The 140,667-nt window shown below is 43.0% G+C and overlaps 12 protein-coding genes across 16 annotated transcripts in view; 7 read left to right on the top strand and 5 right to left on the bottom strand.

The window, feature by feature from the left end:
- Window positions 1–313: 313 nt before the first annotated feature.
- Window positions 314–19,278, top strand: pdgfrb (platelet-derived growth factor receptor, beta polypeptide). Its single transcript, XM_076103198.1, is given in 23 exon segments — window positions 314–368; window positions 4,127–4,204; window positions 4,786–5,103; window positions 5,494–5,751; window positions 6,195–6,325; window positions 6,627–6,792; window positions 7,534–7,714; window positions 8,310–8,425; window positions 8,563–8,686; window positions 8,827–9,038; window positions 9,451–9,545; window positions 9,705–9,837; window positions 10,912–11,016; window positions 11,329–11,439; window positions 12,507–12,663; window positions 13,114–13,280; window positions 13,709–13,821; window positions 14,116–14,238; window positions 14,444–14,555; window positions 15,815–15,914; window positions 16,019–16,124; window positions 16,482–16,768; window positions 19,131–19,278. Coding segments are annotated over 23 exon segments (3,396 nt in total).
- A 2,343-nt stretch (window positions 19,279–21,621) lies between these two features.
- Window positions 21,622–30,258, top strand: csf1ra (colony stimulating factor 1 receptor, a). Its single transcript, XM_076103200.1, has 21 exons — window positions 21,622–21,673; window positions 23,248–23,529; window positions 23,715–24,002; window positions 24,111–24,247; window positions 24,336–24,501; window positions 24,588–24,789; window positions 25,152–25,267; window positions 25,400–25,511; window positions 25,625–25,824; window positions 26,031–26,122; window positions 26,274–26,400; window positions 26,620–26,724; window positions 26,897–27,007; window positions 27,165–27,327; window positions 27,426–27,508; window positions 27,630–27,733; window positions 28,160–28,282; window positions 28,385–28,496; window positions 28,585–28,684; window positions 29,604–29,715; window positions 30,045–30,258. Exons 1-21 carry the CDS (start codon window positions 21,622–21,624, stop codon window positions 30,189–30,191), a joined length of 2,934 nt encoding a protein of 977 aa, XP_075959315.1. The 3' UTR covers window positions 30,192–30,258.
- A 2,673-nt stretch (window positions 30,259–32,931) lies between these two features.
- On the bottom strand, window positions 32,932–46,037 carry hmgxb3 (HMG box domain containing 3). The gene is made up of 21 exons (XM_076103132.1): window positions 45,851–46,037; window positions 45,143–45,305; window positions 44,801–44,975; window positions 43,553–44,059; window positions 43,320–43,427; window positions 43,078–43,212; window positions 42,710–42,939; window positions 40,441–40,550; window positions 40,264–40,344; window positions 39,985–40,058; window positions 39,750–39,857; window positions 39,493–39,633; window positions 37,968–38,281; window positions 37,723–37,850; window positions 36,778–36,909; window positions 36,493–36,677; window positions 36,115–36,337; window positions 35,781–35,914; window positions 35,421–35,540; window positions 35,042–35,251; window positions 32,932–34,560 (listed from the first exon to the last, which is right to left on the bottom strand). The coding sequence occupies exons 2-21, from the start codon at window positions 45,280–45,282 to the stop codon at window positions 33,985–33,987; spliced, it is 3,831 nt and encodes a 1,276-aa protein (XP_075959247.1). The 5' UTR covers window positions 45,283–45,305; window positions 45,851–46,037; the 3' UTR covers window positions 32,932–33,984.
- Window positions 46,038–46,426: 389 nt separating this feature from the next.
- LOC142962568 (SLC35A4 upstream open reading frame protein-like) lies at window positions 46,427–47,801 on the top strand. Its single transcript, XM_076103134.1, has 3 exons — window positions 46,427–46,528; window positions 46,904–47,002; window positions 47,375–47,801. The coding sequence occupies exons 1-3, from the start codon at window positions 46,514–46,516 to the stop codon at window positions 47,570–47,572; spliced, it is 312 nt and encodes a 103-aa protein (XP_075959249.1). The 5' UTR covers window positions 46,427–46,513; the 3' UTR covers window positions 47,573–47,801.
- Window positions 47,802–47,898: 97 nt separating this feature from the next.
- LOC142962567 (putative UDP-sugar transporter protein SLC35A4) lies at window positions 47,899–49,229 on the top strand. The gene has a single exon (XM_076103133.1). It carries the CDS (start codon window positions 47,939–47,941, stop codon window positions 48,914–48,916), a length of 978 nt encoding a protein of 325 aa, XP_075959248.1. The 5' UTR covers window positions 47,899–47,938; the 3' UTR covers window positions 48,917–49,229.
- Window positions 49,230–58,105: 8,876 nt separating this feature from the next.
- On the bottom strand, window positions 58,106–63,342 carry cd74a (CD74 molecule, major histocompatibility complex, class II invariant chain a). 2 transcript variants are annotated; one of them, XM_076103171.1, is made up of 9 exons: window positions 63,158–63,342; window positions 62,017–62,186; window positions 61,371–61,456; window positions 61,156–61,209; window positions 60,990–61,073; window positions 60,815–60,893; window positions 59,578–59,778; window positions 59,421–59,474; window positions 58,106–58,817 (listed from the first exon to the last, which is right to left on the bottom strand). In XM_076103171.1, the coding sequence occupies exons 1-9, from the start codon at window positions 63,244–63,246 to the stop codon at window positions 58,810–58,812; spliced, it is 825 nt and encodes a 274-aa protein (XP_075959286.1). In that variant the 5' UTR covers window positions 63,247–63,342; the 3' UTR covers window positions 58,106–58,809. The 2 variants fall into 2 exon arrangements, with proteins under 2 accessions (XP_075959286.1, XP_075959285.1); XM_076103170.1 differs by having other exon boundaries at window positions 60,990–61,076.
- Window positions 63,343–65,364: 2,022 nt separating this feature from the next.
- Window positions 65,365–77,213, bottom strand: LOC142962676 (bifunctional heparan sulfate N-deacetylase/N-sulfotransferase 1-like). Its single transcript, XM_076103271.1, has 14 exons — window positions 76,567–77,213; window positions 74,675–75,157; window positions 73,822–73,909; window positions 73,309–73,463; window positions 72,314–72,499; window positions 71,059–71,187; window positions 69,744–69,926; window positions 69,230–69,326; window positions 68,883–69,006; window positions 67,899–68,073; window positions 67,623–67,793; window positions 67,008–67,117; window positions 66,441–66,543; window positions 65,365–66,337 (listed from the first exon to the last, which is right to left on the bottom strand). Exons 1-14 carry the CDS (start codon window positions 77,110–77,112, stop codon window positions 66,218–66,220), a joined length of 2,670 nt encoding a protein of 889 aa, XP_075959386.1. The 5' UTR covers window positions 77,113–77,213; the 3' UTR covers window positions 65,365–66,217.
- A 28,290-nt stretch (window positions 77,214–105,503) lies between these two features.
- On the top strand, window positions 105,504–110,578 carry rbm22 (RNA binding motif protein 22). Its single transcript, XM_076103377.1, has 11 exons — window positions 105,504–105,618; window positions 106,856–106,909; window positions 107,012–107,041; window positions 107,166–107,298; window positions 107,412–107,512; window positions 107,783–107,955; window positions 108,106–108,306; window positions 108,490–108,654; window positions 109,124–109,212; window positions 109,557–109,685; window positions 109,874–110,578. The coding sequence occupies exons 1-11, from the start codon at window positions 105,565–105,567 to the stop codon at window positions 110,026–110,028; spliced, it is 1,284 nt and encodes a 427-aa protein (XP_075959492.1). The 5' UTR covers window positions 105,504–105,564; the 3' UTR covers window positions 110,029–110,578.
- LOC142962750 (myozenin-2-like) lies at window positions 110,453–115,468 on the bottom strand. Its single transcript, XM_076103378.1, has 6 exons — window positions 115,384–115,468; window positions 114,767–114,863; window positions 113,566–113,729; window positions 112,538–112,691; window positions 111,822–112,005; window positions 110,453–111,206 (listed from the first exon to the last, which is right to left on the bottom strand). The coding sequence occupies exons 2-6, from the start codon at window positions 114,855–114,857 to the stop codon at window positions 111,023–111,025; spliced, it is 777 nt and encodes a 258-aa protein (XP_075959493.1). The 5' UTR covers window positions 114,858–114,863; window positions 115,384–115,468; the 3' UTR covers window positions 110,453–111,022.
- A 1,738-nt stretch (window positions 115,469–117,206) lies between these two features.
- On the top strand, window positions 117,207–124,401 carry LOC142962748 (soluble guanylate cyclase 88E-like). The gene is made up of 18 exons (XM_076103376.1): window positions 117,207–117,326; window positions 117,535–117,675; window positions 118,100–118,239; window positions 118,379–118,513; window positions 118,771–118,894; window positions 118,986–119,105; window positions 119,228–119,312; window positions 119,649–119,735; window positions 120,567–120,684; window positions 121,287–121,416; window positions 121,605–121,751; window positions 122,222–122,368; window positions 122,459–122,615; window positions 122,697–122,806; window positions 122,898–122,987; window positions 123,637–123,783; window positions 123,895–124,005; window positions 124,150–124,401. The coding sequence occupies exons 1-18, from the start codon at window positions 117,207–117,209 to the stop codon at window positions 124,297–124,299; spliced, it is 2,259 nt and encodes a 752-aa protein (XP_075959491.1). The 3' UTR covers window positions 124,300–124,401.
- A 3,448-nt stretch (window positions 124,402–127,849) lies between these two features.
- Window positions 127,850–131,123, bottom strand: arl3l1 (ADP ribosylation factor like GTPase 3, like 1). The gene is made up of 6 exons (XM_076103810.1): window positions 131,106–131,123; window positions 130,167–130,310; window positions 128,789–128,905; window positions 128,390–128,440; window positions 128,058–128,243; window positions 127,850–127,897 (listed from the first exon to the last, which is right to left on the bottom strand). Exons 1-6 carry the CDS (start codon window positions 131,121–131,123, stop codon window positions 127,850–127,852), a joined length of 564 nt encoding a protein of 187 aa, XP_075959925.1.
- A 5,539-nt stretch (window positions 131,124–136,662) lies between these two features.
- The window catches only part of LOC142962699 (regulator of G-protein signaling 14-like), an 8,695-nt gene continuing 4,690 nt past the window's right edge, over window positions 136,663–140,667 (top strand). For 2 of the 4 annotated variants that reach the window (XR_012957360.1, XM_076103314.1), the window contains exons 1-8: window positions 136,703–136,845; window positions 138,661–139,000; window positions 139,107–139,199; window positions 139,725–139,868; window positions 139,969–140,127; window positions 140,235–140,316; window positions 140,408–140,508; window position 140,667. The exon at window position 140,667 is cut by the window's right edge and continues 218 nt beyond it. Coding sequence is in view for 3 of the 4 variants with exons in the window: in XM_076103314.1 (XP_075959429.1) it covers window positions 138,749–139,000; window positions 139,107–139,199; window positions 139,725–139,868; window positions 139,969–140,127; window positions 140,235–140,316; window positions 140,408–140,508; window position 140,667 (832 nt within the window). In the remaining variant the exon portion in view is untranslated. Of the gene's footprint in view, window positions 136,846–138,660; window positions 139,001–139,106; window positions 139,200–139,724; window positions 139,869–139,968; window positions 140,128–140,234; window positions 140,317–140,407; window positions 140,509–140,666 lie in introns of all 4 variants that reach the window. The other 2 variants (XM_076103310.1, XM_076103309.1) reach the window with 2 other exon arrangements.

The following is a 140,667-nucleotide window of genomic DNA, read 5'->3' on the forward strand; positions in this document are numbered from 1 at the left end:
CCGAGGGACCAGAAGGTTTTCCTCAGGGGGCTTGGGGAAGGGGGTTTGGTGTTTGTTTTAACAACGACACTCCGGGTCATTTTTTTCCCAGAGAGCTCGCCAAAATCAGTCTGTTCAGAGATATGTCAAGACAACCTAACATCCCTCTAAAAACTAAAAAAGAAGAGTATGGCACGTACATTTATTCTGCACTGCAGCTATTCCAGTAACGTGATTTAGTGCATCTACTAATAAATTGTTCAGCGTCAGTGATAGTCTGTCTTATCTGAGCTATAATTGTTTGCATTGGAAAGAAGAGACCGCTAAATTTGAGATGTTTGTTTTGTAGATCACAGCTTCCTCTGCACTTCAGCAGAGTAAACATCACTGTCTGTGATGCAAGACTCCCTCTGCAGTCTCACTCTGTGCTTTGATGTGGCTTTTCCTAGGAATTGTATTCTGTATGTCTGCATGCTGCCTTTGTTGTCTTTTCCACTGTCTGGTGCTGTGTGCAGTCTTCTTGTGGTGATGGTGATGGTTTGTCATGCTTTGTCATTGGTCTAATTGGTCTGTTTTTGCATGTTAATTGTTTTCCCCTTATCCTTTCTTCTTGTTTTTCCTCATTCCTGATTGTGAGTATACATCTTTTCTGCACAACTTGTTATTTTTTAGCAGTTTTTTTCTCTTTGCAGAAGTGTCATTATGTCCAGATTGTCCTCTTCTCATTGTGGCATCTCTTGTTGTCTACATGAGTATTTGTTTAGTGTTTGTGGTGGTCTATTGTGTCACTGATGGATCACAGCCTTACACCCACACAAGGCCAGGGAATTTTCCCATACAGGAAGCCAGAGCTCTCCAGCTGCACTCAGGCTTTTTGGGCATCTTTCTCTCTTTTGTTATAGATTACGTGCACCCCCCCCACCCCCCCCCACCCCCCACCCCCCTTTTCTAAATGCAACCCCCCTGGGACACACTCGAGCAAACAGTTGGCTGCAAATGTGGTCCACAAAGCAGTTCCCACCTAATCGAGGAGAACTTCATCACTACCAGATGTTTAAATAAAACATGCAGCTACAATATATATAGATAATCCCAGAAGTGGGATTACAGGCTGCTGTGGGGTTGTGCGTGGGCTGCGTGCGTCCTGCTGAGGTCGATTTTGGCATTCTTCCTCATTAGCCGGTGACACTTTGAGTGTAGCAGCGTTGTTTATGAAAACCAGCGAGGGTCAATCAGCCACCAAATTCCCAGCATCTGTGGGAAAACTTATACAGTGGGATAACAGTTTATCCATCATAGTGATTACTGCGCTATCACTTACATAAACACTCTTTGTTTTTGACCTCCACGATCATTGCAGGATTGGAGTATCCCATTTCAAAGATAACAAAGACAACAACAAACATCTGTGTTCGAAAAACATTTTTAGATCCTTTAAATCATCTTTAAGACCCTCCACAAAATCATCGGATTGAGAGCCACTTCACTTGATTTATGGATGTCGTTAATGTTTCTTACTGTAAATTGCCTCAAACACCACTCTGTTGTCTCTTTGATTCAGACAAAGACCTACTTTTTATTTTAGTGGTCATACTGCTACTAAGTTCTTTTGATAAGTGGTAAAAAAAAAAACTGAAATGCTGCCAAACCTTCTTGGCAGGTTCACTAGTGTCCTGACCCTTTTTAACACTTCAATGTGTGTTTATTCACTTTCTTGCACAAAGGCCTGACAATGACGGAGCACAAAACAGCCGTGTTTTCAAATGTGTGTAGAGCTGCCCGTAAGTGTCTCCTCGCACAAAGACGATGACTTTGATGTGCTGTGATTTGCATGTTCCTAAATCTTGGAGAAAATCTTGCTATAGTGTTCACTCTCCCAACTCTGGTTCCCTTTGGCCCTCTGATCATAGTCAGCACATCCTATTTTAAGGGTCAGATTCCTTCTCCGTTCAAAGTCCCCCCCCTGCCCATCGGTCAACATACAACCTCATCGTATTGCGGTAGCCAAACATTATTTTTCCGTCCTTTTTTCAAAGACTCCCAAATAAGATTTGAGCACACTGAGATTTCTTGTTCAGTTTTCTGCTGATGTAAATATATATATCCTGCTGTAGCTCTCTAATGGAGCTCCTTGGCTGGTTTGAGTAGAAATAGCACCAGCAGCCAGTTACGATTAGATTTGTTAGTCCTCAGACTGCCAAGTGACACGTTCCTTTGGCGTCAACGCATTTGGCTGTTGTCGCTCAAAGTCATCATCCCTGACACGGAGGTTACTGGTTCTCATAAGCACTGATGTGTGTCTTCCACAGTGAACGTTCCCTCCGTGCTGGTTGCTAGGGCCCACAGGGATAAGGTGACCCCCTCCCCCATGGCCCTGCCGTCATCACCAGCAGGGTCCCAAGTGTATCAGCGGTCCTGGGAAAGTTCCAGAGAAGTACTGTGGGAACGTGAACTGTACACAGACACCAGTGACAAAAAGGGGAAGAGGGGGGAGATATGTGTGTGTGGATGTAGTGGGTGAAGAAGATGGTGGGGTTGAAGTGTAATACAGCGTACGCCTGTGTGTACAGTGAGTGTGCTTTAGTGCATGCATTATGTGCCAGTAAGGATGTGTCTATGTGCGCATGTCTGTGAACTACGGCAGAAAGAAAAAAAGCTTCTCTCTCTCTCTCTCTTCCTCTCCTTCATCCCTTTTTATTAGAACCAGGAGGCCAGGGAGGAAATGGACCAGTCATGTTTTTGGAGCAACTCAAGAGCTTTTCGTTTTGGGAGCGGAAGTGCCAAATGCAGTTAATTTAGAGAGACAACGTGTATCTCTGGTTTGAGTAACTGGCTTTGGGTTAGTCATGGAACTTCTTGTACCTCGCCACCACTGCCAACGGGATCTTTCTTATAGCCATTTAAAAATCTGTAACCTTGATACACTTTTATAGATACGCTCTTAAAGTGGTGTTGCCAGACACGTTCAATTGATGAATGAAAACTGATAGAACTCCTAAGAGTTGGAGATAAGATGTAGAAACATAATCACTTATTACATAATGCATAAAGATAGTCCAATTTCTTAAAATAGAGATTGTAAAATTGGATTGCGTTATCGAGGAAAAACGTTAAACGGAGTAAGATTTGTCAAGATACATTTCACAATTTTTCCACTGCCTCCCTTCTTCACTTCGTCCTCCACCCTCGCTCTTCCCAAGCCTCGCTCTTCCGCCCTCTCTCTTTCCCACCCTCTTGCGTACAGGCCTGTGATCCATCCTTAACTGTTTCCAGACGTCTGTGTGCTGCAAGACTTAACCCCCATCCCAAACACAACAACAAACCATTCCTCCCCTCCTCAATCTTTCCTTCTGCCTTCTTACTTGCATTAGCCAACTGTGGTTGATGTTCAGTATGGGAGGGTGGAGCATTAGGTATTAGTCACCTTTGACCCCAATAGAGCTTAAATAATGATAATATCACGCTGGTGTACAACTTGATATTAGTATTACAAAACCAAAGCATCCTCTCAAAATCCTGAGTACGCTCCTGTGTCAGCATGTGAATGCCCTCATTTTCACTTTTGTTTACACCAAAACCAATTAATGGCTCAGCACTGCTGTTGAATAGCTTGGATGCAGCATTGTTGCCAGTGAGCGTGTTGCAAAGCTGCACACAGTGACCCGTTTGTTAATGGGCTGAATGCTGGTGGACCAGGAACAAAAAGGGCCAGACATTGTCGCTCTGTCCTGGTGCAGCGAGGCATCAAATACCTCCAGAGTGAGCTGCATCTGCACCTCCGTGTGCCGGTCAGAAACCATTAAAGAAAGCAGATTGCCAGCACACTAAATCATATTTGTTTCTTTTAGTACGAACAGAGCATTTTCTCTGATTGGAAGCAGATTGTCCTGATGTGCAATGTCAGCTTCCAGCTGACCCGCTGGAGCTCATGAGGGCAGGACTCAATCCATCATGATTTGAAACGTTAACTGTGGTGGTGTTATGTGTCTCTTGGAGTGAACACAAACCAGCTTTTCCTGCTGTTTTTGTTGTGGACAGAATGATCTGTGTTTCTTGAAAAATTGGCTGAGGCAACGTGCAAGGCATGACATTTCCAAAAAGGGTACATGAAGTTTAACCAGTGTTGTTATAACTTTTGTTTGTTCAGCAGAATAAAGTGCATTGAAGGCTTCCACCATGAGGAGGGTGACGGCAACCACGCTCCATCTGACTGTCACAGTTACAGGTGAGAGCTCAATTTCAATAAAGAAACTAAAAATGAAAATCTGTAACACGGGTTCTTTTGCAGGGAAGCGAAGAGCATGATGCCAAGCTTAGGGGGAGTATTTTACACTTTTTCTTTGTATAACATATCCAAATGAAACTTTATACGATGGAAAAGGTCATAACTTTAAAAAAGATAGATTTCCAGTTATGACAAAGTTGTGCTTACTGAGGGGGTAGACTATTTCAAAAGCTGTTATTTAGTGTATATACAGTAATACAGTCAATGTTGGAAATATCTATAAAAAATAATGTATATTTTTAGATTATTTATTAGCTGTCCAGCTGGTGAGATAACACAAAAACAGAATACTTTGATGTAAAAGACAACTGATGCATTCACACTGACCTCTGTCATTTAGAATACATCTGTCACTAACACGGCATCATTATCCTCCCACATATCCACTCCACACAACTCATATCCTTCATCGTTCAGAGATAGAACAGGATCTGGCATGTATTGTTGATTTAACCTTTGACCTCATGCTGCTGCCTGTTTGACCTCCAACCTGACCTTCTTTCTTGTTGTGCCAACCGCAGCTCTCCTCTATTTCTGCACCGAGCTGCGTTGTCTGGAGATCACACCCGGTGACAAAGAGCTCGTCCTGGCTGAGGGCTCCTCTCTCACCCTCACCTGCTCCGGCTCAGAAGACACAACGTGGGACTTCAAGAGGGACGACGTGCCGTACTTCCAAGCAGAACAAGTTCAAAACAACGGCCAAAGCTACCAAATTGTGCAAAGCAGCGTCACATCCAGTGTTTTGACTTTGTGGAACGTGAGCTGGAAGCACACGGGGGTGTATCAGTGCACCGATCGACACACTGGAGAAACTAAGGAGGTGGCTGTTTTTGTCCCAGGTGAGGCCTCATTTCACCAGTTTAGTGTAAAAGCTGCCTGACATCAAAGACAAATTTAGGCTGACTCACATTGGTAAAGTGACAGAATAATGAACACTGAGAGAAGTCACGAGGCATGCTAAAAAGCAGCTGGACACACTGATTTTTAAGTGTGCTGTACATGCACATCATTACCCCACAATGCAATGCACAGGAAAGAGCTTGGAAAACAGAAAAAAAGTATTCAATCATTTGAAAAAGCATTTTACTCACAGTTCAATTGAGCCCATCTATATCATTACGTCACGTAATCTAACTGTAAAAACAGGATTCTATAGAGACGAACTGTACACACATTAATTGTTTGATCCACAATATAGATAATCAAACGAGTGGTGTTTCTGTCCGTAGACCCTGATGTGTGGTTCATAGAGAGCTCACACGGCATGGTAACAAAGACCAGTGAGGAGAGCACCATCCCCTGTGTGGTCACCAATCCGAACATCAATGTCACTTTGTATGAGAGGGACACTGATCTGCCCATCAGGGGGCTTTATGTTCCAAGTGAGGGGTACAAGGCACCGCTGGAGGACAGGACCTACGTGTGTCGGGGAGAGCTGAACGAGGAGGTGAAAGAGTCTCAGGCCTTCTACGTCTTCAGCATTGTCGGTAGGTGTTCAGCTTGAAGAGTTCAGTTTGAGAAACAACTTTTCCCAAAATACAAATGTGGTCATTATCAATATCACCCCCCTGTATAAGCCGAAACTCACAAACACACACACACTTCGGTCACATTACAACTTTCTAGAGGAAGACTTGCTACTGGAGGGTGTGGTTTTTTCATCATTTGCATAGAAAACGCATTTAAAAGCGCAGCACAAGCTGTTTGTTTTTTGTTTTTTTTTACTTTTGTGGAGCTTTAAAGTTTTTGTTCTCAACAAGAGTTCAGTTCAGTTTTGACTAATACTGATGAGATAAAGAATATTAATGTCTGGGTTGATTTTTCAACAATTCTGTGATTGATTAGTAGTGAAGGAGATTTTTCTGCATAATAAACCATCACCACCACCTCTTCCTCCTCCTCTCCCCCACACTCTCTCTTCCCGTCCCAGTCCCAGAGGCCCTCGACGCCTACATCAATGCGTCAAAGACCATTCTGAAACAGGGCGAACCGCTGACAGTAAACTGCACAGTGTACGGAGTGGAGCTGGTGTTTTTTTCCTGGGATATCCCCAACAGAGAGGTGAGTAGGAGTGGAGCTGAACAAGCACTTTTGTTCAGCTTTCCCTTCGCGATCACTCTCAGGCCCAAATTGCATCAAGATGTAGAGACACACCTTAATTTCCATCCCCCAGTGAAATTGTACTGATAACATGTGGTGTTGGTATTGTAATAATCTGTTAAAAATAATGAAGATAACCTGCATGGAAGTTTCAGCTTTCCAGCTTTGTTTCAGATTTTTCCTGAAAATAATGTTACTTAAGGAGGCAGCTAAATCATTTCAGGAAGCCTTGTTAAGCAGATGTCATTCCTCTCTCTTCAAGGTTGTTGAGGTTGAGCCACTGACAGACTTCCTGCCCGTCATGAACATGCGCTCCTGCCTGATCTTCCCTCAGGCCACGCTGGCCCACAGCGGAAGCTACGTCTGCTATGTCCACGAGAGTATCCAAGACCAGAAGGCCTCTGCCAGCATCAACATCACTGTGCTCGGTTAGACTATACCCAAACATGCACACAAAACTAAAACAAACTGATGCTGGACAGATTATTATTGTGTTTCGCTGACAGAGAGAAGAGAAGCTCGTTATGTAAACCTTTACAAGTCAAGGTGAAAGAGGCGCTTCTTTTAAAGGAAATGAAGATGACTGCTATTTATTTCTGTTCAAAGTGTGAAATAAACTGCTCACATGGTGCGGATGCCCTGAGGGACGCCTTGAAAAACAGAGCTTCAAACCGGGGGGGGGGGGGGGGGTTCAGCAACTTTATATTTAGACTTTTGGGAATAAACACCAAGTTATCAAGGATTCATCATGCTGAACGTCTCCTCCTTCTTCTCTCTTGACAGTAACTTGTCTGTGAATGCTTATTCTATCTGCAGCGAGGTGTGCTATGTTTATGAAATCCTTGAATAACTTGAACCGCCATGCTCCATGGAGACAAAGACAGTTTAGTGGTGCTCGCTGGACATCTCAGTGGAAAAGACAGATCATGTCTGGCCACAGAAGGTCAGCAGTGAACAGTAGCAGTACAGTACTGTCTCTAGCCTATATAACTAGGCTATAATCGATGGTTATATATCAACAAAGGAGCACATGACTACTTGTGTAGGAAAGAGATCGCTCATAGTGCTAAACCTACACAGAATTATATGACAAACATCTTGAGCAGAAGATCAAGTGCATGACGTCCCATTTACGTTACGTTACTGATGATATCATTTTCTCTCTTCAGAGCGAGGCTACGTGGATGTGAAGCCTGCTCAGCAAAAAAACATTTCAGCCAAGCTGCAAGAGAACGTGGAGTTGAGGGTGGAGATTGAAGCCTACCCTCCACCTCAGGTCCGCTGGTGTAAAGACGGCGCCTCAATCAAGGGAGATAAAACCATCACAACCAGAAGAGAGCACGAGATCAGGTGAAACATTCAGCCAGACACACTAAAATCCCCTGCACACCTTGGAGCAATTGAGGATCTCATACAAGTTGATACATTTAGATAATTAGCTCCGGGCGTCTGTTCGGGTGGCAGCCTCCGGAGGCGTCCTTCTCTTGTCAGTCATCACCAGATAAGGCCTCCGCAGAGAGAAACACAATACTCTCTAGAGGGCAGGACTCCAATCATTCATCACACGGGAACCATAAACACAAGATACCTGTCACAACCTCACAAATGTCTTTCAGTAAAGTGCCAAACAATGTTGTAATTGCAGGACCATGTTTTCACATTTCTGTGCAACACACATCAAAAGTGAAACATCATCCACATGTTCGACTCACAGATGGATAAGCCTTCTGTTAACAAACACCACACGTTTGGGCAAGATCAACAGGGTGATCTGCAGCTGTCTGTTGCATGTAATCAAATCTCTGGCCTCTTGGCAATCATCTTTGATATATTCAATCATCAAATTTCTCATCTCTTTGTGACCAATATTTGGCAGCTTATGCATGCCGTGGGAAACGAGCTGGGAATACTCACATGTCTTTTATTTCCTCACCTTCTACCTCAGGTATGTCACTCTGCTCACCTTGGTGAGGGTGAGGAAGGAGCAGAAAGGCCGCTACACTGTCCTTGTCACAAACGGAGATGACACAAAGGAAGTGACCTTTGACCTGGAGGTCCAAGGTGAGAGGCTGTTTTAAGAATCATCACAGTGTACAGGGTGTCCTTGTACATTTTGAGTTCTTAGACCGGCGAGTTGAAAGAAATTGTTTTTATCCACGTCAGTAATGATTAATGTCTGTTGCACCCCCTGTGTGTAGTTCCCTCTCAGATTAAAGACCTGACTGACCACCACCTCCCTGGGAAAAGACACTTGGTGACCTGTGTAGCTGAGGGGTTCCCAACCCCGACCATCCAGTGGTACAGCTGTGACAGCATGCACCAGTAAGTCACCCATTCGTCACTGAACTGTCACACAACAAACACCAGAGGGCTGATCATTCACAGAAATGTATTTGACTTTAAAATTCTGTCTGCTTTGACTTCTTTCGACTCCGTCCGCTGATCTCGTTGTCGTGTTGCAGGTGTAGCAACCAAACAGCGGTGTGGTGGCCGCTGATACCAGAGCCGGAGGTGCTGAGCATCCAGACCAACGTCAGCTACAGCGAGACTCGTAAAACCAGCCAGGTGCGGAGCCAGGTGACCTTCCACAAGCCTCAGCAGGTCACAGTGCGCTGTGAGACCAGCAACCAAGCAGGACTCATCGACAGAAGAGACGTCAAACTGGTGTCCAGCAGTAGGTGTCCCGACAAGAATGTCCCATTTTAGTGTGTTTTATAATTCAGTGCCATTTGTGAAGTGAAAATTGTATCGTGTGTATGTTTATCAGTTTCACTGTGTAAATGTGCAGTGTCCAAGTTAACTATAAGATCATTAAAACATGATAATAATTATATCACAGTTGGTTCAACTGAACAAACAAGAACAAGTCTGAAAAGTTACATTTTAGAGACACAGGACAAGGCTTCACTAAACAGTAAATAACTTAAGCTTTTAGTATCAGTCTAACTATAGCTCTAATTACAAAATCACTGCCAACATGTTCATAATTGGAAGTTGTACGTTTATATATTTGAGACAACTTGGTTAAATGTTTTTATATACGACCTTCTCTTCATCTAATCTAAATGTTCTTTTGCCTGTTGCAGCACTGTACTCCCAGGTGGCAGTATTGGCTGCTGTTTTAGCCTTAGTGGTCATCATTATCATATCTATCATCATCCTCATTGCTGTATGGAGAAAGGTGAGACACAAAGTTACAAACTCAACCATCCATATTTTTTTAGTTCTTCACAAATCTTTTGTGATTAAAAAGTCGAAGCCTTTTGTTTTGGTGTTTAAGTTTTGCTCTTGTGTGCGTGTGTGTGTGTGCGTGCGTGTTTGTCTTTACGCGTGTTCTCAGAAACCTCGCTATGAGATCAGATGGAAGGTGATAGAGTCGGTGAGCCAGGACGGTCATGAGTACATCTATGTGGACCCCATCCACCTGCCCTACGACCTCGCCTGGGAAATGCGACGAGACAACCTGGTGCTTGGTGAGTCCTCACGACGGACAGTACAGAGAGATGTGAAGCCCATTGAGACACTTTATGTCACATTAGCTGGATGTGCTGCCACTTTATGCATTTAACATTTATAGAAGCTAAGTCAAAAATAAAGACAGTTTATTAATAGATAGATTTAAATACAAAATGTATTCGTGCAAACATGGCATTTCAAATACTGACATGACAATAGAATTCCTTATTTGACACTGAATTCGACAATAAATAGGAAAATTGAGTAAGTAAAAAAAGTAATCAAAATGTGTCCGTATGTGATTAAAACAATCATTAATATCAACATAAACACAGATGAATTCATTGACACTTAAAATTAATTTAATATAAATTTCATGCTAATTTCATAAATAAATGCAATAATATATTTAGCAAAAAGCACTTGGAATTGCATTTTAAGCCTGCGTTTGCATCCATGAAATAGATGAATTAATCTATTTATTTATGTATTAGATTACTGTTAATTCGTGAAATCATCATTATTGGTATAGTTTGTTTGGTATTGCTTTGGCTAAATAGTATGTTATTTGAATTATCTATGATTTATTTAATCATATTTTTGTCTTTCATTGCTCCCTCTTTTTTATTGTTTTATAACCATTTACTAAGGTCTTGTAGTGGTTGTTAGTTTTCACAAAAAATGTGTCCATTTCACTTGTTAATCTCAGATTAAACAGATTTAGAGAGCAAAGAAACGAGTAGCAATGTAGCTATCACCGGGTGACTATAGTGCTGTGGCTGGTTTGGGTCGTCTGGGCGTCCTTGAGGCTAGAATACTAAGTGAGGTTTGTTGAACTTGTCTTCTTGGCTCTAATCCTGCCTCATTTTTAAAGCACTTTGTTTTTGACGATGTGTTATTGGTAGTCAGCTGCTCCGTACAAACAGGAAACTTCGATGGTTAGACTCTGGACCATCTGTTATGATCTGCTCAAGCCAGTACCAGATAAATGTATTTACATTGAAATGTTAATGAACAGAGAGGATGTCGCTTCAGGTCTACCATGGGCCCCATTCACATTCTGTCCTACTGAGCCTTTCTTTGTGTTTCAGGTCGCACTCTTGGATCAGGAGCCTTTGGCAGGGTGGTCGAGGCAACTGCGTATGGTCTCACTCATTCCCAGTCCAGCACAAAAGTGGCCGTGAAAATGCTGAAATGTAAGACACACAATGTAAAAACACAGTCTAAAGCCATGTGCGTACTTGCGTGAACAATGTGGAGACCTCAGTAGAGCCCCCTGCATACAGTAGCTGTCAATTATTGTGAAACCAGTGCCATATTCCTGCGGGCACAGAGAGAGAGCAGGAGCCTGCTGAGCTTTAGTTTGGTTGCCAGCCTGGTTGAAGTTTCAGCCAAAGGGTCATTGAGCAGTTTGGCGTCAGTGTCCTGGCTTCAGTATGTTAAGCTCTCCTGTTGTCATACCTGCCTCATACGGCCCTACTTTAACACATCTCTCTCTCTCCATCCAGCTACAGCCAGGAGGAGTGAGACTCAGGCTCTGATGTCAGAGTTGAAGATCATGAGTCACCTGGGTCCTCACCTCAACATCGTCAACTTGCTGGGAGCTTGCACCAAACATGGTGAGCACCGGTGCTATACTGTGCTAACACACATGATAATTAGGTCATTTTATAGTCTGTTTACACAATAACAGTACCTTCGATCAGCTGGTAGCATTTTCTTCATGCAAAACCTTCCTGGTGGTTTCGTTGTGTCTCTTTTCTTCGTCTGTGAACTTATTAAATACATTTCTTTCATTAAAATGTTCTCTAAAAGGGAATATCTCACTGAGTTTGAGCTCTGTCTAATCTAATAATTACAGATCTAAAGTTACGTATGGTATGATATGAGTAAAGGAAGACTATTGAGATTATCTAAGTAACAGGATATTAACAACTAAAAATGTATTTTCATATAAGATCAAATAATAAAATAACATGTAGTGCTTTTTTGCCAGATTTTCTCCATACGATTGAGTTACAGACATCCTATTTGCACTGTGAGCGCATCAGAGGATAAAGCAGTTACAATTTCATGCGACGGGTTAAAACATTCCTGTGGCTTCAGAGGTTATGTTGAAGAGAGAGGGAAACATTTAAACAGATGTAAACATGTTGTGGAAATGCTGCTGTCTACGTTCTGCTTTGACTGGAAACAGTTAGTAGTCAATGGCTGCCCCTATAACGCACACCTCTGCTTGATTTAAACCATTTTTCTCCTGTTTATTTATTTACCGCATTTATGTAAAATGTCAGTTATAGAATTAATAACAACACAGAATGTTTACTTATTAAATATATATTGTTCAACAATCCACAAATAGTAACTTTATCTTTTATGAAATTAAATGATTTTTAACAGACACAAAAAAAATCACATATTATAATTTATATATGAACATGTCAGAAATATAATTGAATGCTATTTAAGTGACTAATGTGTAAAAATAATTGACATATTTTCAATAATATATTCATATACTAATTTAATTATTTTGTTGCGTGTTAATATTAAAGCTTCCATCTAGCTCAATATTTGCTTTTAATGTATATATTTTTAATTTTAGGAAAAGTAAATATGCCCTGTCTATAGCGAAATTAAAGTTTGTTAAATCCAAAATTTAGATTTCTCTTCTTCCACCAATCAGGCCCTCTGTATCTGGTGACTGAGTACTGTCGATATGGTGACCTGGTGGACTACCTGCACAGGAACAAGCACACCCTCCTGCAGTACCAAGCAGAGAAGAACCAAGACGACGGCTGCCTCATCTCTAGAGGAAGCACTCCGCTCAGCCAGAGGAAAGGGTGAGAAGAAGAACAGATAACATCTTGTATAATGTGTGTGTGTGTGTGTGTGTGTGTCTGCTGTCACATAGTCGGGGCGACTGTGGCTCAGTGGTAGTGGCTCCACTAGTCCATTTTGATGTGTCATTGGGCAACACACTTAACCCCAAATTGCTCCCATAGCTGTGCCTACGGTGTGTGGATGTAGTATGAATGTTAGATGGTCCTGATGGGCAGGTGGCACCTTGCATTGTAGGCCCATACATCAGTGTATGCATGGATGTGAATGATGACATGTAGTGTTAAAGCGCTTTGAGTGGTCGGAAGACTAGAAAAGCGCTATACAAGTACAGTCTAATTATCATTTACGTCTTCCTCACATACAAATGAAATAAATAATAAAGAGCCATGAGATGAAATGGATTTATGTCAGTTCATCACATTGTATTGTTTCACACTTTGTGCATCCAGATACGTGTCCTTCGGAAGTGAGAGTGATGGAGGATATATGGACATGAGTAAAGATGAGCCCACCATCTACATGCCCATGCAGGAGCAGATGGACACCATCAAGTACGCAGACATCCAACCCTCTCCATACGAGTCGCCCTACCAGCAGGACATCGATCAGGAACAAGGTTAGATTTGTGTGTCTATGTTGATTAAGTGATGAGTATTGATGATAATTCATTGTAAATTATTTGAAATCCAGTTGTAAATGAAATTTAGTATGAAGAATCCAGCCCATGGAACCCAGGAATCAAGGAAGAATGATATGCAGTGTGATGTGAATTTTCAATCAGTGAGCTTGAAATAGTGCATTTCATGAACACATGCATTGTTTTCGCCAATGAATGCAACATTTTCTCCGGTCTTTGATCACAAAGCACTTTCAAATGTTACAGCATGTGAAGGGCATGAGCTTAATTTCAGGCCATGCAGTCACAGGACAGCCGGAGTTCCCCCAGCAACAACAACAACAACAACACAATGTCTTCATTCATTGGATGCTCCTCACCTTCTCTTCTTCTCATTGTTTGTCATCTCACCTTGTCATCGTGTTCAGGTGACAGCAGATTGGAACTGGCCATCAGTGACTCTTCTATTCTCACCTATGACGATCTGTTGGGCTTCAGCTATCAAGTGGCAAAGGGGATGGAGTTTCTTGCCTCCAAGAATGTAGGATATGAGAAATAATGGTGATATTTGACTCAAGATGCCTTCAGATTATGTGACTTTGTTTGCATTTACCGCCTGAGATTTACAGAAGGAAATGGATACCGCTCTCATGCCTGTACTCCAAATATGAAGCTACAGCGAGCAGCCGGTTAGCTTAGCTTAGCATAAAGACTGGAAACAGGGGGAAAGAGCTAGCGTGGCTCTGTCTGGAGATAACAAAAAGCCACCAACCAGCACCTCTACAACTCACTAATTAACTCTTTAATTATACAATTTTATTGTATTCCACCACAGTGCGTCCATCGTGACCTCGCTGCCAGGAATGTGCTGATCTGCGAGGGCAAACTGGTGAAGATCTGTGACTTTGGCCTGGCCAGAGACATCATGCATGATTCCAACTACATCTCCAAAGGCAGCGTAAGTGACAAAATCGTAAAGTTTAATAAACAAAATGCACATTAAGCCACCTGGCTCTTGTTCCTATCACATTTCAATGCACTTATAGAAAGTCAAACCAAAGCAACTGCATGTAATGTAATTGATATAATTTAACCAAAATTAGCTAAATAAAATGCTGCAAATAATCATTGGGTCTGTCTAATGTCTAACTTCTTTCATTCAGACCTTCTTGCCCCTGAAGTGGATGGCACCAGAAAGTATTTTCAATAATTTGTACACCACCCTGAGCGACGTGTGGTCATTCGGCATTCTTCTTTGGGAGATTTTCACTCTGGGTCAGTCCAAACACACACACATTTACACACACTAACACACACAAAAGCCATTAACCCAAATCAAAATCAGAACTGTTATACACACAAGAGGGATTCGTCTTCGTTAATTGCTTATGTAGGTCACATTACAGAGTTTTCACCCGCTTGACTCCTCGTTAATTATTGAAGCCAAACAAACATTCCCGGGCTTCTGCTAAACTGTAAATTATGAAATCATGTGTCTAAAATTGAATGACGTTGAATGTATGCAGAGACTATTTCAAATCCCATGTCTGATTGAAAGAACACACCATTTTGTTTGAAGACTCTTAAGAGGTCTAAACCTTATTAAACACAGTCAAGCTTTGAAATCAGCATTTCCTCTTAAAAAAAAAAGAAGAAAGAGAAAAAAGAAAAGCCTCTTCCCACGATTTTGGAAAATACCATGAAAACAAAGGAGACATTTTATTGCATAAGCAATTGAAACCCAAGTGGTGGAAAACAAACTCACAATCCCGCCTCTGTAACAATTATAACCAAAGATCCTCTGCACTTCCTCATCTGAATCTGACTTTCATTGGACTTTTCAGAACTAGAATAAATCTGCCCAGTTGTTCTCAGAAAATAAATGTGCATGACTTTAGATTCATGATTTTACATTTCTAGCCTGTGCATGACTTGTTTTGACCATCGCGTTACTAAACTCGTCCTGTTTTCTCCAGCTAAGAAATATCGCAAAAAATCAGATGCGTCTTGTCTCGACGGATCTCGAACTAGTAATCCAAACTTTTATTTTCTCCCGTCTATTAATGTAATTCCCTCAACACCTGCATCAGTCAAGCTGCTCTAAACACTTACAGCTGGTTCAAAATGCAGCTGCCAGGTTATTAACTAGAACTAGCCGTCGGTCCCACATTACCCATGTTCATCCCTCCATGGGCTTCCTGTAAAATCTATAAATAAATTATATAGTATCTTGTTAATTACATATAAGACACTGCATGACCTTGCCCACAGCTACATTTCTTTTCTCCTTGTTCCGGATTCTCAACCAGTCCGATCCTCATATCTCATCTGTTTATCTTTTCCCCCGCTCTAACTGCAAAACGAATTATGCTGATTCCCTCAGGAATCATCTCAGCGTTGCTGAATGTTGGGCGGTTTTAAGCGGCTTAGGAAACAAGCCTTTTTATAGATCTCATCCCTGACATATTTTTTTTTTCCATTCCAAAGTGCAATATGAATAAAGCTTTACCTACTTACGTTCTTGCTTTCTGCAGGAGGAACCCCCTACCCTGATTTGCCCATGAACGAGTTGTTCTACAGCGCTTTGAAGAGAGGCTACCGAATGGCCAAACCTGCACACGCCTCTGATGAAGTGTGAGTCTCATTGTAACCCTGCCATATACAGTATGTCACCTCTGAAATAACTCAGACATGAAAATGTAGAATAAGAAATGAACTGCATGTTGTCTCTGTTGCAGTTATGACATCATGAAGAAGTGCTGGGACGAGAAGTATGAGACAAGGCCCGAGTTCTCCTTTCTGGTCCACAGTGTTGGGAACATGCTGGCAGACAGCTATAAAAAGGTACATCTACAGCTTCTGAACTGTAAGCTTGGACTTTTAACTCTACACCACATACTCCTAATCTTCAAGTGTTATTTGGGTGAGGTTATCTACCAATTCATTCATCTACTCAGTCAGCCTATCTGCCTCCCAGTGGCTGGTTGGAGGAAAAAAAGAAAACTTCAGTTCACGAAGTAGACACACTGTCTACCAGTTTGATTCCTCACTGATTCTTAAAGTAGATAAAAAGTGAATAGTGTTATAAGCTGTGATGTAACATCCTTTGTGCTCAACGACTCATATCTGCACTTTGCAACCTCAAGCTCCCAAACTGTTGACTAATTGATTTGTCGTTAAACTGTTGTCCCCTGGCAACAGAAATACAGCCAAGTCAACGACAACTTCCTGAAGAGTGACCACCCGGCAGTCGCCCGCACCAAACCCAGACTCTCCTCTCCCTTTCCGATCGCCAACCCAGCATTCGGCACCCCATCCCCCCATTACATCCCCCCGGACCCCTACAACCAGAGCCCGAGCCCTGGAGAATTCAGACAAGAGGCAGACACACAGGAAGTCATAACTTCATACAACGAATACATCATTCCCATCCCCGACCCCAAGCCGGAGGACATTTTCACTGGCGTGCCGCCAGAAAGCCCTGCAAGGTACGGGCCGCTGAAAAACATGCTGCAGAGATGTATGCCAAATGCTGGGGTAGCAAGAAAGATGAGTAGGCTTAACAAGAGCAGTGTTTTTTTCCACCACACACCCACCCATCCAGATGTTGAGCTGAGACAATAGCTGAATTATGGCGCCAGATATAAACATACAGTCAAATAAAGGCCAAATAAACGTCCGACCTCATGAAATCCAGATATATTTACGTACAGAATCACAGTTTTTTCCAACCATAACTCATAATTAACTTGGATTTAGGTGTTGTTTAATATGTGTTGAAAGAGTTTGGGAGTATTAGCAGATTCCAACCCTGTCTTTTGGATTTTGGCAGTGATTGTACCTTAAACATTGTGGTTTGGGTTTGAGGTGTTTTTCGAATCAGTGTTGGTGATGAGCCACACGCAGACGGATGGTGAGGATGTCGTGGACACATCAGGCAGCATCTTAATACTCACTACATTATTAATACTTAATACTCACTGATTATTCAACAGTCAGCTGTCTAATTTCCTAAAAACAAGTAATTGCTGTTATCATTTTCTAATTCATTTTTAGCAACTTTCAAAATCAATTAGCTGCAGCCCCATTAATGGCCTTTCACAGTTCAAGGAGCTGTATTTAACATCCAGAGCATAAATATAGCAGCAGACCTTCCTCTACGAAAGGAAAGTAGATAATTCCGCCACACAATTCCTTGCGGTGGCAACATTTAAAGTGACGCACCATTCCGCCGTCCATGAAAACAAACAATATGCTTATCTTACACAGGGTTTAACAAATACTCGTACAGTCATAAACTAATGATTCATATTGATGAATATGAATAGACAGTGACAATTCTTATGTATCATTTCATTTGTATTTATTTACTTCGAACATGTAACAAATATGTTTTGAAAAAAGAATACGAAATACAATGAAGAGTAAATATAGCAAACTGAACAAATTCTCATTCTCAATAACTAGAACCATCCGTAAAAACAAAACAAGCTAGGCCTATGATAGATTATTAAACTGGTAAAAAGCTAAATATAACCGAACCGTTGAATCCACATTATTGCACAAAGGAAATATTGATGTTGAACAGTTTCATTAATATTGCACACAAGTGAATTGTGAACTGAAGCAGTGTTGAAGGAAGGAGCTCCGGTTTCTCTTCTTTTACCCACCATGAGTGAAACAGCCTCTCACAAAAGAAGCTATTTATAAAGCCTGCATGTAATTTACTAATAGGTTATGTGGGGTTATGTTTTAGTTGCACTTTTTGTCGTCTTTCTTCATTGTAGTTTCGCGGTGGCAGACCTACATCAGTGACATCGCTTCATAATCACGTAGCTTAGCTTAGTGTAGTCGGATTCTCTAAACACCACGGTTGTCTTTTCCTAACTCCTCATGAATTCTCCTTCACATATTTCCTTGACCCCATGATGTTTTCCATAGAGGTCAAGGAAAAGTGGTTAGGAATAGATGGTATGAGGTCATTTTTGGACTTTTCGACCGCAGCCAAAGCCTGCTCGTCATCCGCAAGTGGTAGCAAGTCTTTGTCGTGAATTCTTTCAGAGCTTTTCAGACCTGACAGTCTCAAATAGTTCACTGATAAAATCACTATTTTCATGAATATGAGATATGACTTTACAGTTAATTACAATCCCTCCTGGGAATTGTGGAGGTTGATTTATGGCTTTTTGACGGGAATAAACAAAGCTTTAGTGCTGCATCGTCAGCTACGAGCCGCCGGCTCGCCATCGACATGTTCAGGGCTTTTGAGAGGCATTAGAAATGCTCCCAATGTTGTATCTCACACTTTTAAGACAATGGAGTTTAAGTTACATCACTTCTAAAAGGCAAAATTGATCAAATAAAAAAACAACAACGTTATTTATAATGTTGAACCGTTACTGCCTAACATCCTAAAGAATTAAGAAGTGCTGCCACTTGTGTTGCTGATTACTGAGAACATTTTGAGATGAACCGTGGCTCGCTGGGTTCAGAGGTTTGTCTGATAACTGCAAGGTCACGGTTTGATCCTTGGCTTGGACGGTTCTAACCAGTATTCAGTTCATGTTCAAAATAGTACACAGGAAGTGCTCATCATTTCCATACAAAGACCTGCATTGGAAAAACATTTCTAACTCTTTAAAATACGGAAGAACAAAGCATTTAAATGCTCTCAAAATGGGTGAGTTGTTTAGTTGTGACTTGTGGTTGCTGGAAGGAAGATGAAAAAATGAAGGAAGACATCAGGATTTATTATAAATATTAATAAATACACATGGTGTTGTGTCCTTCTCTAACTCCTATGTGACTGAGTGCACAATGTGAAGTTGTGTTTTGTCTTCCCACCCTCAGCTCTCTGGCTCTGGAGGAGGAGACCGACACCATGTCGCAGGACACCGCTGACACTCTCCCAGAGGAGGACAGGCTGGAGGAGACCAGTGAGAGAGACACTCTGCTGAGTTTTCCTGGGACACCCGAGGTGGAAGACAGCTTCTTGTAGCCACAGAACTCTGAGAAAAGCGTCCCCTTTATTTTTTAACCTTCCTGAAAAAGGGAACGTGACTAAACTAGAATGTAGCAACATTGAGACTGAGAAGGAAATCTTTGTGTTTCCACTAAGCACTCGAAAAGTTTTGCCCTTCTTTTGTATCAAACTTAGTACCTCTGAAGCTAAAATAGTTAATGAGCCTGATGTTATCATTCAGTCATTTATTAGACACTTAATATAAATACGGTACTCTCTGTAGAGAATCAGTTTCCTCTAATGTGTGTACTGTATTTTCTATTGTAGCCAGAGATTTATGAGGCCTTATAAGATATCCATCCATCCATCCATTATCCAAACCGCTTATCCTGTTGAGGGTCGCGGGCCTTATAAGATATGTGCTTGTCTAATTGGTTATACACAGTATATACAAAATACTGTCCAATCAAGAACAATATGTAATTCCCATATTAGTGAGCATCATTAACATTATATAATAGACCACATTCAGCCATGGCAAGTACGAAATTGGATTTAAACTTTGTGTTGCATTGTTTTCTTAAGTACGACCTACAGCTGTATTCAATGTATTGTAACATTTCACAAAATGTTATTTCTAGGACGTGAAATACAGATATGCACTGTTTTACTATGAAAAATACTTTATTTGTATTTACATATATGCCATAGTGCCAGACATATTCAGTCCTCTTTCTTTTTTTGTGAGAATTATATGAAATCTATCTGTCATTTGTGAATTTTGAATACTTGTTTTGCATAAGTTGAATTCATTGCTCTGTGCCAGATTTGCACTTTATTCAGAAAAAAATGTGGATATTCATAACGAAGATATAAATATACTCTAAAATATAGATTTAAAAGTTAAACGGAAATCCAACTTTTGACTTAATTAAACATGTGGCTGTTACAGTAAATCAGTTTCTGTGGTGACAGGTGACTCTCAAGGGAAAAACACTAAATACAGCGTATCACTGCCTTAGCACAAGATGGCACACGTGAGTGCCTTTGTACAGACCTTCCAGCTATTGATGCTCGCCGATTATGGAGGGGTTTTTATGGAGGATTTAGTAGATATGAAGGGCTGCTGTACTCAAGAAACCTACATAGCCTTATGTATACATGTACAACTGATGCTTTTAGTCTTCTACTGCATTGTTTAGCAGTCACTCACACCATCTTTTAACTGTCAGTACTGTAGTATTGACAAAGGAACACGTCATTTTCTGCTTGCAATTTAAAATGCACAAGATCACTGTATCACAAGCTATGGTACCAAAGCTCTTCTTAACGTTTACAAATGTATTTTTTTATATGTGCCATTTTGTATGTTGTAAATGTGACAATAAATGTGTATTATAGTAGCACTGGAAGTGTGAGTCTTCTGTGAATCATGAGAACCTAACGGCTCCCTTTTAGCTGCTATACTCTGTCTTCATCTAATTGTTTTTCACTGTCAAAACAGCTAAAAGATGACTTGTGTTATTATAGTAAACTTAAATATAGGCTTTTTTTAATCTCTCGGTGCTTTTTTCTGACTAGGTCAGATTTCTAAGAGCCCTTTGACTTTCCTTTCCTCTCCCACAATTCCACGCCTGAGAAGCCTGGCAGCTATGATCAAGCAGTGCTGGAGGTGATTAGTCTCACCTCAACGGATGTCTCGGGAGAATTGTGCCTTTCTGTGGTAAATTGGAACTGGCTCATTAATTTGTTGAGCGTGATATGCTGATCCGCCTCCCCACACACACACACACACACACACACACTGTTCCCTCCACCCTCCACCACTTGCTGTCTGAAAAAAAAAAATCATGTTTGCTGTGAGACTTCAGTGGTGAAGAGACTGTAAACAAGTAGAAGGGAGAGGAAGGGCAGAGGCAAACAGAAAGGGAAGAAGGGACTCTTGAGTCAGCTCTGGATGCTGGAAACATCACACCCTGCTGGGGAGCGATCGTAGCCCTACATCTGACATCTGCAGGTGAGTGCTTTTGAAATAAAGGACTGGTGCATAATTTGTCCTCTGTATTTTGAGATGAAGTGACTCATCAATTCCCTAATTGTAATCGTGGAACGCTTTCTCAACGTATTCTGAACGTTAGTCTGTTTCCTGATTTCAACGCACACTGAAGAAGATAAACATTGCAGAGGAATAGATTGCTGTTCAGCAGAGATTTGCAGAGCTGCTTTGACCAATCAGAAAAGTTGATGAGGGAGATGATTGATGGCACAATTTCAGAGGAGTTTTTCTTATTTCTCTCCCTAATGCCACAGATTTAAAGAAGAGTATTTGGTAGCACACAAATTTAAACATTCAAACTGCAGGTTTGGAGTTGGTCCAGGATGCAGTCCTACCTCGCTCTGGTGCTGGGGATCGTGGCCTCTGCTGCCTCAGGTAAGGCCACACAAACGCTGACTGCCACATCTACAGCTGCAGTGGCTTTAGTGTCTTTTCTTGTCATTCCGGTTGTTTTGTGACAGCTACTATTGATTTAAATAATCTCAAATAAAACAATGTGATTGAAACAGGCATACTCATAGCATACAGAAGTGATTTTATTTTTTATTTCCATGGTGAAAGATGTCTTTGATATGTTAAAAAAAAGGTCCAAAAGGTTTGGATACGTTTTAGATGTATTCTTTATTAAATGACATATTTCTCTGCACCACAACTGACCAACTTATAAAAATACATACAGTAACATGACTTCTCGTGCTTTACGCTCTAATGATTTTATGGTACATTTCATGGCATAAACTCGTGTTCAATGCAGAGGAGCTAAGAAACACTGCATGCTTCTCCATCTGAGATCCAACACAAGCTTTCTTTCTCTTTTTTTCCACTTTGGTTTAGCTCTGAACACGACATATGTGAATATCACCCGCCAAGCATCAAATTGCAATTTCATGTATTTGCATTTGAGCACATAAAAAAATGTTGTTTGGTTTAATTATGGTTAAAGGAATTCATTTTGCCTTCTGGCGCATTATTGTATGTATTTGGGTCATGTTGTGGTTGGATGAATAGTTAATTTGGAGTATTGAACAGGGACTTTGAAGGAAAGGCAACAGTTTGCACTGACAGCCAGGAGGTTCAGAACTAAAACGCTGGTTTCATTCCTAGTTCCCCACATTATCGTGTGTGTCCAACAATGCTGAACATTGAATCTCAGTTCTGCTTCAAGCTTCAAAACACTCTGTCCAAACCTCTAAATAGACACTTTTATAACCTTTTCCGAGGGCGTAGACTGAACTCTAAATAAGAGGCAGCTTCAGGTTAACAGGAAAGACATGTCCGTCTCTCCAGTGTCCAACTTGGACCACTTTTGGACCTCAAGTGGACCTTGAGATGGCGAGACCTTTTTTTGTGAGCACTGGAGGGCGCGGACCAAACCTTTTTTGGCAGTAATAGTAACACTAATAGAGTTTTTTTAGCCCGTTCGCATTCCCAGGGCGTCAAATATCACACTTTGTGACACCACTCATCATCTGACACCGATGCACAAGGCACTCTAGTGTCTGCATCAGACCCCGTACCGGGATTTTAAGTAACTACAAAGTAAACCCATCCGCATCATTATTAGATCCTTAGAGAAAATGCTCCGGGAGAGTGATGAGGTAGTATAACGACCAACAGAAAACAGAGCCTAAGTAAAAATAGATGTAAAAAAGGAAGTAAGATGGACAGAGGGAGTTTCTCAGTGTCCAAGTCTGATATTTGTTTCCTGAACTAATGACATTACTTCCAAAAACAGATCTGAATCATGGCACAAGCGAGACAGCTCTGCGTTCTCAGTTTTAAAAAAATGAAACAGAAAAAATCTTTACTTAGGGAATAGGGAAACACATAATATATCAAAAGTACTGTCTGATAATTCCTAAAACGGAGTGTGTTTTGATTAACTAGTTCTCACTGTGTTTCCTTTGCCTAAAAAGTGAATGAATTAATTGATGAATGTTCCTTCTCAGCAGAATGGAGGCATCCGGTGATCAAGTTCAACTCTAAGGTGGTGGAAAGTTTTGAGTTGGTGGTCAGACCTGGGACCCCTCTGGATCTGAGGTGTGAGGGTGACGGGCCTGTAAACTGGCAAACGAGGTTAGCCAAACACAGACGCTTCGTGTCCAAGGGCAGCGGGAAAGTCCGCACCTTAAAGGTGGAACGCCCCTCTGCAGAATTTACAGGAACATACAAGTGTGTTTACACGACTGGGTCGAAGCAACTCGCCTCCTCAGTGCATGTGTACGTAAAAGGTGAGGACAGATAAATGAGAAGAGAACAGTAGGTCAAGCGTTCTTATGTTGACTTGTAAGTGCTTGGATGGAACATTGTCCACACTGGTTATTTCTTCTCTGTGATTGTTTATTAGATTCCCTCAGAGTAAATCTCACATTATTCCATTGCTCTAATGAATCGTCACCATGCCTTTCTTTACCAGATCCAAACCGTGCGTTCTGGACCAGCAGCACGTCCCTGCGGGTGGTGAAGAAGGAGGGTGAGGACTACCTGCTGCCCTGCCTGCTGACCAACCCGGCAGCCACAGACCTGGGCCTCCGCATGGACAACGGCACCTCTGTGCCACCGGGCATGAACTTTACAGTTTACCGGCACCGTGGTATTCTTATCCACAAGCTCCTCCCAGGCTTCAATGCCGACTATGTCTGCACAGCCAGGGTCAGAGGAGTGGAAATGATCTCCAAGGTCTTTTCCATCTACGTCATTCAGAGTGAGGCCACTTGGTTGTTGGGAATAACCACCCAAAGCTGTCACAGAGTAATTTTAAGTGATACATGCATCAAGTTTGATACTCATTAATGATTTCCTCTTGCTTTAGTGCTTCGTTTTCCTCCATACGTACTCTTGGAGACCGATGAATATGTGCGCATTGTTGGGGAGGAGCTCAAGATTTGCTGCACAACACACAACCCCAACTTCAACTACAATGTCACCTGGAAATACACCACCAAGTTGGTCCGTATGATGAATTTGGAGGGCCTTCTTGATTGTTGTGGTAATCGTGATTTTAACTCAGACTTGTATTTGCTCTTTTTGTCTTCAGAAACCAACTATAGAGGAGAGGGTTCACTCCAGTGGAGAAAATCGCCTGGACATACAGAGCATACTGACCATCCCGGCTGTGGACCATGCAAACACAGGAAACATTTCCTGCATTGGCACTAATGAAGCAGGGGTGAACAGTTCAACGACATACCTGCTGGTTGTAGGTAAGCTACAGAAACAATCGCTCCTGCTATGCCTCGTAATGAAAAGCCTGGAACATTTATCAAACTATTTTGGTTCTTCTAAACAGACAAGGCCTACATTCGGCTGTTGCCCCAGCTGTCCCCTAAACTAGCCCACCAGGGTCTTTCAGTGCAGGTGAACGAGGGAGAAGACCTGGAGCTGACCGTGCTCATCGAAGCGTACCCCCAGATTACAGAGCACAGATGGCACACCCCAACATCTCCAAACACGTCCACACAGGAGCACAAGCTCATCAGATACAACAACAGGTACAACACCAAGCCCAGTGACAATGGAGAGCATACCCCCCTACGTCAAAAAGTGGTCTCCAAAAATATGTCAGCACAGTTTAAATGTAAAAAACAAAAACAATAAAGAGTACCGCAGCAAGGGGAAGCTACTCTGGTTTAGAAATATGCTGTCGGTGCATTTGAATCAAGTAAACAGGGTCCAAGGTCATTATATTTCCTCAGGTCATGCTAGAGGGAAGAGTGGTGTTCTCTTTTTAATCTGTTGACCTACTCAGCGATGATACATTGGAACTGTCTGAATTCACACTGCAGAATTAGTCACTTCAGATTCCTCTTTTTCTGAGTTAAAATATCCTTTTTTTCCCCCCTTTTTTTTTAAGATACCATGCTACGCTGCAGCTGAAGAGAATGAATGCACAGGAGCAGGGGAAATACATCTTCTATGCCTCCAGTGTCTTGGCCAATGCCTCCATCACATTCCAAGTCCAAATGTATCGTAAGTGAATTGTAAACACAAATCAAATAAGTAAACACATTCATGGTGTTAAGTTCAATGGTCAGAACAAAATACAGTACATGCTTCTTTGAGGTTAGTCTCTCTTTACATGTATTTTCTTCTCACTGGCAGAGAGACCTGTTGCTGTGGTGCGATGGGAAAACATAACCACGCTCACTTGCACCTCATTTGGCTATCCTGCCCCCAGAATCATCTGGTACCAGTGTATTGGGATACGCCCTACGTAAGTATCCCTGCACAAAATGTCATTAGGTGTGGCGTATTGTGCTTCAACTCACACTTTCACCCTCAACAATTGGTCATTTGCCTGACTGTATATGTTTTGCAATGAGGCAGGTGCAATGAAAACACCTCTGGGCTGCAGCTGGCGATCCCTCTCCAGGCTCCCACAGTGGAGGTCCAGAGGGAGGAGTACGGGGCCGTGGAGGTGGAGAGCGTCCTCACCGTGGGGCCATCCAGCCGGAGGATGACGGTCGAGTGTGTGGCCTTCAACCTTGTCGGCGTCAGCAGCGACACTTTTGCCATGGAGGTTTCTGGTGAGTATCGGATCATTTGATCATCATTTGTTCCTTTTTAGCTGTTATGAAACTGCATAGTTCTTTTGTTTCAATTTGTGAAGAAACAAGATACATATGCAAACAGTACACAACACCACGGACATTAGAGAACATGAACTTGTATCACCCACAGTCAGTCCATGTAAGTTAAACAGTGAGTTCATGATCTATCTCTGATTGTGCAGACAAACTCTTCACTTCCACCTTGATTGGAGCAGCAGGCATTCTCGCCATCCTCCTTGTGCTACTGGTTTTTCTGTTATACAAATATAAGCAGGTAAGGTGAACCTACATCCATTAAAACATACAGCAGTTGAAGTTGTAAAATATTGTTTAGACATTCAAATATTTCCATAGGACATGGCTACTCAGTTGCTGTGTTTTTGTTGGTGTGGTTTACTTCCATTTGCTCCTGTTTTCATCTTCAGAAGCCCAGGTATGAGATCCGCTGGCAGATCATCGAGGCAAGAGATGGAAACAACTACACCTTCATTGACCCCACTCAGCTGCCTTATAATGAGAAGTGGGAGTTCCCAAGAGACAAGCTGAAGCTAGGTCTGCACCATGTAATCATAAATTGACTCAAATGCACTCATTTTGAAACACTTTTGAAACAATTATTCGGTGCTCTAGAAACATAGAGTAGAATAGTGAATGTAAACATAATACGATTAGAAAGAAACATATCTGAAAGTTGATTGTGAAACACAAACAGATCTGATCTGAGCGGGTTATAGTCAAAATCCTTTCTCCTTGTATCTTCCGTCTGACCAGGGAAGATCCTCGGTGCAGGAGCTTTTGGAAAGGTCGTTGAGGCCACAGCCTACGGCCTGGGAATGGAAGACAATGCGTTGCGTGTAGCTGTGAAAATGTTAAAAGGTGAGCCGATCTTAAGACCTTCAAGATTAAACAGAGAGATTGTTATTTACATGAGCGAGTCAGAGTGACCGGGAAATCTGAAAATGTTCCAGAGAAAATGTCACTGAGTGAAATCTTTGTGGGGCATGATCAGATAGGATCACAATGACACATCTGTATTGTATTTCTGCAGCCAGTGCCCATTCCGATGAAAGGGAAGCTCTGATGTCTGAGCTGAAGATCCTGAGCCACCTGGGACACCACAAGAACATCGTCAATCTACTGGGAGCCTGCACTTATGGAGGTCAGACAGCAACCTGCATTCGTTCTGTATCATGTTGGATGGAATCAGAATACAGCAAAAACATGTTTATGAAAAAATCTAGTATATTCAAGTAATTTGCATGCAACCACGTTCTCCCTTGTTGAGAGGGTCATAACATGATTTCTTTCCTCATCAGGACCAGTGCTTGTGATCACAGAGTACTGCAGCCTCGGCGACCTCCTGAACTTCCTTCGTCAGAAGGCAGAGACGTTTGAGAACTTTGTTATGAACGTTCCCGACATCATGGAGGGCTCTAATGACTACAAGAACGTCTGCAGTGAGAGACAGTATATTAGAAGGTATACGTCACCAGACATGTGCAGTCTGATGACGGAGGACTTGTGAAAAACATTGACATTCCTGACATCTTTCTTCTCTTGTTTTCTCCATCCAACAGTGACAGCGGGATCTCCAGTACATCTTCAAGCAGTTACTTAGAGATGAGACCCAGCCAGGTGCCACATATCGAATCATCACCAGGTAAAAAGCTCCCCCAATCCCGGTTTGAATCAACACAAATGCAGCATCATGCGAATGAAAAGCATCCGCCTTCCTGACCCTGTGTGTTACTAACATTATTCCCTGTCTTATTCTTGCTAAGACTCTGTGTGTGAGGAGACAGGTGACTGGCCGCTGGACATTGACGACTTGCTGAGGTTTTCCTTTCAAGTGGCTCAGGGCCTTGACTTTCTGGCAGCCAAAAACGTAAGTGATTTTACCACTAAGAAGGATCTAAATGAACACACCAGAAAACATTACCGTAAACATTTACAGCAGTAGCTGCTGTGTTGTCCCCCGGGAGTGGATATCGCCCACACAACAAGCAAAATCTTCAGGACAAAAAGGAACCAAATATGCATGAAAAAGTATTGCCTTTTATAGAATATGATGAATGAGTTTTGAGTTTTGAGTGAGCGGCCTATAAGGGGTATTTCCCATTACATTCTTTGTATTTATTGTCATAGTGGCAATGTATAGATTGGAATTATTCATGCTGCATTGAGATACACTGCTCAGTGATCTTTTTGTCTTTTGATGTGGGAGACTACAACCGAGACAAACTGTGTGTGTGTGTGTGTGTGTGTGTGTGTGTGTGTGTGTGTGTGTGTGTGTGTGTGTGTGTGTGTGCAGTGTATTCATAGAGACGTGGCTGCTAGGAATGTCCTCTTGACTGACCGCAGAGAGGCCAAGATTTGTGACTTTGGCCTGGCACGCGACATCATGAATGACTCCAACTACGTGGTGAAGGGCAATGTAAGTCCCTGAGTACAATAGAGCTAAAGTTTACTTCACATTAACCAAGTTATAGTCTCCATAAAAAAAACACTTTTTGTGCTTTCTACGTTGTTCATGAAGGCCCGTCTGCCAGTGAAGTGGATGGCTCCAGAGAGCATCTTTGACTGTGTCTACACCATCCAGAGTGACGTCTGGTCCTACGGTATCCTCCTGTGGGAGATCTTCTCTTTAGGTCAGAACATGTGCATATGTACCCTACATTTACACAAATGTATTTCACGATTTGCTTGCTAAGCTTACAGTATATGATTCTCTGTCAGGCAAGAGCCCTTACCCCAGCGTGGCTGTGGACTCCAGGTTCTACAAGATGGTGAAGCACGGCTACCAGATGTGCCAACCAAACTTTGCTCCAGCTGAGATGTAAGCTCGATCCCTCAGCAACATAAAGTCTGGTTCTTCAAAAGATGAATCACTGCTGCTTTTTCCCACAGATGCCCTTTCTAACACTTTACTTTGTCCGGCAAATGTCACCTGATTATCAGTTGAGTTTCAGCAATAGCAGTCTTTTTATCCACTGGTAAAATGTTTGCACATTGCTTATCAGATTCTGACAACACGTAGGGCAACTATTAACATTTAAGTTGAAATCAGCTTTAACTATGACTGATTTATATTAAGCAGTTGATCCGAAGTTGACTTCGATATTGAGCAGTTCAAGTAGCGTTCTTCTCAAATGTTGATCTCGACAGAACAAACATCCCTTAGTCTTCTGCTCTAACATCTGAAATAAGTGACACATGAGGTAACCTCATGAAGTACTTTCATTATTCCTGATTGTAATTGATTTACTTCGGGTTATCTCATAACCCCAAAACTTAACATGCCTAAAGTCCAAACTTAACAAGCAAAAATGAGTGTTTTTCCCAGTATCTCAGAGGGCCCTAACATCTATATGTGCTGATTTAGCGTGGCTGTCACACCACCCGGAATAATTGTGGAAACAGAGGAGACTGAATCTGAGTCAGGGCTTAATCATCCGTTGTTCTGCTGTGTGTCAGGCTTCAGTTCTGCCTGTTAGCCACATGATCTCAAGGCTAGGACGCCATGTAACTGCTATTTCATGGCAGCAAAATGAGACTGGAGGGGTTCTTATGAACGAGTCTCTTATCAAACTGCGTCACCACCTCCATAAACCTCTCATTGTTTTTGTCTAATTTGGTGTTTTATAGTTTCTTGATTTGAACAGTGCACCGTTTGAAATGTGTTTCCATCAATGTTTCTTTTGTCCAGGGAACTCCTCTGAAATCTGATTTGTAAGTATGGTTCACTTTTGTTTCAGCTACACGATCATGAAGATGTGCTGGAATCTGGAGCCCACAGAGCGTCCGACGTTTAGCAAGATCAGTCAGATGATACAAAGACTACTCGGGGAGCAACCCGAGCAGGAACAGGTGAGTTAGTGTGACGCAGAGTTCAGCTTTTACCAAAACTATGCATGTGACAAAATATGTGACGCTATACGGCAGAAATGTCGCCAGGAAAAATAAATCTTCCCTCAGAAACAACAGATTTAGCCGAGCTGTAAAACCAATTACATTTTTTTTTTTTTTGTGGTATCATCTTATTTAGTGATGTTCCCACGGGAGATACGCACAAATTTAAAACATATATATTGTTGAATGCAATAATTTGTTCCCTTATCACACCATAATATTCAGATAAAGCTGATATTTTGCTTTATTGGATCTAGTCTCATCCTCCTAATGCTGCCTCCCCACAGCTAATCTACCAGAATTTGCAGCAGCAGGTCACAGAGGGTGAGGTGAGTGACGAGCCCAAGTGCTGCGACGGCCCCTGTGACCAGTCTTGTGACCACCAGGAGGAGGAGCAGCCTCTGATGAAGACCAATAACTACCAGTTTTGCTGAAAGCCCTAGCTGCCAATCAATCAGTAAATGAATCATCAACAAGCATCAGGACATTGGGATCAGCTGTAGTCCTACGGTCTGTTCTAGCCGCCGGACAGTCGCAGAGAGTCGCCTTCACGGCAATTTTTTGCCTGCTGTGCCTGCTCGCCAGATAGACGAGCAGCTGCAGCAAGCATGTGACTTGCTTCTTTGCAGACCATGACTAGTAATTACCACGTCTAGGAGGAAGAGGAAACATGCCAACAAACTGCACAAGCATCCAAAGCTGTACCTTATCCTAAACATCGCTCCTTCTGATATGTATTTCAGGTATAATCTGTTATCCAAAGGAGAATGTGTTCTTAATTATATATTGTGCACTGCGTTTATTTCTATTTTATATTACTTCCCCACGACACTGGATGTCTTTGTCGAGATTTCTGTCACGTTTGTCAGCAGGTTCACTTTTTTTTTTTGCCTGAATGGTTTCTCAGAGGAAGCAACCCAACAGTCATAAACACTATGTGACTACTCAGCTTTATGTGCTCTAGGCGAGTTAGGTTTTAGTCTCTGATCACCTTAGACTAATGAAACATCTAAACAGAGCGAGTGTTTTTCCCGTTTTAACATGCTGAATCAACCATTGAGAAGGCAAAGAATGACCATGTTGTTTCCCTCTCTGTGCTGCGGTCATAGCTGTATTTCTTGTGACTCACTCACAGCAGCTGTCCGTTGGTGGGAACATGTGATTGTTCCACTTCAACCTAGTTAATTAAGCAGTGCTCAGTGGGATTTTTGGAGCAGGGAATACAACTGAACTGAACGGGGAAATCTGTGGATTTGTTATGGATCAGACGAACAATGTTACATGAGAATGTGAAATCCTTTTGTTTTTCTTTTTTTTGCGGAGCACAACTTAATCTTAACTTCCTGTAGATTTAGACGATTGTTAGTAAGCTTCACCGATGTCTATATGTAGCAGCCAGTCAGCCTACACTGCCAACTGTTTGAAGACTTTAGAGTAACATAAGCTATGTGAGAGATACACAGTGAGATGTCAGATAATGTATATATCTCATGATGTAAATCAAAAATTATCTTTATATTTGCTGGAATGTTGTAGAGTAGATGGTAGTTCATCAATATGTCATATCTGTGTTGTGTGGGTTTTTGTAACAGTGCAAATGAGACAATCAATGCAAAACCTGCAAATGAAATTGCTGAAAAACTGCAGAGGCTTTGAATGAAGCTTTACCTTTAAAACTTCAGAATGTAAAGTTTTTATATACACGACGAGATTATGATGTGGTGCCAGATATTTCGAGTTTTTCTTTGTTGTACCTCACTGAGCTGATATAAACTGTGCTGCCTTTATGTTTATCTCTTCTTACTTCCCTTTTTTTTTATTGGAGAACGTCCAATTTGCATTTCCTCTGGAACAATTCTCACAGTATCTGTCAACATTGCAACTCTGACATCTTTGTAGGGAAGTAGTCATCCCACCGCTCAGACTACAGAAAGTACAAATGCTTTTTCTCCGTTGTGTAGTTTCAGCTAAAATCATATTTGTTTTGAAGTAACCCACCACTTTTAGACACTTTATGGGGTGCCAGACATTCTACGTTACATTTTTAGCAACAGTCTTTGTTCAGTTGTCCACCAAGAAACTGAGATATTACAAAGTTTGAGTAAAGCATAATAATCTCCACAGTGCCTTTGCTGCTCTGCCAGTGTCCTCCTCTATCATTTCCTTTAGTTGCCTCAGAATTAATTATTTCTAATAACTGTGGCATTTTGTCCACATCATTTCAAAGATCTTATTAGCAACAGCACAGACACATATTCTTGGGCTTCATGTTGACGTTTCTCCTCAAAAAGCTTTTTGTTATAGTTTGAAACATTTTGTTTTTCAGGAATGTAAAGCATAAATCATGAGCTCAGCTGTACTGCTATATAATAAGTGAAGATTTAAACAGCAAATGTCTGTGTTTTGTTGGTTGTTAACTTTAATTAGAATGATATAAATTCAATTAAGCAGACCTGTTGATATTTTTTTACATCAAGTATGTTCTTCCCATACTTTGAGTATTTAAAAAAACTTAAAGTCAGAGTACTCATTATGAAAATAGACGGTTAAGCTGGTTACGGTGGTGGTAAGCACCACCAAAGCATTGAATCACACTTAAAGCTGATTTTGTTTGCAACACATTATTCAGCAAAGAACAGCCGTTATTGAATAAAAAAAGACACAATATTTATTTTTGAACCTTTGTGGAGTCGAAGTCCCCTGAGCACTTTATACAGAAGTCCAGTGCAGCTACAATCCTGACACGGCTGCGTGAGGGAACAAAACAAATAAAAATTCGAAGCGGTGTGAAGTTGCAAAAAGGGTTATTCAGGAAATTGACGCTTAAAATAAAAAAAGAAAATACATGAACTCTTTCATACTTTTAACACAATTTGGGGCTTTGACTTTGAAGACGTTTGAAGCCTCTCTTCATACCACATGACTGGTATGAGGATAGTTACTCTGGCAGGTAGTTCTGATGAACATACATGGATGCAAACCCTCACTGTTACTGTGTTCGTAGTACATGAGGTTGAGACTCTCTCCACAGTCCACCACTTCGGTCAACTTATGAAATAGTATTTGTGGTCAAAGCCCAGTTCAGAGAAGCTTCATCTCTGTTAAATCACAGAAATATTACTCCTCCATATATATTAATGTTATGTGCTTTAGCAATGCTATATCACACAATAGTATCTATTAACTTAATGATTTATTAATTTCTTCATATCCATTTGTTACATCTGCAGTTTCACTTACAAGATAATAATCGTTTAAAAAAAAAACTTCTTTATCGACATAATATACGAGGCTGCTGTGATGTGTTCAGGTGTCCCCTGTTGAACACTCATTTTCAACCACTTGGGCCAACTTCAATGCTTCATGGAAGTCTGATTAGCCCATAATTAATTTGAATTGTTAAGCAAAGCATTGGTGACAAAAAATAATCTCTCTAAAGCAACTCATGCAGGCAGATCTACTAAAATATCTTCAATTCATTCTCAAAGGCTGACTGTCGATCGGTTGACAGGAATCAAAACTATCAGTTGAATGCGTCCTTAAATGGATCTCCATTGAGATGGAAACGGCCACGAGGTCCATCGGCACGTTATGACACATTCATCCTCACTTCTCAAAAGCAAAGGTCAAGTGGGAGGGGAGAGGTGAGAGCAGAAATGTTTCTGGACATAAAAGGGAAATAAATACAACGTACTGTATTCATGGTTAAGTAAACAATAAAATACATTCAGGCTTGAATTAGAAGAGTCATTAAAATCCTGTTAAAATCACTTTCACTTCTTTTAACTCTTCACACCTTAGTGGTAAAAAACACAAGATATTGTTACATTCCTTTAGCCATTTGAAAGAATAATTTTTGACATTCAGTCTCCATCATCTTGACTTTTATTAACTCTCACACTCACTGTTTCCGTAGTTTAAGATGGTTAAGAATATGACCGTGTGACCTGTACTTTTTCTGTTCGTATATTCAGAGTAAACAGGACTGATTATTCTTCTCAGCATATTTCCACACATCAGAAACACACTGTGAAGCTCATTAACTGCTCTGTTGTACAGGCTAGTTCAAGAGAAAGTAATCTCCAACACTGAATTCAGGATAGCACCGTGTCGCCTCCAAATTCTTGGCTCCTTCTGGTAGCACTTGCTTCTGCGTCTTTGCATGCAGCCATCTTTACATTCCGGCCAGCCCTCTGCCTGCATGTTGATTGTCCATCCTGAACATTTCTATTCAGGAAGCTCCACCTCATACGTCTCTGTCCCTACCTCTTGTGTCTGACCCTCCACTCCACTTCCTTCATCTTCCTCTTTCTCCGTGTTGATCTGTGCCACTCCCAGTCGGTACAGAGCATCCCTGATCACGACCTCCCCCGGTTGGCAGGCCTTTACCACTTGGTTGATCTGCTGGCTCACGATGTCTCTGCTGGTGAGGAAATCTACCAGACGGTTGTAAATGTAGTAATAAGCCGTGTTGTTGAAAACCGCAGGTTGGCGCCGCGCGTGGCTGACCGAGTAACAGTCCTCCGAGTTCTCTGCGGAGTCATCCTCAGCTTTCCGTTCTTCACCCTCGTCATCCTCCTCTTTCTCCAGCTCGGCCATCAGGTGGACGTAGGGCTCCAGATCTCTGCAGAGGTCCATTGAGTGGTGCTCTGACGGAAGAGCAGGAGGCTCCTGAGCTGCTTCGGGAGGATGAACCAGCCAGCAACTAGATGATTTGGTGATGGGGTGGACCTGCTGGTTCTCTGCCACCGACGAAAGGTCAGCGCTGTACAGCTGCTCTTGTAGCTCAGCGCACGACACAAACTAAAGACAGCAACAGAGTATGAGCCATTACATACAGTATGAGACGGTCTTCCTGATATAAATACATGTCCTGTATTAGAGGCTTAAATACATGTCCTGTATTAGAGGCTTAAATACATGTCCTGTATTAGAGGCTTAAATACATGTCCTGTATTAGAGGCCTAATCTGTGATTTCTTATACTGTATGTAAAACAGCCAAGCTCAAAATTCAGAAACCAAAATTTAATCCTGCTTCTACTTGTGCTGAATTGACAGATCTAACTCTAAACCTAAATTTGTTTTAAAAAAAGACTAATGTTTGTCAATACAGAGAAACTTTATATTATAATAAATTGAGAAAATCCATTTTGAAGTCACTCTTCACTCATTATGTAAATATACCTGTTTTTACGTCAAAATAAAACTGATCGGGCCTTGATTTTTTAACCAGCACAAGTTAAGTTCCTTAACAGATAATTGGATTTCATTTCAATCACTCACCTCTGGCTTTTCGAAAGGGTCGGAGAAGCAGCCCTGGTTCCTGCCCCACATCTGGGTTGCCTGTTCTGGGTACTGCATGTCAGCACAGAGCGCCACCTGACGGGCACAGTCACTGACGTAGACTGGGGGCCAGTAGCGGGAGGACAGTAGCAGGTCTACGTGGTCTCGAGCCGTCTCCCCTCTCACCAAGTACTTAGAGCCGCACACCACCTGGAGACAGGTATGGGAGAGAAAAGGATGAGTAACACTAGACCCTTGAGATTACACAGGGGACATTTGAGTTTCAATTTCCTCTCTGCTTACCCAGACGCATGTCAATGCCAGACCTGAACAGGGCCACATATTTGTTTTTCACATATGACTGAGCTGCTGTTTTTACCTTGTGGGGGCAGACCTTGCACAGCTTGCCAGCGGTGAGGTGTGCAGGGGGTTGTGGGGCCGTGGAGAGGCCACCGTGAACGACTGTGTACAAGGACATCAGGGACGCCAGCAGCTCATTCTAACTCAGAGGGAGACAGAAAGGAGGCTTGTATTTAAGTAAGCTCCCACACAGATACGAGTACACCGAGGTGAGCGGAGATAAGACGAACACATTCACAGAGTAAGAAATAAGGAAATCATCTTTCAACCATTATAGCAAGCAAACCAACATGCTGAATTATCCTTGAGCGAGACAACACATTTGATTGTCTCTTTCTGTTTCTCTCTCTCTCACACACACACACACACACACACACACCTTAGTGGAGTCCGGGGTGATGCTCGCCGCACAGCGGTCCAGCATTGTTCTCAGCTCGTCCTCACTGTGATCTTCGACCTTGTCGAGTCTCAGCTGACCATCATGAATGAGACGCACCAAAGCTGATGGATCTCCTAAAACAGATTTGACGTTTGCATCATCATGCTGGTATCAAACAAAGCATACCATCCATCTGAATGCAATCCTCTTTTGCCATCTCATTCTCTATGAAGCCACATCTCCATTATTTCAGACTCTAAATCAATACACATCACTTTTGCTTCTGAAGATTTCACAGTCGCAGGATTAACGGTGGTTTAGAGGAATCCTGTACCTGAGGGCGGCTCCGTGTGCGACGGGACCTTGTCCTTCTCTGTGTTGATGACAGTGGGACTCCTCATCAGCGGGGGAATGAAGGGAGCGATGATAGAAGCATCCACTCGTGTGATGGGGATCTCCGTGGGGAAAGTCGCTTGCTCGATAGCCTCACTTTCCATGGTCAGCCAGAAGTCGTCCACGTGTACCTCATCCGAGACTGAAAACTCAGGCCAAGTAAACTGTGGACAGAATAAAAACAATATCTTTACAAGCTTACTTTCTGTAGGTTTTACACGTGGAACACATACTGTATGATACCGTCTCTCCAAGTACGTTGTCGCGACTCTACTTTGGGCTTTAGTTTCCCACTCATTTTCTTATGTCAGTCTCTCACCTCCACATTCTTTAGCTCCAGTACGTTGCTTGTGTATCGCTGTGCAATCTCCAGTTTGGGGGCAACACCACAAATGCCGCAGATCATGTCGTTGTAATCGCGCACTGTCAGACACTCAAAGGCCCAGTAGCCACTCAGGAGAAGCTCTTGAATTTGAGACGTCTCCTCTGGACTCAGAGAGTGGACTGACGGACAGAAGATACAAGATGGCAATATGTTCAAAGACAGATATTAATCTAACACAGTTGCAGAATTCATGTATGTAGAGTTGAATCCAGTGTTTACCAGGGTGATTGGGGTTGTGGTCCAGTATGGTCCTGGCTGCCTGGGGGGGGGCTTGGCCCTGTTTGATACAGGTCCTGATCTTAAGAAACAGGTCGATGCTTACTAGCAGTCTGTTCCCAATGTTGAACAAACCTGTCACAAAAATAATCAACAATGAATTCACAGAGAAAGCCGACATCCGGCCATCCCACAGTTACGTGTTGCTACACTGCGACTGAGCATTGCTACCATGAACACAAGAGCAAAACTTATACTGTGATCTCACAAATGAAAGAAAACAGTATGGAAAGCTGCAGCCAATATATACTTACTGAGTCTTATACTGAGCAACACTAGTGATAAATGATGATAATGATTATAACAGTTTTGCATATATGTTTGCATTTAGCTGGGTCTGAAATATTTACTAGCCATTAAGCAGCTAAATATCATAATAACTTGGCATCTTAATCTTAAAGTTACAATTATGTGGCTGGTTTTCATCAGCACTCTCATAAAAATATGTACAACATTTTGAAAACATGTTCCAAATAAATTAGTCTTAGAGTGCAAAAGCGTGGAAATGTGTGACAAAAGACGATTGCAAGGAAAAGAGGACAAGTACCATTTAGTGAGATCTTACTGGACACACACTTAGTTCATAGTTGCGGTGCCCCCTTTTGGCCAATCAGCAAAATACTGAATGTAAATGATGAAAAGTCTTATCAGCAACACTTTTGTTTATGCAGAAGCTTCCACCATGAAACAATCGGTGTATTTCTGAAAATTATGAAAAAGAAGCGATGCCCATAATTCCCAGAAGTACAACCATAATTTGATTTGAGATATTCTGAACAAATCACTTCGAACATGATGGAGAACAATGAACCAAGAGTAAGCAAAACCGGTGAGGATTCAGTACTTGACACTTGATGAAAAACAGCTGTTGTAAGTGGTGTTGTTCACCTGGATGTAGGTCGGTGAAGCTGTGCAGAGCCAGACACTGGACGTTGAGACACACCTTGAGCTGAATAGTGGCTGTCTGGATCAGCGTCTCAGTCAGCAGCCAGCCGTCCTCTTGTCCTGCGACGGTACTAGGATGTACAAGCACACACGAGGATACATTAGGGAGAACGTCAACACAACATGTTGGTATGGGCCGACAAAAGTCAGAGGCAGGATGGTTAGAATACAGAGACCCATCTTCTCACCTCTGACCTCCTTTGAAGAGAGGATAGTTACACAAGCCACAGTGAGTTGCTGCTGACTCATAGAACTGAGGCCACCCAGACTCTACCAGCGTCTCTGTCTCCGTCTCCAAGCTGTCCTCGTGCTCCTGTCCACATGGTTGAACCAAGACGATCTGGAGACTGTTGAGCTCCTGGATGAGGTTCAAGGTTTCCTGAAGCTCAGCCTCGCTCTCAGGAATCTGCAGGGAACGGTGCAGTAACTGCAGGGTATTTTGGCGCTGGATGTCCTTCTGAGCAGGACTCAGGGTCTGGTACGGATCGAGCAGAGTCTCAGACTGAGAAGAGGAAAAAGGAAATCACCATTAACCCTCCGACACCCGCGGGATGGCCGACGTTACTGTCTTTAAGAGGCTTTAGTGGGCTCAGTCTTAAAGCTAGAGAGAAGATACTGGTAAGGGGGCTGAATAACGCTCCAAAGTTAAGCTAAATGTTGACGAGTAAAAACTGGTATTGCAATTAACACGGGGGGCCCTTAACCTCTAAACATGTGAATGAAAATGGATTCTATGGCACCACATACCCACTTCATGATAATCCCGGACTGCAGTTATTCACATGCAGTATAAATGTGTAATTTTGCCTGTTCTAAAAACGGTATATTTGAATATTTCTGCATACTGGGGACATTATTGCATTCATGTGTGAAGATGTTAGTGCCCATCGTAGCCATTTCACATAGTGAGACCATTTTTTAAAACTTGAGGTCCACTATGTGAAATTACCTGTTGTGAGCTCTCGGATCACAGCTTCATGAAACTTTACAACCACAACAGACCATGGGCATTCATCAGATGTACGGCTTTCCTCAGTATATTGACAATAAGGGCGTTTCTGAGCAGTTACCAGAACAGAACTGCTCCTGTCTAGTTGGTGAAAACTGCAATTCCTGCAGGAATCTCCAACTGTCAAACCTTTTGGAGACCAAGTTACAGCATGGATGTTTCTATGGTGTTCCTCAAGGTCTTGGTGAATTCATCTGGTGTTTTGGGGGGATTTTTTCATCATCTTAAATGAATTCTCAAGTGGTAAAGAATTGTTAAATGTAGCACCAAATCTGTGTAACAAATGGTATCCACCCATAAATTGCTGCAACATCTTATGAGACATAGTGAGCAATGGCCATCATATGGCTCTATCATAATGTTCTATGCCCTTTTACACTTCACAATTTATTTTAATTCAATTTTATTGATAATTTATGACTAGAACAACTTGACACACTGCTGGGATGCATCTCAAATGAATCTTCAGGTTCCCAGCTTTTAGATGATGTACAGCACGTCTATGTGTCCTGCTACTACAGCAAAGATCAATGACTTAACATGAAAGGCATGTTGTCATCACCCTTAAGTGGAGATGTATTGATGCTAGGAGGTGCTCAGGGATCCAAGGTTGTTCTGAGACCCATAAAGAGCATCAAGGGCAAGAGATACGGCTGAAAACTAATCCTACACTTCTGGACGATCTGAAGGAAGTCAGCTTTCACCTTTGTTCCCTTGGCGTTCCTCTGAGTCAGCTCACAGCCACATTTAGGGCACACTGCAGGTTTGTGTCTGTTCTTGTACATATAGTCACAGGACGGGTTCTTACATCGACCCCTTCCTCGAGCTGTCGACAGTCCCAAATCCTAAAAGAACAAAGAAGAGGAAGAATTACCCGAAAATCAAGATAAGAGGGGATATCCAGAAACAAAAATGTATTAGAAAGGAACATTTAGTGTAACGAGAATAGTAGTATACTGACAAAGCTGGAAACGGTGTGTTGTTTGAAAGGCACGAATGACAGGATATTCACTCCCTTATCAACCAATGAAGACATGGGCTGGCTTCCACCTGCGGGGACCGAAGAGTCCTACGAAAGACAGACAGAAAAAGACAATATTGGACCAAATCTGAATCTTTGCTGTCTGTATTTGTGTGTGTGTGTGTGTGTGTGTGTGTGTGTGTGTGTGTGTGTGTGTGTGTGTGTGCGCGCTAACCTGCTTTGTCGGGACCGTCTGGCCGAGCTGCTTTAAAGTGCTGGGTTTGAGACCTGACAAACTCTCTCTCGGCACTGTGGTTAGACAACGACCACATCAGTTAAGAGCTGTGACCTCAGAAAGTGCAGGCACCTATATCACTTCCTCTCTGTATAATACAGTACATTATGCCAATAACAAGCACTGACTGAACATACAATAAAACCGTATCCAAACTACAAACTGAAAGATTACATTGAATCAAGTATAATACAAATAAAATCAAATGATGCACAGTACCAGTGGATGAATTATTGTCGCTTGCGCTCTGAAACTTTACTTTATCAGGTGGGACAGTTATGATCTGGAACATAGCACGGCCTGGAAACACAAACAGCCAATATGTAAATCCACATGATAACAGCTGAATTCAACACTGAGAACGATGTTGCCTGTGTGCTGTATGTTTTAACGTACCTGTGTTGTAGTAGGCAGGAAGGATGGGTCTCACGGGCCTCTTTTGAAGTGTAGCATTGCTTCGGTCTTGACCGTGGACCGTCGTGCTCTGAAGACAGACTTTCATCCGTCTACTCAATGACAGCAGGAAAGTACATCAAGTGAGATCAGGGTAGGAAATTTACATATTTTTTAGGGGGCAATTTTTGCCCCCACTGACTTAAATCCAGGAGCATTTAAAAAGAATTGGGGGCACTTTTTGAAACTTGTAAAATAACATTTAACCTTTGTTCAAAATAATAAATATACTTATTTAGGCTTACAGTATGTCAGCAATTGTCATCAAATGGCAATAATAAGACTATTAGGACTATTAGTCTACAGCAGGGGTCTTCAACATTTTTCAGGCCAAGGACCCCCAAACTGATAGAGATGGAGCGGGGACCCCCGACTATATATATTGTATAAAATTGTGTTTTATATTAAACTGGGCCTAGTGCCATATATAAACATACCTCTTTATTGTGCATTCAATACTAAGCTATTCAAATAATACACAGGTTCATATATTCATGTTTTTATTTTAAACATGTGCAATGTACAGTGAGTAGGGTGGCCGTGCCACTGCCATTTAGAAACATACCTTGTCAGCTGATACCAATGCCAATATCAACATTGTTTGTCAATTGCATGATAATCATGCATACAAGCTATTTAAAGTGATGTTTTCATTTTAAACATAAATGTGGAAACGAAAATGAGTGATGGCCTATTAGTGCCACTGCCATGCATAAACATACCTGTTATCTTGCATACAGTACTGAACTATTAAAATAATGGACAGATTCATGTTTGGAAAAAAACAAAAATAATAATAATTGTCTAATCAACCAAAAATTTCGCGGACCCCCTATTGTGTATATGTTACTGGTTAAACAACTATTAACAATTATTAAGTCAACGATGCCTTGATTACATATACATCAGTCATTGTATGGAATTATTGAGAAAAATATTTTTATAGCATATAGCAATATTTTTTATACCTGACTGTCAGTCAGGTATAATTAATTTCCAGCAACCCTCAAATCAAAGAATGAAGACACTTTACGCACAATTTAGGTGTATTTTCCCTTTAACTCACGAGATGCAGGTAGCATGTTTTATACTTAATGTGAATATAATTCATTTAATCTAATTTCCATTATGCAATATGTATACTTTGTTTGCATCTTATTCTGAAAACCGGATATTCGTCTGAAGAAACCGGATGTTGCCTCACGTTAATCTTTCCGCTAACTTTGCAAAGTCCTTCGCTCGCTCCCGATCTGTGCCGTTTGAATGAGTTTACCGTGAATTTCAGCATATAGGTGCACTAACATTTAAGTGTCTGCTGAGTTGACCGCAGTCTCGCAGTCACAGGTCTGATTAAGAAGCGCACATTTATTTATTTGTTTAGAACGTTCGGTTCTTCACGCAACATCAGTCAAGGCGAACATCTAAAACATTCTATGGCAACTGGACCGGGTCATATAGGCTACGATGTTTTTGACAAGTTCATTAAATTATCATTATTATTCGAGGAAATTATGGGGGCATTTTTTGCCCCTCTCCTAGTGATACTAGGGGCAAAATTATATTTCTTAGGGGCAGTTTTGCCCTTTGCCCTCGTGTATTACCGACGCTGAGTGAGATGCACACAATCATCAAAACAGCTGCAATAGACTTTAGTAAGACAGAAATATTTGTTTAAAATACTTTTGGCTACAAGTAAGAAAACTATCACAGAATAATGGCTTCAGTCTAAACCGCCGATTAGAAGACTTTATTGTAATTATGAAGGATTTCTATGTTCTTTAATGCTGCAACAAAGCAGATTTCAGTCATATCAGCTGTGCTTGTATATTTGCAACAATATATGAAAGACTAATTTTGAGAAAGACCTATGGTGCAAAAACAAAATGCTTTTTTCAAATACTCTCAATAAAAACGGAGTAAAAAAAACAGCTGCAATAACAACACAAACAGGTCTCGTTATAAATGTATTCCATCCATATTTTCGGGTTAACTGAAGGCTTCCCACACTTTTATACAGCTCAGCATTTTAAAAAAACAATTAAAAACTATTCATGACACGTATAGCAAGTAATGTAAATATTTACACGAATCTGCAAATACAGCAGTTTTCACACAACTGTCACAGTCCACATGGTCAACATGCTGTCGGGACCCATGTGGCAAACAGAACACGATTAAAAAAAACTGGCATTAAAATGTCATGGGCGCTTACTTTGTTTTTTCCTGCTCCTTGGTGCTGCTGCCCTCTGGTGGCTTAGCAGCTGGAACTGCACGCTGCTTTCTGGAGCGCTGTTGAACTTGCCCTATTTTTTTGCTCCCAGCAGCGTTTGTTTCACGGACATCTGCCAGGGGAGGTGTGGCTTGGCAGCTTTCATTAGTCTTGGTTTCAGCTTTCTGGGGCAATTGCTTGGGCGCAGGTTCTTTCTCTTGAGTCTTCTTCGCCTAACATAAACATGCAGACAAAGTTAACGGACTTGAGCCGCAGGTAAAAGCTGCAGGCTGAATCTTTGTGCAACTCTTAGATGTTCGTATAAGTTTGAGCATCCCAAACTGTCGGTGCAGATGTTGTTTGATACTTACAGCAGGTATCCATTTTCCACCCAAGTGGCTCCCACATTCAGGACACTTTGGTGGCTTGTGGCGGGTGACATACACAAACAAACATCCAGGGTTTAGACACCTCCCTCGACCTCTTCGGGTGTATGTCTTAACAGACTGCAAAAAAAGAGCAAATCATGGAGGTTCGTTTCTGTGTGTAGACTCTATGCTTGCCAATTTCAGTTCTGACATTCATAAAGTGGATGAATAATGTAGGTACTTACCATTTTATAGGAAGGTTTGGCACTTTGTTCTGTGCTGGCTCCTACAGAGACCATCATCACTGGGCCCACAGAGCTGACACCTGGCAAAGACTTGGGCCCCAGCAGGTTCTGAAGGGATGGACAAATCACTCCACTGCATTAGTTAAAACAGCTTTATGAGATTAAAATGGTCAATAATTCTTGAATAAATTGAGCTCATTCTGCTAAGTGGTAGAAAGACATTTGGGTCTCACCTGTGTGGGTACGATGGAAACCACATGTGTCGTTTCCCCCTGTATCTGCTGCACCATCGCCCCACCATAACCACTACCAGTAACTCTGGTCTCCTTTCCTTTCAGAGGGACCCCATTTGCTGTAAGGCCACCAGAGCCCTGTGAGACGTGGGCGTCTGGAGAGGACGGGGCTTTGCATGAGACAGAGGAGGATGAGCAGCGAGGGATGCCTTGAGGGTCTGTGGGATTAGACGCCACTTCTGTTTCCTCTGCTATGTCGTCGACATCAATGGGCTGCTCAGAAAGCTCCGCCTCGCTGTCCAACTCAAGAGGTGTGAACTGGGGCTCTTGGGGGAGAGAGACGGAAGGCAGGCCTCCCTCCACTGGAGAGTCCAGAGTCTCCAAGCTCACCTCTGACTGTGAGCCTCCCAGCTGCTGATTTGAGGAGCCTTTGGACAAGAGAAAGTAACTGGCTCTGGGGAGGATTTTGCGGAAGCCTGGCAGGTCTTTGGAGGGGCTGAGAGACGACTGAGGAAGAAGCACAATCGAGAATATTGTTCTTAGCTTTACATAGATCCATCACATTGACATTATACTAGACACCAGTGAGTTAGGCCACTGTTGAGACAACAGTTTATCTGCGCTGTGGTTCTTGATGTTAATGGGTCACTTCTTCCTGACTTCATCTTCAGTTTCATGAGCCAAATGTATTCATTACGAATGAAATCAAGCCAATTGACTACATGAGTGCTGTGCAGCGCGTAATCATAAAGAAGGACTCTGATATCCTCAAGAGCCAATACAAAATCAAGCACTCCATTGTTGGAAAACATTTTCATAAAGATTGGCTTGGCTTGTCACTATCATGAATTTACAGCTGCAGGTTGTACTGATGCAACAGAATATTCATTATTATCCCTGCAGGTATCAGAATGACTTGTCTATCATCGTATGTTCAGTTTATCCTCGAGCAAATTGTTTTGCACTTTTTGATCATTTAGGTGATTAACGATCATTAAATTGTTTAAAATGTGTTGCGTTTTACTTGGCATCACCTTGATTGAGTATCTCTTGGAAACTAGGAAACATCATTTTACTGCAAAAAAAACAGTAAAGAGTTTCTGACCATTGAAAGATATCAAAACAAACCTTTTAACAGGCAACAGGCAGGTTTATTCTGATGTTATTAACATGAGGAGGTGTTATTAAAAGGCTCCATGGTTGCTCACATGCACTGGGTTGTTTATGTAAAACAAGTTTGCAGCTTACAGTGTCTGTGCCCTCTTTCTCGGACTTGGCCTTCTCCAGATAGTAGCCTTTCTCAGCTACGCTGAGCCTTTTCCAGCTCTCGCTGATTCTCTTGTTGATCTCTGACTGTGGTAGATTCGGGATTTCCTTTTGCATAATCTGATGAACATCAAAGTAGTATAGCAGGTAGGCAGACCTAAGACAGAAATACAGACAGAGACATTCCACATCTTCAATCAGTACGTGACAGTGGCTGAGACATTTTATCTTTAGAGACCCGATCCCTTTCTAAGAAAAGGCCATAATTTGCGTCATGACATTGTAGCAGCTGTGTGTGACAGTCCTTTGGACTATGTACATTACCTAGGCTTCTTAGGTTTCTCAACACTGTCTTCTTGAGCTTTGCTCTTCCTCTTTTTTGGAATAGGGACCTCCATTTGACTGTAGTAGCTCTCCACCTCCTCAGTCACTTTCACAACCTCAAACACCTCCACTTTCTCCATGATCTCCAAAGATCTCGGGCAAACTTGAAAAATAGTATGAGATTAGTTGGTTGTTTATGTTTGAGCCTTCGCGAAAGTAGTTTATTGCAGGGATGTTGTATCAGACTGCATCAATTTTAGCAAAAGATGGGTTTATTAAATATATATTGCTTTTGCATAATATGCGTTTAACCCCTTAATTTGTAGACCATACAGCAGGCACATAATTGAGCAGCATTAATTATAAACATTAATGACAGAACTGGATTTCTGAAGTTGATCATAGCTCAGTGGGTAGCTATATTTCAGCCGATAAGAGGCTAACAGAGACACATGGTCTAATAAAAGCCACAGAAAGAAGGGCAATTTGACTACGGGCTGTAACTTCATGCAGAGAGAATATAACACAAAAGTGTCTGAGTTAAACTTAAATATCATGGAAACTTGTCATGCATAGGGCTCTTGGGAGACAAACATGTTAAATTCACTGGTCCTTCCCTGCTTCAAAAGTAGGTTTAATAGCGTGTGCTTATACTGCCTGCACAGTCCGTGAGTTATCCAATGAAATGCCTTCTTATTGAAGCCTTACCTACGATGACCCGAAGCTATACAAACTGCTCTGAACAACCGTTAGAAGTCGCCGACAAAGTCAGGCATTGTGCCGACGGTAAGTAATGCTGGAATTCGCCTATACTTCATATTAAATCACGAGTTGCGATGCATAAATGTCTGTAAAGTAGCCTCCATTCTCGTCGACTTGTAAAAACATGGCGGTTTGTTGCCATGATCTTCAACCAATCAAATGCCGGAATAAATAAGTACGGGCCAATCACGGAAGACGTATTTGACACGTGAAAATAACGCATCGCGTGCATCCAGAGGCGTTATTGATGCTATTTATTCCCCCCCCTCACCTGTTTTATATTACATTAGCTGACACTTTTATCCAAAAACAGCTTACATGAAGTTACTTCAACATGTTGGTACCGGGTACAACCCACTAATCCAGGGTATATTATGGTATGCCACTAAAATGATTAGTGTCAGTGTGGAAAATTAAACGGATATTTTAAACTGCAAAATAAAGGCAACAAGTCACAGAGGAGGGATAAATACATTTATCTTATTTTATCCAATAAAACAAAACTGCGGGCACACTGACACAATACCCCCAGGCCAACTTAATCGAGCTTCAGCAAAAATAAGTGTCCCAGGCTTAAGAGTCGAACACCGATCATCCTGCTGAGCAAAAATGGCGGGTGACAAGGTGAGTAGTGAGTTGCTGTGTTCTGTTTTTTAAATGTTTTAACTTCATGTTTCGTCAGATGACAGTAACTGATAGAAGAGGACGAAAAACGGGTCCTCTCAGCAGCAATTGGCTTAAAAAAAATAAAGTTACCCCGGCGATGATCGCTTCTAATTAAACTTAATCGATCATTGAGCCGGTTAAGTTGTGTTGCAATTAGCTAACCAGCAAACTTCGAGAGAATGTGCCGTTGTCTTACAGAAGCTCCTCGCGGTAGATTGTGTCAGTAACTTTAGGCTATGATGCACAGTGACGCTAGCTATCCTCAGTTACATTAACGTTGGAATTTGATGCGCTGTTTCCTAATTCAAATGTGAGTTATTGCTTTTATTATAGGATCCTCTGAAACAGTTAAAAGACCTGACACGACTCAAGAATCAGTTGGAGGAGATCCAGAGACGAGTAGAGAGCGATGTGTCTGTAGGAATTCCTCAGGTAAGTTGTTCAAGGTGCCCCTGATTATTACCACGCCAGTGGTGAATGAAGTTTAAATAGTTTTCAGCTGTTGTGAAAAGGGGTTTGCCCTCGTCTACCAACCTTTACCAAATGTAAATAAGCACAAGCAATATTTGCCCTTTATTTACCTTTTTGTATTTTTGAAATGAAAATGCATTTCCCCACACTGAAGGTGATGGAGTTTATTTGTCCCTATGATTATTTTTGCGTTGTTCCATTGTTGACAACAGGATGTTTTGATTGTGATATCTAACTGGTAAATATGTCCAATGTTTATTCACCCATCTGTTTGTCCTGTTTCTGCGCTGGGACTGTGCTTAAAATGCCTCTGTCATTCTCTTAATGTTGAAGGGAAGCTCGGTGTTGGGATCTCCGTTTCTGAAGGGCTTTCTGGCCGGCTATGTGGTGGCCAAGCTACGCTCCTCTGCCTTCCTGGGAGTGCTGCTGGGAACGATCACTGGCATTTACTCCGCACAGAACTATCAAGTGCCCAACATTGAATGGACCGTGAAAGAATATATGAACAGCATTAGAAAAGGACCAAAATAATCCGGGCTGACTGATATTCTTGTCATTGACATAAAGGGCACAAGAGAGAGAAATAGTGTTGCAGCAGCTGTCTTTGTCGGTGGCTTGTGACGATCAGCCTTCAAGATTTCCGCCTTGACTGGACTATGGATATAATGATGCAGCTGGAATTTCAAAGTAAAAGCCTGATGTTTTTTATTTGCTGATTATTATTTTTGTTCTGGCTTCAGTTAAATACTGCTGCTTCATTTCCGCTTGTGTCTGTGTGATGTTTACACAGAATGGAAGACTTTTGAGGTTTTAATGTTAAGAGAATAATGCACAAGTATTTTAAAGTAGATATTTAATACAAAAAATAATGGGAGAAATTGTTTATTTTCATTGAGGATGATTGTGATCCAGAATGTGGGACCCGGTTCCCCAGCAAGGATTAGGAGACGGTGGGTGAAAAGGACTCTGTGGGGTGTCCTCTTTGGGCTGATGGTCCTCATCTATGGCTCTCATGCACCGCTCATTTCTCTCACCAAGGTAGACGGTCAAGTCCCTTTCAACCCCTCGTCATGTGTGGTAATGATTGAGTTATCCAAACTTCTGATTTCTCTGGCGACTCTCGTTTCAACCGGGGGTACATCCGCCTTACATGCTGTTCCACCTCTAGTCCGTGTGGCCCCCTATGCAGTCCCTGCGATGCTCTACGCCCTAAACAACAACCTGGTGGTTCTCATGCAGGCCTACATGGACCCAAGCTCATACCAAGTCCTCTCTAACCTGAAAATTGCCTCCACCGCCCTGTTGTACTCCCTCTGCCTGGGCAAGAGGCTCCGGCCTTCTCAGTGGCTGGCTGTGGGGCTCCTCGTGGGTGCAGGGGTGTGTCACAGCTACAGCAGCCTGGATCTAGGGGACCCCGAGAGGGCCGACGCTGAGGAAGGTCTCAGGCTTCATATCACAGCTTGGGGGCTTTTCCTTGTGCTGGTGTACTGCTGCGTTTCAGGGCTTGCAGCAGTTTACACAGAGAGGGTGCTGAAGAGCCAGAAGCTGCCCCTCAGCTTGCAGAATCTCTACCTCTATGTGTTTGGTGTGGCTATCAATGGGCTCTCCTCCTTCTCCTTTGCAGCAGGTGAAAAGAGCTTTCTGGAGGGATACTCTGGGGTGGTTTGGGTCATCATAGCAGGGCAGGCAGCTAACGGACTTCTGATGTCTGTGGTGCTCAAGCACGGCAGCGGGATCACCAGACTGTTTGTCATTTCCTGCTCCATGCTGGTGAACGCTCTGTTGTCTTGGGCCATCTTGGGGCTACAGCTCACACATTTTTTCCTCCTACCCGTTTCAATGATTGGACTGGCAGCTTTCATGTACTACAGATAGTTAATAACTGAACCACAAGGCCCAGTGAACTCATTACAGTCTGTACATTTGTTTTCTGCCTTATATCTATCTGCCTTCTGAAATCCAGAATCCAACGCATATTTCCATGTGTAACAACAGACCATATCATGTGTGAACATTTGTCAGCTGAAAACTACTTTGACAATTAACTTTTTTTTAAATTTAATTCACAATTTTATTATATCTTCAGTTAAGAATTTCTGAAGAGTGCTGCTAGTGTACTTTTGTTTTTTGTGTATTTCAAGAACAATGTCAAAGTGTGTTCATGATAACTAATAAACTGTCAAAACCAGTTTTATTTCTAATGATTTGCATTAAGCACACTGATCGAGAAACGTCTTTCAGTCATACATTCAATGTTGTTGGGATAACAGTTCAGCCGTAGGATCACCTCGCACAGCTAGAGTATCCCTTAACTCTCCCAATGCTGTAAAAGAAAAACGAATGTAAAAGAGAAAATCGTATCTGCAACATTTTACCTTTTTAGAGGTTAGGGGAAGTTCTATCTCCAACATAACAGCCAGAGGTTAAGGAACATACGCTGACCTTTACGGAGTTGTTTGTTGTCCGCCTGCAGCTCCTGGTTCTGGGCAGAGAGGTAGACGGCATCCTGCACAGCTTCCAGCAACACACTTCTGTATCTGCCCTCTGACATCCTCCTCTGCTCCTCACTTACCTGACGAAACACTCTGAACACCTGCAGTAACACAGACAATGAATTATCTATACACCTATTGGTGAAGGAGACTATAAAACTAGTAAAAAATGAATTGAATGGAAAAAGTGAATCAGTGTTCTCTCACTGACAAACTCTAACCTGCAGGCTCTCGTCTCTCAGACAATGCAGCTCTGTTTGGTGGTGACGATATTGATCCTGCAGGTCTCTCTCAGCCTGCTGGGTCTCAGCACGCAGGGCCTCTATCTGCAGCACCAGGACCCGCCTCTCTGTGGTCAGCACCAGCAGGTCTCTCTGGGGGCCTTCTGTCTAGCAGAGGAATGGATGAACCCATAAAAATAAAACAAATGCAAGGGAATAACAGAATCAAGTTGCACATGCAGTAGTTTCCACTGCCCACCATAAATCCAGCCTTGAATTAATTCAAACTGACTCAGCATCCTCAGCTGAGATAGATCACAAACTGAATAATGTTAAACAGCGTATCTCATTATCTCACCGGTAGCTCTTCCTGTGCCAAGTCTCTCTCCATCTTCTGCACCTCCTCCTGAATTAATCTCCAGTGGTCCTCCTTAAGTTGCCTCCTCTGTTCCTGTGCTTTGCTGTATTCCAACTGAGACTTAAATTGGCAAAATAAATGTCTTGAGTGTGGGCACAACCCACTGTCACACACATAAATCTTGTTAATATGTTTAATGGGGTATCCACAAAGCCTTGTAAACACATTATCCTGAATCACATATTCAGGCAAACAATATCATATTTAATTGATAGAGAGCATTACTTGTTGGCAGAGGTCAGATTTCTCTGCAGCAGCTCCACTCTTGAGTGTCTCCTCTCTGAGAGCATCCCTCAGCTGCTGGATTCTTCCTACTCTCTCCTGCACTTTCTCTACATCCCCTTTACCCTCTGTGGATATGAGAAACACACTCAATATCATATTGTCCCTATATATATATATATATATATATATATATATATATATATATATATATATATATATAAACATATTTCATACCACAGCAAATTACCTCTGATATGTTCTTCCATTTCCTGTTTCAGTTGGGCTTGCAAGTATTTCATTGTGTCTGTACCCTCTCTGTGATCACTGCTCTGCAAATTGTTATCTGGAGTCCGACAACTCTGTCGAAACAATGCACAACATGGTACTCGTTTCATAATGTTGGGATCACACACAATCTGTTGTCATTTTGTTAAATTTTGTGGAAATGTTCAAGACTTTAGGAACCTGTGTTTTGCCTTTTATCTTCTTTGACTCTTCTCTCCTCTTCTTCCAAGACTGATTTTTCACAATCTGTTTGAAAGATGACAGAATGTATTTCAGCTTTGATCTCATTTAGTCTCTACAGATTACGCTGAGAAAGCAGTATTTCTTTATAGGTTCATTAAATGAATAACCTGCAGGTTTTGGGTCAGCTCTGCTAGCCTGAGGGTGTTGTGAACTTCACTTTCCCCCTGCGACATCATCACGTTTCTTTGGTCCACGATGTTACCTCTGATCTTTTGCTCGGCTGCTCTTGGACACCAGCGATAAACAGTGGCCTTGGTCACCAAACTTCTCGCTTTCTGGGCCAAAGCTAAAGCGGAGGGGGTCTCGTCATCTAGAAGACCTGATGGATAAAGAAAAGTTATTTCTGCGCTCAAAGGATTCTGGGTAAATTGGTGAGGCCGGGCTCAGAGGACCACTTACCTTGAGGGTTGATACAGTAGATGAGGGCCGTCCTGCTGTTTCCTGTTACGGCATCGTTTAGGAGGAAAGGGAGGATCTTGTCACTTGTTGTGGCTTCACATTGGGCTTGGTCCACAACCCTCACCAGTGGGCTGACTCTGGAAAGTGTTTGTGGGAGAAAATGATTCGACGTGTTGTCATGGTTCTGTATTTTACGAGGCCTCAGAGTTCTTTACACCTGGTATGCTTTATGTGAGGAGGCTCTGGGTGTTGAGATGAAGATGAAGACCTTGGAGATGTTCCAGATTCCCATGATGAATAGTCTTCATACACATTGTTTAGCCTCCTCCCTGGTGGTGTGATTGTATGTGATTATGTGAGATGCAGGGCATGCTTTATAAATCTAAGCAAACGTAATGCTACTTTAAGTTTTGTTTGACTGTGTCCAGCTATACATGCTGTGCCAAGATCTTAATCAGGTTTGCGTTGTAATAAACTTATGTTCAAGTAAGGACAGCTGAGGCTCATGAAGTGTGTTCTATCATTCATCAAGATTGACCAGAAGTTTTCCACATCAGTATTAAACTATTACCTTTTCCTGACATCACATACTAATTATATACAGTGTATACTAAACTTGTTAGTATGCTGTTTCATGCTGGTAGTGTACAATAAATCAATATACTGTTTTATACAAACAGGAACATTTGCTAAATGTGCACAGTGCAACCTCACACCTTTTAGTTTTCTGAGGTGTTACTTGAGCTTTTTTCACCACCACCACCATCATCATCATCATCATCATCACCCATCAAGCTGCAAGACTTATTTAATTGACTAGTAAAGTAGACATGAATGTAATTCAGTGAATATGAAATCTGGCTGAAATAACGTCTTTCCATGGCAGAAGATCTTGCATGATTTTGATAATAACAATGTTTACATGGGAAGCAAATGTCTTCATTGTTGATTTGACTTGATTCATATTTATCCTTCACTGTAGAGATTTTGACTTGTCGTAAATTAACGTTGGCTTTGTTCTAATCATGTGTCACAGTAAGCTGGTGTGACAGTGAGCCATCATGCACATCACCAGGACGGGCATACTGGAAAAAAAAGGGTTAATAGGTTGTAACCAATGCTTCTAAAAGCATTTCCTCCTCCAGCATAAGATCCTTTGCCCCTTTCTTGTACCTCTTTAATTCACAGGGAAAACCTCCAATCGGTCAGAATAGTGTTAAACATTTAGCTGAACATCAGCATATCATTTTCAGTTCCTCTGGCCCATGTAACAGATAGCTGGACTGTAATTGAGTGCATGACGAACCCTCTAAGGTCAGTCCTGCTGGCTCCTCCTGCCAGTCTGAACAGCTGCAGTCTGCTGCGGCATACCTCCGACTCCCCCTCCTCTGGATGAAGTTTCCACTCAACAGCCACTGAGAACAGGGAACTACATCTGAGGGAAGCACACGCACCACGGTGAGCATGTAGTGACAATAACAAGTCAATTCATTCATAAAGCTCAGGACTCGAACTTGAATGACAACGTCCTAATGAGAAAACACAAGAGACAAATTTGCTCCGTGACAATCCAATCACTAATGCGACAGTAAGACACTTAGTTCTATTGAGACCGCCCACAGTAATTAATCCATTCAAAGTAATTCAGTTAATGGATTACATGGCCAGAGTCGGTTTGGACCGCGCTTTACCTGCTAGAAATGGAGCCTGCATCGGCCTTCAGGGTCTCCCTGCATGTTTCATACAGAGTATAGGCTTCTTCTGCTGAGCACACACACACCTCACATAAACCTCCTACAAGACTGAGAAAATAGACAATAGGTTTACACTTCATACTATGGTAAATGTACAAGTGGTGTGTACGTATGTGTTTGTTGTGTTTTGATAAATCGACGGTCTTCAGCTGCACTCACCTTCCAAGGACGGGGTGTACCACAAGTTTTAGAGCCTGTATATTGGGGCTCAGGAGATCCACAGCATTGCCATCTGGGTAAAACTGACATTGATAAACATCAGAAGTTATCCTGCACCATATTGTGTCTAATATGATTTATGGCGATGCTACTAAATAGAAGGACAAACCTGAACGAACGACACAGAGATGAACAACTCCTCTTTCCCTTGTGACAACATACGACTAAACAGATCTGCCAAGACCTGTGACAGAGTCACGGGTAACATGAATAGTGATGGATAAAATCTGCCATTATTGAGAGTAGTTTTGTTTGAAGCTTCACCTGTTTGATGATAGTTTGGTCAATCAGAGCGCTAATCTTCTCTGTGGAGGCTCCACATATCAGCAGCGCTCCATTGAAACCACCTGATACGGCCTCAGTGAGAGGCTGCAGGAACTCAGGGTGGAAACTCTGCAGAATTATATTCAGACTTTTAGTTTCCAGACATTCCAAAAAGTTTGGTTATAAAGAGGCTTAGCGGAGTACAGCTCTAACACAGTCACTTTGATTTAAATCAGAGGTCAGAAGCTCGTACCTGTATGTTGTCAACAGTCACAACTTGGTCAAAGGAGAAGGATTTTGCTTCCTGATTGAAAAACACATTACAACAGTGAGACAACATCACGGAGGTTTCAGAAAGCAAATTGCTGAATGTTGATTGAAGAAAATCCAAATGTTTTACCTTGTCCTTTCCCGATTTGTAGTCCAAACCACGTCCTTCCTCACCGATAACTACATCGTCTTTACCCAAACACAAAAAAACTAACATTTAAACAAAAATTTCCAACGACAGCAGAGCAAATTTACAGACTTTACATTTTTTGTCTTTGCTTTACCCTGGAGTGCAGTCAGAACTACTCCCACTCTCACTGTTTCTCCTCCCTCACACAACTGGAGAAACATGGAAATTGGTCAAAACTGATCAAATCAAACACAGCAGTCTTAGTTCCCCTAATGTCTTTCCCATCTTTACACACTTACGTGGTTGATAAAAGAAGGTACTTACAGGTGCGTTCATGTTCACAGTGGCCATCTCATGCGTATGTGTACCACAGCCACCTGGTCACCTGGATTTCATTACACTGCACTGAAATATTAATGAACCAGAATCTACTTTCACTGGTCTGGGTGATCAGGGTGTAAGATGGACACATACGGCACAACTGAGGGTATAATTACCGTAAAACACTTTTACAATGTATTTTTGAAATAACAGAAAAAGATCAGACTCATATAATAGTAACATGGATTTATCAGATTTATTGAATCTGTTTTGAATCACTTAGATTTACAAAGATATTGCAAACAATGGGGAGATTTTTTTTTTTAAATGTGTAAAACCGATTTATCCTGTATTCATTTTCCATTGTATCATTCACAAGGTTGCCACTTTCTATGGCACCCTTACAATGTGGTTATAGGTTGAAATTGACCAATAATGGTATGAAAGGTTTTTTATTGTTTAATCATTTTTAATGCTTTATAGATCAGTTATAGTTGCTCTGACACGGCTGTTACAGCTGGTAATGCCGCCCAACCCTTTGGTCAATGGTCCTGACCTACAGCATCACCACAGAAGTGTAGCGCCCAACCTCCGGGGCGGTTCCCGCTCAGGTAAACACTGTTAGAGTCTGTCGGCACATTTGCCCTAGTTTGTCCTGTTAGCTATGAGCTAACGTGTTGAGGGCAGTTGAGAGGCAATAGAAATGCAACCTATGCACCTGTAATAAATTAATTGATTTTGGTCTATTAGGGATTTTCACAACCTGGCAATATAACTGATAACTATGTTTTAGTAAATAGTCTATTAGCCAATAGTAAAGCTATCAGTTAAATCGTTCATGCCTTTTTTTAAAAGTGGTACCCAAACAAAGATGTTTTCTGCAAACAATCAACAAAAATAAACGAGGTATGACAATAAACCCATAAAGAGTGACAGGCAGAGAGGAGAGTGGTTGCGTTGTGTCCCACAGGTCGGCTTCACACATGTTTCAAGAGAGGAATTCAAAGTCTGAGTCCCCTGCTGGTCCACTGGAAGCTCTTCAGGCAAGTCCACCACAGACACACTGTCTGTGTTGTTCTGGACCACACATGTCTCATTCATCAAGATGGTAAATTGGTTACTGTCCACCTTCAGCTCCTGGAGCTGAGACAGGTTACCCAGACAGGGGAGACGTATGAGGCGGTTATGAGACAAATTTAGCTTTTTCAGGGTCAGTGGAGGGTTGTTGAATACCTCCAGAGAATTATAACTTAGATCCAGTTCTTCCAGAGAAGAAGAGTTCAGCAAATGAATCTCTGTGATCCCCGAGTGGGACAGATTGAGCATCCTGAGCGGCTTCAACTGGGGGCATTGCGGATAGTGGACGATTGAGAAACTGTTCCTGCTGACATCAAGTACGGTGAGGGCAGGGGTGAGACTCAGGAGCGTGCAGAGAGACTGGAGGGAGGCGAGGTTGCTGCGTCTCAGATGAAGAGATTTCAGATGGTTGAATGAAAGAGAGGAGCAATGTGGGATATTCTGCAGGCTCGTGAAAGAGATGGGGTTCTCTGACAGATCGAGCTGCGCCAGGTTTTCTACTGTTTGAGCCCAGCTGCAGTCGATCTCAACCAGGCCGCAACGAACAAGGGCCAGAGATTTCAGGGAGCCAAACAACCAGCGATGGAGCCCCCGGAATGAGGGCTGTAGGAGAACGGGGTCCACTCTTACGTCTTCTAGGAGAAGTGTTTTTATTTGAGATGCTTTCGGTAACTCTGGATACTCTAAATGCCGGACACCTTTCAGAGTTGATGAAATTATGTTAATTGTGTTCACATTTGAGAATGACAGAAGAGGGATCACTGCACTGATGAATGAAGAGGGGGTTGTGACGTTATTGAAAATGAGTTTTTCTGCCCGTAATAAAACTTTTAGAAAAACTTTTGGCCCCAGGAATGTGTCCATATCGCTTACATCCAGTTTGCCATCTCTCAGCTCCAGCTCCAAAGCATGGAAACAATTCAGACTTTGCGGGTTGCGGATAACCATAACGTCGCACACACACCGAGTCATATCCAGTACACAAAGAGAAGGGGCCGCTTCTGAAGTGACAGCGAGTGCTAACAGCAGGAACAGAATCAGTCTCTGATTCAGTGTCATCGTAGGCAGGAGGACTGTCAGCGACACCTGAAAATGTCAAGATCCAGAGTAGAGTCTCAAGTCCTGAAAAAGACATTTTTTAAATATTACCTAACATGCTTTTTTATTTATAGTAAGGCACCTTTGTAACATTTAACAGATCATAAAAGGCGTTAAATTCGACCATCTGTAACCAAAATAAACTCTGCCTATATACAGGTTTTTATAGGTAACAGAACATTTTATTTGAATAACTTTCTTTTCTAAATGTGGTCTATATCGTTTTCTCGATTCCAATTGCAAAATTGTTTCAAACTCCCTGTTTTGTCAGTGATGCCGTACATCTCAAGCAGTATTAAAAGCTGCTAAAAAAGGTCTCCACCCAACCGGACAACTCTTAGGTTCAAAATATAAAAGTTCTATAATCTACAACTGGACATCAAAAATGCATTGAAAGAACATAAACTCAGCAAGTCAAGTAAAGCACTTACCCTCTGGTCAGTTTATCTGTAGGTGTTTACCACTAACCGGTGACTGCGTTCAGTGCTTTTATTCTCACTTGACTTCTGATTTTCTTCAGCTTCTCTTCCTCACATCTCTTAAAAAAGGGAAGACCTGTGTTCTAGGACACGCAGCACTTCCTCAGAGCAGGAGTAAATACCCCCAAATGAATCATACCATTGCAATTTTTGCATGTCAACAGCACAATGGTTCTGTTCTTTGCCCAGCAGATCCTGTTAATCTAATTGCATTGATTTGATGATAAGCACTGCCTCATTTAAGCTGGCCAGCTTGTTAGCTTTGTACAGTACGGGGAATTTAGGCGATCCAGTTAATTATAGGGAAGACAGATGAGGAAGGAGGAACAGGTGTGTCAGTGGGAGGTGCTTGGGAAAGAAAAGGCCAAGCTCAAAGTGTGGTAGGCCTCTTCTTTTTCACCTCATGTTTGAGGCACACACCGAGTTCTAGGGTTAGAGGCACGCTGTGATTTTCAAGGGCCATATGTGGAGTCAGATAGGAAGTATCTGTACTTTTCTTAGGAAAGCTGATTTAACACAGCCCACCCCACTCAAATATACAACTGTGGTAATTCATAGTACCCGTGTTAAGTCATGGCTTTATGCTATAAATGTATGTCAGTCTGCCAACGTGTCACTATATTTGATGACTACGTACAAATGTATTTCCTGCTGATGTATGCCATGAAAAGGTCAGACTGTATATATTAGTTACTGGTTGTTTGCGTAGTGACTGATAAGCTCGAGCTGTCTTTAATTCCAGTCAGTGGGTGAGAGGTGTATTTTGGTAGTAGTGATTATTCTTTTACCATCTTTCTTTGGTGCACCTTGTGTTGCCCACCTCTTCGTCTCTCCCGTCAGGCTCTCCTTTAGTAGGACCAGTGGTCTTGTAATTTTATGATTTAATGACAAATAAAATTGCTTGTCACAGTGCTTGAACTGGTTGTTTTGACTGCTGTGTTGGGGAAAGAAGTGATGGTTGTAAAACCATGTACAAAAGAGTGAAAATCAAAGGATGATTAAATCGATAATTGCTACATGTTTTAAGTTCTTGAACAGCAAATGTCTAAAACTGAGTGAGTCCAGTGTCAGCGTCAATAAGAAGTCAAACTCTAAACTAGAAACTGATGGAAGAGGTAAGTGAGCAGTATCAGTGAATCTTATCAGGTATAAGATAACAATGCAAATAGTGTGGTCAGGAAAAGTTTATTGAACCTTCTTATCACAAACATCCTCAGTCTCCATCTCATATGTTCAGTCTTTTTAAAGAGTAGGTTCACCCAAATTACAAAGCACATATTCTCACTAAACCCATATATAGCCATGCAGATAGTTTTGGTTTTATTTATCTGAGGTTAATTTGTGGTGCTCACAGCATTAATAAAAATCTCTCTTGAGAGTCTGTGTCCCCGTTACTCTGAATAATCCAGACTTCACCTTTTCAGGAAAGAGTCTGGCTGTTATATTTTAAATGTAATGTTTCAATGCTGTATGCACCATAAACAAACTTTAATTTGCCTCCATTGTTGTACCGTGCAGGCAGACTTCTCAGACGATGTCTTCAAAACTGAACTACCTCCATGTCTACATGCTAGAGGTCAGGGAGAAAAGTGTGATTATATGAATATCAAGATTAAAATATCCAGAACACCTCCAAAATATATAAAAGACAAAGATTAAACGTTAAAAGCAATACACTGTAACAGCCCTATATTGATTTTATTTCAAGCAGCCAGCAAAATAGTGAAAATTAGAAATTACATGGAAGCGCACGAACTGATCAGGAATTAAAACATTAACTGTAGGCGGGTCTGCATCCAGCTTAAAATAACTTCTTTCTCATGTCTGCGGAGCTTGATGAAAAGAAACTGCAAACCCTCTGCTTCACTTGTTTTCACTCATCTGGAAAAAGAAGAGAACATAACATGAGATGACGAGTAGTAACACAAGCTTGTGAATAAACATCTTAACTGTTTTTTGCAATTGCTAAAACAATTTCTGAAACTAAGGCCGTCTTTGTCAAGATTTAACACCCCAAAAACATAAGCACAGAATATCTTACATTACCTGCAAAACAAATACAATGTGTTTACTTTATTGACTTTGACTGAAGATCTGTCTGGCACCGTAAACACAAAACAGTATATTGCAGTTACAGTCCTCAAAGTCTCTCTCCCAAATTTGGCCTTTCTTGTTGTGCACACCAGATACATCCTATTTATAGTGTTCAAGCTCTGATTCCTACGTGATCTAATTGGTTACAGGTGTATTCTGGGCGCAGGTAATTGATGACTGAGTGTGGTATTTCAATGGTTGTGTTTTGTCTGATGTAGATAACCGTCTGTAGTTATATCAAAAAGTGTGTTTTAGAATTCCAGACTTAGTGTAAAGCAGACAATGTGCTTGTGGTTTAGCACAGCTGGTCAATAGAGTTGATGAGTTAGTGGTTTCAATAATTGTACCAGTTTTTGCATCCACTAAAAAAACCTAATATGAGAAACTCACCATCAACGCTGAGGGTCTTCTGCATCAGCATGGGGGCAAACATCCTAGGTCGAACTGAAAAAAAGAAAATGGGGTAATTAAGTTCATCATACATGACAGCCTCGCATGAAAAGCTACAGACAGTAGCATCAAAAGTCCTTTAATCTGTGTCTTCTACCTCTCTGACAGTCGGGGCGGGCGCGCATGCTGGTGCCCTCGATGGGCTTGCCAGTCGCGTCCACGCACCAGCAGAAGCCGGTGGGGGCCCAGCACTGCATGGGCTTGTAGTGGCCCTGCTCGTCACACTGGGGCTTGTAGGCACCGACCTTCCTGACTCCAGTTGCTGCCTCCGTCTGGCATTTGGTCATGATCACAGAGGCTGAGGGATGGAAATAGTAGAGGACATTAAATAGTTTTAATAATTACCGGTGACTGCAGGAAAGCAGGGATTTGGAGGAATTGCACGTATTTGCTTTCCTGCCGAAAGTTAGAAGATGGATACCGTCATCCTATCTATCCATTTAATATGAAGCTACAGCCAGCAGCTGGTTAGCTTAGCAGAGCACAAACACTGGTAAAGGGGGGAGACGGCTAGCCTGGCTGTGTCCGAAGGTAACAAAATACACCGACCTGCACCTCGAGAGCTCATCAATTTAATCTGAACAAAAACCCTGTTTTTGTTAAACGATGTGTTGACAAAGTGAGCATTAGATGTGCTGGTACAGTAGGAGCATTTTGTTATCTTTGGACTCAGCCAGGCTAGCTGTTTCCAGCTTTTATGCTACGCTAACAGGCTGCAACTTCATATTCAACAGACACATATAAGAGTGGTATTGATCTTCTCATGTAACTCTCTTTCAGAGAGCAAATAAGCCTTTTGTCAAACTATTCCTTGAAGGCAAGGCTAAATCTTTGCTTCAAGTTTCACCGTGAGCAGTGCAGGAAATAACACGTATTACCCTTTGCACGATATAACAACCTCTCCACCTCGAAACTCAGTGACGGTAGCAAAACATTTACTAATATCATAGTAAATGTTATCTTAATCAAGCCACTGATATATTGTCAACTACTGAGCACAAAATAATAACTTTAACTGTAACTATGACAGAAACTAGTCATTATTTATACTTGTGTCAATGCTGGAGATGTTCTGCTATCAATGCCCATCAAAGGACTGGTGTTGGAAAGTAGCTTCAGCTATACACACATGTAGAGTACTTGGGCAACTGTCAGTGTTTCTCTGTACTTGTCCCTTACACATAAACAAATAAATGAAAATTGCCACATTGATATATTACAGCAACAGGCCTTAAACTCCCGACTGGAAAACCCATCATCTACTGTCGCAGCACGTGTCTGGATAAGAAGATCAACTAAACACTAAAATGTAAAGGAGAGAAAGTTGCAGTAACCTGATTCCGGTGTTGGGGTTGGAGGATTCTGCTGGGCCATCTGGAAGATCAGCCAGTAACGCATCCAGGACTCAAAGCTCTGCAGAGTGCAAAATGTATAAATTCATGCAAATTAATGTATTCATGCCTATCTTTTGTTTTAGTAGTCTCCATGTAAATGTGTGAGAGGCTTTACCTTCCACTCGCTCTTATCCACGTGCTGCTTCATGCTCTGCAGGTTGGCCAGGAAGGTGTCGTTGAACTGCGGCAGCTTAGTGTCCTGCTTCAAAACATGACGAGAGCTTAGTGACAACACAACATCAGCAACGTGAGGACAGCACAGCACACGAGTAGCAACATACCTGCATGAGATCCTTCAGCTGTGTCTCCAAGCCGACAACACTGTCCTTCAGTTTCTGATGGGAGGGAAGAAAGGAGTCAGATAATGTGTGTTTGAATTTATGTCGAAACATATTCATTCATTATACATAATCCAGGTCAATATCTGCAACAAGTCGGTTGCCACCTAGATCGAGTTCAATGAATTGTACTTTATAGGAAGCAGGTGTAAACCTACAGTCATGGGTGTCTTGGCGTCCTCATCTAAAGTCGAGTCCATCAGCAGAGGAAGACTCATCATGGGCATCTGCATCCTCATTGGAGCTGTAAACAAACAAACAAACAAATTAATAAATTAACAAAGAAAAATAAAAAACCCAAAAATATGTTATTGCAAAAAAAGAAACGTTGGAGAGATAATATTTCTTTGTTATTAGTGAAAGCTAATGAAGTGATCTAAAATAACATTAAACATTACAGCGCCACAGAATAAATAAATTCATAAATAACTAAAAACAACTAAAAACATATAAATAGAAAATTAAAACTGAATAAAATGCAGGCAAAAGATAAATCAATCCTCTAAAGGATGCTTGTTAATCACAGCAACACCGGATGTGTTGAATGCTAGATAAGTATGGTAACTCTATATGACGCTGCTCGAAACGATAAGATCAACATGCGTATAGCACACAGCTGAAAGCAAATGTTCATTTCTCTGTGCAGGTTTCATATCAAGTTCCTTAAAGCAAATCCTCACTTCCTTATCCACCTCCTTATTCCTCCTCCTCCTCCTCCTCCTCCAAGACTATTTACTCATTAGTGACACATTCCTGCTCGGACCACCCCGTCTGATCATTGGGACTTTCATGCCTCCTTTTTACCTTTGGATGAGCGGGCAAGCTGTTTGCCCAATCTTTCTGAGTTTCTCTGCAGCGAGTGGATCTCCTGCTTCTGGCCAAACACCATGTAGGCAGTGAAGACCTGGCTGGCCAGCAGCAGACATGCAATGGTTGTCAGTGCTGCCACCTTAAAGGCACGACGGTTGGAGCCTCTGAGGGAGAGAAATAGAAAACTATGAGGGGAGAACATGAAAATGAAACACACCCAAATTCATATTTTTACAAAAGATTCCAAACTATTAAAGTTACATCTATATATATATATATATATATATATGTGAATATATATGCTGCTCTTAATCAACCAATAAAATGCGAGCATCACTTGTTACCAGGAAGACACTTCCTGGTGTTATAAGGAAGTACGCATACAACTATTTAACAGCTATTAAAAAATTATAAAGTGGTGTAAAATATTTCTTTCTCATGAAAAGGTCACAACTTTATGTTTTGTTAATTCGTTGATAGTTGCTAAGGTGAAAAAAGTGACACTACAACGCAGCAGCTCATTCTACAGCAGTATGTAAACAATGACATCATATGTAATTGGGCATTGTTATTAGAATGTTGGTATGTTACTCATGAATCATATTTATTTCTAAGTTGAAATGTAAAACGTTGGCCAATGTTTTTTTTCGCTGTTGTTAATTATGAACCAATCGTATGACGGCATCACCAGTTACTAGGCAGACGGCTTCTGTGAAGTGGCTGCTGTCCGATTCAAAGTTAGGCAACTAAAGATGCTTTAAAATATGTTTAGTGTATGAAAAAAAGCAAAAATATATGAAGTGTTTGAAAGCAATAACTAAATTAACTTGTTTCAGGAACTAATCGGATGCAAAGAAAATATATGATTCGATATCATCCCATTCAGGGAAAAAAACAGAATATATAAGCACAATTTATACAAGTAAGCTAATTAATAAGTCATTCATATAAGCTAAATTATCTTGGCTTCTAACTTAAACTGTTATACTTTAAAAACAGTTGTAATCGTGGTTTATATGTTAATTCAGCTACACAAAGAGGAACAAGTACTTCAGTTGCAAAGATGTGAATTGTCTGCGACTACTGAGCGAACAGCTGTTGATGTGAGTATAAGTTGATGTTGATGACCACTCACCCCGTGGGTCTGTCAGGGGCAACAAGGACCTCTTCACTGCCCGCCAGGCTCCCTCTGGACAGGGGAGCATTTTCTGCAGAGTCGGCCATCTGTTCTGGAACGTCTTCAGTTTAAAGCAACAAACTGGAGAAAGTCCGACAAGTCCTGTGGATAAATGCTGTCAGAAATGAGGAAGGCGCACAGGCTTGTTCTTTAGAAAGGTGAAAGATGTGGAAAGTCCCTCCCGTCATAAACGCGCTGTTGGACGTAGGGCTCAGTGGAGCTGTGATTGGTCAATAAATATCGTCATCACCTGTTGATAGAGGCAGAAAATAGTGAAGGAGAATATTTCACTCAACTTGTCCTCCTGGATATTATCTATTGTTTGCACCAATTCTAAGCTTACATGGGCTACTCAATTAATGTAGCTTTAATACTACTAATATGTTGTTAAAAAAACCAAATACTATGTCGTTTACTTGTGAATAGGTTGCTTATAATAAACGTTATCTGGATATCTTTTCCTTTTATCAAGGTTACAAAGTGCTCTACAGGAAAAGGAAATAAGCAAACAATGAAGGCAAAAATCTAATAAAAGTACAACTACTACCTTCAGTACCAACAATAGCAGAGCAACAAAACATTTGAGCAGTGACCATGCAAGCAGGAATTATGTTATGTATTTTAACTTTAATCCATTATTCTTCTTAAATGCAGCAGTTACCATATGTTGGCCAATGTTTACTTCCTGAAGCAACTTTGGTTTAATCTTGTGTTTTCCCAAACTAGGAATAAAAAATAAATAAATAACATGAGCCACATGTTAATCTACCCAGGGTTAAGTTAAACATCAGAAGGGCAATACAAAAGTGTACTTTGCTGTTGAACAGGCCTACGCCTTTAATTTTTAGAGACTCTGTTATTTCAGTCCCGAAAGCACCTCAACATGAAGTGAAACCAAAAGACAAACAGACCTTGTTATCACCAGACAGTGATGTACATTACAGCAGACACCTTCATCCTGCTTGCACTGAATTTAATGCGTAATTAACTTAAAGTATGTTGATATTAAACGTGTATGAACTCAACTGAGAAATGAAGGGAAAACAGCTCAAACTATTGAAAAATACAGTGGTGTTTTATTTGCAAATTAAAAAGCACCGACAATATTAGTTACAATGTAAAAATTATTGACAACAATTACAAATCTTTATCATACAGTCCAGGAGATTAGTACCATCATTGCTGTTATGCGTTATCACTTAATACTTTATATGCAGAGACTCAGTACCTGTGTACAATAGTTGGCAGTGAGAGGAACAAGAGGGAACAATCTCAGCGACACACCTCTGCACGATGAAGAGATCCAAACTCCCCCTCAGCACAGCACTGACATTTCACACTATGGGAATGGGCTGATGGAGAGTGTAAACCCAAACACATTCAATAATTTAGGTCTACCGAGGGCTGCGTATTATGTACATTACAAAGTCGGGAAATGAAAGGACCAACATGTGCATTGATATCACATCAGAACATTGTACAAAACTATTGCAATAAGAGCAGCTTTTTGTTATCTATGCTTGACATCTAGTTGCAGTGGTAACACCTTAACCGACAACCAAACGTCCGTATGGTCTCAATGGGCATACTGTTGTTCTGCCTGGCAACTTTTAACGTGTTTCCCAGAGACAGCTTCTCTCCCCCCCCCCCCCCCCCCCCCCCGCCCCCAAACTTAAAATGATCGAATAAATGAAATGAAATAAAATATACAGTTCTGACAAAAGAAAGAATCCAAAGCAGAAAACAGATTTGAAATGCCTAATCTTGTTCTGTACACTATCTGAATCTCTCTGACCACAATGTGTAGTTAAACATATAGTAGCTAGCTTATGATCTTCTTCACAGACTGTGGTAGGATCCATCTTTGTTAGTGTGCTTTCCAGTAACCTGTATGTTCAGAAGCGATGTTTTCTTGAGTGCCTTAAATATTGTGCTTTCAACATATATCCTACTGCTCCTGCTCGAGCCAATTCAATGGTCTGAAGCGACTACACAGGAGGCCGAACAGTTTAACAAACCCGTCTTCTGTACATCCGGCCTATTGGAGATAACTGAGCTAAAATGGTTTAGTTTTGGTACATTCTACAATAATGCATTGCCGTCAGCAAAACAACACGTTAAAAACAAAAATCTGAGGAAAGTAAAGAAAACATAACTTTAAAAAAAAAAGGAACCCTCAAAAGTCCACGTGGTAATATTTCAATGAAGATTCTGTCCTGGCACTTGTAAATGCAATAACTAGATACTACCAAGGCCTATCGAGTAAGGCTACAACATGCAGCCTGAGTCAAGACTCCAGATGTCTCATTCTCCTCTCATACAAACACTTAAAAACACTTATGTCAAAAGGCATTTGCCACCATTGTCTCTCTGACAATCAGGCTGTCATCCATTTAAGTCAATGTTAAGTTGCCTGTTTTCATGTGCTCCAAACACAACAACTCTTCCCTGTAGACACAGGTGACGTTGTGTTCATCTTTTCCACCGGTTTTCCAGAGCTGAAACCGTGAAGACTGCTCAAGCTTCAGACTGTTTTTTTTTTTGTTTTTGTTTTTTCTTCCTTTGATTTTCAAGATGAAGTCCATGCGAAGAAGAGATGTTTGATTAAGGAGAGCAGGGATGTGATTATCAAACACTGGACTGAAGGTTCCTCCTATGCACCACTGAGCCTTTGCTTCTTCTGCAGGACACAGCGGAGGCCATCACTAGGACATCCGTGGTCCTGGTTTGTCCTGCAGGGGAGTAACAGCATCTGGAAGCTCAGGGAGAGAGCGGAGCGCTAACAGCTGCTCAAAGCAACTACTACGCTCTCGTCTTGCTCATCATCCACTGCTGTCCTGCTCATTTGGGAAGATCACAATTAAGTTTTGAGTTCTGGTTGGGCATCCCATCTTCAATTGTCGATATATATATATATATCAGTCCCTTTCAAAACTAGTTGGGATCTTCAACATTTCAGGCCACCCCAGCAGGGTGAAGTTCAGTGTGTGGAGCTGTGGTCTCCCCCCCGTGGTGCTGCTACCTGGTGTGGACCAGCTCTTCTCTGAGCCAGCTGGGCAGCGGCTGACCCATCCTGTAGAGCAGCTTGGACAGCTCAATGTTGTGATCCCTATAGTACTCCCTGAGCAAGCCCTGCGACTGAAGGAGACAAGGAGATAAGATGAAATCACCTCTAAAACAAAATGAAAGGTTAAATAGTAACAGCTGGTAAAGTGTATTTCTTAGAGCAAAAGTCTCATACCTCAGGGTTCATGTCGGGGTACCTGCGCCCTTTACTCTTCCCCAAACACTTGGTCTTCCCTCCCTCCAGCAGCTGACACCAGAACCCTTTCTTTGGGTCGAACCTGTACATACATGCATAAAAGAATAGTGAACTACAGAGTACTTCATTTAGAGTTCAAATCTACTGTTACCAATCAAAACCTCCCTATAGTTACGTCAAAAAACAACAACACAATATTAAGTCATTTTTGGGAATGTTACTAGACAGCACCAGTAGAAGGATGACAGGAAATGGGGATGATGCGGTCCATGGTCGGCATCTTTACCCAAAGTCTAAAAAATGCTCTATAGTAAGACCTGATTTCTGCCAGATGAATAAAATGAAGTCTTACTTATCTGCTTTGTTTCATTTGCACTTAACTTAACTTGTTTGGAACCTTACACATGTGTTGAAAAGTGACAAATGACAACTAAATGTAATCTGTGTTTGAGTCTAAAGCTATAAATCAATCTGTGAATTAATTTGTAAGCATTGCAGTTGATGAAATTACTCTGCAAGTGATTTAAAGTGAAAGACGATACTCACGCTAGGATCTTGTGGTAGTTGATGACGTTGACCAGGGCCAGATACTTCTGGATTTTATCCATGATTGAAGCCGGCTCAGTCTTCAGCATCTGTCCATCCAAGACTAACAACTGAGTGAGACACACAAACCGCAACTAAACGTCAGAACAGGAGCAGGACTGTCGTGTATGTTAACGGCTGTGGAACATCATCATTACTGCAATCGTTTTATCAATTCCAAAATGTTCCTGGTTGAAAAATACAAATGTTCTTTCTTTTACCACAATAGCTACCTGAAAACCTAAAGTCTGCATTACATTATCTGCTAATAGATGAGGCTACTACAGCTTATGTTGGAACAGGAATGACCACAGATAGATTTTATAATTCTGGGGCAACAAAAGCTTGTTTTTCTTCCCTCATGGTCCAGAAGATTTAACACACTGCCCGTAAGAACTGTGCAAAAAGAGTCAACAAGCCTCTTTTACCTCAAACCTTTCAGGAAACAAAATACCTGCTAGCCACCCATGAAGTTTGATTTACACAGAGGGGAACATTTTCACATCCCGACTTAAGCCAACGTGGCTTGTAACTGCACGCTGCCCACCACTACGTGCATGAACACACCCACGGTACCTGGCTGGAGTGGTAGAAGTTGAGCCAGCGCTCCAGGTGGATGGCGTACCAGCCTGGCACCAGACAGCGATTCTGGAGGACCCGTAGTTTGACCGGAGCGTCGTGGCTTGCAGTGATGACGTCGTGGAAGGAGTACTTCAACGCCACCGGGTCATCGTGGGCTCTTTGGTGCTGTGGGCAGACAGAGAAGTGAGCAAAATAAATCGAATTATACTACGGTGGTTTTTGTTTAAAAGGTGCTCGTGTTGTTATAGTTCAGGGTTGCCTGTGACAGACCTGGTACCAAGAGTAAGCTCTGTCCGCTGGGTTGATGAGGATGGTGACGATCTTGGCTTTGGGTAGGAGGGCTGCAGCCCTCTGAGCAGCCACCTCAGAGTCAAAGTAGTTGGCACTCTTCTCAAAGTAGTAGTCTGAACTTGTGTTGGAGGGCAGGGGGAAGTACTCCATATACCTAACGCACAGCAAACACAAACACACTAAGTGTTACAAGCAGCCGTAGTTGATCCGGTCCAATTTAGAATAATTTCTCGATACGCTACGTGGGTGATCGGCCACGTACAACAGCTTGTCACCTCGTATAAAGAAAAAACCCCATCGAGCCGCACTTACGACGTTAACATTTGGGCTGCCCGCTCACATAAATATCAAGCCTGCCAAGTGAATTTTGTGTTGGACTCTTTTTGCTGTGCTGCATGAAGCTTCTCGTTGATGCAGGTTTCACATCAATTAAACCTACAGGAAACTCAAAACAGGGAAGGTTTAACTAAATAGGTGTTGTTTGTGCGGCTGGTCTTGCTCTCAGGAATTCCACTAATGAGTGTATTTGTTGTTGAGTGGGGTGTTGGCAACATTTGCATTTCGCTTCTTGATTTCATTTGCATTAAACAGAAACACCTCTACCACCTTGGGGTTGGAAATTTAATGAGAAAGTCAGAATTCAATCGAATGTTTTTTTCAACTGTTCTTTCATGTTTTTGTAACTTGATGTCGCCTGCATTCCTACAGATTAAATATTCAGAAGTTTCCTGTATATTTGAAGTTTTACTATCGCATCTGTACTTTGCCACCAAGTTTTACTCCCTCAAGCCACAACAAGTCTGTGCTCACAAACTTAACATCTAAATTGAACTCAACAAATGTAATGTCAAAAACAAGTAAACACCCAAAATCAAAGGAAATAATGCACATCAAATCCTGAAGCTAGTTAAATGTGTTTGGTAGCTGCACTGCTGCGTCACAAAAGTCTGTGCGGTTTCTTACCAGTCGATGCCTCTGTGGTAGTTGTGCCCATTGAAGAACTGGATCTCCTCAAAGGTCTCCTTGCTCGGGTAGTTACTGGTCAGGTCAGGGTGCATGCCAAGAAACAGGTAGAGCGCTGTCGTCCCTGAGAGGAGAAAGAAAGAGCAAGTGACAAAGAGGAGAAGTAAAGAGGAAAAGGGTTTAAGGGAGTGTACATCCCACGATAAGATGAACACACAGTGTAAACAACAGCAGCATTCAAACCACTCTGAACATGACCCGACTTCTGCTTCCAACTGAATGATGAACTTCTATTTTAATCATTTCCAGATTCCTCCTGTAGGTGGTGTTGAAGCACCGTTTCTCACCTGTCTTCTGAGGCCCGATGACGAGCAGTTTGGGGAAGCGGTCACATGTTTTCTCTTTGGACCAGATGTCCTTGTGCCTTTTGTCCTCGCAAGGATCCTGTAGCCACAATAGAGATAAACAATCGTTTTGTTTTAAGTGTGGTTTCTACAAAAGTTCTAACAAATACCAAGATTCAACAATACAAGGGAAAGTAGGTTAATCTTTGTTCGCCGGGCACTACAGTTAACAAATGAGATGCATTTTAATAAAATATGCTACGATGAGTAACGACATTGCTCTCCATCCATCCATAAAACAATGTATTACTCATTAGCAAAGTCATTATTTCAAAGGATTGAAGCCATTACTGTTTAATGACATATTTTAGGGGATACAATGTGTTTTATACAGTACCGTCGTCTGCTATTTTGTGTCATTATTGCAGCATTTAACTGAAAGCTGTCAAAAAAAAGACGACTACTGGGTGCAAATTTAATATGCAATAAATATATAAATACATGATATCGCCATCACCTGCCAGAGTGGATCTCTCTCGGAGGGGAAGAGGCTGAAGTACTTCTGAGCCAGCTGAACAGGTGGCAGGGTCTGCATCTTCAGGTTGGTCCACGTCTGGAGGAACATCACCAGGCTTTTGAAGGTGTACAGGCCGAGGCGATCATTCCCATAGTTGGACAGATGGGTCATGAAGATACTGATCTGTGACGGGAAGGAACAAGCAGAGGAGGACTTATTAAACGTGGATGAAGGCAAACTCAATATGCTATAAATTGGGGATGGGTGGTATGAATTGTTTCAACGGCACATTATCAGTAATGTGTGATATGTTAACTTAGCTAAAGCTGAAACAGTTAGTCGATTAATTGATTTGTCAAAATGTCAAACTTTTAATTGTTCTGGCTTCTAAAATGGGAGAATTGTATCCCATATATTGTATCCCATATCTGACAAATATCATATATTTATCATATCTATATATTATATTTGAATTTCTACAGTTGGTTCGAATAAACAAGTAATTGAAGGTGTCGCATTGAGATCAAGGCAATCGTATTTCATATTTTTTGCTACGTTATGACAGCGTAAACTGAACGGATTTATCAAGAAAATACTAAGCAGATGAATCGATAATGACACAGATAAATTGTTACTTGCCCACCTAAATGTGACTGATTTGTCTAATTGTCATCAGAATAAGGACAGCACACCTGCTAAACGTTAAGATAACAATGTTTGGTGCTCATATGGACATTGTATTCAGAGATCTTTTCTGTGGATGTTGTTTATCACTGATGATGAAATTGCCTTCCTGTTGCAATTCTCATATCAGACTATTGTTTTAAGAAAATCAAGAACCCCTCTTTTAACTGAGGCAGTGTCACTGACAGGCCACTAAAAATACAAGAGTAATTGCTTCCCTTTCACGCTTATACAAATGCACTTCAAGATAAAGTCGGGGCGAAATTGATGTAAGGGAAAGACCAAACAATAGTGAAATTATTTAAACAAAGGGTGCTTATTCAAAGTTTGAACATGGTTTAGTTTTAAAGAGTAATTGAGAGGAATACAATTATCTGCAGACTATTCAGGGTGACTTTTGTGGCGTCATAAAAGTAGCCTTTTTTTATCATCTCAAAAATGCCGCTCCAATAAAAGAAGCTTTCACAGTAGTGTAAAAAATAGAAAGCACGACGCAGACATCACTGCATGACTCACTGCCGAGTCATTGTCCCGTGCCTCATTTAGATTTCAATTTGCACCGCCAGTTAAATGGGTTTCCAAGTGTGCAAGACAAAAGCGGTGCCTTGTGGATGTATATACTTGGACTCACAGGGTTCAGCAAAACAGTGAGGAAGAGTTCTCCTCCATTGATGAGCTTGTCCAGTTCATTCGGACTGCCTGGGTAGTCTTTATAGAAGATGGTGTGTGTGAAAAGACCACACGTCTGCCTGGGCAGCACCTGTGAAATAAACACAAAGTCACCAAAAGGACAAAAAAAAGAATTAACTCACACACACATTGATGAAGGAAATCACAAAGAAATGCATCCACACAAACACCATCAGCCCTCCGCTGAGAGCGGCGCTGTCAGGACTCCAGGCGGTTACCCCACACATTGTTTGCTCTCAATAACATTCATATTATGCAGCTCATCTAGCCAAAGCAAACCCCTTATTCACTCCGAGTCTATATGGAAATTCATGGAAATGCGTTTACAGTTTGGAGTGTCAGGGGAACTGAATATCAATCATCAGTAAGCAGTGGAGACTGTCCATTCAGACTGCGGCGCTATCTGAAGGACGGTTGTAGAGCTCTGAGACCACACAGGCTGACTGAATGCCAACGCTACAAAGGAACTGGATCGAGGCTGCACCGTTTCCTATCAGCGCTGAAGGTCAACTGCAGAAAGACATAGATAAGATGTCTTCCTTTTTTTTTTGAACCTCTTGAATGTTATCTATTCAACTTTAATTCTGCCCTCGTGAGTATATTATTCAGCACTGGCTGGCACTGTGAAGTTGCATGGGGTGCAGTTTTCTTTGGGGGGGGGGGGGGGGGGGGGGGGGGTGTTGACATTTTAGTGATTGGTTGTGTGCAGACATTTGCTATGCTATGTGGTGGTGCTGAGGCCTGCTGGGCAGCACTACTCGGACAGGTTCACTCGACTTTCCTACACTATTATCTCTTACTTAGTAGAAGAATACAGCAGCCCAGCTAAGACTAATGAGATTGCCTCAGAGATATACCGTACATGACAATAAGATTCTGCTCAGTATCTTTGTGGGACAGCACTTAAGGAAAGCAGAGGCAGAATAGAAAGGAGGATGATGCAAAAATGCAGGATGGAGAGTAGCCGCTGGTCATGAGCGAAGAATAAGTACAAAAGAACTGGAGGAGGTAGAGACGGCGAGATAATTAATGAATGAAGGATAGCATATGTTGATGGAGAAAGAGAACCCTGAAAGGGATTATTAGCTGAAAAGATAATGGACGTTGAGAAGAGAAGTGGAGGGAAAACAACGGGCCAGAGGTAACAAGATAATGAGGCCTCATGGATGCTCGATGTGGATGAGAAGTGGTCTTACGCTAATGCCGCTGTGGATGAAACCTCGGCGGAAGCGGGCAGGCTTCAGGTGTGGGTATTCCTCTGTGCTGGTCACCTTAATGCCCCACACCTTCTTCCAGGCGTCGTACAGCTGCATGTGGACAGGGTAGACGCCAGAGTGGTGGGGCGCCACCGCATAGCCCATGTTGGTGGGGATCCCATGCTCCTAGAGGTTGAAGAGTGAGAGTTGGGAGGCAAGAAAAAGAGAGAATGAAAAAGGGCAACCCATCATGTTCCCACATATGAAAGCTAGAATATAATCCTGAAGATTTTCATGAAATCAAACCAAAATCAGTCAGCATATTTCCCGCAATAGCCATTTAATGCTTTAACATTCAGTGATTCTCTCTCTATATAGTAGTTTGTATTGGTGGTGGTGGAGTCCACCACTCCCACGCTGGATTCAGCCTTCATTCACAGGAGGGATTCACAAGAAAACCATCATTTTTCACACCGTTTACTGTTCGCTCCCTTTCGGTCGTTGCTGATGCTAATTCTGGCAAAACGAAGGGTGAACAAAATGCCGATCTCATTTTCGTCCCCTCTCTGTCCGTTTGTATTTTTACAAGGACGAAATGGAACAAGAAGGATCCGCCACAGTTAGACTGCACCTCTCCAACCTGAGCAAGCTAACCTACTGTCGTGTGCGGCACGAAATCCGATAGCAGTTGGAAATATTTTAATATTAACAACGTGACTTTGTTTGGCTACACAGCGAACAGATACACCCGTTGCTCTTCCTGTATTCCTGACAACGTAGTAGTGTTTACTGTAGTATTACACGTGCTGTTACCTCTGTAACCACAGGTATCGTCAACCAGGACTCAAATCCTACAGAATATAGCTTGTAAAAAGCATTACCAGCTTGCCTTAGACCGCTATTTGAACAAGGAAGATGAGATATGCAAGTACAGCTCTGAACAGGCGCTCACCCAAAGCTGTGATCTGACCTTTGCCCCCCCCCCTGTGACTCACCATGGCAAATTTCTTGTTGAGCAACATCTGCTCGGCCAGCACGGACTGGTTGTGGAATAGATGGGGCTGCATGTGGCTCCACATGTGAGGGAACCACCAAAACTCCTTCACGTAGGAAAGCAGCAGGTCGTCTCCTAGGTCCTCCTCATCGGATCCTGGACGTGACAGAGAGTGTAAAGGAGGGAGGAGGTTAACAGAACAACAAGGTGAAGATGGGTGAAGAGGAAATGGAGGTAAAAAAATGGACAATGAAAGAGGAGGCAGAGGTGAAATGGGATCAGGGAGGAAATGAAAGTCAGAGGGGCAGAGGGAGAAGTTCAAATATTAGCGAGCAGCATGTGGGAGATTAATAGCAGAAGAAATAAAGTCAGGACATGAAGGAGAAGAAGTGGAGCAGAGAAATTAAAACATTGTGAATCAAAACAGAGGTGTTATCTCTTCTGGTTTAGTACGTGTTCTCATCTCTGCTCGAATGAACAGTAGCAAAGGCTCTCTTCACGGGCCGCGTCTTACCAGCATGAAAGAATTTCCCTGAGAAACCCAGATTGAAGGTGAAGTTGGGCACATGGGTGCGCAGCTCCCTTTGTGTCTCCAGCAGGGCCTGAAACGGTGGGAGGAAAGCAAGAGTGAGTCAATACACGTTGTGCTCATACCGGTGCACGAGCGCATTAATGAGGAAGCGTGAACACCCGCGTGCCCACATGCATATTTCACTCCGCAAGTTTCTCTCGGTACACATCCAACATCCAGTCCCGGTTGCCTCACTCCTCTCCTTCATTCCGTTTGATATTTCTCTCTCCTCTGATTCGGGTGTTTGTTTCATTTGATCTCCACGCTGGAGGAGACCCAGCACACACCCTCTCTCTCGCTCACTGATTTCGCTCGTCTTGTCAGGGTGTGATTTGTTCCTAAAAGCTTGCTGTTGCTCTGCCAGTGAGGCAGCTTGATGCTTCCTCCATATAGATATATATATATATATATATATTTTTTTTTTTTTTCTTACACCCTCGGCCTCCAGATGTGAGGGGGTCTGTTCTGCTCTGAGGGGAAGCAAACAAGGAGCTTTTCAACATTCTTTGTACGTCTCTGGGCCCCTGAAATATTCATTGCTGTGGAGCTTCTGTGACAGTGTGAGCAGTGGGGCCTGTCAGCTTTGAGCGGCCTACTGGGACGAACGCATTTCAAAGGGAGAAGAGGAGCGGGAGACGGGTTTTTCTGTATGACTGGCACAGGGTACCACATGCTACGTGTGAGGCAATTTTTGATATTTTAGCAAAGAGCTGTTGAAAGAAAAACACATAAATGTGTTCAGTTTCTAGTCTGATAAAAGTTTTTATTTCACTCTCAAACTCATGCACAAACTCACCTTTACATCAGGCACCTTCATGCGGGTGCCCTCTTTGCCCACAAAGATGTCGTCTATATCCACCAGGAGGTAGCGCTCCAGGGACAGCGAGAGCCTCTTCCCCGTCAGAAAGGCCACGGCGTCCACAAACACCAGCTTGTGCAACCAGAAGACCAAGTTGTTGCCGAACAGGACCCTCTGGATGCCGTCGTGGAGCCCCAGGTCCTGCACCACCGACGGGAGCAGAGCGGCGTTCTGCCCCATCGACGCGACGCTCTCAGCCGACTGGGTCTTGGCCAGCAACACGGGCTCGTACGTGGAGTGGTTGGACTGGAACACGGTCCAGTCGTCCCCGGGGAGGGGACCTGGCAGGGGCTGCCCGGATCGAGTGATAAAGAGCAGGGGGGACTTGGGGTTGACGGTGCAGTCCTTCAGACCCAAGTTGGAGTGCAGAAAGAGAGGGAAGCCTTTCAGCTGGGCACTGAGCAGACTGTTTTCATTGGCCTGATCGACAGAGAGACGGAGACAAGAGAGAGAAGTCACACAGATTCATCAGACATCAGAGTGATAAAGATAGAAACTTATTGGATATAATTCCCCAATTCCTCCAATCATGTGTGAAATGAAGAATGTCAGGCCTACTCAAACGTGAAGGCATGAGGCAGCGTCTACCTGCTATGCTCAATCTGCTGTGCTCCGAGATTGCAGTCAAAATTAATGACCTCCTGCTGTGTCCTCTAAGATTCAAAGTCTTAGGGGTTCAGTGATTATTCATTGAAATTTATCCTCTCTAATGTGTCATTCTCCAAATCTCTCACATCTCCACAAGTCCTACTTTCTCCTGCACTTTTACTGAAGTCTTAGAAACTTCACCACGATGCCTGTGTGGTGGTGGGTGTAAGATAAAGGACCACCACACGCTGACATACGCTGTGTGGTGTTCACATCTATTAACTACAACCTGACAGACACCGATATTGGAAAAATCCAATAACAATATTGGATATCAGATATTCTTTCCTCCGGCCCCACGGACCCGATTGCTGATGTGTAAATATTATAACTGCAAAATCAACCATTTATTTTGTTTATTTTTTTAATTTCTTCCGACCTTATTAAAACCCAATATAGAAAAGTAAAGGTGACAAAATGTGTAAATGACCATAAATATTTGTTAATCCTAATTATCTTGTGTATTTGTAATGGATTTTCTTGTTATCTATCTCTCGTTTCTTAACACACGTTCCGATGCAGATTTGTAAAATGCTAAAATCGGGTATCCAGACATCAGTTGGGCTCTACTGCAGACAAATCGGTTCAGATAGCCGAGCAGCAGCGCTGTGTGTCCATTCATTGGGATGCACACCCTTGCTCTGCTTCCTCCTCTCCCAATAGTTGGTAAATCCCACCAGGCTTTCATTTCTAACCTTCACCTCCACCCCTAATATCACGGCACCACCATCCATGCCTCCACATCTCTTATTCTTTCCATGGCTCAGAGATGATGATCAAAACCATAAGACCAAAAAACAGGCCTTTAGGCAAACAGGTTCAGCTAGGGATTACTGGGAGAGAGAGAGGAGAGAGAGAAGGTAAAAGAGGTATAGAGGAAGAAAGAGGTTTAGAGCATTTTAGAGTAACTAAAACTAAGGAGAGAAGAGAAGAAAAGAGAAACAAGAGACTGGGCAAGAAGAGTGAAGGAGACCAGGTTGCAGAATAAAGATGAACAAAAAATACATAGAGCATAGGATTACAAAGTGCAACAGGACTGAGTGATACTGAACCAGCCAGGTCTTTCCAACCCTGTGAATCCCATCTCCTTAGAGACGGAGGAGCCAGATGGACAGGGCAGAAGGTGTGAGTGAGAGGAAAGAGGGAGGGAGGGAGGAGAGGGAGTGTGGTGTTGTCCTAACCTTGAAGAAGCCAATGATGCCCACTCCATATTCCACACAGTATTTGTCCAGCAGCTCTCGGTTCCAGGCGTCCAAGTTAACATACTTGAGAATGTTCTCGTAAATCACCAGTGTGAAACGCCCTCTGTCTTTGTCCGTCAACGTGGGCATGTCCCCTTTACCGGGAGAGATCTCAGTCCGGTACTTGAACCGGCCAGACTCCAAGATGGCCACAATCTCCTGACCCAGTTGAGAATACTGGCTTTCCACAAACACCAGAACCACAGGATCTGTCCTGGCCCCTCCGGGATCCACCCCTGGGCCCCCTGAGACGCCCCGCAGCGGCAGCAGCCGGGACGGCGTGACCCTCGGGTCATCGGAGTCCGCGGACGCTCCCTCGGCCCCGGACACGCCCCCTCCCGATGGCTCCAGCTCCCGCTTGACGCCATAGAGGAAGTAGGCAGAGATGAAGACGCTGACAGTGCAGAAGAGGAAGAGGAGGAGGAGGGAGGTCTGCAGGGGGAGGAGACGGACCAGCCGACGGAGGCGTGTCACGCATCCCAGCATCGTCTTGCGCCACACCGCTCCGCCCCACCAGCCCAGCAACACGGGGGACAGTCTCTCTCGGCGTGGGTAGAAAACGGCGAGCAGGGATTATTCACAGCAGAGTCAGCCTTGCTATCGAGCTAAACACAAACGGCGTTAAAGCAGCAGCTGCAGCAGCTACTGGAGAAAGAAATGAGACGGTCTCACGTTGGCTCTCCCTCATATTGCAGCACTGCTTATGTCACCATGGCAGAGAAATAGGGGGCCTTGGACCGCTGGTGCACACTTATGCCTCAGAGGGAGGGCTGGCAGGCCGAGTCACTGGTGGAGAAAGATGATGGAAGACTCCATCACCTGTCCATCATGCGAACCTGCCAACCATGTCCCGGTTAGATTTCGCCCCGCTCTCTTGATTGGAGAATGATCTCTTGAGAAAAGCAGTGTCACGCAGGTCATCTCAGCAGCACCATTCCCTTAGGATCGAACCTCCTCACCTAGAAAAACAGCAGGACAGAAGAAAATGTCAAAATCTGAGAGAGCAGCAGCACCTATAGAACAGATGACATATTGCTTTCTTTTGTTGTGTGGGTTCAGCTGTGTGTGGGAGATGCGTGTATACTGCCGGTGCCAACACTCACAAAGTTCACTCCAAAGTAGTCCATGCAATCACCTACACAGAGTAAGAGCTGCCAATTTCCCCCCCTACACACACACACACACACACACACACGCTCCTAACCCCTGTGAGCGCAAACATAAACACACAGAAATAAATAAAAAAATACACTTGCTCACGCAGCCTCCACACAATCAATAGGCAGAAAGTGAGTGACAACAAAGCCTCGAGGCGAACGAATCCCCGGTTCAGTCCAGTAGGACTGTGCGTCCGCATACAAGTGAAGCCATCACCCGCGGGGGACACTCGCCTTCTATTTCCCTCAAATCCTCAACAGTATCCAGACCAAAATGGAGTGCAGGAGAAGGGAGAAAAGCAAGCTGACGGAAGGGAAGCGATCCAAGAGCAGAGGAGTGGATGACAGTGACAGACAGACCTGGCAACAGCAGGATCCATTACTCCGGGAGAAAAGCCCTTACCACACTCAATATACATCCCCATACCCTCTGCAGGCCTATCATAATACACCGGCCCTTTAGCCAATCCCCATCAAGCCGAGTGAGAAAAGTACACAACGCGGGATGAGAACGGTGCGAACTCGCCGCTTGCAAATACATAACTTCTCCATTTAGAGGCTTGTTGGAGAAATGACACGGAGCGTCATTACCTTTGCATGGAAATGCTCCGTCCATTAAGCTGGAGCGCTATCGAGGTGCACACGCAACCCTTTGTAAAACCCTAGATACCACATTAGAGTAGAGTCGCAACCCTCTCAACCCAAAGGCATTAAACAGTGACCACCAAAACCCATCAAGACTCATCAGACACAAATCAGACATAACATGGATTTGATAATGCCATCAAAGGGTTTATTAGTAACACTATAAAAACAAGGTTTAATTAAAGGAGAGTAACATTACAAATACAAGAGTAGCCATACTGTGCTCAGCCCAATGGATCCTATGAATTAGATGATCCTTTGATTACTGAAGTTATCGTTCATGTAAACACAGTACTTCTTTGTGAAAAATACAGCCCATATTAGTATCCCTTTAATGTTATCAAGGTCAGCATTCTGGCGAGTAGCTCTGCCCCCTCCAGCCTCCCAGCTAAGCTTAACAGGATGCCTTAAATCTCCCCGCGAGTGCAGTGGAAGAAATCACACTTTTCTCTGAGTCGTGTCCAAGTTCCCTCTTTACAGGGAGTAAATGTAAAGAGAGGCCGTGAAAAAACAGTGGGCGTTCAGAGAATGCATCGCAGCCGAGCAGACAAAAAGCAACAGCCCCGGTCGCTTGAAGATCCTCACGATGCCTTGTTTGTTGGTTTCTGAGGGGGTTTGTGTCGTGGCATATCAAAGAATGATTAGTCACAGGAAGTGACTGCTGCTGGAAACAGTGAAGCAGAAGAGGAGACAGGGGGAGACGACTTTAAACACAACACCGAGGCCTCACAGTTTTGGGGTCTTTTGGGGAAAGTTTGGTAAAATAGAAAATAGAGAAATAAATTTAAACTTCAAATGATGAAATTTCCCAGGGGCAATAAAAAGTCACGTTTCCAAACTACTTGTTTTGTTCAACCAATAGTCAAAAACCAAAAGATATCAAATGTGTCAATTAAATGTGCCCTGTGGATTGCTTGGTTTCTTACCAAAGCGCAGTTTGCATCTTTGACACATACATATATATATATATATATATATATATATATATATACATATACATATACATATATATATATACATATACATATATATATATACATATACATATATATATATACATATATATATATACATATACATATACATATATATATATATACATATACATATACATATATACATATACATATACATATATACATATACATATACATATATATATATATATATATATATATATATATTTATTAACATTGCACCGCCGGCGTTTTTTCTTCTCGGTCTTTGCTGGTGCATTGCTGCATTTCTTTGCCCACCACTACCGCACCCTGCACATCAGTGAACGGGTGTGAATCCATCCCAGCATGAATAAGTAAAGTCTCCCTTGTGCACATGTATGAGACGTGTTGTATATTGATATAGTAAAATAACATTATCAATAATGCAATAATGATTTCAAACACATATCACCAGGAAAAAGGCAATCTTAAGTTATTTTCCGTTAATGATTAACCCGAGTGAAGACGCGTTATCTGCGTCTGCAGGGAGACAATGAGCTCTGCCGCGACTTTATTGACACTGCTGAAAAGAGCTTGAGAGCAGATTAAATGGTGACACACCACAAACATATTAGAGGCGCAGAAAACCTCACTTATTGCCCAATGATGTGATGACCGCCTCCCAGTGTTGACCTTCAGACCGAGAGAGCTACAACCGAAGGAAGGAAGAATGTGGAAGGAAGGAAGAGAGAATGTGACAGCCTGAGAGGGGGAGTAAGAGAGCCGCCGACACAAATAGATGGAAAGCTCAAGGCCTCGAGTGTGAAACTACAGCTTTGAGATCGGGCCAGCTAAATAGAGCACAATACATTAGACTATAATGGAGATGAGCATATAGCACTGACATAAGAGAATAATGGCTAATGGATCTCAAACGTCTGCACCATCTTACTTAATGAGTCTTCTACCCTCTGTGCCATGCGCACCTCCGAAGAAGCCGAGATACGACCGCAAACATCTCCCTCCGCGGTAATTGATGCAAAAATGTAGAGGAAGAAACGAGAACATGAATATTTCATGTTCGGCGGATGAGAGGTGTAGCCAGCAGACACATACGCAAGGTACAGAGCAGCCAAAAGGTGCGTAGAGACCAGAGTCTGCCAAAGAGAGTCAGCGTTTTAACTCATGCATAAAAGGGAGCGGCAGATGGAGACTAATGCGTATCTGATAGCCAATCTTTTCATTCCCAAAGATGGAAAGAGCTCGGACTGAATATGAGCTCAGTATCCGCACATGTGGACTAAATGGAGGTGGCAGACGGACCAATAAGAGGAAATACAAATTTTAAAAAAAGAACAGTAACATGAGTGGAAAGGGAGAAACGAGCAAAGGGGAAAGACAAGATGATCAACTACCAAACCTCGGGAAAAAAAACCGATTGGCGGGAGAAATGAGCGAGAAATTGCCCCCCCGAGGCGACCATCAATCTCAAGGCTTTGAAAACATCAATTAAAATAGTCCCCTCGTTATTTTATAGCAGCTGAAAGATGGTGACAGAGTGAAGTGGAGGCATAAACAACGGCAGGTGACGGTCGAGAGGACAGACTAATGCTTTTCCTCGGGGTGGGTGGTCACTAAAACCTGCTCCCTCTACTTCATGGGAAGCAGGCCAGCACCATGCTGCTAGATTAATGAGAGACGATGAGCAACAGGGGGACGGAGCCTGGTCCTCAGCTGTAACAACTCTCTGGATAAACAACGCTAACATTGGCCATATGTAGCCTCACACGTCCTGTTCACCACCCCCCCGACACTGCTGTTGCACTTCTTCTAAAGTGTAAAGTGTGAATACGACCAAGTGTCCCAGGGCTTGTGAGGAGAGTCAGTACATTAACACCGTGGAGCAGAGTCAGACTAGCCGTGGGTGATCCCTTCGACAAATAAACTTTTAAAAAGGAGAGCTGGACCCTTCGAGCCCCTCAGGACCCAACAGTCCCCCCCTTCTCCCCCCGCTGCCTTCCTCTCTCCCCGATCCATCCTCTCGCCCCAGACTGACAGAAATAAACGACGACCCTCTGTGTTCAATCACCACAGACCTTGGCAACCACACGTTCTCCATGGAGACGCAGGAGAAACGGTGCAACAGGAAATAGAGGGAGGGCGGTAATCCATAGGACGCTCATCAAAAGGCTACCGTTGTCAGATTTTTTTTGTCCGTGTCTTTGTATTGATTTGCATCTACCACAGTGGCTCCATCACAGCGGAGACGGACCCGGGAGACTCATTAGCCGAGTCCAAATCATCCAACGACAAAGCGCGTGTGTTTCGTTTTATTCCTGAACAAATATGGCTGAGCTTTTGTGCAAACACTCAGGCCTCACAAAAGACAAAAACAACTTTGGTCGCACCGATTGAATGGTACACGGCGGCATGGGTCAAGGTTAAGAATGGGTAAGAATGACGCCAGTGTAATCCCCAATCTGTAATCCTGTTAATCACGACACTGCAAACAGTAACAAATGTGCTTATGCCAGCTCTGTTACTGTGAGAGATGCCTTGAAGGGATTAAGAAACTAGACACAATAGAGAGATGAAGGCGAAGGAGTGAACATTGTATGGAGGAGAGGAGGTCGAAATGCGATGCATCTCTACTCCTCGCCTCGTTACAAAATGGTGCTACGAGACCACTGTGCTGGAAGTCTCCATCGCACGCAGCAAGAAGCAAAGCTAAAGCTAATTTCTGGATTTGCATTGAGCCTCCTACCCTTTCATGCCAGAGATTAAACTTTAAAAAAATAAAAAGCACAAATTTTCACATTTCTTTTGAAGCACATCTAAAGCAACAAAGAGGCACATGAGAGGGAGCAAGGACTCACCTTCTTAAAAAGGTTACATTTAAAAAGTCACAGTTGCTGGCTGTTTTTTTTTTTTCTTCCTTTCCTTAAACCAGCCTTGGCATTCATCAATATAGAATCAATCAATCTGAAATTTGAATTCCATTTTATGCATCCATTGTGGCTGCTGCGATTAAAGGCTTAGGCCATGAAATAGCGTGGAGCGCGGCGCCGTATTTTTACTCCGGCTCGAGCCTCCCACCCCTCAGCCAATCTGAATGCACAAGCAGGCAGCTTCATTCTAGCTGCAAACATTTACACCGACACTTCCCTCTCCCTCTGTCTCATCAATTCATTTCACGCCACTGCGTGAAGGACAGAGGACTCGGGAGGGAAATGTAGTTTTGCCTTCCAATTCTCTAGAAAGTGACTTTCAGAACATTTCCCCCCCCCCCCCCCCTCCTACCAAACCATGCGGCTGAATTATCACATCATTTTTCTCCACCTCAATTTACTGTCCCCAAGACTCAGGCAATTTCACAGAAGAAAAATGCCTTTCCTCGATTCGCCCGTGCCCCTCCAATTACATCTCAAGGCCCTACTTGGAGACCTCGGCCCCAGCGCTGTCGTAATTGAAATGATTGCAATGTTATTCGTTGACACAATAATGGGACGAAGAGGCAGAGACACATCTTCAAAACCAGACAAGGGACTGCAATCTTTTCCTAAGAGCAATTATGACCAGAATGGAACGACAGCTAAAGTGTGTTCATTGACAATTGGCATTTCTGTGCCACTGCTCTACTCTGGCAGAGCAAGATCCCACCCTTAGACATCCATTAGAGGAGATCATGTCAGATCCCATCAACGCTGATATCACCCTCCATGAAGAAAGCCTGAGCAGGCACAGGCATAATGGCATCTTCACACATTCATATTATTGTGGGGACGATTAGGACCAACATAAATAAAAAACACAGGGCAGAGAATAAAATATACATGACGCTCTCAGAGTCTTTTTCATCTTGGAACAGGCTCCCCAAACCTCCCGTCCTCTTTAGATCGGGGATCTCAAGCAGGAGCGTTCTGAGAGCGGCAGGAAACTGTAAAATGGATTACCTCGCCGTGTGAAAAGCAGTGTGGATGAGCTGTGGGAGGGAGCTATGGGAAAACTGTGGCGGGGCGGAGACAAAGCGTGGAAGGGTCATTAGGGAACGGTGCAGAGATGTGAAATGGAGACTTTCCTGAACGGCATTACTCCTCTGGGTGGTGGGGTAGAGTGGCGAGAGCGGAACCAACACCTTCATCAATAGCCTCGATCACCTCGAAGCAGCACATAAAAAGAAAGCACCGTATGCACATATACCCCCCCCCCCCTGCTGATAACCACCGGCAGCTCGCTACCACAGTATATCTATTTATAGACACTGTGTGCCCCATTTACAAGCATGGGGACACTGGATCTGTACAATAAAAACCAAATAAAAAAAACATGAGAGACCATGGAAGACATCATTTGTATACTGCAGACCTGTACATAGAAAATACTGCAGGAAGCTGAAACTCCCATTAGGGCGGACAGCCGAGCCGTTATCTTTCACAAATGACGACGGATCCAAACATGAACGGTGTCATGTCTAAATTAACTGCAATCTCATTCATGCGACTACAAAGTGGACGGATTAATCAGAGAAAGAGAAATAATTGACCCCACTTTGGAGGCTCTGCATACGATTTCATCTTTGAGTGGCATCGCAGACTATTAGCCAGAAGCCACGGGAGAGGAGATCCCACGGTGTGTGCAATCGAAATGCATAATCATTTCCTTCACTGGTCTTCTCTGATGGTTTGACATCATGCATATGGATGTCGTGCAGGCTTGAAATTACGGCAGTGGCCATGTTTACGTGTGGAATTATAGGAAGGACCTGAGGCAATGAATAACCCCTACCCTGTTCGCTCAAAAAAAAAAAAAAAAGCTACTACATGGGAGGAAAGGGGGGCCCTCAGTCTATTGGATCTCTGAGAGGAGAAATAGGCTTGTAGTGCCTCGGACAGCCAACGCGAGGCACAGGGAGGTGGTGGCAGAGGGAGGGAGGACTTGGTCATTCATCATTTTTGTCAGTCCTGGAAGAAAAGGGAGGTGGGGCACGGGGGCTTTCATATAAATTGAGTGTAGGTGGAATCAATGTGGCGTTGTTGGTGAGAGGAGGGGGGGCACGGGAGCCGGATCAATGCTGGTGGGAGTGACTGTTTGTTCACATTGTTTATCTACTGTCATCTCAGGACGCCGCTGAAGGACAAGGGAGCATGGCGGGCAGCACAATGTCTCCATTGGGACCCGGGATTCGTAATGGGTCTCTCCTTATACGGACAATGGACATCACTCAGAGGTGAAAGCCATAGTGCTTGTGGATAAGGCGCGTCTGTGTGCGAGTGGATGCGTGAGTTCGGGGGGCTCGGAGGGGAAGGGGCAAGTCGAGATAACAGTGCTCGTCAGTGTGGTTTCATACTGCAGGGTCTGCTGATCAAATCAACTGCCTATTCAGCTGAGAAGAAGCTATCCTGAGCTGCACCGGATCTCTGACTAAAGCACAACAGTTTTATTAAGACTCTTACACCTGCAGCGGAACAGCAATAACAAATTTGCTGACCTGTCTTGAACCAGAGATGCTATCAAAATAACAACAACAACAGCGCTTGTGACGACCGCAGATGAATAAGAGAAAACTATCAAACGAATCATAAAATCCCCGGGCATGCTGTAACACGGGCTGTGGCACACACACACACACATAAACAATATAACTGTCTAATCTGCCCAATCAATCTGAGGGGGAAACTGCAGAGCGGAGCATGTATCTCGGAGTGTAATAGGGATAAGTACAATACCTGCTCATGAAATGATGATGAGCTAGATTCAGAGGCCGCCCAGTAAATATCAGGTATTATCATACCCAAGGGAGCCCTGCCTCTCGCCTCCTCTTTCCCTTCCTCTCCCGCTTTTTATTTTATTATTATTTTTTTTTTACACCTCCCTCTTCCATCTTCCCTTCTTTCATGTCCAGATAAGAAACAGCCCGCACTGATCCGACTGTGATTCGCGCAGCAGAAATGCGTTCCCATGGGAATATCACGGTGCGGAAAGAATAGCTGACACAAGAGATGAGATTGTGTTGCGCTGCCCATAGTTTTGCCTGCGAGATCAAAACAGATAAGATTGTTCCTCCTGCATGGAAACGTGCTCATAATCAGCAGCTTGCTTTCAAAGACCAATCAAGAAACAACAGATAAATGGATTGCAGAAGAAGCTCGTCTAGAGGGCTGTACACTGTATGTTTTACATAAACAAACAGTGCACACTTGACACGTGGCCCCGCCGCGGTAATTGCAGGCAATAAATGTGTGAAATCTCCAACTGCAGAGAAATACCCAGCCTCGTGATTGGTTTATCTCAATAACAATAATTACACTCCCAATTGTAGCCCCGGTCATGAATCCTATTACAAACCGTGTGTGTTTTTTGAAACTGAAGCTAAGCTCCGACTTTTCTCTTCGCTCTCTCACTCTTAGTTTCTGCTTCAGTCGGGTTTTTTTTTTTTTTTTTTTTAAACAACCACAGTGAAGCTCTGCCACACTCCCCTGTAATCCAACGTGGCAGTATTCAACCCCTTAGACTGTCTTTGCTGTTTGTAGGCCACCAATTCAACAGAGTTTTTTAGAAAAAACTACAAATTGATCAACAAATATACAAGGGCTCAACACTTAACGATGGGAAGGCATTTGTTATGTACAGTATTAGCTCTATATGTGGTGTGATGTTAATAACAGAAAATCCTAAAATAATAATAATAAGTGAAAATGTATCTGGATGATGTAGCAGCTGACATCCTGTCAAAAACTACATTACGAGGTGAAAGGAATATTCTAAATGAATACAAGAAAACAGATGTTGAAATATCCCTTGTAGTACAGTAAGGTCAGTCATTAAAGAAGGACTGAATCCGTCACAGCTGTTCTTTTTGCCAAGAGAAAAAAAAACAACTGAGCATCTCTCTGCATTAAAGGACACTAGTGTGAAGGCCACCGAGAGGCCGTTGTGCATTCAAAAACTGCTGCCTGGGGGATTCAGCGGCCACAGTTTTATAGCACATTGGCAAAGAGAAAGCCACTGTTAAAAATAACTCACGTGACACCTCAGGCACTGTTTGCCAGAAGGCACGTGGGAGCATTTGAAAGAAAAATTAAGTAGGTTGAATAGTGCGATGAGACAAAGATGAAAATGCGATGCGTGCGTTGGAGATGCTTCTTTGCAGCACGACCTGGAAGAGTTGAAGAGGGTCAAATAAAACACGGCACAAACCAATGGGATAAACTTGCTAAAGTTTGACGGAGGACTGACTCATGAGAAGATTTATGTTTTAGCAAGACGTCAATCCCAAACAACGGCCAAAAGCCACACAGGACTGGCTTAAACACAATGTTGATGCCCTGAAGTGACAGGGTCCACTCCAGACCTCCTATTAGCTGCAGGACTTTAAACTTTCAGTTCATGAAACGTGACAGAGCCTTTTAATATATGTGCTGATACAGACCTATCCCCGCAGCCATAAGCCTGTAATTACTGCCAGACTTTAACTACCAATTATTAACCTGAGATAAAAAAAAAAAAAAACGTATGCAATCACTATCTTGCGTTTTAAATTTGTCTGTTTTTATCAGTTGATCAGTGTTCTAAGAGAAGCTTTTTCCAATATATTCATAATGAAAAGTCAAATGAGGGGGAATACTTCGGAATAATTAGGCATTGTACCTTCCAGGTCTCCTCTCCCCGTGTTCCCCGTGCTCCGCCGCGGCTCACCGTTATCCCTTTCCCTGCTCTAGTCCCAACTCTGCAGCTGGTCGAGACTCCGTGTCGATTTCAGCCCCTCGCTGAAGCGCTCTACCTGTCGCCATCCGGGCTGCTTTCCCTTCCTCTGTTCTCTTCCTGGACCAGAGGGTGAGGCATGTGTGGGTGTCACGGAGCTGACAGGTCTATCTGGGCTCTGTCTACTGTGCTGGCTCTTCCCATTTCCTCTCTTCGCTGCCGCCTCTACAGCTGCTGTGTATCCTACCGTGTATCCTACCGTGTCACCACACACACACACACACACACACACACACACACACAAATATCAGTTTACAGAGAGGGGATAGCCGTGGCCTGTGCACAGGGTCAAGCCTCGACAGTGCTGCATAAATACTGTATTTCCATGGAATGGAACACAACACTGAGATGAAACCAATATTACATTATTTTTTTAGCCAGGGAAACAGGCCAGGCGAGCGAGCGAGCGAGAGGGGTGTGTATATGTGGGAAGAGAGCGATGCTTTTCCCCGTCAGTTCAAGGAAAGCCTGTCAGAGTTATGGATTAAATATCACTGTGCAGCATTGTACACACACACACCTGAGTGCAATGGTGTGTATACGTGTGCACATTCACGTGTTGCTGGGTGCATGCGGCTCGGCGGTGGGGCTATGGGTCCAAACACCCAAACTGAAAAGCAGACTGTCATGTAGACCGTTAGCCTTATAAAATCTAAAATCTGTCTCCCGCCACCCATCTATAACCAGCCGGCAGCTGCCAAAGTCAATGCGGTTCAGCCACACGCCGTCACCATAAACCCTATGTAACACATTTCTCATTTGCTACGCCTCTCAGCCATTTGCTCTCCTGAGCACACAAAGCCAGTCACACACACACACACACACACACACACACACACACACACACACACACACACACACACACACACACACACACACACACACACACACACACACACACACACACACACACACACACACACACACACACACACACACACACACACACACACACACACACACACACACACACACACACACACACACACACACAGGGTGTTTCCCCCCCCGTTGGCAGTAACAGGTGTGTGTGGGGGTAGGAAGTAGTAAGCTGATCCAGCCATGAAGACCCACTCCTTCTCCTCTCTTGCCAAAACATCCCCAGTCCCACCGCTATCCTTCACCTCCTGAAGGGAAACTTCCAATCGGTCCAGCAGATCAATACACCCTAGCCTCAGGATACGAGGCTCTAAAGTTAACTAGAAGCACTTAAGGAGAGGGGAATCTGTATCGATTACAAAGGGTTATTGAGACCTTGTGTGCTGGCTACGCTTTTTTTTTTTTTTTTTTTGCACGACTCTGTCAGTTAATTGATACAAACTGGTAACACACGCGCAAAATTGACTGTTGTTGAGGATTTAATAGGACTATTCTACCGTCCTCTGCCTTGTGTTTTAACACTTCGCAGTGTACGCGCAGGTGAAATAAGAATGAATGAAATAATGATAATAGCTCCTCTGTCAGAGGAGACGGCTCGGTGCCACGGTGAATCAGTGCCCGCTGAACTAGACGACCAGAAGGGAAGCACACTGGTGAATCTTTTATCGGCACTGCAGGTAAAAAATACAGAGTAGGATAAAGTTCAGGATGCCACGACATCTTTGCTCCAATATCAATTATTCAGAATCGCCTTTTCTAACCCTTTAATTATACATCAGTGTTTGAATAACAAAAGGATAGGGACGCTCACTGTGTTGCTGCTTACAAAGGTCGTGACAATGGGACCGGATGGGGGGACTTTAGCCTTTAGGTAGAGGTTGGAGGAAGACGGAAGCAAAAAAGGCCTTCGGGCTGCTTCGCCCTGCTGTCGAGCTGTCATTTATGATGTGCACTGTGTGATCAGAGATCAAAGGGTTAACTGAAACTCTGGCCTATAGCCCTGCGCTGCTTACATTATTCAACAGCTTGTTACAACAGCCTGCACCCTGATCTCACACACAGGGAGACGGAGCTGGAAACTACAGGGAGGGGAACACTAGGGACGAATAGCCGGATTAAGGAAAAAAAGGGGATGACAGAGAGACCGGGAGGCTGGAGAGAGAGAAAGAAAAAAAAAAGATAAGAGAGAATGAGGGGCGGAACTGAGGGACGTGGGGGAAAAATGAGGATTCAATGGGATGAAAAGAGGTAGTGAGAAAAGGGAAGGATGAGAAAGTGGTGAAAGATAGTGGGAGAGCACAGGTGGACAAAAGAGGAGGCCTGTCCGTCCAAATCTGCCTGTTGCCATGGGAGACTGATCAGAATCCCTGAATATGGACGTTTAACCTTTGACCACGGCACATACCTAATTTGTTAGCTCTGCTCCAGGTTTCATTTCCAGCCTTTTCACAACACAGTGGCAGAAAATGCCACAGTCCATTTACTCACATCTCAATTATGATGAAACGTAATGATTCAAAATGTTGAAATCAATCTTTTTATTTCACTGTTTAAGAGTTTCATTGTGCAGACATTCCACAATAAAGGGCGAGTTAACGCCCAAAGCCTTGGCTATACAATCTTTATACACAATCCCTCTCAAAGATATAAGAGGTGGTTGGAGAAGAAGCAAGGGTATTACTACAGACCACTCAAAGCAAAAGAAAGCTAAATAAAAATGAAATAATATAAAGATCAGACAAGGGACTTGTGACAGTGTCCAAATGGTCCTCCGGGCCCTTTTCAAAGTATTTTACAACAGGCAGGCTGCCCGTTCCATGTTCACTTCTTCCTTTAGTTCTTTCACTACTAATTCCCCTTAAAGAGACACCTGGACATTGGCTGGTAGTGTGTTTGAACAGGTACCGCAGCAGCATCCACCGGCTTTTACGCTCCTCTGAAAGAGGACTCATAAGACGCGCGCAAAACAACAAAGCAAAACAACATCCATCAGATGAGCACTGAACTGACAGCGACCATGTTTTGGGAGCGTCCCGTTTATAGTCCCAGACTCGCGCCGCTTCTCAGCGAGCGGGCTCCTTTGTTCATTAATTGATTGGCCTCCCCTGCTGGGCCTCAGTAACTAGGTTACACAGATCCATGAAAAGAAGAGCATTGCCCCCCCTCCCGGTGAAAGACGGAGGATAGATCGACGACTCCGGGGCAGGAATCTGAGTGTTAATATAACTAATGGAGTGAGGACGACAGTAACTTTATTGAAATCACCCTCATCTAATTAGAGAAAGCAGCTGATGAGAGCAAAGAGGGACGGGAAGGAAGGTTGGATCCCATTATGAAAGGGTGAAGTCACCGTCGTATCAAGCGATTGGGCGAGGCTGCGGAAAGGTGACGTGTTGGCTGAGAGAGAGAGAGGAGCATTATCCAGCTGTCACAGACGGATCTCACACAGACAAAAACGTGTAACCTCCCATTACTTTGCTCACTGTCACGGGCTAGTATAATGGAAGCAGGTGAGGGAGAGTTCAGAGGCGGTTGTGAACATCCCGCTGAGGTCACCGAGACGGTCGCTCTGTCTGAAGCACTCGTCATCTAGTACCACACCACCCGATGAGAGCAAGTGACCTCTGAGACAAAGCGCAGCAGCTAGAAACACGACGCATTAGCTTTGCCGTAATGAAAAGGTAAAGGGACTACAAGTTTAACCTTTCCTCTCTTTGGGATCAGAGAAAAACTGCCCTTAAAAGTTCCTGAAATACCAGTTTAATAAATAAATGTAAAATTGCTAATAATTTGTAGTTTCTCAATTTGATCCAGTTTTTTTTTTATAAAGTTGAGTTGTTGCACAGTTTGTTTAAGTACAGTATGATTTTTATTACAATGCGTGTGGGCAAAAAAACAAACTATTTTGCTTATTAGTTTCTGGTCAGAAAAAACGAGTCAGTTGTTTTGAGAGCTTTGAGCACTGGAAATAAACTGGCACACTGCTGCCAGCAGTTCAAGTGGGCTGACCTGAAGCCACCATGTTCAAAACCACAACCACCAACCAGAGTCTGAGAAAATATGTCATAAAAGAGGTGAAAGGCGTGCTGTTTGGGAAGAAGGTGTTGTTGTGGAACAGATACAAGTCCTCGAGCTTGAAATGAGATGTTCTAAGCAACACACAGGAACTAAAGTCTCCCCTGCGAAAAGGACCACCATGACTCTAAATTATCATTTAAAGAGGCATGAAAACCTCACAGCAAAGCAAACCATAAATATCTCGCCCAGCTCTGCAACGCCTCCAACAACAGAGACGAGCCGTGGCCTCGCTGTCGGCACGGGGCACAACAGCTGAACCAACGGAGGGTCTGCATCTGCCCCGCATACCTCGGAGGATACAAGTTTCCACCATACACTTTATCCCTCAGGTGACAGGGCTCAGCTCCCTCCACTAACAGAGATGGACCGGGCGACGGGCAATGTGGCAAACAGTGTCACTGTCAGCCTGACAGATAAGGGCACTGTGTGTGCTAATGGTCAATATGGGGCATGAGCTTTGGATGTCATTGGCAATAGGTCGGAATACAAAACAAAATCAAACAAGGCCTCAGGCGCTCTTTGGAACGGAAAAAATAAATAAATAAATAAATCACAGTATGACTTTGCAAAAAAACGATTGCTGGCCTAGTACTTCTCAACCCAAGTGGAGCGTGACAGCACGCAACATAATCTTAATATATTGGATCCTCCCACCCAGAGCGATGGGGTCATATCGAGCTGAGCGGCAGAACCGTTGACCGCTCCTCACAAGAGGACTTCTAGGTCACATTGGGACAGTGCGGCGGAGATAAGGTGAGTACTACCGTCACTGGTAGCCAGAAGGAGAGAGCAAATGACGCAGAGGAGCAACAGAGAGAAAATGAAAAAGAAATCTTCAGCATTTCACTTGTATTCCTTCCGACTGCAAATTACCTACTCTGCAAATTGCAAGGAAAAGGGGTCCGCCTCTTCCCCGACAGACCGTCTAATGGTGTCGCCTTTAATACTGTTATCACCAATTCATTGCTCCTGATTTTCCAGCAGCAAGAGTTGAAGCTTTGTCTTCTGTTTTATTGAGAGCCGGTGGCTTCAGGCCCTAATCAGTCAGAACTACTAACAGCGTTTCTCGGGGGAGGCTGAAGCCAGAAACAGCATTATTGTACCGGTAGGCCATTTGCTCTGTGTGCAACTTCAGATGACTTTAATTCCAGACTCTCCATGATGGTGTTCTGTGGAGTGGGTAAAATGTCAGGCTGTAATGAATGTTACGGTTTCCCCCAGTTGTCCCTTATCAGAAAGCGGATGCTGTCATTAAGCGGCATGACATTCAAAAGATTTAACACGCATGCAAGACAGGATTTTGAAGTAACTTTCAGTGCCCATTCAATCAATAAATAAAAACTTTCAAAACAAAAAGGAGAAACAAGCCATTTTCTTTTCTCGCTCCGTCTCACTTCAACCCCACCTCTCCCCTCACACACATGGAAGCGTACACAAGTCTAATTAGCTGCGTCGTATCCCTTGATGGCTCCGCCATTTCCTCTCGCTGGGAAGATTAACCACCGGCACACTAATATCAGCCTCCACATCAACACAATTAGGTGAAGAGTGAAACGCGAGGCATGTCGTCACATCTCCCCGGCTTCATTAGGGCACACAAAAGACAACTCGACGACAGACGAGCCGCTGCGTCTGCAGGTCGGGGAGGCGCTGAGCAGGTGTTCTTGGCAACCCGGACTGTCGCCAAGAGATGCTGTTAGAACTCGTCCTAGACTATACAAAAGCAGCCATGTTTAGAGGTTATAGAAAAAGGCCACTTCAAATTAAAGACACTTGGCTTATCTGTTGATTAGAGCTGAGCAGTTACCGTCGGCCTTAATGGTGCCAATAACTTGTGCATGTTGTATTTAATTATATTAACACATTTGTTATTGACTTTATCCTTTGTACTGTATTTAAGTGGCGTCATTCAGTAAGAATCCAATATCATGAAGCCCAGGCTATCCACAGCTGACGTGACTGGAAGGAGGATATGATTTTACCCTCATTCTGCCATTCCACCGAAAGTTTTTGAGTACGTGCGAGGTTCAGTGCAGAGTTTTAAGATGAATATCAAATCAAAGAATGCCAAGTCGATCTCTCCGTGTCAGCCAACTCCTTCCCAAGTTCGTCTCAGGAGGCCGAAACTCAAGGAAGTCAGGAAGGAGAAGCATCCATACGATTCGACATGGAGCCTGCTTAAGACAATCCATTGTTTCAGATTGGTTCCAGATGCTACATACTTTTAAAAACTGTTGCATATTCTGGCCAAGATTTGTCATTCTTTCAGTCAGTCTTTGGGCTTCCTATTCGTTCTGGTCAGCCAAGCCACCACCCAATGCATCCTTCGAGAGCGCGTGAACTTCTGGGCCCTTTGGGTGCGTTCTGTTCCGTTACGAGAAATACTTCAGCAACTACTGGAAATCGTTTCGCTCGGGGACGAGAAAAGCCCACAGCTCCCCACGGCCCAAATGCTGTTTATTAAACAGCTTGTTTATGCCAAGAATAAAACCGTAGAAGAACACCGAGTATTTGTCATTTCAAGGATTTGTTTTTGGCAGGTTCATCATCAAAATTACATATGTGGCTTAGAAAGAATAATATAAAAAATAAATAAACAAAAAGCAACTTCAGTTGCATAATATTTCCCCATAATCAGCTTGATATATTACAAAATATAACCAGTTGTACTAATGATATCATTTATTAAAAGGCAGAATTTGTCATCCAAAAGTAAACCAAAGACTAGCCGCCCATCATTAAACATCTGAACACAGAGCTGGGGCCTATAACTCATGAAGTAACAAGGCGCACACAAAACACACTCGACAGCCACTCAATCTGATCCCATTCATATTGTTAACATCATAAAGTATACTATATTACATGTTGTGTATTAATTGAAATCAATTAGTTGCTAACAACTAATAACGACAGCAATTTTGATAGTTAATTTAAGTCATTTTTCAAGCAGAATTGCCAAACAGTTCATAGTTCCAGCTTCCTAAATGTGAGATATGTGTCGCATATGAAAGTCAATTATACATTTGGAGGTTTTGAACTGGTGATTGGAAATAGTTGAAGATATGAACATTGGGTTAGGCAATATTTTTTTACCAACCAAACAATTGATTAATTTATAAAATGATGATCAGATTCATTCATAATCAAAATAATTAGTTGCAGCCACGGTATTCTATCTTTTTAATCACTCTTTAGAGAAACATACAAATACTTGTTTTCATCCACATAGTAATTTCTTTTTAATTGTGTAAACACTGATTATATCTATCATGCATATTATCCAAAATAAAATACCCACTGGGTCTTTAAGCCAACAGCTGACTTAGTATAAAGTTTGTTCCTTAAAGCACCGAATAGTTGAATCTAAATATATGCAGCAAGGTGCTCCAAGATGAAATCAGATCATCCATCGAGATAAAGGGCCGATCTATGCCGTCTCTCATGTATTGTTTCTCAGCAGAGTGACAGGAACAGATGCCACCACGACGACATAAAGTCCTGCCATGTGCTATGATGTGAACACGCATATCTGGATCATCTTCAATAGCTGATGTAGCTGGATCCTTGCATGATGTTTTCATTTAGACCTTCAGACCACCTCAAAGGTTTCCTGGCGTGAAGAATAGCCAGGCACAGAAAGACACAGACATCCTTATCATCGGATACGCTGTCAACTGACATTACAGCGCACCGCGGATATTTACAGCTTTCTGGAAACATCTGTAGAACCATAGAGGACTGTCAGGCGGGCAGGGTAAACAACATGCTCACTAAAATCTCACGCCCCCATGCTAACCAGGCCCGTCAATCACAAGATCCAAGCTCGCGGCTGCGATTCAGATGTGGATGAAAGGCGTCGGCTGCGCAATGGATGTCATACGGCAGCCCGGCAAGAGGCTACACGCCACATGAGCAAAAAAAAAAAAAGATAAGAATTGTGGCGAGTAATTGCGAAAGACAAAAGAGAGAGTTTAAAAGACTCAAAGATGCGAAGAAAAACACAACAAATGCTCAGCTAATTGAGATGTTTTGCTCAAAGAACCTGCCGCAGATCATTTAGTGACTGCTCGAGCAGCGAGTTCAAAAAGAAGAGATCTGCCACTGAACACGAGGGCACACCACAGAGCAGAGAGGAAAACAAGAGCGGTAGAACAGAGGGAATCTAACAAAAGACAACGGAACATAGTCGGACCACAGTGGTGGCGAGCACAACACACCAGAACAGGCTGTAATTGTGTTGTGCGGGACTGACCCCGGCGCATCCCAGCAGGCATTGCATGATGAATGGGCCTGGCGATGACTACATCCCACAGCCCTCCTCCTCCTCCTCACATGCTCTTTTCTCTCCCTCTCCTCTCTGTCGCCACTATTAGCCCTCCTTCTGTCCCTCCCTTTGCTCCCCTCCTTTCCCCAAAACCACACTCTATTCAGCTGCTGCCATCCCACAAGATTAATTTGCATTCGGTGCACTTAGTCCTCGTATTGTGCTCTGACACAATGACATATTACAGTGCATGGCACACCTATTAAACATATAGTCTAGCTTGAGGGTCGATGCTTTTTTTTTTTTTGCAAGATGGTTATGATAGAGCGCACATGTGTAGAACAAGAAGCACGAGGCTTGATCGGTTCTGTACGCAGAGAGGCTCTGACACACACAAGTCACAGCGGAATCATTACAGGAACAGTTAGATAACCTCGATTAATGATTCACTAGACCCAAACTAATAAACTGGGTCAGGTTGTGTTAGCGGTAGTAGCAAGAGCAGAGAGACCTTCAGGTTAGGCTGCGTGAGAAGGAACAGCAGCAGCAGCGAGAGCGAGACGGGGAGGGGAGCAAGAAAAAGAAAATTAAAGACGGGGAAAAAAAGGCAATAGAGGTGTTGTGGTGTTACTCGACTATAGACCCCGAGGAAAGAGACAGTAATGCATGGGAAATGGGCTTTTTCCTCCAGATTTCTTTGCTCCTGTTCTCCTTCGACTGTTCCATCATGCCCACGTCCAAGGGGAGCGCAAGAGGGAGACCAAATTTAATTTGCTACACGGTCTCTAGCCTTCACCCGTTGTGCCTGGGGACAAAAGAAATGGATTCTGGAATTTAAAAAGATGAGTGAAATGAAGAAATAAAAACGGGGGTACTCGGGAGAAGGCATAAGAGACAATAGCACAGAGGGTGGCAGCGAGAAATGAGAGCAGCAGAGTCTGTGGGGAGTGGAGGCGGGGTTAGAGCGTTATGTGGGCCAGATATTAACTGTATGGTTATCATGAACCAGCTCAGAGGCCTGGCCATCTGGAGAGGCCACAGGTTTACTCAAACAATCAGATCAGGGTTGTGATAGCGGCCACTGCTGACGGCCCGACGATCAAACATGGAGGTTGCTGAGGGGTTAACAGCCCATTACCTCACCCTGCTGCGCTCCCCGGGGAGGCACAGTATGGGGTTATGGTGGCGGTGTGTGTGTGTGTGTGTGTGTCTCCCTCATAACCCATGGCGCACCTTTAGGCTGTTACTCAACAAAGGGGAACTCAGCGCAGTGACATCAGCACAGAGACGACGCCTGTGTGCAGGAGGCAAGTGGGAGACAAGGGCGTGGAGGATGGAGACAGTGGACTATGTGGGAGTCACATTACTCCCCTGCAGCTCTCCTCTACCCGTCACACAAGCACTTTGAGGACTCAACAGTAAAGCCAGAGTCTTGACAACTTCAAACACCTACTTTGCTGGAGTAGATCAGAGGCAACGGGGGGATAAAGGGACGAATAAAAGGAAGAAAATCACCAGGCTTGCTCAGTGTGTAGCCTCAGCATTGTGTTGTGGGGTGTTGTGGGGATAATTTCATTATCAAATTGGTGACTCAAGTTCATCCACTGCTCAGTCAAACTATAGAAGGAAAAAAAGAATGAGGGGGGGGGGGGGGCCTCCATCCCGGCCCATTGAGAGCCAATGAGCTCTGGTGGTGCTGCAGCAGAGAGTTTGGGGGCCATTACGGAGAGAAAACAAACACGGACCTCTGGCCAGGCACACACAGCGTGGCCCAGACACCTGTGTCCCATTCACCCAACATATCCGGCCACTTAACACTCCACAGCGGGGGTAGGGTGGTGTTTGTATTTGCAGGCTTGCGTGTCCCACTTTGGCTCCTTTACTTTAGCTTCCTCACCCAAACAGCCTCCGAGCCTCGAATGCTTCGCGGCTGCAGCGCGTCCCGTTGAGAGCTCCCGGCCGTTACACCACCTGACCATCACAACTGACCCCGTTCGAGGCTGCACGCTCTGAATATAACTGGCCAAAACAAAGCTCATTCATCCTGCTGTCATTTGCAGTCTCCAGCCGTTCTCCTGTCTAGATGCCCCAGCTGCATCTGGACCGACCTCAAGGTTGCCAACACCTGTCCTGCACAGACAGTGACAGGCGCACGCACACAAACAAACACACACACACACACACACACACACACACACACCTTCCTACCACCCAGGATGGATGAGAGACAGCAGGATGGGCAGACACGGCACCGCCTCGGATCAGTGGAGGGGTACGCTTGGAGCTGCCAGCAGCTAAACCTCGGGTCGGCACCATTACAAATCTTTCCACCTCAGCAATTCAAAATGGAGAAGAGGTATGCCATCAGCTGTGGTCAGTTAGTTACGGTGGATTCTCAATGCCTCGATGCAATTTAATGAACTGAAATGGAGATGACCCATAACCCTGGCGATGCACTCATAGTTTCCACCCAAAGATTGCGCCGGATAGCAGGAGCAGAGTTGTTTAGATGCAGCAGAGGCCGCTTGCATGCCGCAATGCTTTGTTTGCAGTGAAGCCAAATACACTGAACACCAGATGACTTGCTGTGGTGTGGTGGATTGGTCTGCTTTGAGGTCTAAGAGACGGGGCAGAGAGGGAAGCGTGAGGAGCACAGGGGCACCTGGCACCAGATGTCCCGCTAAAGTTTACTTCGTCCTGCCGTCCTGGCGGGACGCCACGGAGCCCCGACCTGGTCTGATCTCAAGGCCGTGTCACAGACCACAGGCCAACAACACTCTCTATCATCACGGCAGGCTCACAAAAGAAAACTGAAACCTCTACCGTGACCTCGTGTAGGTGTTCACTCCTCACTTTCCAGCAATATCCCTGCTTACCATGACATCACTGTAAACACAAACTCTGGTATGCAAACACCGAGCACGGTCTTCCTGATGGCATCGGGGCCGCGGCCTGTGGTCTTGTATAAGCTTTCAGGAAAAACAGTCAAACAGTAGAAGCAAAGTCAACTACACTTGTTAAGGAGATAGGGACACTGACTAAATACTAAGTTAATAGGTGCACCTAACTTGGTCTAGGTGTCCCAAATAAAGCCAGTGTATATTTTGATCAGCGTTGATATGATACTGATGATAACAACACATTACTTGGCCTTTTACATCATACATGTGCACGTTAGTTAAGTGTTTTTCAGCAAGGCACCATTTATAATGTGCAGTAAAAATGACTCCAGATATTAGTTAAAATATTACAGAGAATCCTAATTTAAACAGCGTTTTTCTCAATGGAAAACAAAACAGTTTACACTTTCCACTTATATACCATGTGCATGGTAATCGACCTGAGGCATGCCTGGCTGTGGGCGTACACGCGTCAGCTCTGAAGTAGGTGAGAGTATGTGTGTGAGATCTGTGGTGCAGCCAGAACCAGCGAGGCCACTAGACAACTGGGTAAACATACAGACCCCCCCCCCCCCCCCACACTCCACCTGTCTGCCCTCCGTGCTCACATCAGCACATGTAGCATGTTGAACAGTTACACAGCGCAGTCTTTATCGCAGATTTCCTGTTCTCCTAGTACGAAAACAAAACCTTGACCCCGATACAGCAAAGATCCTCAATATAAATGATAAGCATGCCTCAATGCAACGCTAAGGCCTTCCAACTGGCTCTATGGACAGAGAAAGAAAAGCAAACATAATCGTATCCGATGACTGATAGCACTTGTGATGAGGACAGGGTTAGACTATCCTGCAGTGAAGAGGTGCGTTCCCGTTACTGCGTCTCTCCATCTCTAGAAACGGCTTCATTAACAGGCCAGTGCCAAGAGCTCCCTCGCCGAGTGCATGAACGCGCTGTACCCCGAGGGTCCGCCGGAAAGGCTGAGGTGAAGTCCATTAACACCAGACAGCTTGTTTTTTTTTTGACCACTAAATAAAACAGGGTATTTTTCCTGTGTCTGCGACATAAATAGCCTTTAGCTCAGGAGCTGGCAAGAAACACATTTGTGGGGGCGGAAAACTCAGAGAAAATTAGATTTGGTTCTTGATACTGCGTCATCACAGGTGTTGATCTTAGTCTCACATGAAGAGCAATGACACACGATTCTTAAGAAAGCGGCTTCATGCCCTAACTTGTCTGGAGAGTACCGAGCAGGATCTAATGACTTTTTTGGTCAGAAGTCATTTAAGTACCAGTTTAGCAGCCTCCACGGGCCTCATCAGAATATAACAGCGTTTAATGTGCAAAAGACGATTAAGAGTTCTCCTACGGTGCCGTTCATTGTAACTTGAGAGTGTCGCATAAATGCCTAAAATGATGAACAAGTCTACGTCTAACCGGTGGCGAGTGGGATGTGATAACTAGAGGACCTATTAAAAGAAAAACATGCCGTCCTGTGCTGGGGATAAATCCATATCTCATACAACCCGTCCTGTTCTTCTGGTGCATTTCCCGACCCCTCGGGCAACCAGAGCTGCCTACCTCTCAGCCTGTGACATAGCTCTTACTTTCCCAGCACTTACGCTCCCATCATGTGTCATCGGATGAAACGCTACACCCTGGTCACCATTATTCGTCTGGATACAGGAACCTCTGGAATGTATCGGATTCCTGCCTCAGGGGGTAGGCACCTTGGAAACATGGTCTTACCTCTCCCTGCTAGCCTCTCCCACTTTTCCTCTCTCTCTCTCTCTCTCTCTCTCATCTGTCTTTCCATTCACCAAAATTCCACTAGAGGCCTGCTTGGCTTACACCGCCTCAGCGGCCATCTGACATGCGCTCACACTTTTGACGCACGTCTCACAATAGAAGGACGTGAGGGACAGTTTACAGTTTTGGGACTGTACATACATCCCAGTGGCGCTAACCCTCTGCTCCATTTGATGCTGGGTCACACTGCTTGCCATGCTTGAGCACAACTAGAAATCCCAATTAGGTAACCGTTGTGTCCTCCGGTGCGACAACAGTACAACCACATCTCCCCTCTCCAGAGAGCAACAGTTATGCAGGGCAGGACTCGGGCCTGTAGTATTGAGTATCTCTGAGTCACTGGCCTGCGTAATTCAGTCTAGGGAATTATGACAGTGGAAAATCATTTCCCTGGGCCAGGGATAGGAGGCCATGGCTAATCGTTCAGTAATCTGATCTGCCTGCATACTGTAGCGTTCAGCCGCGCCGCTAGCCAGTCACACATGTGGACACCCCCAGTGCCTGCCAACTATCTGATGGAGGCCAACACTATTCAAAAACAACTCTCCAGGTTTTCCCCGAGGATTACAGATGCTATCGGATCATTTGCTAATACTCGGTTGTGCTGTGCCGTTTGAAATGTGTTTACTCTGCTCCTGCTCTCCAATACCCCTCACGATAGCCTAAGCCAACAAATGCCGCAGCCACATTCCAGGCAGAAACGGGCACTTCAATACAAACTTACAGGCTGCAATAGTGCAAATCTTCCTCCTGCATTCTGGTGTGTTAATCCAGACGCTTGACTTAATGAGGAAACATCTGAGTTTGTCTGTCAAACAGCAGGCTGGTTTGGGTACACTTCCAATTGTAGATTCCAGTATGTAGCGGAGCCAGGGGTGTTGTAGTAGTAAATGAATAAGAACCATAGGGAGCAGTACTGTGGCACAAAGCAGTGCTTATACCCAGCAGAGAGGGTTGGGGGGGGGGGGGACTTGAGTTTTGGAAAGATGCCTGGCTTCAGCTCCAGTCTAAAGAGAGGTCTGCCCCCCCCTCAAACACTGAGTGTGGATACAAGGGGCACTGACATGGAAAAATACAAGAGATGGCAAGCTGTTAAGCACTGAAGTTCCCAACAGTTACCTTGTGTAAAGCATTAAATGTGATGGCATAGTTACTTCTCTACAATTAAAACATACATCCTTCTTAGTGTGGAGATAAACCGCAGCAAAGCAGTCGGAGCTCTGACAAAAACATTCTTCTTACTCTTCCCCGTTCAAGCCTAGAATCTAAAATGACAAATTGTCTGTGATCATGTCTCATTCCGATAAACGGCCAAACACCGTTTGGTGACGCGATCTGTCATATACTGTCAGGCCCACAGTATTTTATCAACCTCGGTGTGTAGGCATTGTAACTGAGTTGCAGCGTTTCACAGGCATATCTAAGTGAAGAGATGCCGATATATGATCAAATGGCTGCGGCAGCAGTGGCAGCCTCCATCAACTGGAAGCGCTACATCACAGCATGTTTGGCAGCCAGTGGGAGCAGTCAGATGGAGGGTTAGAACAACCAGACAAACAGTTGGCACTGATAAATAGAGCGCAACTTAAAATTCAGCTCTCCACAAATTTGACAAACAAATAACGGCAACCACACTTTTTTTTTTATTTTATTTTTTTTTTTTTTAATCTAATCTGCAAATGGAATAAGCCCTACATTTTTTTCCAATGATGGGTGGAACATGTGATAAACAACACATGGCTTGGGAATAACAAAAATGTGAAGCATTAGTCAAATAAATCTCATGATACATAAAACCAGGACAGCACTGTTCAGTTGCAAGAATGTGTGCTGCAGCAGAGGCGAAACGCAGGGAAAGTCCTTATGACTTTGCCAAATACATTCTGAACGTGAGTCATTCTCCTACTCACATAGGTGCACGCTTCCACGCGCACAAACCCCAAGGCAACAGATTTCAGGCAGGTCTGGACTGCCCCCTTTTTGCTACAGAGTAGAGTCAAGTGCGTGTGTTTTGTTTTTTTTGTATTTAACAGATGCAGATGCACAACAAAGGGTAACAAAGCAGCCTCACGCAGTAGAAGACTGGTCTTATTTAAGAAATGACACACTATCATTGGTGCATTGTGCTACAGCCACTATCCACTTATACATAACAACAACATATCGAAACACTTAAAACTGGGTGCATATTTGTTGACAGGTTTTGGAAACTTAAACTAGAGAATGATATGGCAAAGTCAGCATTATCACATTTTTGTTCCCCCCCCCCCCCCCCCCCCACACAAGCAGACTTTATGGTTTGTAAAAAATAGTTTTGAAATCTTACCGAGGAGCAATATTAGTTGCAACCAGCCTGCGTGATTCCTACAGGTAGCTTCATAATAGCCTGATGCATCATCTGTCATAACACAGAGCCTGTAATCACTGCTGATAATTAACCCAAGTTCCCCGAAATCATTTGGACAAATTGAATAATGTTAAAGCGGTCGCCGCATTCCCATGCTGATCTTTTATCCTCCTCCGTCATGTGCAGTGCTATTAGATTAGGTGGCAGACAGTCGTATCGACCTTTAGTTTTAATTTGCACACAAAATCGTTTGGCCTTTTCCATTGCGAGGGACTGTAACATTTGTGGTTAAGTCGCCTACCTTGTGTGCCAGACAGTAAAAGCTAACTTGAGGCGAGCATTTGATACATACTCTGCACATCGCAGCCGCTACAAAGTTACAAAAACAAGTTCCTCGCTTAGCTGGTGCCGGGGCTGCGTTACGGTACCCGGCTGGATAAAGGAATTCCCACGTTAAATCACAGACCGAAGCAGCCGGACACAGCTCTATCCCGAGCACAAACTTCGACCCGAGCCGCATCACAAACACCGTCCTTTTCTCTGCAGCCGTGTGCGGGCGGGCTGAGAGCTGAACCGACCCTCCGCCATGTCGCCGGGGCTTTATGTTTCCAGTCAGGAGGTAGTCAGGCCGAAAAACTGGCCTCATTCTCCGTCTGCGCCAGACAATGTTTCACTAGCCTGGCCTGGGAGACCGAGCGGCGGGGCTCTCGGTCGTGTACGTTAGCCTACCGAATGTGCGAAATAACACCGCGTTGTGACTCGCGTCGTGCCGATGTACTCACCTCGTTTGCGGTTAGGTGGATTTGGGACTACGCGGTCCAGTTGGCGGAATGATTACAGGGTTGAAGCGTGGGGCGCGCGGCGTCGTCGTCGTCTCGGTTTGCTGTCGGCCGTGATGTGGAAGCGGCACAGCGGACTCGGCTGGGAGAAATCGGGAAAACTGAGAATGCCCCTCTCTTTTTGCAGCTCAGTGCACCGGCAGTGGCCCATAACTGTCGACAGGAGGCGCCAGCACAGCACATTTTTTTGTCTCTGATATGCGCATGCATGCGCTACACAACTCCTCAAAGAAATCACCGTGCGATCATATTCGTGTGCTGGTTTATCTGCATCCCTGCAATCGAGTAGTGAGATTATAGCCCTGATGAAATGCGTCTGGGTGGCAATAATGCTTTAGTCGGAATTGAATTGTGCAGTGTATGATTCTGGGATGATCCTGAAAGTTTTTTTGTGATTCCTATTTCTTGGCAACAGGAGTCCAGGGATAGTCGTGATGGTTTTGATTAGTCACCACGCCATGCAGATTACACAACAAGCGCCTATGCAAACATGTGTACATTGTACAGTGTAAATCTGTACAATTGTGTATTGCATCTATAGGAAATGGATTTAGCCTATAATAATAAATAAATAAATCACTTCAGTACCCCTATATTAGTACAAGTAGAATGTTGGTACTCATAGTAACCTTTTTATACTCAAGATAAATTATATACCGTTATTTGGTATTTTCATTGTATTTTGAAGGGATTATCTCATTACATTACAGATTAGATTACATTGAAAACTAATAACTTGTTTTTAGGAAACATAGTTTAGGGACAACAAATGAATGAGTATGAAATATAAACATTATTCTAGGGGAACACATACATTGTGCACAAATCAGAACTAATGTCACAGCGTACCTGATAGGAACGTAACATCAACAGAAGCATATGTTGTTGATAAGAAACACGGAGCAGCTGTGAGGTAATAGTACACCTATACGGCCCCCTGACCTTGTGACTCGTGAGGATGGTGATTTTGATTACTGAATGGCTAAATCTAAGACAAAGCTGTCCTTCAAAACAGCTTTGACTGTCTCATCCACATCACATGATAGAGGAGAGGATCACACGACTCATTAAGACAAAGAGGGCGATGACTTTACCTCGGTGTCCCACTAAACACAAGGCAAGACACAGGCTCTGCAACTGGATACAAGGGAAACAGGCGGAGGAGGATTTCAGTTTAACCCTTTCTCTTGAAATATGATCACATGAGCATGTGTTGATCAAGACTCAGTGTTACCTAGCCGATGAGCACAATGAAGCTGTTTATACCTTGAAGTCACTGAATCTAACTACGGCATCAATAACAGAAGAGAATATGTTTTTTATTTGGAAGTAGCCTAAAAGTACAGCAGACTTCCTTTTCTGACCTCCTGAATGGAAGCTGAACTATAAAATATTTGCCAGCTCTTCAGGCCTGGATCTAATCCCTGTCCTTTGACTCCCCCACAACCTCACCCTGACCTTAAATAAACATTAGGGGCTTAATACCCATCTGTAATCTCAAACATCCAATGCCTCGCTAATTGGAGTTTCACAGAGCAAAGACACCCTGACCTGAACTGGAACAGGTGGATAGATAAACTGTAAGTGGTGCACACAATTGGCTTATACAAGCTCAAACACACCAGCACTCAGCCTTCTGTCTCTCTTTCTCACTCACTCACTCACTCACTCACACACACACACACACACACACACACACACACACACACACACACACACACACACGCAGTATTGAAAAAAGCACTCACATCCTTAATTAAAAGCAGTAGGCGAAACCAGAATGTAAAAATACTCCCATTACAAGTAAAATTCCTCAAAATCGAATTTTATAATCAAGTAAAAAAGTACATAAGCATCATCAGCAAAATGGAACATCACATTTTGTAAACTGATGATATATTTTGTGTAAAATCCTAATCTACAAAGTAACTAACTACAACTATCAGATAATTCTGTTGGTGTGGAATTTACAATCATTACATTATGAAATGTAGTGGAGTAGAAATGTAAAGTGGCATCAGGTAAAATGTTACTTTACACAGTAAAGGCCTATCATATCTCTGTGTATTGTGAGATGTAAAGTTACCACAGTAAAAATACACCGTTGATGTCAGTTACTTGTGGTACACATCAAGTATTTCTACTTTCCCAATATTCATATTTGCTTCTTATATTTTACATTTTCTTCATTATTATGTCTGATAGTTTATTGAAATAGGGCGACACCCTAAGGTGAAACGTGGCTCTCTGCTGCGGTGCATTGTGGTCTGATACTTCTTGTGTCGTCGGTTGGCTCCGTTTGGCTCACATTCTGCAAAATGGCGACGTCCCTAGGATCCAACACCTACAATAGACAGAACTGGGAAGACGCGGTACGTTCAATTGGCAACATAGTTTACTCTACAGAGCGTATAACTAAAACACAGCACTTTCCAGTTAAATTATGGGAAGTAACATAACCATGAAATCTACCAGTTTGCCACAATTTCCCCCGGTTTGCCCAGTAGCTAGCTAACTAGCTAGCTAGGCTACTGTTAGCTAACGCTAGCTAGTAAAAGCGTGGCTGCTGCCTTCCTAAAACGTATATTAGCTACAGTATAAACGTTAATTCACACAGCATCACAGTTTCATCTGGACCCAAATGTTATGAACAATAACATCTAAGAGTGACATTTAAAGAAGCACTCAGTTAATTTGACCGTAACATGTTTTGTGCTAAAGTTAGCTATCTGAGCTAGTTGAGGCTAGCACTAGCAGGCTAACAATAATATATAGTGTTATATCGGTTAACGCTAACAAGTTCCATTTCCATTCATTCCGGATTATGCGGAATCGAGACAATCCGACACACCATAATGTTGTTGTCTGTGGATTTGCTAGCTCCTCGGCAGTTGTAAACTATTGTCATTAAGTTGGAACCGTTTTGTTAACGTTAGCTTAGCAAGCGCTTACAGGAAAGGACCAAATCCGCTCGCCTGACAGGTCTCAACTCTATATTACGACTCATGGAAACATCAGAAGAAATGTGCTATACACAGTTCTTCATGCACAGCAATATTGTAACCGTGCTTGATTCTAGTCATTGTAGTGTAAAACGAGCTGATGTAACCATACATATGAGCAAAATAGTTGTTGTAATATCTACCAAAATCTTAACCATTTATTGCACTATTTGTGCATCAAGCAACAGTATTTTGGATCCTCTTAAAATATCTGTAACCCTACTATATAAGGCAACAAATCCGTTTCCTCTCTGGAGTCATGACACAACAGAACCTCTGGCCAATGTTGGTTTTATTAACACACTGGACTATAAACTTTGCAACACTATACTTAGCTGCTTATATTTCGGTGTTTGGCTGATGCTGTCAGTGGGATGGATTAAGAAGAGGTCATTTTCAGCAGCTAGCACCTAAGATTGAAACTGCATCCTTCGACAGATGGCAAAGTAGAAGTGAGCAAGTCCCATTCGCCCTGTATTCACACGTGCAACATTGCCAAGGTGCCCACTGCAAAAAGTGAAGCAGAATTTAATGCATCAGAGGACTGTTGGATGAATAACAGATATGATTCTTGGTCTTAAATTAATGTTTTCCTTTTTTCTTTCAGGATTTTCCAATTCTGTGTCAGACATGTTTAGGAGAAAACCCTTACATCCGTATGGTGAGTTTACTTACTGTGCATCATAATGATTTGGACGATATTTTCTTGTGTTGATAACCAATCAGTGTGCTGGCTCAAATGTGTTCATGCTTTGTTTTATAGACCAAGGAGAAGTATGGTAAAGAATGCAAGGTATGTTTTGCAATAATATATTAAGTCTTTGTTATGCAGTTCACAGCAAAGTTTAGATTAAACCTGTGACACTATATTACAAGTTCACGTATGTATTCATTTATTTTCTTTCTTTGCCCGACAGATTTGTGCGCGGCCGTTTACTGTGTTCCGATGGTGTCCGGGGACACGAATGCGCTTCAAGAAGACGGAGGTCTGTCAGACCTGCAGTAAAATGAAGAATGTTTGTCAGACATGTCTGCTGGACCTGGAGTATGGTGAGTCTCTGCAACTAACTCCTTGTAATTTGTCATCGTCATTTGGCCTGTGTACATTTTCTTATTGAAGTATAAGTTTGTTTTACCCTCTTGTCACACCTTGTGTTTTACAGGTTTGCCTATTCAGGTCAGAGACACTGGGCTCTCAGTAAAAGATGAGGTTCCCAAGTCAGATGTGAACAAGGAGTACTACACACAGAACATGGAGAGAGAGGTAACATTGCTTTCTGATGCAGGCAAAAATGTGTGTTCTGTTTGTTGTGATACAGCTACAAAAGCTAAAATTAACACTGAATTCTTCGTCCTCAATTTCAAGTCCTTAAATAGTGAGTATCCGGTCCAATATGTGTATTTCAAGAATTTCTGTTTCTTACAGAATAGGAACGGTTTTCAGGACAGGACATGCTTATTAAGTTGTTATTTTTTTAAATGGTTTCTTTTTTTGGTCAATCCTTTGTGCTTATTTGGTCTTCTGTGTTACTAGATAGCCAATACTGATGGCACACGGCCAGTGGGCCAGTTGGGTAAAGCGCCCAGCTCGAGTGATATGTTGCTGAAACTGGCCCGGACCACTCCATACTACAAGAGGAACCGGCCGCACATCTGCTCCTTCTGGGTGAAGGGGGAGTGTAAGAGAGGGGAGGAGTGTCCCTATAGGTGAGCGACACTTCATGAAAAGGCCTGCAGCTGCAGTTCCTTGTGTTTTATGTATGAATTTGACATTATTTATTAATTACCTATTACCAAAGGGAATATAGAAATTGTTTTTTCTTGTGGTTCAGTTACTGTTGTCCTTTACACACACAGGCACGAGAAGCCCACAGATCCCGATGATCCTCTAGCCGACCAGAACATCAAAGACCGTTACTACGGCATCAATGACCCAGTAGCAGACAAGCTGCTGAAACGGGCCTCAACTATGCCCCGACTGGACCCACCCGACGACAAGTCTATCTCCACCCTCTACATCGGGGGTTTGGGAGATACCGTCACTGATGGAGAGCTCAAGTAAGAATACTTTTCCCCCTCTAAATACAATTGTACAACCCCCTGAGGCCACTGAGGGCGGGGTTTACTCATTTTGGGAATATAGTAGAATGTTCATCGTCATAAAAGGACTGATGGTACAGTTTTAAACCTTCCAACTTCCAGTGTTTTTGATCTATTGGACATTCATCTGTTTTATTGCAGGAGTCACTTCTACCAGTTCGGTGAAATTCGCACCATTACCATAGTCCAGAGGCAGCAGTGTGCCTTCATCCAGTTTGCCACTCGGCAGGCAGCTGAAATGGCTGCTGAGAAGTCCTTCAACAAACTCATCATTAATGGACGCAGGCTCACTGTCAAGTGGGGAAGGTAAGAATCTAATCAAGAAGGTAAAAGTCAATCATACGGGCGCTTATCCCCAACCTGACCTCCAGACACTCGCTCCACACTCATGCAGTCATGTATTCTGTAGATGCAACCAGAAAAACCTCATCCTGCCATCTGATCTCTTGGCTTTCATACAGTTACTGGAGCAGCATGGGAGGAGATGTGAAGATTTATAATGATAATTTGCTGATGAAACGCTTGATGATGTCCAGAGAACATGCGTTTGACAGTAACAGTTCCAGGCTGTTACTTTAAAACACACATGCTACCATTACAGTCAAAACTACTGACTGCGGTGCTTTTTAATATATTATCAGACGCTGTAAAAGAGCTTAATGGTAAAGAATGTGTGCAGGACACCTTTCTTTTCATTCACACTGTTCAGTGACGTTAAACAAAGTAAGTGAGGTGATTATTATATACAGTATAACTTGTATTGTTGTTGTTTTAGGTCTCAGGCAGCAAGAGGGAAGGAGGGTATCAAAGATGGCATCAGTGAGATGGGCACCAGACTGGACCCTGTACCTGGACTGCCTGGAGGTGAGTCTGCACACACGGGGAGGTTTAGGATTGCTGTGTGTACTCATAGTGACGCAGTCTGTAATGTCAACATAGTGTCATGAGTTTTCCTGCTCTCTCTGGTCATATATATATATATATATATATATATATATATATATATATATATATATATATATATATATATATATATATATATATATATATATATATATATATATATATATATATATATATATATATATATATATATATATATATATATATATATATACTAGGAAATGATTGATAGTGGAAATAAATTGTGCTGAAATGTATTAGTTTGTCATTTAGTTTCTTAAATTCTATTTTTCTTTGTGCTGTAGCTCTCCCTCCACCACCAGCTTTGGATGAAGAAGCTCCAGCAAACTACTTCAACCTGGACCCCGGCACCTCTCCTGCAGTCCTGAACATTGCTCTGCCTCCACCTCCAGGCATCAACCCGCCTCCTCCAGGTAAACTCTCATACAACCCGTAACATGTCAAATATACAATGCTCACTAAGAATAATGCTGATCTGTTTTATACGTTTACACCGTTTATATGAGCAAAGAATAATTTATTTATATGACATAAATTATTTAAACACTGAGAATATATATGCCTAATGCTGTATTCCTTTATTTTTCATCTGCTCAAACAGGTTTTGGCCCTCCAATGTTTCACCCCATGGGTCACATGGCTCCACCTATGCCCCCTCCAATGAGCATGAGACCACCTGGTCAGATCCACTACCCCTCTCAGGATCCTCAGCGCATGGGTGCCCATGCTGCACATGGCTCTCGTCATGGCGAATAGCTGCTGGAGTGAAGTTCTACTGCGACTAGGTGTCATTGTTTTCCTTACGCCGGACCCGGTCGGGTGCTTTCAGTGGGCCTGAAACCGGCAGACTACTTCTGGGAGAAAACAGTTATGTCCTACTGGATAACATTGATTTAATTAGGCCACCTGCAGTGAATGAAATGAACCAGCACCATCAGTGTCCGGAGAGACGAGAACCAAGATATCACAAGACGACTTTGTCACTAGTCGGAGTTAAAATGTACCAGAGTGGCTTCGGCAGACTTGAGAGTACTGACCAATGTGATCAGAGCCATATAGTTTTTGAAGGCTCCTGTGGCTGGAGCGTTGTACATATAGAAAGGTATACTGTCAGTTAAACCTGTATTTGTCTCATTGTGCAACACGGATAAGAATCCTGAGCAGCATTTTTAAACTTGTTCATTTTCAGTTTCTTTTTTATTTGACACAATCTTAATATCCTACAGCATAATGACTTTGTTTATTGTAAGGCTTTCTTTGAATGTTCTTTTTACTAGTCATTAAAATGATGCAATTTTGTCATTGATCATTGCAGCGTACATATTTGTCATTACTAATTGTGTTGTTTAAGGGCAGGGTTATCTCCTATTGCTCTCACACATAACAGGAGACAAATGGGGAAAAGATGTAAAGTCAGTGTGACACTTATCAGATGAAGACTGGGAGTTGGAAAAGAAGGGTGTTGGGTATTGACATTGACGGGATCAGGTACTGCTACGGATAACAAGGAAACCAAGCTGTTCAACCTGTGACAGCACTGTTGGCCTCTACTGTGCTAATGAAATGATTCAGCAGTCTTTGGAGTTTAGCTCATCTGGTCAAACCTCTCAGCAGTAGCAAACCACTTTAACTATCATGCAGGAGTGGTTTTCTCTCCTTCCTGCAGTGCCCACCGATTAGCAGAGGGATCATCTTTGTTGGAAGAGAGCAGCAAGCATAGGGTCGGTTCTTTAGTGGATCAGCCCCCTTTTCATAGTTCATTAGATTCAGGGTTGTAATCAATACCCCATCCCCTGGGTGCTCTGTTGAAGTTGGTCTGTGGACACATGCGGCCCAGAGCGATGCCGGGCAGCTTCTGGGATTCCACTGCCTCGAAGCCAATCGCTGGGATCACCCTCTCGCTGACCGCAGCTCCGCAGAATGGCATGGCAGACCTGAGGGACAGAGAGGAGTTGTCACTTAGAGCTGAATGCGTTATCTCATGGTGTTTGCAGAATATGACCCGAGGCTGCTCTGACAGTTGAGGTTTAATTAAGGCTTCACAATTTCATAATTATCTGAAGGGCGTAAACGGATCCCTCGACAGGTTCAGACTGGCTGGCAGAAAACAGTGATTGACAGCCGTAATTGAGTAAAGTCTGAGTTTGTCTTTCATATATTCTCCATCTGCCAAAGCGTAACCTTTGTACTGCCTCGCTTGTGTGACGCAATTCCTTGTGTGCCACAAGAAAATTGATTCCCTTCCGTGCGTAATATGTCTTGTGGGGTGGTATTAAAAGCTAGCATCCCCCAAGTGGATCATCTTTCAAGAGCCGGTGTTCAAAATAGCCGTCACACAGCCACACTGCAAGGAGGTGCAAGGCAGATATTCTTTTTCAAACTGGAAACATGGAGTGCAGCCGAGGGAAGTGCTGATTGTGATGGATCACGTGGTGAGGTCATTTCTGGGTCTATTTTACACCTGTGCTTCCAGCTGACCAGGGTTTAACAAATCAGGATTTATGTGAGTGAAGTTTGCAGCAGCAGCAGATGTGGACAGGCAGATGTACCTGTTGAAGCTCCTGTAGTTGGAAGGCTGTTGTCTTTGTGGGAGCTGGGGCAGCTGGGTGCGGAGGGCTTCCAGGAACTCTATGTTGTCTCCCAAGGATTGGCTCCATGGGGAGCTGTAGGATTTGGGGATGACTGTTGTGTTGAATTTCTCATGAGGAATATCCTTCAGGGGGCCAGAATATCCTGACAGAATCAAGTCGAATGTCATTGATTAATAGTGACATACAGCTATGGGTAAAGTGAAAGCTTTGTTACATTTTGAGGTTTCTTTTAAATTCAGTGTAAGCTTAATAAGACCCCCCTTTGTTCAGAAAAATGGATAGTCTTTTAATTCTGGAAATTAATGACTAAACCCATTAAATAATACAAAAAAGCAAGCCCAAGCAGAGAACAAACACTCCTGTCAACAACAGAACCTACAGTAATTAGATCTCGGTGTGAATCCCCGATAATAAACAGAGCTTAGCTCACTGTCGGTCACATCGTATAAGCAGTGCCTTCTGTCAGGACCAATACACAACAGCACTTACAAAAGATGATCACATAACCACTTTCTGCAAGCTGCCAACTCTCCTGGCACTGACGGTAAGAAAACTAATTGATTTGCTCAATACAGCTTTCTCATGAAACGTAAACACTATCGGATGAAAGCGAGACACAGTGTCCATGCATTGTGGCAGTCTGTGGCTTCCCGCCACCATCTCTTAAGATTTACCTGGAGCGAGCACGTCTGGACTGCCCTTCTTTGCTACAGTCTTCTGGAGGTTCATGACCAGGCTATGCTTACCAGGGATGGAGAAACCCTGGTTCTCTTTTTCTCCCTGTGGCTGAGCGAAGATCTGTGGGGGAGGAAAGGCCTCTGGATGGACCTGGGAGACGGATACAACTAGATGTATAGATCGAACAATTTATTTGTCACATACTCAAAAAAGAAACATGTATACATGTAATATAAGTATGAAAATGTTAAAGTGCATGTGTTGGGTATAGGAGAAATGTGAAATGTTTCTTTCTTTTCCTGTCTGATTAACATCCTGTCTGATTTGCTGGTGTCTATTGACCAGGTATATGGTTCTCTACATTACACACATCATTTCAAAATGAAAGGTATGTGTGTGTGTTGTTTGCCAGTGAAATGCCACACTCAATTATCAATCAGCTGCACCGAGGATGCTCCGGTGAAAACACCTGTAACTTATTAGATCACTTAGCAATCAGCGCTTGAACACTATAAATAGGATTCAGGTGTGCTCTGTGGTCTGCTCAACAAGGGATGGCAATTTACAATATGACGACTATGTTGACGTCATCTTCATTAAAAGTAATTGTGACTGATACTGTTGTGAATATATGAGTAATGAGAATGAACAAATTGCATGTGTGTTCATGATCTATATTTACAGCATGCTACAAATGAAAATTCAAAAAAAACTCCAGAAAATAGTGAGTTATACTAAACATGAGTGTTTTCATGTGGAAATAGCTATAAAGCAAAAATTCCATTTTAAGAAGAGTTCATATAGTTTTGACTTGACGTGTTGGCTTTTGCAAGAGATATAAGATAATTTGCATTGTGTGTTTATGTTTTTGCGTGTAGAATTTCGACAAAGAGGGTCGATTTTTCAGTTGCTAAAATAAATTGTGAGGTCAGAAACAGGTGCGTTACTGTGGGGGTGTAGGTTACAGTAAGGTCAGTGGATAGGAGTCATTGTGTGCTATGTATGCCTTCTCTCAGTTCCTTACAGTGTTGGTGTTGTAGGCGTCGTTAGCAATGTTCTCCAGTGTGAACCTCTCCACCCTCTTCTGTCTCTCCTGAAACATGCGAGAGCCTCGATTAGATGGCAGGTTGAGCTCCTCCATCATCACGTCCTTTGGGATGCTGATCTTCTTCCCGAGGTTCAGACCCTCTGGCACAACACCACAGACAAATGGAGGTGCTTTAATAAGTCATTAAATTGAACATCCTTATGCATTTTCAAAATGGCAGGATCAGAGTACAGAAATCTGTTTGCCGCAGGTTCTTAAGCTGTGTGGCATGGCATCAGGTTAGGTGGTTCCAGCCCTGCATAAATACATCATGACATTTAGTTGTTAGTGCAAAGGCAATATCTATGATAACAGCAACTTCCAGACATTTGGAAAGAGAAGGAAAAACACAGACTAATAAGGACCCTTGGCAAATCCTAATGTCTCTGATCTTCCTGTTTCTGTCGACGTTAAACAGCTGAGGGGCACTGATTAAAAAAATGAAAAAACGTGTGCAGCATCACTAAGTTGGTATCCACACAGCTCAGGGTCTCTTCTCGTGTTGTATCATGGCACGGCGGAGTGCCTGAAATAGCCTCGAGAGGATGTCGAGGGGTGTGTAATGTTTGTTGTGGACCAGGGTTGCATGGGTAACATGGCATAAAAATAAAATCTTTGGATGAAAGACTCATGGAAGAGCGGATGGCACTCTTTTTCACACATAAAAAGTGTAAGGGAAAGTCTGAGCATGTGCCACCCTTGAGGAGCTGCCTTTGATCGGCCTGCGTAAAAAATTCAGCGGTGGGAGTCACATTCTGCTGAGTTTAGGGGACTTGGTTTTCAAAGCCTAGCTGGAGGACAGCGTTAGAAAACAAACTGGGATGGTCCCTGCACGAATGGTTGGAGAATTTCAACAGCACACTGGCACTCCTGGGGTTTGCATGTACAGTACAGCATCGTATGTGTGCCCAGACATTTGATGTTTGGCTCATCTGACAGCCTCGGCTTGCGATCACACACTATGGCAGTTTGAACGTATACACACGGGAGCATACCGATCTGTTAAAGATATGTTAACCAGTATGTAAACTACCACGTTCGTTAGTTTAGTTCTAAATATTATGTGTATGTGAGTTCGGTACTGACACAGACTGGAATCTGATATCAAATCAATGCATCTCAACCCATCAGCACTTACCTCCCCTGGCCTCCTTACACAGAGCCTGAGCCTGCAACATCCTCTGCTTAGTCACGTCATCCAGGCCTGACTGCATCATCATCATCATCATCTTCCTCTAATGGACATGTGAATAATTATTGTTCAGGATTTTTGTTTGTTTTTATTCTCCTAGTTTAATATACCACCTTTAATTAATATATCATTTACCACTGCAAATCTCTTTTAGGACTAAAAATACAAGTCCTAAATTATAAGTTATATTTAGGGCATGACTAAATTACTCCGGTCATGTGCTTCGACTTCAAGGGTCCAGACAATTCCTTAGCTGTTATCTTGATTAAGTTTCTAAAGTTAAAATTCATATTTGCTACTTATGTGAATTGTCTTTTTTCCCATTAGTTTCATGATTTACTAGAAACATGTGTCACATTGCAGTAAAACCCAAGTACATGTTTAAATATGAAAGCTGTCTCAGCTGTCTCTCCAGCATCATAGAAATGTATATACATTTCATTTAAGGACCTGGAAGCTTCCACACTTTATACTCTTTTCAGTCAGATTGGAAGCAGCGCCTTCTGTCACTGCTTATTTTGACTATTTTTAAAAGCGTGCACTCCCGTCACCTCGGCCCTTACCTGTGTCTCCGGCCGGCCTGTATGCCGAGTGTTGGAGCTGGTCTGGATGGTCGTGTGGTTTATCCCGTACTGGAGCTGGGATGCCTCCACGCTCCACTAGGACTCTCCAGAGGAGGGGCAGCCGGTATAAAACCCACCTCGGGATGCCTCGGGTGCTTACCTCATGGGTTATTTTAGCAGAGGGATATGAAAGTGAGGATGGATGGAGGGAGTTTTTAGGGGGGCCATAAAGGGCGATTAAGGGGAAGAGGCAAGTATAAAGATTTACATCCTGACCTCGAGCCACTTTAATAATAAAAATCTGATCCCCTCTGTGTGTGTGTGTATGTATGTGTGTGTGTGTGTGTGTGGTAACAGCTGCTGTCCAGACAGGGACACTGAGCTCTCAGAGAGGCCAAGAGGCCAAGCTCTCAAGTGTAAACATAGACACACACAAACACAATGTCTATTCCCCCCTTCTGTGAAGCACTTTGTAACTACCCTGCCACATATATGCTTAGTTGCTTTCAAACACACCCGCCATGTGTTTTCCACACAGTTTTACAAGCGCTGCTGTGAAATTGATGAGGTCACTGCGATCAGACGATGTGATTCGGTTTAGAGGTTTAGGGTCAAAGGTTAAACCTTCGACTCCCTTTTCCTTCACACTGGTGAGAGTTTTGGGCATTCTACATACCTCAGTTATTCCGCAGTGTAAAATATGGCAATAAATAACTCAGTGTGTTTGCTATTTTCTTATCGTATGTTCCTTGGGTTACCAACTACTAAGAGTTGTGAATTCTGCATGAACTCACATTTTGCATGACACTAGAAAAATGCCCTTTAACTTTCTATTTAGTTGGCCTTTTTGAAGTCAGGTTAGTCTTTATCGAGCAGCTTCCCCCCCCACAAATTGATTCATTGAGCTCAGCAGGAGCCTGGAAGGAAAAAAAAAAACATTTTCCTTATCCCTGTTGAGATTGGATATTGATTTTGCACCTGCACTGCTCCACAGCACCACCACTATCCCCCCAGTGGGAAGCCTCCCGGCATCTGAAAGAAAATGTGGAGTCATCATGAGTCACAGAAATAAATCTTCAGACACACAATAGAAGTTGAATAGTTGCTGGCCATTAAAGGTTTATTGAAGAGTGTTGGTTCAGTAAAATTTGCTTTATAAAAAGAAGCCACAGGAGGATAGCAGCCTCCTTTAAACATGTAAAAAGCTTTTGTGTGGCAATGTAGCACACTGAGCCTTAGTGTTTAGAATCAATCTGCCACTTCCATTTTATTCCAACCTATTTCTTATTGCAATCCTTTACAAATAAGGGGTTTTATGACAGCGGTGCATTGATAATTCAGTGATTTTTCTTGAAAAGGACAGTAACAAGATTATGAAAACGGGACAAGTTCTTGGGACTGGTGTCATCTGTGTTTGAGAGGTGCAGTGTGTTCATGTCACATAGAGAGAGGTGCACAGCCACCAGGCGCTGACAAGCTGACACAAGAACAAAAGAGGCCCATTCAGACTCAAGGGCTTGTGTGACTATGGCACCTTCAAAACCGTTTGCCCTGTTGGCCTTCAGATGAAACCTTAACTGGCTAGCTTGTCTGAGGGAGTTCAAAACTCCACAGATAGTGTTGATAGGCAAGAATATTCAGTTTATGGCTTTTTATAGCTTCACGCTGAAAGCTAAATGCATTGAAATTCAGCTTGCAGCACTGACAGAGTCATCGTTCTGAACTTTTCTTACTCGCTTGCAGGGGCCTTTGGGAGGGCTGTTGGAAGTCAATCAGTTGGGGAGCCGTCTCGCTCGGTTTGAGCTCCAATCCAGAGAGACAGAATGTACGGGCTGCTGTGTGAGAGTCTTCACGACTTCATCAAAGAGTCGTACGGAGATGATGTGTGGAAGCTGGTCAGAGAGAGAGCAGATGTCAGGTTACACTCTTTTGTCACCCACCAGGTACGGTTTCTGAGATGAATAATATCATCCTGCGTGTGTGCACTGACTGGTAATATATGTGTGAAGGCCGCGTTGTCTGTGTGAATCCAAGTGAATCTGTCTACAGTTTTTGTCACTCTGTCTGAGCTTCGTAGTCCTGATGTCAAGAGAAATACTTTTATATTTAAGGTCTATATATATGTGTGTGTGTGTGTGTGTGTGTCTGCAGGTGTATAGTGAGAGTGTGATTCCCCGTATTGCAAAGGCTGCCAGTGGAGTGACAGGCACGCCCTACAACGAGCTGATGAACTCCTGGGGTGTCTACTTCCTGGGCTTTGTTGGGAAGTACGGCTATGACAGGATCCTCAAGGTGAAAAAAAGAGATCTCAGACTCAAAACTGTCAGAGCTGTGTTGTCTTTTGGTCGATGTGTGAGAATATTATTAACTACCCAGTGAGCTATGTATCCTTAAAACTGCTATTGTGCCGGTGAAATTCTTTTTTTTAGTGTCTCATATATCGTATTGTGTGAAGGAATATATAACTCATGTACAAATCAGTCAAGAGTGGTCACAATGGCAGCAGCAAAGGGCAAGATATCCTGATCTGCCGTCAATTGCATGGCTCAAGCTTCGAAAATGCTCCTCCTTCATAGCTTTTTTGTCCTCAAGCGCAAGCCAAAATAACCCTGATGGTATTAAATTAGTGGAGCGTCTCCTTAAAAGTAGTGTAATATAAATGTAGAGTAACTTTCTAAGACATGACCCGGCTGTCGCTCTCTGTCTCTGCCTTCAGGTGCTGGGCCGTCATGTTCGTGACTTTGTCAATGGCCTTGATAATCTCCACGAGTACCTGCGCTTCAGCTACCCCAAAGTGCAGCCTCCAACCTTCTTCTGCCAGGAGGAGTCCGCCACTGGAGTCACCCTCCACTACAGGTCTGAGACCAGGAGGAGGAGGGAGATTGATAGACTATCAGACATCAGACACAAAGAACAGGGCAAACAGAGAGAGAGAAGGCTGTGTGATTCATTTCTTTCAGACTGGTATTGAATTCAACTGTCTCTCTCTGTGCAGGAGTAAGCGCAAAGGCTATCTGCACTACGCCATGGGTCAGCTGAGGCAGATGGGGAAACAGTTCTACGACACCGACATCCATGTGGAGGTGCTGTCTGAACAGTTGGTCGGAGACTACTCCCACGTCACAATGAGGTACACACACACACACAACACACACACACACACACACACACACACACACACACACATTATGAGAGATAATATCAGTCACTGAAGAATGAATACACGATTTCCTGATAATGCTTGTGTACTTTTAATGCAAGTTTACTTGCAGCAGAGTATTCTTTACCGTGTTGTGTTGGAACTTTAACTGAAGTAAAAGAACAGAATACTTCTTCCACCACAGTTTATACTTCACTAAACATATTGATCTGTGTGTGTTTGTGTAGGCTGAACTTTGACAACTCAGCCTATCGCTACATCATGAAGGAGGATGAGGAGGAGCAAGAAATTCTGCCCATGACCTCAGACTTCTTCTTTGAGGTCTTCCCCTTTAACATTGTCTTCAGACAGGTAAGCCTTTTGAGTTACATCCCTAACCTCACCTAATGAATGAAATGAAGCGTAAAATAAATAAAATCACTGCAATTGTTTGACTCTTGAGGACATGGTGGTGCATAACGTTGGCTCGGGCTTGTCCACTGTCTTCCCTGATCTGGACGGGAAGAAGATCACTGATGCCTTCCTGCTGGCTCGCCCCCTAGTGGAGTTCATCTGGAACAATGTCAGCCATCACTTCACATGTCCCCGTTTAACGACAGCATTCCACATATAAGTCACAATGCATCTGTTTTGAACAGCACACTGATGAACGCTGATAATACTAACTTGGAAATCTATACACAGATCATCTCCCACCCCAACAACCTGTTTGAGATCATGTCCAAGGAGCCTGTGAAAAGAGAGAGGAACCTTCACAACCGAGTCCAGAGTAAGCAAACACTTGCAGGGGTGTGTGTCTGATGGGCCAGAACTAGCTGGCTTGTGGACAGATCAATTTCCCTGCCTTTAGTTGCGAAAAACACGCTCAATTTCAGTTTCATTGAATAAAATAAAAAAGAGCAGGTGTGCAGTAAAACACACATGGATGAGTGGATGTTGAGAGTTTAGAAGGTCTTGCAGTTGCAGAAATGGAATTGTTTGATGCCTTGATTCAACTTAAATTGATTGAATTTAGGGGATCTGATCCCAGCCCTGGTTGTCATGGTTGGGGGGTGTGAATATGAATGTTTATGGCTCCGACAGTTCAGCCTGTTTGTTTCCACAGATTCTGACTATGAGAATGCCAATCGCACGGCTGACGTAGATGTGGAGCTCATGGCTTTCCAGTCCATCATTGAAAGTGACTACAAAGGTCGTGACTTTTCTGTTCTCTAAAAAGACAAGACCTGCAGCACTCTTGCTGATAATGACAAAATAAAACCTATTAAAGACACAGACACATTTGGAATACAAAAGAATTCTTGTTGGGAGTTTGGGAGTTGATGGGAAGTTTGATACCACTGCAATGTGAAGCTGTAGCCAGCAGCAGGTTAGCTAAGCTTAGCATTACGTTGGGAAACAGCTAGCATGGCTCTGTTCAAAGGCAACAAAGCTGCATTTAAAAAAACAAAACATTTTATACCTTGTTTTTTTTTTTTTTAGAAAAGCAAAAGTGAAAAAGAGAGAATTTATGATTGTATGGGGGGGGGGGGGGGGGGGGGGGGCATGGGGGAGGGGCTCCCTCTAGGCTGGGACCAATTACCTTCTAAAGTCTTGTGTTCACTGTGTGGCTGCCAGGCAACCAGCAGACACACCAGGAAGTCACTCCCCCCCCCCCCCCCCCCCCCCCCCAAGAAGTAGTCCAGCACAGAACCCAGTGAAAGCCATTCAGTGTCGTTACCTTAAGACAGAGTCAGGTTTGCTGTTTCCCCTGTTTCCAGTCACAATGCTAAGCTTACGCTAAACGGCTGCTGGCTTCAGCTTCATACTGAACATACAGATATGAGAGTGTTACTGATCTTCTCATCACTGTTAGCAAAAAAGCAAACAAGCGTATTTCCCAAATAGTTGAACGATAATAAACGGCCAAATCCATTAGGATGACATTGTTAACACAGTGCAGTCATTATCTACAGCTGAAATGTAACCTGAACACCTCTCTAAACGTTTGTCTTGTTGGCTTTTCATCGTGCTCCTCTTTTAGACGGTAACAGCGCTAATGCGTTGGAGAACTTGGGCGATGGGAGCCGCTGCCTTAAACTAAAAGGACAAATGAGATACATGCCAGAGTGGGAGTCCATCATCTTCCTGGGAACCCCTGTGTAAGGCCCACAAACACACACATGCACACACATACGCACACACACGCACACACACATCATAGACACTGATATTTAATAAAACGCTACCGTTGAAAAGTAAAACATTCTAAAAAGCTGAATTAGGAGGCTGGAAATGAAAGCCTGGGCAGTGAATCAGGGGCCCATTCTAACAGCACTTACCATGCATGAAATGAGCTGCTAATTAGCTTGTAATCAGACAGTGCAGCTCTTGTGAGCCTAATGGAAACACATTTGCAATTGAGAGTGTTTTCCTCAGAGTACATTACCAAAACATCCCCCGCCTCTTCTCAAACATTTTGTTTTGCAAGTAAATCTCCTCATGCCTGTATTGACAAAACTACTCAAATGTTAAATGCCACATCGCACTGCTTACATTATTCATACTGTAGGAAACTAAAAATAATATCTCTCACAATCACTGTCTTTTAATTGTTAGACTTCTATAGACACTGCTATTGTTATTTCTAAATGCAGTGTTTTAGTATATTGTTATTATCATTGTTAGAATTTGTCTTTTTGACATTTTTTTCTGTAACTGTCTGTGTGTGTGTGTGTGTGTGTGTGAGTGTGTGTGTGTCTAGAATGGAGAGTCTGAGTGCTATGTTCAAGACTGGCCTGTACATCAATGACCTGAGCATGCACGACTCCAGCAGAGACCTGGTGCTGGCGGGCACGCAGCAGTCCGAGGAGCTGAAGAGAGCTCTCGTACAGGTACACTCTGCCAACATGCAGCTGCATTTTACATGTGTGATCAGCTCACTTGTCACTCTGCAAAGTTGCTCTGAAGCCCTTCTTTCAGTCTGGCAGCCCCAGCTCACCCACCGCCCGCGGACGTGAGATGAAAGAAACAGACACAAACTTACGGTGTTATTCTGTTTTATTTCCCATTGTGAGCGCAGGAGCAAAAGAAGTCCAGCAAGCTGGAGGAGAGCATGAAGATGTTGGACTATGAGATGAAGAAGACGGATGACCTCCTGTACAGGATGATTCCTAAGCCAGTGGCCAAGAGGCTGCGCAAAGGAGAGCCGGCTGTGAACACTTGCGAGGTCAGGATTGTATCATACTGTATATATATATATATATATATATATATATATATATATATGCCACTATAGTTTAACACCTAAAGCACCAAAAAACAACAGAAGCGAAACTAAGCTGAAGCTGTATAGCTTCATATTTATCATACAAGAGACAAATACAGACATATCAGTCTTCTCAAGTAAATCATGAATGTGCACTGAAACACATCTATCAATCATCTGCTAGTTATATAAGTTTTTTCTTTGCTCAATGTAGATAGTGACAGATACCTAGACACACACACACAAACACACACATTCATACAAATGTTTCTATTTGAGAGTCTCTGCTGGAGTAAAATTCAGGTAAATTGAGAGTGACTTCCTGATAACAGTGTGGTCACAAAATATGGCCTATGAAGGCCTGACTAGTGTGTGTGTGTGCAGTATATCAACATGCATACTCATCAACACCCTTGTCTCTTTTCTCCCAGGTGTTCCCAGATGTGACCATTCTTTTCAGCGATGTCGTGGGATTTACGCGCATTTGCAGCCACATCACTCCGATGCAGGTGGTCTCCATGCTAAACACCATGTACACGCTGTTTGACACGCTCAGCGAGAAGCACCGCGTCTTCAAGGTTTGCGTGTGAATCTCCCGTAGTCTGATATGGGCCTACTTTATCTACAAAGTGCTGCTGCATGAGAGCTGCTGTTCCTCTCGTTTCCAGGTCGAGACCATTGGAGATGCCTACATGGTGGTGGCCGGGACGCCGGAGAAGACAACGTTTCACGCTCACAACATTTGTGACATGGCCCTGGACATGGTGCGCTCCATAGATCACCTGAAAGACCCCTCTAATGGCAACCACATACAGATTCGTGTCGGTGGGTAGAACGCGTGAGGACATATTTGTGTGGCTACGGCGGTGTTTGACTGAGTGAAGTAACGTGTTGTTCTGGTTGCAGGGATCCACTCTGGGATGGTTGTGGCAGGTGTGGTGGGACATAAGATGCCACGTTACGGTCTGCACGGTGACACAGTCCACACTGCGTCAGCCATGGAGAGCAATGGAAAGGTGGGGAAGCTAAGTCTGTATATATGACGACTTAAGTAAGAGCTCTCTGTGCTTTTGTTATAACTGCCTGGTCTTCCTTTATCTCATTTAGGAGATGCAGATTCAGCTCACCAGCGCCACCTACGAGCACCTGAAAGGAAGTCACTTTATTTTTGAAAGGAGGGGCACCATTACCATCAAGGTTAGGGGTCCAAACGGTTGCCAACACAACTACGCTCAACACATTAATTACCTTCACTCAGCCAATATGGCAACATATAATTAATATGATTTGGTGTTGAACATGTGAGCAACACACAGTGATGATGTGGCTCAGAGCGGTCTGAACGCCTCCAATTAAAAGTAAATACATGATACCTGCACATTATTATACACAAATTTGAAACTAAACTTTGAGACTGTAATTTGCGAGTATTTTGTGTATCAGCAATCAGACATAATACACATTTCTGAATCTTTGAACTATATGAAAATATAATAACTCACAATGTTTTGACTCTGGGGAGTCAGTATGTAATGTTTAGAGCTGGTAGTTGCAGCTTGCTTGTTGAATAACCAGTCTGTTTTATCACTGGGTCTGACTTTGAGGCTGTACATTCAGTGATAATGCCCAAAACTCCCAGAGGTTTCTAAGGCAGCCGATTACAGGCGCCAATCTCAGAAAAGCAAGAGCAACTCATTTTTCATCAGGGTATTCTGAATATTGGAACCTGCCATTGTACTCCACTCAGAAACAGTAACTGTGCCTTTGAGCACATGCCTTTAAATATTTGTGGATATATGTTCCGAACCTTATTCTCACTTTTATTTTTCTCTTTGTCCATTTTTAGGGGAATGTTGAAATTGAGACCTACTGGCTGAAGGGAAAGAGGGACAAAGACGGGAACGCTCAGGCTGCGTGTCCTCAGTTTGAGACCCAGACCATCAGTAAGGTGAACCTATCAAGCCCCGAGGCCACAGGAGAGAAGGAGGGAGTGGTAAGAATTCAGCAAAGACACCCTTGAATGGTTTACACTCTCATGTGCTTCATTGCCACCACCACCATCATCATCACCATCATCTCTGATTCCCTGAGTTTTTGTCCCCAGGGTCCCCCGCTGGTGGCAGGGCGAGACGAGGATGATGTGAAGTCTATTCGCTCTCATCGTATCAAGATGGAGATTTCAGGCCATTCTCTGAAGGAGACGTCTGTTCAGAAGGTGAATGGGAATTATTGGTGCCAAGACTTTGAATGACTCTGATTTAACTTCAACTTCTAATTATTTTTTCCATCCATACCCGTCACTACGATTCTTCCCCTGTTCTTTTGTAATTTGTAACTAAATGAACGGCTCCTTCCCAAGTCCCACTATAAGGATGCCTTGCAGGACGACCTCCAGGACGCTCACCTGGAACTGGACTCCCCCGAGTCTGACGGCAGACACTCCATCATGAACTCCCCCGACGGCTCCTGTGACTCCCCCAGCAAGAGTGTCACGTGCTCTGTGTCATGAGCCGAAGAGATGCTAGCTGATGCTGGAGCCAGTAATTCATTTGTAATACTGCTTCTAAAAAGCTTTTTGAACACAACACTTAAATGCTAGTTAGGAATGCCATTTTTGCTGATATTTTGGCATCCTTGTGGGGATGCCATGACAATCTCTAATGACGTATTGTTTGTACATGGCCTAGTCTGTAATGCTTGAAATGTTCTAGTGGCCTTGCGTGGTGTTCATCAGTGCTTATTTTGCTCTGACTCTCCAGAAATAAATCATAGCTATCATCATTAACTTCACACTTATACACAACATGTTTTATTACCAAGTGGTCACAAGCTCTGTAAATTCCTGTTGGTTCTGCTGCACCTTGTAGATTTGACATCTAATTTCATCCTCGGAAGAAATCCCTCTGAATCCCTCCTCCGTCCCTCTCCTTCATCCGGCACGTCTGGATTCATTGTTCTTTTGTCAGTCTGGTCAAATACACAGCCACGGCACAGTGTAAACGCTTGTCAGCTCAGTGAAAATAAAGCCGGCAGACTGCTGAGCCGTGCGTGGATCCGTCTGTTTTTGTTTGTCTTGTCACTCAAAGGCACTGGCAGTCAGACTCACATTTACGGTTGCATTTATTGAACACATTTCTCCATGGATATGTTATTATTGTGTCGATGTGTTGTCACGTGAAATGCATGGTTGTGTACCTGCCCTTGTATTTTAGCTTCAAAATGCACCACAACTGTATTTTTTGTAATTATCTTGTGTTAAAACCCTGCTGCTGTTTTATCATCGATCAAATACAGGAACAAATCATCATCTCAGATTTCATGCTTTGTTTTAAGTAAGATAAATTACTTCCTGCCCGATGGTGCTGCGACACATCCTTACATACCACCAGAGCAAGAAGAGTGTAATCCTATCACAGATAGACAGTCAAACATCAGCTATCCTGGTCCAGTGTCCCAGTCAGACAATGTTCCCCGCTGGCTGGTTATCAGAAGAACTGCGCCTATAGGTGGTGTCCTCGCGGTCTACGCTGCCTCCGTTGGCTGTGTGTGAGTCTTTAGGCAATGAACCGATGGAGCAATGAAAGCAGAAGGCGTAGAAGAAGGCGAGCAGGAGCAGGAAGCAGGCGACACAAAAAATGACGACAATCAGGATGGTGTGCACCTGCATGTGCACCTCCTCCCATGGGAGCAGTGTGGTGGTGATCAGGGGGGCCAAGGTGGTCAGGGTAGCATTGAAACTGGGTGGAGGAGGCTTCACGGAGGGCATGTGGTCGACTTCCGGCATGATGGGAGGCCTCAGTGGCTAGGATACACTTTGTTGAAGCTTTAAGGGAAAAAAAGTATTCTAGTTTAGTGTACCACATGCACAGATTAACATTCATATCAATAAGATACAGTAGCAATTTTAGTTCAAGTGGAGTTAATCTTGTATTATGATAAATCAACCTGCCGTAAGCAACATACTCAAACAATAGCATAAGAAATAATGACTTTGTATGATTTTCACAATTTTAGCAACATAAATATATCTAATTAACCGGCTGCTTCTAAGCAGATTAATTATCTTTTTCACTGACATCCAAACACAGACTGTGTCTTTTGTTCGTACCTGGATTGTGTTGTTGTCCGGTCTCTCTGAGCAGGCTTTCTTTTGATGAGCAGAGCTTGGGAAAATGAAAAGAAATGGAGGACAAGAGAGGGAGCGCTGGACTGAAGAAGAGAGGTGGCTGCTGGACCAGGAATAACACGGAGGGTTGCCACGGCAACACCGGCTGGTGGGGCCACTTGCATGGAAGTGACATCACATCACTTTAGGATTAAGAACGTGTCTTAAAGTATACAAATGGAGATATTAGTATAGGTGTTAACAGATTACGGTGAAATTAGTTTGAAACGTGTACAAAATCACAATCTCTTGTAGTTTATAAAGAAAAACATCTGGAGTGATATTCTTCTGAAGCGGTGCAATAACAGCATCTGCTTGATGGCAGATGAGCGTTGGAACAAAATGAGTGAAATTAGATTGGGTCAAAGTAGTTATTTGTACAGAGCAGCCCTGAGATGAGTCAGGCTCTCTAATACTGCCACCTGTTGGTAAGAAGCAGCACTGAACAACACACGGCAGGCTCCCCACCGGCCCCGCTCCTGTGCCGTCTGGTCTCTTTCACACAGCCATAATGATTCTTTAGTACACGTTGTAATTGGTCCGACGTCCCCCGCTGTGCTCGCTAAACAGAAGTTGATGCCTAAAAAAATGTTTTGGGACTTGCACCAAATTTTAGTTGCCATGGAGATAACTCAATATCCATTCATTTTAGCCAGTAAACCAGCGAAGCTGTTTGTGGTTTTCTTAATCATAAATACCAGACCAAAAAACAACAGAAAAAGTATTAATTAGTGTAATTTCATGTAGAGGAGAACACAGAACAAAGCCCGCCAGCTGATGTGATCGTAGAGTGCTTTCAGATGGTTAATTACAGCTCCAGACAATAGAAACAAAAAGATCCATTTCACACAACTGCGGCTGAGTAGAGCCAAAATGGCTGAATAGAGGCGTTAGCATACACCAAGGTCACTCTAAAGGACACATATGCAGAGACAGACCACAGGGCTGTGTAGGCCTTCAAGTCTGGGGGGGTTTTGACCATCAATGATCTTTATTGCAGATCCCAGAACAGAAGGTGAAGAAGGTTTTCACTTGAAAGTTGCTCACAAAAAGTAGACCATTTGTTTTTCTGCTGGGAGAACAACAGCGCTCACAGCTGGACATTAGATGTGTCGAATCGTCGACTACCTCTGTGAAAAGGGATCCATAAAGCTCCAACATTGCTGCCAGAGAGACTGCATGCTTCATAATCATCCCAGAATTAACATATAAAACAAACGTTTTGAGAAAGTCTCTCTGAAGTAAATTAGTCAGCCTCTCTGCGTGTAATTTCTTGCACTGTTTGCTCTGCTGTGCCTTGACGATTTGATATCTTGTTGTGCCATGCGAGTGTATGGTTGGGAACCCTCCTCTCTCTCTCTCTCTGCACAATGTAAGTGCTTGTCATCGTGGTGTGAAAATAAAGCACGTTGACAGCTGAGCAGGAGTGGATCAGCGTGTAATTGTTCTCCTGTCACTCCTGGAAGAGTCGACATTTACAGTCAAATTCACATGTTTCCTGTCGACATTTTAAGAAAACTTGACAATTTGTGATGTATTCATGCAAAATGTGATTACCGATGGCAACATAAGATTCGAAAACAAGAAAGCAAAATAGAAGAAATGACTAATTGTTTTATTGTCAAAAATCTCAAAACACACACTTTACACTCGCACTGAACTGGTTTCAATGTAGCTGACAAACCCCAACAGTTCTACACGGCTACACACTTGGTGTTCTTTGTGTTTAAGAAAGCACACGGATTCACCAGACAAGGATCCTCAGGATAAGGGGACAAAAACATTCATTTTGATTGATAAGTTGAGGTGTGTCGATAATAAATTAATTGACATATTTTCTTTCATCCCTTATGTGATGCTGGTTCTCTGTTTGACTCTCTGGTCAGACGCCGGTTCACTTCTTCCTATTCACAATGTTGTTGCAAATCCAGTTCATGCCATCCTGTCGGAGAAATAAAAATAAGTTTGAAGATAGGAAATCGACCATGAAATTAGGCAGGTCAAAATAGGTTGTTGAAAGAAATAAAGTCCATTAAAGCAGCTCAGACCACGTTTATATGGAGAGGAGACATCAATGAATCAAGGCTGGGACTAGGTCTGACCTGAACTCCCTCCCCAGACACAGCTGAGCAGGCCTGAATCTGCCACTCACGGTCCCGGTACGTGTGCAGGTTGAGTCCCTCAGCGATCTCACTGGCCGGTGACGCTGTGGCCAGATCCTGCTTATTGGCAAAGACGAGCACTGGTACACCTTTTAGATTCTCCTCTTCAATCAGCTCGGACAGCTCCTGCACACACACAAACACATGGAATTGACTTGTTTTTAAAAACAAAACAATTATTTTCATATATGTCAATTTAATCAGCTTTCGGTAGTTTTGCTGGGGTTCATGTCAAAATGTATACGTTGAAGCAGAAATGAGATCAAGCTCACCAGTCCCGTCTCCTCAAACCGCTTCTTGTCTGCACTGTCAATAACATAAATCTGAAAGAAGACGTATGTTACAATAAAATGAAACATAGCAAAATGCATCGATGATTTTCTCTTTGGCCTCAACATGTCAAACTCCTGAAGGAGTTTTACAACATTGGGTTTTTACTAACAAGTCCTTCCATCAAGATACAATTATCGTGCTTAATTTGGGCATACATGTTACACTTTAATGTCGTGGATTTGTATTGCTTCATATACGTTTTGTGGTGTATTTTCAGTGAGGAGCTGTGTGGACCTCAGGGTGACTAGCAACCTCTTTGTGAACACTAATGAGCATCTAAATACAGAAGTAAATGTCTGCTAGCGTGGAATTGATTTGAATCAAGTTTAGTCACTCACCAACAGGTCTGTGTTTTCCAGATACTTTTTCCAGAAGGGCCTGATCTTCCTCTGTCCTCCAATGTCCCAAACATTGAGTTTCATGCCATGAGAGGCAACACTCTTTATGTTGAAGCCCTGAAGTGAAGCACAAAGCTGGAGTCACTGTACTGCACACCACTGCCTTTCACTGAACACAATTCCAGTACGCAGCACCTGGAAAGTCTTGCAAATAGTTATGAAGCAATTGACCAAGTGGCAGGGTACTAAAGCACATGTGTATTAAATGAATCACCGTTTGGTTACTCAGCATTACGTATCATGTGCTCTAGGCTTTTATAAGGAAGTCACTGTGTTAATCCAGCGCTGTTTTTCATAACGCAGCTCCTCTGTTTCAGTCAGCGAGGTTTATAACAACTTTATCCCGAGGGCTAGCTGAGGAGCAAATCTGAGGATAAGACTGGAAGGATCAAGTGCAGTGTGTGTGTGTGTGTGTGTGTGTGTGTGTGTGTGTGTGTGTGTGTGTGTGTGTGTTTATGTGTCAGGTCTGGTTTAGCTTTGTGGTGACTTGTCATGCTGGGCAGCATCCTCGCTGCCGAGTGATGAGCCGTCACACTCGCCCGGGACCTGCCAGTACATCTGCTCTATGTCTTGTGAGAGTAATGCAAGGGTATTAGATAATCATGTTAGAGGTAATCACATCACAAGAGGATGATAAAAGAAAAGCTCACTATAATGTTAGGATGCTCTAAGAAAAGGTGTTGAGAGGATGCAAATCAGGAAGGTAATTTCCCGATGAACGGTTAATTAACAAACTATTTAACAGGATGGACATCCTGAAATCATGACTTTACTGGTTGGTGGTAATAGTGTGTGTACTGTAAGACCGCTCATTTCATTTCACAGCATGTCAGAAAACCAAAGGCCAACTAAATCCCATTACTTTGAGCGCCAGCATGCACTGGTCCAGCTGGTCTCACAAGATTAGATACAATCCCCCTGCCTTTTATAATGCTGGGTTAAAGTGCCATGAAAATACGAAAAATATCTTTTGAAAAGCTTCATTGATAAAAGAGAAGACCGCCATCGTATCACTGAGAGCAGACTAATTGATCTTTAAAGAGTGGTAACATTGAGGCTATGTTTCTGGTGGATGCACCTTGTTTATCTAAAACACACTTAATGATGGGCATCAGGTAATGATGTTAAAAAGTGTCTCAGCTGTTCATGGTGAGATGATTTAATTAAAATGAAGGGCACAAAAACATCATCTGCAAGCGTATCAGTCAGTGGTGCCTCTTGATTTATTATGCTGTACAGTAAGTGACTTAACTTAAGGTCATGATGTGTGTGTGCGTGCGTGTGTGTGTGTGAGTTTTATCACATATCTTCCTCTCACCTGTGTTGGTGTGATGGTGTTCACATCCTCAGAGGCGAGGCTCTTCAGCAGGGTGGTCTTGCCGGCGTTGTCCAACCCCAGCAGCACTATCCTGACCTCGTGCTCTGTGGATCCCTTCAGTCTCTCAATGACAGAGAGTAAGCCCTGCGTGAAGGGAGGAGGGTGGAGGTGTGGAAGGGCAGAACATCAACAGAAGACGACTTGTATCACGTGTCATTGGATGTTTAAATATCATATTGTTTAAGTTTGGAATACAAAAGCATGAAAACCAGAATAATATATGTGACAAGAGGTTTCTTAAAATACTCTGAAACATCCTACACGATATCCTGAGGTTACAGGTTTACACCTGCAAACTGATCCCGTCGACCTCTTTCAGATTTGAGGTCAAAGCTCCTCTTACATACAGCACTACATACAACCACACGCATGCCTTCTAGCCCCACCCACCCTCCATTCTCCATCCATCAATATCTTCCCACTCTGTAGCTCCCACCAGCAGTCTGTAATAATTACACTTAGAAAAGCACTGGTGTTGATTAGAGCTCCATTCGTACAATGGTACACTATTTAATGTGATTAGTCTGAAGCAAGGTTGTGCAATCGCAGGCTGTCACTGACAAAAGAGACGTACGCTGAAACTTTGAATATTTTGATCAGGGGTACAGATACTACGATGTACGTGTGTTTCAGTGTACATCAAAGAGCATTAGAGATTCCATTTAGATGTATGATCATCATAGCAGCGCCATATAACAAGCCAAGCAATTTAGATAATCCAGTCAACACAGAATAGCTGCATCGAAACAGCTACTAATCATGTAAAATAGTTATATTAACGCACTTTTGGAGCCACGAACGCCTGTAAATAGTTCCTAGTGTCAAACAAATACTGAATTTGGGGTTATGAATCCTGTTCCTCCAGATCAGGTCACTTACCTTTTGAGCTTCTCCCATGGTGACGTTTCCTGTGGCTTGGCTGGAGGGCTGCCGCTACATTCTCCAGTGAAGCTAACGCAGGTGTGTCAGCGATCCAGGTCACGCAGGTTAACTATCCAGAAAAGGTTCCAGTAGCCTCTGTCTTTTCCCTCTTTTACACTCTGTAAACTTGACTGGGTTAAGTGCTATGTGTGTATGTGATAGTAATGTCTACCTGGGCGTCAATTGCTCCTCACTGAGGGGGAGGGTGGCCGGGACTGGGATTAGGAGGCCAGAATTAGCCCTAGTCATCCATGCAAAGGCCACTCCATCCCCCCTCCCCCTTCCTCTGTCTATCCCTCCACCTCCACTTTGCAGTGGCTTTACCTGGATTATCCCTTAGCCACCTGCTATAGGAGGAAACTGAATAAACAGTCCTTCCTGACACACTCACACATTATTATATCACGAGGAGGAAAAGAGAAAAGAAGTTCAGATATTTTGCCATATGGCTGAGGGGAAAACATGCTGTTAACACAGAAACCAAAGGCCCTCAGAGCAGCATGGGAAAAGCAGACAGAAGAGTCCAATGCATACACTTCAAAGGATTATATCATGTTGGCGGACCATGGGAATTTATTATTTCTGTGTTCATAAATCAACTCTCAAATCCCAAATCCACTCCTCTCTTGGAGATAGCATTATCATCCCATATATCCGTTACATGCCAGCCGCTATAAAGCTGCTCCGTTTGGGTCGTCTGTTTGTGTTGGTTCCTGTGAGTAGCGCATTCATGGGGATTAGTTTGTGCACGCTGTGTCTGGATTAAAACATTTCTAGACTCTTTTCCTCAACTGAACAGGCTTTCTGGTCAAATGTTGTGCCAAACAAAGGATCCACTGGGCTGGAAACGGCTCAACACATAAACCTGTGACCTCAAATTATCACACACACTTCCTCAAGGACGCTTCATGTCTACATCAAATACATCAACAGAAAATTATGAAACAATATCACTTTTTTGCACTATGTTGATTGTTTAATGTTATGCACTATCCACCATGTCAAATTACATTACATTACAGTCATTTAGCAGACGCTTTTATCCAAAGCAACTTACAATTCAGAGTCTATCACATTTCTACACCGTAGGCACAACTACGGGAGCAATTTCGGGGTTAAGTGTCTTGCTCAAAGACACATCGACATGCGACTAGCAGAGCCGGAGCCGGGGATTGAACCGCCGACCCCTCTGATAGAAAGACGGCCCTGCTAGCCACTTAGCCACAGTCGCCCCTTCCTTGTATGTGCCAACATACTCTGGTGAAATAAACGGTTCTGATTCTAAATCACTATTCATCATTTTTGAAGGTAAAGGTGGTTCTTCTTTAGGACTCTCTTGGTGTCAATGGAGCTGGAGCGCTGTTCTGCTCCCTCGCCTTCTGCTCCCTCCTCTCTCTGTGTTTAGCTGAGACAGAAAGGGGAGGAGTCAGACTTTATGATGTACATAAAGAGAGAAGTCAAACCTGTAATTCTAACATTAGCAGGATGCAAATATTGAAGACTAGGATAATATGTCTTTTTGCTTTTTAGTAAAGAGTTCGATGAGAAGATCAACATATTTGGACAGATATGAGTGTTATCGATCTTCTTCTGCCAAATAAGCGGATTTTCCAAAATGTTGAACGATTTAAACATTAAGTATTTGAAATATACAATGTGTGCACCATGGGGCAACAAAGCCCTACACTATATCTGTATTTAATCATGATTTGCATTCGAGACAATGCTCTCTGTCTATGTATTGTGTAATACCACAAACAACCTGAACTAATGTCTTTACCGCTGTCTCTTTTCAGCTTGAACTTCATAGCCAGCCCCATAATCACGACCAGCACCAGAGCAGAAACACTGCAGATTACCAGGAGCAACACACTTTGGTCTGGATGAACACATTTACAAAGGCAGAAACACGGACAGACAGTTAAGACGCATGCTATCAAGGGTCATTGAGTTGTGCATTTTTATTATTCATATCTTCATTAAATGTTCCAGCTCTTTCATTTTCAATTTCAAAGTTGTACAATGCACTATTTTCAGCCTGGTTAATGAATTCAAATCTACATGACAGAGGCACATGTAATCTGCAGCTGTGTGAAATAAGCAGGAAGATGTCTACCTTAGACTGTGGGATGTCTACTTACCCTCTACAGTGACTTTGTGTGGCAAAGACTTGTAACAGCCACACAGGCTTTTCACAAAGCAGATGTACCTGCCTCTTTTACGTGCCGACACCTTTTCGAGATGCAGCTTGCTTTTATTTTTGCCATCGTGGATGTCCTCCCCGTCCCTCTTCCACCCAAAAGTCAGACTCAAATCGGGAAAGTTATGGAGACATGTCAGAGTGATGTCATCGCCCTCTTTTACCTTGGATCCAGTGCTGTTGACAGAAACCTGAAAGTCTGATGGGCAGGGAAAACATTTATACGGAGGGGAGCAACAGTGATAGTTTTAGGTAAGCATATAGCTGTCACGTTATGTGTTTATGTGTATACTGCCACAGACGAGGATATTGTTACAGGTTACCTTTTTTGTAGTTTGGTGGAATATCTGTAGGTACAAGAGTAAACATGGAAATGAATATCGTCACAATAAGCATTTTGTTTACAACAGAGCACACATGACACATCCCAGTTATTTTAAGATTTAAAAAATAACATACAAGTTTTTTCTGAGAACTTATTAACTTAACTTATTCTATACAGTAAAACCCCTCAGTCATACACTAGAGATCAATCAAATGTAGCATTTACATTATTTTCCTAGTCTCCTATGTTTGCCATGTTCGAATATCCTTGTTGTGCTACCGCCATTCCACTGCCAATTACTATACCTAATGTGCCATGTAAAATTCATAGGATTGATCTCCACGTAAACAAATGAAAAGAAAGATGCACTCACCGTCGCAGCACTCTGTATTGTTTGAGCAGAGTAGACAAGAATCTATAGCGAACGAATAGCATGAACAACATTTTTCCAATGCATTTCACCTCCTTATTTAATGGCAGAAAACGTTCAGCTACATTAGCATAACAATACATACATAACATTTCCAAATGTAGCTTATAAATAGCGTGAGAGGTTTACAGTTCTTTTTCTTACTTGCATGAGTTCCTCCTGTGGCGTTACATCTCAGACCCTGGTGAGGAACACAGGTAGCGCCAGCACCAGCTTAAATAAAGTTAAAACAAATTGAATTAAATGTATACGTGGACAGCTACACAGTCATATACTGGATATGAACTGTCAAATTCATAAGTGGCTACTTACCTCTGAGGAGGTGACCAAGCAAAATATTTAGAAATACCCCTCTCATAAACATTCTCTGTTGGAAAAGAGTCAAAAAGTAAGAATGAGAGTCCTAAGCTAACTACATTTACACTTTACACACACTAAATATAATCATAAAGGTAGAAAATAATGCTGACGTGTTTTTCTTGTTACCTGTGGTGGTGTTGTCTCCTCACACACACGGTTGAATGATGCTCTGTTTTGCCTAACCTATTGGTCTTTGCGTCACCAAAAGGCACGGCACTAGCTGATTATACACACCGATACCCATGCAAATGCATTCTGTCCTGGAACCTAATGGCACAAACAATATCTCCGTTTGTGTGTTTTATAGATGAGAGTGATGGTAACGATGACGGTGAGGCTGCTGCTGTTTATGTTGTCGAGTAACATTTAGGTTGACGTTATGTGATTTTTACACTTTTTGCAAATGGATAGAATAAGAAATTGACAGAGAGACAGACACATGAATATAAAAGACAGAGACAGCATGCTGACGTGCAACCTGTTATAAGCAAATCAGTGGTTTGCTTAAGCAAACTACCCTTTGCAGACACTGTATAATGTAACACATAGGTATAACTGTGCCCGGACATTTGGGGGAAATGGTCCCAATTCTGTAGAACTGAAGCTTGGAAATACAATATCATCTTTCATTGAAATCATCCGGAGCCTTCATACACAGTATATATTTGTGGAGTTGACCAGTAGAGAGTGCTGCTGATCACCCATCTTTTTTCATTACTCTCGTCCCATCAGGGTCATAACAAGCTGGAGCCCATCCCAGCATGCACTGGGAAAGAGGCAGGGTGCACATTGGACAGATTGCAAAAGACAAATGCTATCACGCCAAAAGGCAATTTAGAGTTATATTTAATCAAACCTGCATGTGCTTGGGCTGTGGGAGGAAAACAGAAAATAATACCACACAGACACAAGGGGAATATTCAAACTCCACATGGAAATAACAAAACTGGTTTGTGGATTAAAATCACGTGGTAGTCATCTTTGTCTCTCCTTCGTCATAGATAATGTAGATCGAGTGAAGATCACGTTGAACTTGGCTGGTGTTGTTAGCCAATCAATTTGTTTTTCCTGTTATCTTAAGACTCAGGCCTTGTGGTTTCTTTTGTCTGCTCAAGTGTTTATTCATGCCACAATCTTGTGCTTTCATTTCGTTTTACTTTTTCTCTGATACAATTTGTGTGTAAGCTAAACTGCGTTGCAAGTAAAGGATGCTTTGCCTTTGTCTCGTACATACAATTAGCTTATCTGTGTTGAATATGTGCTTTCACATTACGTCTCAAAAGCTGCACATTAAGTTAGACATTTAGCAAAAAAGCTTTCGATATATCCAAGCAAAAGTAGACAGGGACGTTGTTGACGCGTGTAAGCTAATTGATAATAAGTCACAGGTGCATAGTTAATTAAAAGGCCCTGCTTCACCTGGGAATCAGCAAATAGGTAATGTTGGGATCAAAGCTGTTGATTACCTCTGACCTGTTGACTTTGTGTGATCGTCTTTCTGAAGATGTTCGTTCTCAGAGGACTTAGTCACAGATTCTCCCGCCTGGCAAAAGTTGCAGCACAAAGGCAATTCAGGAAATATGACAACCGGTGCACCACGGTCACTGACATCATGGCGGACTGGAAGGCAAGACGACCATTTCACACACAAGTTCATAGGAGAGTGCATCCGCACACAACGGTGGTTCAGCAATAGGGAAAGTGTATAATTTGCACTAGTTGGAATTTTTTACGATTTAACTAGCAGCAGAATGTTACTCCTATAATGATTTAATTTAAAAGAGAAGGCCTGTTTACGAGATGTGAAGTTTCTCGTGCATCGTGTAGAAGTTGAGTGAAGTTTGGGGAACACCATGATTTTGACTTCAACTATTGTAAGGCAGGATTACCATCTTTAAAATGAGTGAATATCAAGAGGCCTCGGTTTTGTAGTTTTAATGTCAAAATCTTAATAACTTCCAAGCACAAGGACACTTCACTAATGACTAAAAAAGAAAAGTATGACATTGCAGCGAGATTGTCTAGATTGTATAATGGTTGCAAGCTGTGTCTAGTAACTTCTGAGTGCGTTCGTCTTGTCTGTGTTCCATCATAGTGTTTCTCAAGATGTGGGCTGAGAGCAGTGTGATCATAGTAACCGTACTTCCTCTTTTGTGGCTTTGTTGCTATGGCAAGACTTCCCTTACAGGCAGGAAGTAACGGAATGACCCAAAATGATGAATTTCTGTGTGTATGCATGAAGCGTGTGCATGATGTTTTGGGTGGAGCACTTCAACCGTGTCCCCTGACAGTGTGCCATCGCATAAACACTCCTTGTAGTCGGGGTGTGTGAGCCGCCATGGCGAAGAAATGCAATGCTTTAGGGATTCCTGTGGGCCACATGGTGAGTAAACATGGCAGCACTTCTGTTGGGTACATTTTGTTTTGGTTGTGCAGTTTTCTTTGGAGCCAGTGGTCTGTTTATGCGGAAGAAGAAGGCTTTTCAGAGGAGTTTCAAGACTGTAAACGTACATGTGATAAATAAATTGGAGTTTAGTGTGTTGCGTACCTGTTATTTATAGTCCTCGCATGATTTGGTAAACAAATTTTGGGCCGCTTTTTTATCAGGACGCTTTAGCTGTGTGCGTACTGTGAGTTGAGTACGGTGGCGCAGTTTCTTGTGTTGGCTTGCATTGTCTGTCTTCACCCCTCAGAAGTGAACAGTGTGTAGCTGCTGCACAATAGATCAGGCCCGTTGAGTCGGAAGCGGAAACCAAGTCGTGCCCATTGTCCAAGCTGTCATGTGTAGGCCGAGAAGGCTTCAGTCTACTCGGTGTGAAAGCGCCACGTTTCTTTAGTGTGTGTGTGTGTGTGTGTGTGTGTGTTTATAAAGATGTATTTCACAGGGGCAAGAAAAAGCTCTCTGTGCATTTTGAGTGATTGCAAATGTTCCTGTAGTTGGTGCTGCATCAGACTCCGCCCTCACATTGTGAGTTTGCATATCTTTTGTCCCCTTCAAAGGCTTTGCAGAGAATCCTAATCCTCAGATATTTCTCCTCTGACGAAAGGTGCACAAGCAAGACTGGGGAGACGTTTGTTTTCCTTGCACTCTGTGTTTGTGGGCACCGGCATGTTGTGCTTTTGGAGCCAGAGTTTGAGCAAAGAAGTGAAGAGGCGGAGCCACAGTGGAGCTCACACCTGCACAAACTGCCAGCCCATGTCGACCTTATATGGGCAGAGTTTATCAATGGCCAAGAGTCAAACGCTTTCTCTTTGCTTGATCTAAAATGAACACGCAAGCAGTATATCTTCTCACTAGTAATTTATTCAAGGTAAAAAACATCAATACTGTGGGTTCATTCCTCTTGAAGAGTTTTGTACCGTCTACGTACACAGGAGATGGGCCTCTGTCTCATGGTTAATACTAACATGCATTAGTGGATGCTGGGAAAGTTCTCTCACTCCCAGTACGACATGTACCTTCTCAATAGTTTGCATGTTTGATGTGGAGACCTGATAAGTCAGTTTTACGATAAATAGCTGCATGCATATCAACTCACAATAAGATGGTACAAAGTATGCATGAAAGTTAAAAACTACCAGAACAAAAAAGAAGTAACTAGATTTAGCTTACTGTCATCTGATTAACATTAAACAACTTGTGAAGCAAGATATTTGTGAATTTCTAAAATGTAAAAAATATGCAGATAGCCCATTTATTGGCAGTATTTAACTGTGAAACTGCTCAGATTTATGACAGAACTTTTACAAGATGTGAATTTTGAGAGTTCTGAAAGCTGAATGAGAGCCATTGTCATCAGTGTCACAACCACTTCCTGTGAAAACAGCTTGACTGATTGCACTGCATTGTCACACAGAAGGGAGAAGGCCAAAAAACATGCAGCTGGTGTTCACATCTCACTTCCGAAATGTAGGCCTCAGTGTGTGTATGTGTGGGTGTGTCTAGCTTCTGTCTTAACACCATTTGAAGTATTGTAAAGCTGTTACTGTAATATTTAAATGTACTCAACATCTCCTTTTCTTGTTCTGTGCTCTACTTTTGATTGCAGCTTCTAGGAGAATATGCCTTTTTTTAAATATAATTATTTTTCTGATTCAATGAAGTGAATGTTGGATTTCTCAACTACTGCCATAGGAATGATCATATGTTTGGTTTGAGGTTGTTCCCTACCTTATCTCTCTGTCTCTCTATTCACAGAGCCAGGCGGTGTCAGACGGAGGTAAGCCTGAAAGACCAACGTGCAGGCTGACAATCCCGTACATCTTGCATTTCTCCGAACAGAAACATGTCTGTGCACGACAGGAGAAGATATCTAAATCTGTCTCATTCTTGGTCATGCTTTTCTGTCCTGATAAATGGGTGTGTTTTTGTGTTCGCATGTGTAGAGTTGAACATGTCTGCACGGGGCTGTGGAGGCAGCAGCTCCAGCCTTCCAGGGACTCCGGGCGGGGAGGCCGGCCCGGCCAGCGGTGTGCTGAGCTGGGCCGTCTCCTTTGAGAAGCTGCTGGAGGACCCCTATGGAGTCCACCAGTTTACGGTGAGACACACTCGACACACATGTTGTGATTTTATGTTCAGGAATAAATCTAGTGTTTCCAGGCGTGCCTTATGTGTTCATACAGTGTACGTGTCTTTGTCCACAGTCCTTCTTGATGTCTGAGGTGAGTGCGGAGAACATCTTATTCTGGCAAGCTTGCGAAAAATTCAGGAAGATCAAAGCCAGCGCCTTGGACGAGGTATGATGGCACTTTTTTACCTCTTTACACAGTGAATCTTCTGACCTATCGTTGTGATTCATTTTGCTGTCGTTTGTTTACTCTATATATTAGTTTTTTATGAATACTCATTAGAATGCTGAAATTTATTTTTGTAGTTGTTGACCAGACGTGGTTCTATGTTGCGGTCTGTGTAGCAGTCAACAGATTGCCTTTATTGTGTTAGAATATATTGACATATAGTTATATTCAGTAAAAAATGATGACTGACTGAAGCGGTTTCATATTTTTGAGATGTTTCCCTTCCTTTATACTATTCCTTCAAATAAAACTGAGAGGTTTAAGGCAGACTTATTGTTTGATCAATTAAACTCAGTTTTTCTCAGATGAGATCCAAAAGGAAATTGGTTCAGTGCGACATTGACGTTTGAATCTATTCTGGTTCGAAGATGTCTCGTCAGATCAGACTCGATGATGAGCAAACCAAGTTTAGTTGATGTCTGATCTTCAGGAGGTTTCAGTCTGATGGAGGTGTTGTCTTCCCAGCTGAAAACAGCAGCTCGCTCCATCTACAACACCTACCTGTCTGACAGCGCTCCCTACTCGGTCAACATCGATGACACAGCCAAGATGGAGGAGAAGGACCTGGAACAGGCCACACCCGACATGTTCAACAAGGCCCAAGCACAGGTCTGTTTGGAGTCCACACTCTCATTTCAGCTCAGTGATGCAGTGATTCTTTGTTGGTGCCTCTGCTGGCGTGTGTTCAACTGTCCCCGCTCTGTGTCAGATATTCAAACTGATGAAGATGGACAGCTACAGGCGCTTTGTGCGCTCCCCTCTCTACCAAAGCTGCACCTTGGGAGGCGTAGGACGTAAACTTGTGCCTCAGCTCTCTACAGAGCCGGTCTGCACGGGATCCTGGGAGGACGTGTCCACCAGAAGCCCCGTAAGTAACAAGAAGGTAGAGTGACTGAGGGGCAGGAAAGGGAGCAAAAAACATGATTGCTGCTTTAAATTTTGCTGTTGCATTTCTTCTATCACTATCTCAAACAGAATAAGAAGTTGGACTCCAACAGCTTGCCAGGTGGCAAGACTGCCTCTGAAAAACAGGGACAGAAAAGAGGATCCTGGGGAGGTAGTTATGCCTTGATGTACATCATGTGACTTTATCCCACAATTTCTCTTTGGCTCTGTTTTTGTTCATTTCCTTTTATTGATGACAACAGATTCATCCAACAACCCTGGCTCAGTCTCCCAAAAAGAGTCCTACGTGTCTGTCAAATCAAGCAGCAGTGTAGAGCTCGGCTCCCTCTACAGGCAGATGGAGGTCAGTGCAACAGGGCACACATGAAAAAAATACTGTATTCAAGTAGACCAATCGCAGACTAGAATAAAGAAGAAAATCTGACATGGAGTGCCTAGCTCTATTGTTTTGAAGTATATTTTTCACTCTTAACTAACTGGTCCTTTCCATCTGTGGCATAGA

Source organism: Anarhichas minor, unplaced genomic scaffold (assembly GCF_050575085.1).
Source record: "Anarhichas minor isolate MPS153535 unplaced genomic scaffold, ASM5057508v1 ptg000028l, whole genome shotgun sequence".
Taxonomy (NCBI): Eukaryota; Metazoa; Chordata; class Actinopteri; order Perciformes; family Anarhichadidae; genus Anarhichas; species Anarhichas minor.

What these genes read in the sequence shown, in the direction of transcription:
- arl3l1 (XM_076103810.1), bottom strand. An exon ending in ACACCATCACACCAACACAG is followed by an intron (nt 128,906 to 130,166) that starts GTGAGAGGAAGA and finishes GCTTCACTTCAG; the next exon opens with GGCTTCAACATAAAGAGTGT. An exon ending in TGTCTGGGGAGGGAGTTCAG is followed by an intron (nt 127,898 to 128,057) that starts GTCAGACCTAGT and finishes TTTCTCCGACAG; the next exon opens with GATGGCATGAACTGGATTTG.
- hmgxb3 (XM_076103132.1), bottom strand. Translation starts at nt 45,282, where the DNA reads ATGGAGAAAGTGGAGGTGTTTGAGGTTGTGAAAGTGACTGAGGAGGTG. An exon ending in CCAAACCTTCCTATAAAATG is followed by an intron (nt 43,213 to 43,319) that starts GTAAGTACCTAC and finishes CTTTTTTTGCAG; the next exon opens with TCTGTTAAGACATACACCCG. An exon ending in GCACACGGAGCCGCCCTCAG is followed by an intron (nt 35,915 to 36,114) that starts GTACAGGATTCC and finishes AATCTGTTTTAG; the next exon opens with GAGATCCATCAGCTTTGGTG.
- cd74a (XM_076103170.1), bottom strand. Translation starts at nt 63,246, where the DNA reads ATGGCCGACTCTGCAGAAAATGCTCCCCTGTCCAGAGGGAGCCTGGCG. An exon ending in AGCTGAAGGATCTCATGCAG is followed by an intron (nt 61,077 to 61,155) that starts GTATGTTGCTAC and finishes CATGTTTTGAAG; the next exon opens with CAGGACACTAAGCTGCCGCA. An exon ending in AACCCCAACACCGGAATCAG is followed by an intron (nt 59,779 to 60,814) that starts GTTACTGCAACT and finishes TCCATCCCTCAG; the next exon opens with CCTCTGTGATCATGACCAAA.
- LOC142962568 (XM_076103134.1), top strand. An exon ending in TGTCTGTAGGAATTCCTCAG is followed by an intron (nt 47,003 to 47,374) that starts GTAAGTTGTTCA and finishes TTAATGTTGAAG; the next exon opens with GGAAGCTCGGTGTTGGGATC.
- LOC142962748 (XM_076103376.1), top strand. Translation starts at nt 117,207, where the DNA reads ATGTACGGGCTGCTGTGTGAGAGTCTTCACGACTTCATCAAAGAGTCG. An exon ending in GGAGTCACCCTCCACTACAG is followed by an intron (nt 118,240 to 118,378) that starts GTCTGAGACCAG and finishes CTCTCTGTGCAG; the next exon opens with GAGTAAGCGCAAAGGCTATC. An exon ending in TGAAGAGAGCTCTCGTACAG is followed by an intron (nt 121,417 to 121,604) that starts GTACACTCTGCC and finishes TTGTGAGCGCAG; the next exon opens with GAGCAAAAGAAGTCCAGCAA.
- LOC142962676 (XM_076103271.1), bottom strand. Translation starts at nt 77,112, where the DNA reads ATGCTGGGATGCGTGACACGCCTCCGTCGGCTGGTCCGTCTCCTCCCC. An exon ending in TGAAGGTGCCTGATGTAAAG is followed by an intron (nt 73,910 to 74,674) that starts GTGAGTTTGTGC and finishes CCACCGTTTCAG; the next exon opens with GCCCTGCTGGAGACACAAAG. An exon ending in TCACTGTTTTGCTGAACCCT is followed by an intron (nt 69,927 to 71,058) that starts GTGAGTCCAAGT and finishes TTCCCGTCACAG; the next exon opens with ATCAGTATCTTCATGACCCA.
- LOC142962750 (XM_076103378.1), bottom strand. Translation starts at nt 114,857, where the DNA reads ATGATGATGATGATGATGCAGTCAGGCCTGGATGACGTGACTAAGCAG. An exon ending in GTGTAAGGAGGCCAGGGGAG is followed by an intron (nt 113,730 to 114,766) that starts GTAAGTGCTGAT and finishes GTGTTGTGCCAG; the next exon opens with AGGGTCTGAACCTCGGGAAG. An exon ending in TCCAGACGTGCTCGCTCCAG is followed by an intron (nt 112,006 to 112,537) that starts GTAAATCTTAAG and finishes TGATTCTGTCAG; the next exon opens with GATATTCTGGCCCCCTGAAG.
- rbm22 (XM_076103377.1), top strand. Translation starts at nt 105,565, where the DNA reads ATGGCGACGTCCCTAGGATCCAACACCTACAATAGACAGAACTGGGAA. An exon ending in GACAGAACTGGGAAGACGCG is followed by an intron (nt 105,619 to 106,855) that starts GTACGTTCAATT and finishes TTTTTCTTTCAG; the next exon opens with GATTTTCCAATTCTGTGTCA. An exon ending in AAAACCCTTACATCCGTATG is followed by an intron (nt 106,910 to 107,011) that starts GTGAGTTTACTT and finishes TTTGTTTTATAG; the next exon opens with ACCAAGGAGAAGTATGGTAA.
- LOC142962567 (XM_076103133.1), top strand. Translation starts at nt 47,939, where the DNA reads ATGATTGTGATCCAGAATGTGGGACCCGGTTCCCCAGCAAGGATTAGG.
- csf1ra (XM_076103200.1), top strand. Translation starts at nt 21,622, where the DNA reads ATGCAGTCCTACCTCGCTCTGGTGCTGGGGATCGTGGCCTCTGCTGCC. An exon ending in GGAAATACACCACCAAGTTG is followed by an intron (nt 24,248 to 24,335) that starts GTCCGTATGATG and finishes TTTTGTCTTCAG; the next exon opens with AAACCAACTATAGAGGAGAG. An exon ending in ACTACGTGGTGAAGGGCAAT is followed by an intron (nt 28,283 to 28,384) that starts GTAAGTCCCTGA and finishes TTGTTCATGAAG; the next exon opens with GCCCGTCTGCCAGTGAAGTG.